A 124,941-nucleotide genomic window follows, 5' to 3' on the forward strand; every position below is an offset into this window, starting at 1 on the left:
CTCAAATTCTGAGGCCCACTCACTGCAGCCGGGAGCAAGGCCATTTGCAACTTCATGTGACTTCCCTCTTCGCTACGGAAGAGCTCCAGGGGAGGGCTCACAGAAATCCTTCCTGTGCTGACACTTGCCAGTGTCCGTTCTCGCCCTTGAGACTTCCTTCGTCCATTTCTGCAGCTTCTGAGCACGGCCTGTGCTGGAACTGAGGGTACCGGGGAACTGGACCCGACTGGTGCTGGGGGCTCAGAGTCCGGACCTGGCACCAGCTGTGTGGTGGGATGTAAGTGTGTGGTGAGTTCTAGTTCCCTCACTACCTGGGCCCTCAACAGCAGGGAAGCCTTTGGTAAGTGACTTCATCTCCTCCTCAGGCTTCTACAGTGGGTGAAGACAGCATGGAGTAAACCCTTTCTATTCTATTGCTCTGCTTATGTTACTTCCATACAAAAATAGGTTAGGTGCATACAGAATGAAGTCAGAAAGAGAAAAACTAATATTGTATATTAACGTATATTTGTGGAATCTAGAAAAATGGTATAGATGATCTTATTTGCAAAGCAGAAATAGAGACCCAATGTAGAGAACAATAGTATGAACATCAAGTGGGGAAGAGAGGACTGAATTGGGAGAAGGGATTGACATATATGTGCTATTGATACTGTGTATAAAATAGACAAATAATGAGAAGTTACTATATAGCACAGGAAACCCTACTCAGTGTTCTGTGGTGACTGAAATGGGAAGGAAATTTAAAAAAGAGGGGATATATGTATACATACACACATACAGCTGATTCACTTTGCTGTACAATAGAAATTAACACAACACTGCAAAGCAACTATGGTGGTCGTTTAGTCGCTAAGTTACGTCCAACTCTTTTGCAATCCCATGGACTATCGCCCCTCAGGCTCCTCTGTCCATGAGACTTCCCAGGCAAAAATACCGGAATGGATTGCCATTTCCTTCTGCAGGGGATCTTCCCAACCCAGGGATCGAACCCATGTCTACTGCATTGGCAGGTGGATTCTTTTACCACTGAGCCACCAGGGAAGCCCAAGAACAACTATACTCCAGTAAAAATTAATTTTAAAAAATAGATAGGTAGAGAGGAAATATCTGGCTCGAGGTGGGAGGGAGGGGTGAGGTCTCCAAGAACCTCACCCTGAGTTCCAGAACCCTCCACCCAGCACAGTGGCTCTCACTGGCCAAGGTTCCAGGGGTCCAAGCCAATCCAGCTGAGGCGGGGGTGTTTTTCCTGGGCTGGGACTCTGCAGCTTTTGACATTAAAAGCAAGGGACACCACCTCGGATGCCACAAGCACAGTGCAGCCCGGGTATGTGTTGACATTGGCCTGGAGTCGCTTTCTCAGTGGAGGCTGGGTGTTGATGCCAGGAACCCTCCGAGGGAAAACCACTGATGCCACCCTTGGACTAGCACTTCTTCAACCCAGAACCAGTCCTAAAGTTGCTACCAAAGACCAGGGTTTGGGGGGGAATGGATACATGTATATGTATGACTGAGTCCCTTCACCGTTCACCTGAAACTATCACAACACTGTTAATTGGCCATACCCCAATACAAAATGTTCTGGTGTTTAAAAAAAACATGCAAATTAAGTTTTTTAAAAAAGTGCTACCAGAACATCCAGCACCCCGTGCTGGATCAAGCACACCAAAGATGGCGCTTTCATATGCTCTTGGCAATCCTGGGCTCCCCATCTCAGTCACCTTCCTCCAACCCTTAATCTCTAAGTCACAAATAGAGTTAGGTTATTCCTGAAAAAAAAGAAACCAGCAAACAAAATCCTGCGGGAATAAAATTCTTTTTAATGAACTCTAAATGCACCAAGAAATCTAGCCGTCTAATAGCCTTTACTAAACAATGGTAAATCTGATGGTCTTTTGGTGGTAAATGGAATGTTTTGGGTTCTTTATTTAGATATGGGCATTCATTCAGTCAAACAGCACTTATTTATGGTTAATTCTGTGCCCCAGAAACTGGGGAGACCACAGCAAACAATACAGATAAAATTCCTGCTCTCCTGCAATCTACATTGCAGTGAAAGAGACAAAAATATAAATAAAATATATAGTTATTTTAAATCATGATGTATGATAGTGAGAAAAATTAAGCAGAGAAAACATCAGAATGCCAGAGAGTTACAGCTTGGTGGTAGCAGGGGGGGAGGGAGGCAGAAAGGCTTCACTGATAAGGAGATGTTTAAGATATGATGGAGGTGAGGGGGCAAGTGATGAGAAACCGTTCCCAGAAGGGAGAGGGCAGGTATCAAGGCCCAGGGGTAGGAACACGTGAATATGTTTAGAAATATGGAGGAAGTCAAAACAGCCTGAGCAGAGGGAGGAAGGGATTGGGGGAGAGGGTAAGAGAGGACCAAGCCACAGATAACCTCAGGGTGGGTGTTACCTGTGGCTTGGTGGGGCCCTATTAGTGACTCTAGGATTCTGGCTTTTATTCTGAGCCAGGTGGGAACCAGTAGAGGGTTATGCCCAGAGGAATGTTTTCACAGGATTGCTCTGGCTGCTGCATGAAGCAGCATTGAAAACGCAATGCCTTTACTGTTTACAATAGCCAAGTCATGGAAGAAAGCTAAACGTTCATCGACAGAGGAGTGGGTAAAGAGGATGTGGTGCACATATACAATGGACTATTATTCGGCCATTAAAAGAATGAAACAACACCATTTGCAGCAAAGTGGAAGGACCTAGAGATTGGGATACTGAGTGAAGTCAGTCAGACAGAAGGAGAAATGTCGTGTGACATCTCTCATGTGTGGAACCTAAAAAGAAATGGCACAAATGAATTTACCTACAAGAGAGAGACTCACAGACTTAGAGAATGAGCTTATGGTCGCCAGGGGAAAGGATGGGCAGAAGGATGAGTAAAGGAGTTTGGGGTGGACATGTACACACTGCTATATTTAGAAGAGATAACCAACAAGGACCTACTGTCTAGCACAGGGAACTCTGCTCAATGCTATGTGGCAGACAGGATGGGAGGGGAGTTTGGGGGAGGATGAATGCATATATGGCTGAGTCCCTTTGCCCTTTACCTGAAACTATCACAACATTATTAATTGGCTATACTCTAAGATAAAATAAAAAGTTAAAAAAATAAAAGAAAGAAAATATTGATGCTTTAGTCATCTTATAGTCTTTCCCCCACATTATATCAGCCAGCAAGTTCTCCCAGTTCTGCTTCCAGAGTATATAGTCCTCCAAATCAGGTTCTTAAGGCCAGGCTTTTTAATTATATTAAGTCCTTATTTAATTTTAAATTTTTATTTATTACCAGTTTTTCTGATTATAAAACTGATGCATATTCATGTGAAATTTTTTTAAAATGTAGAAAAGGGGGGAAAATGGCAATCTTATGTAGTCTCAGTACCCAGAGAGAATCATTGGGGAATTTTCCTTTCCGACTGTGTATTGTGCGTTGTGCTGTATTCCTAGATCCTACTTCTTTCGTTAAACACATCATAAACGCTTTCCCAGGCTGGTAAGAATTCACTGAAAATATATTTAATGGCAATATACTATTTTATCACACACATAGTTTTTTTCATTTTAATGCAAAATATTTTAACTAGTCTTCTTGCTGGACAGAAGGCCTATTTTAATTTTTGCTTGGTATTTCAAATTGTGCTGTAATTATTATCTTTGTTCTGAAATTCTAAACCTATCCTGAAGAATTAGCAATAACAGTTCAAAAGGAATTCGTATTTCCAATTTTTCCACGCTGCCTGTGGGCTCTGTTTGGGACTCCTCCGTGCCTCCAGGATAACGTCCAATGGCCATAGCGAGGCATTCCAGGGCCTTTACAAGCCTGGTTCTGACTCTGCATCCTGCCTCACCTTCCGCAGCTCCTCACTGCTTCTGGATACTGGCTTTTCTCCACATCCAGCTCTTCCCATTGCCACTTTATTCTCTGCCTGTAACACCCTTCCTGCCCGAGGAAACCCTCTGCAACCACCTGTGCCTCCTGCCAGAATGACTTGCTCACTGCTGTGTGATGCCTTGAGTACCTTTCACCACACTTATCTCAATGTCCTGTATCGTAACTCTAATCCATCACTTTTCTTTGCTCCTGAATGCCTCGTGGGTGGGGACTGTGTCTGTCTTGCTCACTTCTTTACCCATTACACCTAACAGAGTGCCTGACGCATGGTATAGAACACAGGTGTTGGTTCAAAGAATGGTCGCCGATTGGCTAGAAATTTACTCAAGTGGCAGAAACTTGATTGTCTTAGGTTAGTGCCACCACTTCAGTGGAGCCACAACAGAAAGAGTTGTGGCAGGAGCCACATCTGAGTTCAACCACGTTAGACATGACTTCCACTCTGTCTTCCTTAGAACAAGCCGCCACCATCCTTACCTCAATTACATAGCAAGCTGCTAACTGGTCCCCTGTTTTCATTCCTCTCCACTTCCCCCTCCAATCAGTAGGCAAAATAAAGCAATTAACATGGCAAAATCTTGTTAACTCCCTATTCAAATCCTTCCAACTGGCTCTCATCACACATGGACTAAAACCCAGGGCATTCGATCCCTCCTATGCTGGTTGGTAAACTGCTGTGGAAAGCAGTATGGAGGCTTCTCAAAAAACTAAAAATAGAACTACCATGTGACCCAACAAGCCCACTCCAGCATAAATATCTGAAAAAGAAAACCACTAATTCAAAAAGACATGCACCCCAATGTTCATAGCAGTTTATTTTCAATAGCTAAGATTTGAAGGCAACCTAAGTTCCATTAACAGATAAATGAATAAGGAAAAATAAGGAAGATATGGAATATATACATACACACATATGCATACAATGGAATACTACTCAGCCATAAAGAACGAACAAAATTTTGCATTAGCAGCAATATGGACGGACTTGGAAGGTATTATACTATGTGAAATAATTCAGACAGATAAAGAAAATATATGATATCACTTACATGTGAATCTAAAAAATATAAGAAACTAGTGGACATAACAGAAAAAGAAGCTCACTCATACACAGAGAACAAAGCAGTAGTTGTAGCTGCCGGGGCGGGGAGGGGGGCGGTGGTAGCAAAACAGGGGTAGAGGATTAAGAGGTACAGATTATTATGTGTAAAGTAAACTACAAAGATATCTTGTACAACACAGGGAATGTAGCCAATATATTATAATAACTAATAACAATCAATGGATCACTGAAGAAAAAAAAAACAACCTAGAGACAAAAGCACAGCGATCCAAAACCTATGGGATGCTGTGAATGTAGTCCTAAGCGGAAGGTTAGAGCAAGACAGTATTACCTCAGGAAACAAGAAAAGTCTCAAATAGACAGTCTACCTTTTACATCTAGGGCAACTAGAAAAAGAAGAACAAACAACCCAGTTAGAAGAAGAAAAGAGATCATAAAGATCAGAGAAGAAATAAATTAAATACAGATGATGAAAACAATCGAAAAGATGAATGAAACTAAAAGCTGTTTCTTTGAAAAGAAACAAAGTTGATAAACCTTTAGCCAGACTCATCAAGAAAGAAGGGGAGAGGGCACAAATCAATATAATTAGAAATGAGAAAGAAGTTCTAACAGATACCACAGGCATACAAAGGATCATTATAGACTACTACAAGCAACTGTGTGTCAATAAAATGGACAACTGAGAAGAAACAGACAAATTCTTAACAAAAGTATAACCTTTCAAGACTGAACTAGGAAGAAATAGAAAATATGAACAGACTAATCACAAGCACTGGAATAAAAACTGTGGTTTAAAAACTTCCAATAGGGACTTCAGTGGTGATACAGTAGAGAAGAATCCACTTGCCAATCAGGGGATGGGTTTGATCCCTGGTCCGGGAAGATTCCATGCCCCAGGGAACAGCTAAGCCCCTGCACCACAGCTAGTAAGCCTGCATTCTAGAGCCTGAGAGCCAAAGATACTGAAGCCCGCTAGCCTAGAGCCTATATTCCCAACAAGAGAAGCCACTGACGTACCACAATGAAGAATAGCCCCCGCTCACAACCAGTATACAAAGTCTGCCTGTAGCAGTGAACCCAGCATAGCCAATAAATGTTACTTTGAAAAAAAATGTCTGTTTGGGAATAAGCCAGCCAATGCAGGGGACACGAGTTTGATTCCTGGTCCAAGAAGATTCCATGGAGCAACTAAGCCTGTGCATCACCACTACTGAGCTCGTGAGCTGCAACTACTGAAGCCCGGGCACCTAAGCCTGTGCTCTGCAACAAGAGAAGCCACCACCAGGAGAAGCCTGTGTGCCACAACTGGAGAAAACCCACATCCAGCAACCAAGACCTAGTGCAACCAAAAAAAGAAAAAACTTCCAACAAACAAAAGTTCAGGAACAGATGGCTTCACAGGCAAATTCTAGCAAACATTCAGAGAAGAGTTAACACCTATCCTTCTGAAACTATTCCAAAGAACTGCAAAGGCAGGACACTCCCTGACTCATTCTATGAGGTTACACTGATACCAAAAATAGCACACAAATAAGAAGATTATAGGCCAATATCACTGATGAACATAGATCCAAAAATCTTCAGCAAAACACTGGCAAATTGAATCCAACAATCCCTTAACTGATTATCGACCAGGGGATTTCTGCAGAAATGTATGCCTCTGGCTGGAAATTTATATTTTGGCCAGCCAAAAATTAATTGTTATTTCATGAACACTGTGCAGGTTATCACCTTCAATGGTTACCCCTGACATACCTGTAAAGTCTTTTAATTTTCATGGAACATTGCCTTCAATTCACTGTTTTGCAGAAGCAAAGAAACATTCTCCAGCACCATGAGTTTCATTTTCACTTCCCATATCCAAATCAATCACTAAGGCTTTTTTGTCTTTTTGTTGGTCTAATATTCACATTGTCTGAATCAGAACTATATTCTGAACATCTATCATCTTCAGCTTTTATTTTTTAAATAAGTTTAATATAGTGAGCAACTATCATCTTTTGAGACACTAGTATATATGTTGCTTGGACAATCAGAGAAAATATCTGCATAAAATTCACCGAAAAATTTTTCTTTACTCATTATTTCATGATGCATCATTTTTGAAAATTTTACATTTATAATATACACAAAATTGGAACAAAAACCTAATGCAACAAAATGTGAATGATAATGACAATCACAAGTTGTATAACAAACCCTTGATCAATTTTAAACTCTTAACAACTTTGCATGGTGATGTTAATTGTATCACTCTCCAAAAACATATTGATATGTCTCCAGTCAATAATGTTCAGGTAACAAAAGATGTATTAATACATCTCCAGTCAATAAGGTGTTAAAAGGAACACACATCAAGATAAAGTGGGATTTATCCCAAGGATGCAAGGATTCTTCAATATCCACAAATCAATCAGTGTGATTCACCACATTAGTAAACTAAAGAATAAAAACTATGATCATTTCAATGGATGCTGTAAAAAGCTTTTGAAAAAATTCACCACCCATTTATGATAAAAGCTCTCCAGAAAGTGGAAACAGAGGAAATGAACCTGAACATAATATAGGTCATATACGACAAACCCACAACCAACATTCTCAACAGTGAAAAACTGAAAACATTCCCTCTGAGATGAGGAACAAGAGACAAAGGTGTCCACTGTTTTGGGGGTTGTGATATATTTAATGTGTTCCCTTCCTTTATTTAAATGGACACTAATGTCTCTAAGACTTGCTGCAACAACAAACAAGAACGTCACATCTTGGTTCCGGCTGAGTGTCTTTGTGTTTCAGGGGAGGGACAAGACTGAAAGTGAGGGAAAGAGGTCATCCTTCAAAAAGGCCACCTCCTACCCATCCCGCGGGGCCTGCTCAGTGCCCAGAGCCCATTGCCTAAACGGGCAGTCCTGTGAATCAGTTCAGCGAGAAAACACAAGAGGCTGCGTCAGCTGTCAAAGCAGGGAGTCCACTGTCTCGTCGACCTCCTGGGAGCACACTGCAGGGGACACAGGAGTCCTCTGGGCTTCTCGGTGAGGGGAGGGAAGCAGCAGTGAATTACCTGCCCCAAGAAATCTCCAGGGAGGGGAGGTGGCCCTGCTTAAGTGGACTGCAGAAGGAAAACGTTCCCTGTCCCATCTCCCCCACATCCACTGGCTCGGGGTTCTCCTGAGCTCTTGGCAATTCTGCGTTTTGAAGTTTGCTGGGCATGACACGCCTTCTGCCAGTGGTGGTTGGGGCCCCCAGTGCACTAACACAGAGTGTCTAGCCCTGTTTCTAAAGTAAAAATGCCCGTGACATTTTTCCTCTGTGGACACCGCTTCCTGCAGAGCCCAGTCCCAGCCCCTGAGGGTCTGCGAGTCGGGGCTGCTGCAAGCCTTTGGGGATGGAACTGCGCCCGTACCAGAGGTCCTGGGGTAGCCTCCTGCAGCCTGGCCCCAGGGCCCCCTCCCCACCTTTCTCCCCTCTCACAAAGGCAGGTCTCCACACAGAGATGTCCGCTGTACAGGAAAGTGGAGAGAAAACACATCTCACTGGTGTGAAGAAGTCACAACTTGGAGAATGAGAAATAGCCCATCTTTCAGCACCTTCTATGTGCCAGGCGCTGTTTCAGCACTTTACAGATTAATTCAGTTAACCCCGCAGCGCCCTCAAGAGGTGGATCCCATGAGGTGCCCATCTTCTAGATGAGGAAACAGGCGGACTTTTTTTTTTTTTTCCAGCTGCTCCAACTGTGTTAGGATCCCCGCTCTGTCACAGCTGATGAACTCAGCATTATATTTTTTTCACTCTTGGTTCTTACAGTTTTCTTTCCAGGTTCCTATCTTTTGTAAACCTCAATGGCTATTCAGTTAAAGCTTCCTCACTTCTTAAAGACTTAAACATAAGACATGACACCATAAAATCCAGAGAACATAAGCAGAACATTCTCTGAACTCAATCGTACTAGTATGTTCTTAGGTCAGTTTCCCAAGGCAACAAAAACAAAAGCAAAAATAAATAAATAGGACCTAATACACTTACAAGCTTAAAATGAAAACACAACCTACAGAATGGGAGAAAATATTGGCAAATAATGAAACAAAGGCTTAATTTCCAAAATATACAAACAGCTCATACAAGTCAACAAGAACAACAACAAAAAACTCCTAAAAGTGTATTCAAAAATGGGCAGAAGACCTAAACCTCAAAAGAAAAAATATAGATGGCCAATAGGCATATAAAAAGATGCCCAACATCACTAATTATTAGAGAACTACAAATCAAAACTACACTGAGGTACGACCTCATACCTCTGACCATAATGATGGTCAGAATGGCCATCATTAAAAAGTCTACAAATAACAAAGTCTGGAGAAGGTGTATAGAAAAGAGAACTCTCCTACACTGTTGGTGGGAATATAAGTTGATGCAGCCACTGTGGAGAACAGTATGGAAGTTACTCAGAAAACTAAAAATAGAATTACCATATGATCCAGATATCCTATTCCTGGGCATATATACAGACAAAACTATAATTCAAAAAGATACATGCACCACTGTGTTCATAGCAGCAATATTCACGATAGTCAAGAAATGGAATCAACCTAAATATCCATGAGCAGATGAATGAATAAAGAAGATATGGTGTATATATACACTACGGAATACTACTCAGCCATAAAAAGATCAAATAATGCCATTTGCAGCAACATGGATGCAACCAGAGATTATCATACTAAGTGAAGTCAGTCAGAAAGAAATACCACATAATATCATTTATACCTGGAATCCAAAATACAACACAAATGAACCTATTTATGAAACAGAATCCTGACATAGAGAACAACTGCTGTTTGCCAAGGGGGGTGGGGTTGTGGGAGGAATGGAGTGGGAGGTTTGGGTTAGCAGATATAGCTTCTATATACAGAAAGGATAAACCACAAGGTCCTACTGTATCGCACAGAGAACTATATTTAGCATGCTGTGATAAACCATAATGGAAACAACTTAAAAAAAAAGAATGTACATGTATGTATACCTGATTCACTTTGCTATACAGTAGTAATTAACACAACACTGCAAACAGAATATGCTTCAATTAAAAAAAAAAAGCTGCCCCACCTGCAGGCTAGACTCTGCTCCAGGTGCTGGGGGCAGGGCTTAGCTTCCCCTTCTCCCTCCCTCTCTGCACAGACCCTTTAAAAAGGAATTAGAATGAAACTGCTAGGTTAGATATAATTGGTTAATGTCCTTTAAAGCCCTATAATAATCACCTTTGGAATTCTCTTTTCTAAGCAGAAATCATTTGCATCTCTAGTTGGGGTGAGAAGGAGGACTGTGGATGATAATAAAAGCCATGCAGAAAAATAAAGCACAGAAAAAAAATAAAAAGCAGGGACTCCAGCAGATATTTGTGCACCCAGGTTCATAGCAGCTTTATATACAGTAGGCAGAGTGGAAGCAACTCAAGTATCTATCAAGGGATGAATGAATAAACAAAATGTGGTATACATATAAAATGGAATATTATACAGCCTTAATAAGGAAGAAAATTCTGACACATGCACAACATGGACAAAGCTTAAAGACAAGCAAGTAGGCGGGAGAGGGGATCGGGATGGGGAACACATATGGATCCATGGCTGATTCATGTCAATGTATGGCAAAAACCACTACAATATTGTAAAGTGATTAGCTTCCAACTAATAAAAATGAAAAAAAAAAGACAAGCAAGTGACAAATGTTATACGAATCCACTTTAATGAGCTACCTAGACTAGATAAATTTATAGACACAGGAAGAATGGTGGTTGCTAAGGGGTGAGGGAAGGCAGATTGGAGAGTTATTGGTTAATGGATATGGAATTTCAGTTTAGAAGATGGAGAATGTTCTGAACATGGGTGGTAGTTATAGATGCACATTAATGGGAATGTACTTAATGCTAGAAAACTTTACACTTAAAAAATAGTTATAGGTAAATTTCATATTATGTATATTTTACCAAATTTTTCTAAATAAAAATACACAAACATGGACTGAGTTTGGAGGTATCATTTTATATGAGATAGAGAAGGCCTCACTGAGGGACAGTAAAGAGGGCCCTGTGGTTCCAAGCTGAAGGGACAGCACACACACAGGCCCGAAGGGAGTCCTGGAGGCAGCGTGGTTGGAGATGAAGGCAGTGGGGTGGAGTGTGATAGTGGCAAATGTAGGTGGTGGTAAGAACTCTGGTGATGCACACATGCATACACACACATACACCCCTTGAGTGGTTTTGTTTCCACTCAAACACACACTTCCATCACACTCAGCTCACACTCCTCATCACCTCCTCTGAGCGCTCATCACTAGCAAGAGCTAGGATTTGGCGCCCTCTGGTGACACCCCTTTAGAAATGCCAAATCCAGACAGGTTAAAATCTCAGATAGTGGTTGAGCAAATGAGGAATCTTAGACACACTTTGCAGGCCCCTTGTTTTCCAAGTGAGTGAAGTCGCTCAGTCGTGTCCGACTTTTTGCGACCTCATGGACTGTAGCCTACCGGGATCCTCCATCCATGGGATTTTCTAGGTAAGAATACTGGAGTGGGTTGCCATTTCCTTCTCCAAATAAGGAAACCAATGTCCTAAACAGGAATAGGACTCAGCGAAAGCCATACAGTGAGTAGTCAGCTAGAACCTCACTGCCTGGCTCCAAGGCTACCACTCCTTGGTCTAATCCCAGCTGCTGACCCATGGGGTAAGGGGAGTCTCGTCTCCCTACTGGCCAGGCTGGCAAAAGTAGTCCTAAGCAGGAAGGTTAGATCATCAATTATTAGCTCAGGAAACAAGAAAAGTTTCATGTAGACAACCTAAGGTTACACCTAAAGCAACTAGAGAAAGAAGAACAAAGAGAAGCCAGTTAGTAGAAGGAAAGAAATCATAAAGATCAAACCAGAAATAAATGAAATACAGATGAAGAAAACAGTACACAGATCCATGAAATAAAAGTTGATTCTTTGAAAAGATAAAATTGATAAAAGTTTAGCCAGACTCATCAAGAAAAAAGGGACAGGGCGCAAATCAATAAAATCAGAACTCAAAAAAGTTACAATGGACTCCACAGAAATACAAAGGCTACTAAGAGATAACGTCAAGCAACTATATGTCAAAAAAATGGACAACCTAGAAAAAATGGACAATTTCTTAGAAAGGTACACTCTCCCAAGACTGAACCAGGAAGAAATAGAATTTATGAACAGACCAGCCAGAAGTACTGATATTGAAATTGTGATTTAAAACCTTCCATCAGGGACTTCCCTGGTGGTCCAGTGGGTAAGAATCCACCTGCCAATGCAGGGGACATGGGTTTGATTCCTGGCCCGGGAAGATTCCACATGCCAGGTGACAGCTAAGCCCATGTGCCACAACTACTGCACCTGAGCTCTAGAGCCCAGGTGTCTGGGGCCTGCGCTCTGCAACAAGAGAAGTCACTGAAGCCTGTGCGCCGCAATGAAGAGAAGCCCCCGCTCACTGCAACTAGGAAAAGCCCCTGCACAGCAACCAAGACCCAGTGCAACCAAAAACAAATAAAATTAAATTTTAAAAAACTTCCAACAAACAGAAGTCCAGGAGCAGATGGCTTCACAGGCAAATTCTATCAGACATCCAGAGTTAACACCTAGCCTTCTGAAGCTATTCCAAAGAACTGCAGAGGAAGAAACACTCCCAAACTCATTCTACGAGGCTACCCTGATACCAAAGCCAGTCAAAGATAACACAAAAAAGAAAATTACAGGCCAATATCACTGATGAACATAGATGCGAAAATCTTCAACAAAATATTAATGAATCGAATCCAATAATACGTTAACTCATTGGGGGGGTTTTTTGCAGAAACTAATGCCTGTGGCTGGCAACTTTTATTTTGACCAGCCAAAAATTAACTGTTATTTCACTAACACTGTGCAGGTTATTACATTGTATGGTTACACCTGACACACCTGTAAAGTTTTTTAATTTTCATGAAATATCTCAATTCATGCATCTGCAGAAGCAAAAGAACATTCTCCAGTATCATCAGTTTCATTTTCACTTTCTGTATCAGAATCAATCACTAAGGTTTTTTGTCTTTTTGTTGGTCTAATATTCACATTGTTTGAATCAGGACTATATTCTGAAGAACTATCATGTTCTGAAACACTAGTATATATGTTGCTCAGACAATCAGAGACAGTATTAGCATAAAATTCACCGAAAAATTCTTCACTCATAATTTCATGATGCATCATATTTTGAAAATTTTACATTTATTATATATACAAGATTGGAACAAAAACCTAATGGAGCAAAATGTGAATGATAATGACAATCATAAGTTGTATAATAAACCCTTGATCTATTTTAAACTTTTCACAGTCATGTTAATTATATCACTCTCTAAAAACCTATTGATACTTCTCCAGCCAACAATATTCAGGTAACAAAAGATGTATTAATACATCTCCAGTCAATAATGTGTTAAACAGATCATACATTGTGATAACCTGGGATTTATCCCAGGAATGCAAAGATTCTTCAATATCTGCAAATCAATCAGTGTGATTCATCACATTAGCAAACTGAAGAATAAAAAAAAAGTATGATCATTTCAATAGATGCAATAAAAGCTTTTGACAAAATTCAACACCCATTTATGATTAAAGTTCTCCAGAAAGTGGGAATAGAGTAAACTTACCAAAACCACAACCAACATCATTCTCAACAGTGAAAAGCTGAAAGTGTTCAGATGTCCACTTTGGCCACTTTTACTCAACATAGTTTTGGAAGTCCTAGTTACAGCAATCAGAGAAGAAAAAAAATAATAATAATATAATAATAATAAAAGGAATCCAAACTGGAAAAGAAGTAAAACTGTCACTGTTTGCAAATGACATGATACTATACCCAGGAAATCCTAAAGATGCTACCAGAAATCTATCAGCTCATCAATGAATTCAGTAAAGTTGCAGGATGCAAAATTAATACACAGAAATCTCTTGCATTCCTATACACTGACAATGAAAGATCAGAAAAAGAAATTAAGGAAACAATCCCATTTACCATTGCATCAAAAAGAATAAAATACCTTAGGAACAAACCTACCTAACGCAAAAGACTGTACTCCAAAAACTATAAGAGTCTGATGAAAGAAATCAAAGATGACACAGATGGAAAGATATACCATGTTCTTGGACCGGAATAATCAATATTATCAAAATGACTATAATACCCAAGGCAATCTACAGATTCAAGGCAATCCACAGATTCAAGGCAATCCCTGTCAAATTACCAAGGGCATTTTTCACAGAACTAGAATTTAGTCTTTTTTAATTTGTATGGAACCACAAAAGACTTCAAATAGCCAAAGTAATCTTGAGAAGGAAAAACAGAGCTGGAGGAATCAGGCTCCCTGACTTTAAACCATACTGCAAAGCTACAGTCACCAAAACAGTATGGTACTGGCACAAAAACAGAAATATAGATAAATGAACAGGCTAGAAAGCCCAGAAATAGACCCATGCTCCCATGGTTGATTAATCTATGATAAAGGAGGCAAGAATATATAACAGAGAAATGACAGTCTTTTCAATAAGTGGTGCTGGGAAAACTGGACAGCTACATGTAAAAAAAGTGAAATCATAACATTCTCTAACCTAAATATAAGGCCAGACACTGTAAAATTCTTAGAGGAAAACACAGGCAGAACACTCCCTGACATAAATTGCAGCAATATCTTTTCCACCTCTGAGAGTAATGAAGATAAAATCAAAAATAAACAAATGGAACCTAATTAAACTTAGAAGCTTCTACACAGCAAAGGAAACCATAAACAAAACAGAAAGACAACCCACAGATGTTCAGAGAGAACAGCATTGAAACAAGTATACTATCAAGCATGAAACAGATCACCAGCCCGGGTTGGATGCATGAGACAGGTGCTCCGGGCTGGTGTACTGGGAAGACCCAGAGGGATGGGATGGAGAGGGAGGCGGGAGGGGGGTTCAGGATGGGGAACACATGTAGATCCATAGCTGATTCATGTCAATGTATGGCAAAAACCACTACAATATTGTAAAGTAATTAGCCTCCAACGAATAAAAATAAATGGAAAAAAAAAAAGACAACCCACAGAATGGTAGAAAATATTTGCAAATGATGCAACCAATAAGGGATTAATCTGCAAAATTTATAAATAACTCATTCAGCTCTATGACAAAAAATAAAAATAAAAAAATGGGCATATCTAAACAGACATTTCTCCAAAGACATATAGATGGCCAAAAAGCACATGAAAAGATGTTCAACATCACTAATTATCAAAGAAATGCAAATCAAAACTACAATGAGGTATCACTTCATACCAGTTAGAATGGTCATCATCAAAAGGTCTACAAATAATAAATGCTGGAGATCCAATGGGGCAGGAGCCTATGTTTCTTGCCCCCCTCACCCCATGTCCTCCGCCTGCCTTTTGCCTGTGAACAACTTTAGTCAATAATAAGTTTAATCTGAGAGATAAGAACACACAAAAGCAAAGGAAAACAGTCAGAGGAGACCAAATAATAATAATGTAGTCATGACTCAATGGACATGAGTTTGAGTAAACTCCGAGAGTTGGTGATGGACAGGGAGGCCTGGTGTGCTGCAGTCCATGGGGTCACAAAGAGTCAGACACGACTGAGCGACTGAACTGAACTGAACTAAGTATAGTCAAGGACCTTTAGTTCCTGCTCAAGGGCTTTAGATAATATTCTGAGCCATATCCCGTGAGCTGTCTTTTATAGACACTGAAACCCCAGGTGGAGAAGTTAACTACGTGATGACCAGACCGTACCCATGACATGAGGGGCCACAATTCCAAGAACTGGCCTCAAAGAAATGGAAACAAACCAAACCTGCAACTGAAGATTAACTGTATCTAAAACAACCAAGATGACACTGGTCAGACCACCGAAAACAAATTTGAAGATCACTGTCATAGATGATTGTGCTGTTTCGGCATGTAGCCCCCTCTTTCTATTAAAGCTCTTGCCCCCTGGTTGCCAGTCGGGGGGAGTCAGCCTTTGGACAGATGTCTGCCCTCCCCCTTAGGTGCTGGCTGAAATAAAGCAAACTTTCCTTTCCACCAACCTGGCCTGTTTATTGGCTTTTGAGCAGCGAGCAGCCGGACCCCTCACCTTTCAGTAACAGAAAGGGCAGGGGGAAAAGAGCATTCTCTTGCACTGTTGGCGGGAATGTAAACTGGTGCAGCCATTATGGACAACAGTATGGAGGTTCCTTCAAGAACTAAAAACAGAGCTACCATGTGACCCAGCAGTCCCACTCCTGGGCACATATCTGGAGAAAACCATAATCTGGAAGGGCACACGCACACCCACGTTCACTGCAGCACAATCTGTGCTGCGCTCAGTTGCTCAAGCTGTGTCCAGCTCTTTGCGACCCCATGGACTGCAGCCCTTCAGGCTCCTCCATCCATGGAATTCTCCAGGCAAGAATACTGCAGGGGGTTGCCATTTCCTCCTCCAGAGGATCATCCTGGCCCAGGAATCAAACCCATGTCTCTTGCTCCTCCTGCCTTAGCAGGCAGATTCTTTACCACTAGAACTACCTGGGAACCCTTTCTTTGTCACAATAGACAATGAATGGAAGCAACCTAAATATTCATCAACAGAGAAATGGATAAAGAACATGTGGTACATATACACAATGGAGTATTACTCAGCCATTAAAAGAACAAAATCATGTCATCTGTGGCAACATGGATGGACCTAGAGATCATCACACTAAGTAAGTCAGGCGGAGAAAGACAAACATCATATGATATACCTCATGTGAAATTTTTTAAAAAATGATATAATGAATTCTTTATAAAACAGAAACAGACTTACAGATATCGAAAACAAACTTATAATCACCAAAGGGGAAACCTGGAGGGGAGGGATGAATCAGTAACTTGCGATGAACACACACACAGACAACTACTATGTATAAGGTAGATAACCAGCAAGGACCGACGGTACGGCACAGGGAACTCTACTCAATATTCTGCAATGACCTATAAAAGAATCTAAAAAAGTGAATATATGTATATGCATAACTGAATCACTTTGCTATACACCTGAAACTAACACAACATTGCAAATCAATTCATTTATCAATTTATACATCAATTAGAAAACAGATTTTAAAAATATGTATAATTGAATCACTTTGCTATATACCTGAAACTAACACAACACTGCAAATCAATTTATCAATTTATATGTCAATTAAAAAACAAAGACAAAAAACTAACTTAGTTTACTTTCAAGTTTCTGAAATCTGGAGAGATTATTTTAGACAGACATTCCCAAAACATAATTATTCCTACAGAGTTCAACCTTAAAATTCTCCCCCTCCCCCATGCCCTCACTCTTAGAGATCACTCAAGGTTAAACTTCCTGAGAGTCCAGGTATATCATTTACATCACAAAGGCACATGAGGATAAATACCAGTTTCTTCTAGAGAGCGAGCTTAACCAATTACAAAGCCTGGCATGCTGCAGTTTGTAGGGACGCAGAGTCGGACACGACTGAGCAATAACAACCCTTTGATACGATACAGAGCCCATGCAGACCATTGTTCCCCAGATCTCTTGTCTCTTGGCAGTCCCCATTCATCAAGGACGGCCACCACAGGGCCCCACATACTAGTGGATGGCCACCCTGGGATTTCCCCAACTTTCAGGGTCACCCTTGGAACTTTCGGAACCCGTGTGTTAGTGGACGGCTACCCAGGATTACACCTGCAACTTCTGTAACCAAGCAGGACCCTGTGGGGCCTTCCCAGGACAGGCCTTCCCCCATATCCTCTGCTTCAGCTCCTCTCTGAAGTACCTAGATGATATTTGGTACACATTTCCTAAATCGTTTTGCTGGTGTGAAAAATCTCTCCCTCTCCAACAAATGGAAGATGTTAAATACTTGAGGACAGGAGCACAGAGCCCCAGGCCTCCTAGAGCCTAAGGACGGATAATGTTAATCCCTGTGACACCACCAGTCAATCAGAGAATTGTGCACAAGCTGATCACAGACCCTGCAACACCCCCTCCGTCACCTGGCTTTTAAAATTGCTTTGCTGAAAACCTTCAGGAGGCTCAAGGCTTTTTAGGACATGAGTCACCTCCCTCCTTGAATGGGCCTTGCAAAAAACCTTTCTCTGCTCCAAACTCTGACTTTTCAAACTTGTGTTAACACTTTCGAGCCCCACATGCTAGCGGACATTCCCGCCCCTGACCCACAACATTTCATTCCCTGTCCCGTATTCCCCGACATCTCAGCACTTGTGGGAGTCTTCTCCGTCATCTGCTGGCTGCTTCTCCAGTTGTTGGGATGCGCCCAGGAAGCCTACAACCTGTACTAGCCCAGCCTCAAGATGGTAGAAAGAACCCGGAGTCAGTGACAAAGACATCAATGGTTTATAAACGGGGGAGCTTACTTTTCTGAAGCAATATCCTGGAGCAACACCCCAACGTGTGTGGCCAATGATGGTCAAGACATGGCGGCAGGCTTCGCTCCCAAGTGGGAGAAGCCTTTCAATTTATAGGAGAATTGAAATCAGGTTGGCTCATTGGTTACCAGGGAAACCAGCAGAGGGGTGCGCCCCTCACTGCCCCCTTGATAGGAACAATCACCAGCTGGGGCCTGGGGGAATAGGTAAAAAGGTCAGTCATGTGAGTAGGGTGTAGGTAAAGCAGGCACTGATCATGCAGGGGTTGTTCAGAGAGCAAAAAGACAGCCATCTTGGGTGGCTGACCATGCGCTGAATTATGAAGGTTATCATGAAAACTACCTAAGTTAGTAAGGGAAGGGCTCGCAATAAATGTTAGTTATGATTACTACTTTGAAGTCATATATTGGTGTTAATGTTTCAATTCCTATGTGTTCCAGTGGTATATTTCCTTTACCTTTCCATAGCTCTGCAGACAAAAAAGAATGTTACCTGCAATTCAGAAAACAAAGAATACTGCCGGCTATTCCAGTACACAAGGGATGTTACCTGCCATCAGCCGCTGCACTGCAGCTGTCCCTAATTTTGTGCACAGAGGCGAACTCAGGGTGGAGAAAAACAAGATATCAGGCCTACATAGTTAAGATGCATGTCTAAAGAACAATGTCAAGGAGCCCAGATTCTTACATCTTCTTACACATTGAAAAACACCAAAACCATTACCTTGAGATATCTGTTTTTTTGTGATCAGTCAGTAGTAATCTTTTGATATCATACTAGCTTTTTTTTTCCAACAAATACTCCTGTACATACTGGCCCCTCCCTTACCTCTTGGGAACAGTCCCTCAGAGCTATCAGCAGCAGTCAAGAAAAATGTTAACTTTGCAATTATTATTATTTGTGGTGTTAGTTGCTCAGTCAAGTCCAACTCTTTGCGACCCCATGGACTATAGACTGCCAGTCCCCTCTGTCCATGGGATTTCAGGCAAGAATACTGGAGTGGGTTGCCATGCGCTTCTCCTGGGAATCTTCCCAACGCAGGGATGGAACCAAGGTGTCCTACACTGCAGGCAGATTCTTTACTGTCTGAGTCACCAGGGGAAGTCTGTCCTTCTCCCCCTACTCAGCATTTTCTCAGTACCTGGCTCACTCCCTGCTACTCAGGAGCTCAATTAATACCTGCTGAAAGAGTGGGAAGATGAAGGCTCCTGCAGAAAGAAATGCAAGACATGCAATGCCTTTTGGCCCCAGACTTGGAGAGTCATGGGGAGGAAATTGATGTAAACAAAGATGCCCCTGTCCAGGCCCCTAGTCTCACCCCCTTCGCCTGGAGGGGTGAAGATGCGCTCCTTTGTTCTGCTTCCCCAGTTCCTCTCCTGCTGGGTGGAGGCCACAGCTGCCTTTTTCCTCTGCCAGTTCTTCCTAGTCCTAAAGGACTCGCCAGCGTGTAGGACTGTGGCAGTGTGGGCTTCTCTGTGAGGGGAGCCTCAGCTGTCAGGAACCCTTGGAGACTCATGAACCCTGAGGCTGTCTGCCTGCCCTTTTCCCAGTTCATCAATCCCTCCCACTCCATCAGTGTCCACACGGAACCACACAGAACTGGCAAACTCAGGCTAGAGGAAGAACCCTGACCAGCACCATGCAAAGTGTGGGCTGCAGATCAGCGAAGAACTCTGTTCCTGGTCCCTGACAAGAGCAAGTTCAGAAAATGAAGGTGTTTGAAGTGTTAACTGGATAGAGTTCTATTATGACTGTTGAATCTAATAATTTAATAAGGGCGTCAAAGGAGCCATTAAGCCATGGAAAGATATGGAGGAAAGTTGCATGAATAATACTAAATGAAAGAAGCTAATCTGAAGCAGCTTTCTAGTCTGTGCTCCAACTACATGATATTTTGGAAAGAGCAAAACCATGAAGGCAGTAAAGGGACTATTGGTTGCCAGGGGTTGCAGGGAAGAGCGCTAAGGATATTTAGGGCAGACAAAGTGTTCTGTATGGTATAATGATAGTTGGGTTTTCCCTGGTGGCTCAGTGCTAAAGAATCTGCCTGCCAAAGCAGATGTGGGTTTGATCCCTGGGTAAGGAAGAGCCCCTGGAGTAGGAAATGATAACCCACTCCAGAATTCTTGCTGAGATAATCCCGTGGACAGAGGAGCCTGATGGGCTACAGTCCATGGGGACACAGCTGAGTGACTGAGCACAGTATAATGATAGATACATGTCATTCATTTGTTAAAACTCATAGACTATACAACATCAACAGTGAACCACTGTATAAACTATGGACTTTGGGTGAGAATCACACAAATATGGGTTCTATTATGAGGCATATACAACTCTGGTGAGGGATGTTGATTGTGGGTGAGTCTGTGCATGTGCTGGGGTAGGAAGTTTATGAGAACACTCGTTTTGCTATGAACCCACAACTGCTCTTAAAAATAAAATCTAATACAAGGGGGCAGTTACATTTCATATACCTTTTTATAAATTACTATTATTTCAGTTTCCTGGTAAATCACTGTGTGTTCAGTCTGTCAGTTGTGTCCGACTCTTTGGGACCCCATGAATTGTAGCCAGCCACGCTCCTCTGCCCAAGGAATTTTCCAGACAAGGATACTGGAGTGGGTTGCCATTTCCTATTCCAGGGGATCTTCCTGACCCAGGGGTCGAACCTGAGTCTGTTGCACTGACATGCAGATTCTTGGCCACCTGGGAGGCCCATGGTAAATCACTATGTAGACTGAACATTTATGTCCCCTCAAAATTCGTATATTGAAGCCCTAATTCTCAGGGTCATGGTAATTGGATGTGGGACCCTTGGCAGAGGACTGAGTTTAGAGGAGGTCATGAGGATGAAGCTCCCATGATGATATTAGTGCCCTCACAAGAAGATGAAGAGACCAGAGCTCACTCTCCGCCATGTGAGGACACAGCAGGAGGTGGCTGTCTATAAGCCAGGAAGGTGGCTTTTCTCACCAGATGCTGAATCACCTGGCACTTTGATCTTGGACTTCCTGGCCTCTAGGACTGTGAGAAATAAATATTTCCATTGTTTAAGCCACCTAATCTGTGGTATGCTGTTATGGCAGCCTGAGCTGCCATGACAGTTTATAGTCAGTTTGTTATAATTTACAAACATTCTTGGTCTGAGACAGGTTGGAAGGGAAAAAACTGGTTCTTCATCTGTTTGAGAAGCTGTGACCCACACCAGCAGCCCCGGTCCAGGAGCCAGAAGCACTGGCCTCCTGCCACTGTTCTGCATTTAGCTCTCTGCCTCAGTTTCTCCATCTGCCAACTGAAGAAGCAGTGTGACTGGATCTAGAAAATGTGGCTGTTCAGCAAATTCTGCTTCTTCCACTAAGTATGGACAACCTCAGGTAGTCAGCGGCCATAGACCCCTTCCCTATCCCTAACTGCTAGTTGGAACTTTCAAGAGAAAGGAAGTCTTGGGGAAATTCTGCCAGCCAGACACAAATACTCACTAGCAAGCCTGCATGGAACAGCTCATAAGCTTGGGAAAATCTTGCTCTGTCCTCAGACACACAACTTGCATGAAAGGCTGAGGCAAAGACAACATTCTGAAGAAGCAGCCTGTGACCTGATCCTGTGACTTGATCCATGTGACGGTCTCATGGAGTGGAGACTAGGCTCTCATTCCCCGCTGGTGCAGAACTGACTGTCCTGTGCTTTGGGTCAGCCAAGATCCTAAACATCATTTATTTCACCAGTGAAAAGACCCCTCATGCCAATTAATCAATCTCTGGTATAATTTTGATAACTACTTTTGAGATGTTTTGTTACCACGTCTGGACTGGATTCTTAAGGTACTCTAAGCACAAAAGGGCTACCTTCCCTGGTATATTCAATCACACACGCACATGAATATCACATTATTAATGCCGATGTACTTCAAAGTATATTACAGGGAACTATACTACTTTATAATAACCTATAAGAGAAAAGGATATGAAAAAGAATATATATACACATATATACATATATGTGTGCTAAATCACTTCAGTCGTGTCCGACTCTTGGCAACCCTATGGACTGTAGCCTGCCAGGCTCCTCTGTCCATGGGATTCTCCAGGCAAGAATACTGGAGTGGGTTGCCATTTCCTTCTCCAGGGGTTCTTTCTAACCCAGGGATCGATACCGCATCTCTTACATCTCCTGCATTGGCAGGTGGGTTCTTCATCACTAGCATCACCTGAGAAGCCCATATATATGTGTGTGTGTGTATGTATGTATATATATGTGTATATATATATATATAACTGAATCACTTTGCCATACACCTGAAATCAACATTGCAAATCAACTATGAGAAAGAAAGTTGAAGTATTAGTTGCTCAGTTGTGTCCAGCTCTTTGCCATCAACTATTACAATTAAAAATAAATAATTTTTGAAAGTATATCACACCCAGCAGCCTCACAGGGAGATGAACTGCATGGCCTCGAAGTTCCCTCCCAGGGTAAATATATATTGTAATAAACATTTTTTACTTTCATATTCCTTAAAGCCTGAGAAGCAAGGCAGAAGTCAGTTATCTGAGTTCACCAATACCTTCATATCCCGGAAATACATGGGACAGGCCCAAGGCTGTGGGTCAATTCTCCAAAGCTGAGACAGGTCTTCACTTCCTCCTGATATGCATCAGGTGATGCCCTCAGTCTTTGTGTTCCCCTTTCCTTTTCTGGTTGTTTCTGACTCTTTCCTTTTCTTCAGGATGGCTGGGACCACCTCTGTGACTGTTCCCTGAAGGCTATAGGCAGACACTGTCCACACCTGCAGCCCCCACCTACCTTTGTGGAGCCTTTAGGGTACATGGTGAGGTCCACAGTGGCACGTGGAGGTGAGTGGGAAGGACTTCAGAAGGAAGATGGAAAGGGATGCTCTCGCATAAGCCTAGAAAGGTGAGAAAGGCCAGCCACGGCTGAGAGGACCAAGGCAGTCCTTCTCTCCCCAGCCATGGAGAGGGGGCAGCAGATTGGTGACTGAGAGCTTATGGACCTCATCTGGAGCCACACGGTTGGGGAAAATAAAGAGCAGTGAAGGAGAACAACCAGACAGGGCTATACAGGCAGTTTATGGTGACAGCGAGCTTGAGCGGGGGCTTGTACCACAGTGGAGACCCTCAAAGAGGGTAGGGGTGTGCCCCAGAGAAGTGGGCCAAGCCCCAGCTATGATGCTGACAGCGAGGGCTTGCAGGAAAGACTGCTCACTTGCATGGGGAATTCAGTGCCTGGGCACAAGCAGATGAGAAGGGAGAAACCGTCATTCTGGGAAGCCCCTATAAACCTCCTCTATAAACACAGCCCGCCCCAGGAAAGTGGGCCAGATCCAACCCTGGTTATAGCCCCGCTTCTCTCCCTCTTCTCCAGGTCTGCTGCCACAGCCCACTTCCCACCCCAGCTCCATGCCTCCAGTCTCTTCCCTCTTCTTAACTCAGTCCCCTGACCTCATCCCAGTTTCCACTCTGGCCTGGTTTGTTGGCTTGGAACAGGGGGGAGTCTGTGCTTTCACGAACCAGGCAAGAAATCTCAGCAACCACTTTCTCACAGAAACATGAAATGGCAAACTGCTCCTATTTGGGACGTCGAGGAACGGAGTGCTTCCTAGAGATGATTGGCCTGGGTGGCATCTCTAGCACTTAACTTCTGAACTGCTGAACCTCATTTTCCTCATCGGTAAAATGGAGACAGTCACAGCTTCCATCTCTTAGGCTGCTGTGAGGGTGACATGAGACTCTAAAGCCCCCAGCACAGTACCTACAGCCCAGCTGGTGCCCAGAAAGCTCAGCCGGCCTCAGTGTACGGCCTCTGTGTTTATTCCTCACTGCCACCTAATTCCACATCCTGCCCTAAACTAGTCTCCACATGGCACGGTGATCATCTGGAATATAATTAAATCTGTACTCTTCTGCTGCAAGCTCTTCCATCATACCTCACTGTTAGCAAAAAGTCCAGCCTGAAGCTCTTCCTGCCTCTCCCCTCGCTATGGGCTGCTATCACCAAGGTCTCTAGCACTGGGGGTCCTTCTGCTGGCTGTTCCCTGCAGAGTGTTCAAACACTCTTCCCTGACCCACAAAGTCAAGTCCAGCTCAAATGTCATTCCTCAAAGAAGCCCTCTCTAGCGGCCCCCTTCCTTCTTGGCACTAATCCTCAACCTACAATCACCTTACTGATTTCTTGCTCATGGCCCCAGGAGAAGGCAGCTCCGTGAAGCCAAGCACTGGCTGAATGGATGAAGGAAGCATTGTTATCCAAGGAGCTTGGGTGCTTTCGAGATTAAGCTGGTTTGGTGGCCTGCCCAGACCTACCCACCTGACCGCAATGCTCCAAGTCCCAAACCCATCATAAAGATAAGGCCTGGCCACCTACACATAAACAAATATCACACAGTGAGCCTGGAGGTCCAAGGTAAACATTTTTATTCTCAGTTCTGCCTTAGCTATCTCTAGTTTTGCAAGCATGAATAAATGGAATCAACAAGAATTCTCTCCCAAATTTCTTTCATCAAAATTTGTCACCAAACAAGTTTCCTGTTTTCCCTAAGAGAATGCGGTTTGAAAGTGATCTAACACGAGGCTTGACGATCACAGAATATCGGGGTCCATCACCCTGCTTCTGGGCCAGTTCCACTCTCAGTTGGCAGCAAATACATAGCAGCCAGCACATCTGCCCTTCCAGAGAAGGCAAGAGCTCAGTGCAGAAGAGAACTGTGAGAGGTACAGCGGGCACCGAATCCTGAGCCGCTTCTGCCCACAGCAGGGCGGACCCGGGCAGAGGTTTGGGCTTCATTCACAGTCTCCCCCTTGGTGTATCTAGAAGATAAGTGGGCCAGAAGAACTTGTCATTCCCCCGTCAAGGGCCTGCAGCCAGCAGAAAGGAGAACCCGGGAGCCCAGGAGCAGGAATAAATGTTCTCCAGAGTGCCCCCTCTTTCTGAAGAAAAGCCAGAAGGGCACCCTAACTCCCCGTCAGGAAACAGACAGGGGACCCGTCCTCTCAAGAAGCTCCCTGCCTTCCAGGGCCCACCTGTCTTCCTGCTCCTCAGGAGCCCCAGCCCTGCCGCTTCACAGAACAGTCTCTCGGATGACGCCGATGAGGCTGTGTGGCCTCTCGGCCTCGGCTCGCCGGGGCCTCCTCTCGGCCGGGGGCCTCCCCGCGGGGACGAAGGTGCTCAGATCTCCGCAGCTCCGCAGGTGCAGCAGGCCAGGCTGTTTCCGCGAGGGCAGCACCAGGGCCCTGGAAGTGCTGGGCTGCATCGGGGCCATGATCTTTGGGAGAATAAACAGGGTGACAAGAGGTTAAACTTTACTTGATGTGGTCCTCAGACCTGCCTCCAATATCCATCCAGGTAATGTTCAGTTTGGGGTTTCCCAGGGGGCTCAGTGGTAAAGAATCTGCCTGCCAAGCAGGAGATGCAGGTTTGATCTCTGGGTTGGGAAGATCCCCTGAAGAAAATGGCAACCCACTCCAGTATTCTTGCCTGGAAGTCCTACAGAAAGAGAAGCCTGGTGGGCTACAGTCCATGGGGTCCCAAAGAGTTGGACATGATTTTAGTTGCCTTGGGGAAGAAAAAAGGGTGTTTTCCCAAAGTGGAACCCACTTGAAATTCCAAAGAGTCTTTTACCATACTGCTTCTTTTCTGAAGTTCCTAAGAAATTCCCCCAATTTTCTATTGTTTCAACAGTAGGCCTGCCATACTTATCGACTTATCTACTGCAACTTCCTGCTTTATGTTTAACATTCTTCTTATCACCTTTTGTTCCAATTTCCCTATGATTCTCACTGGCTCTGCAAATCACTGGAGAGGAGGGGAGCTTGTCAGAAACATAGAATCCCTGCTCCCCCCATAGCAGGGGAGTCTGGAATGGGTGAGGGCATCTGTATCATTAAAAGTGTATCACAAGGTGATACCGCTATACCTGCAAATTTTATAACCACTAGTCTGGTTAAGTTTATGTCAACCTAAACCAATGTGTTTCTAATTGACCTGATAACACTTCAATAAAAAATATGATAAATCTCGTAAAAACTAGAACCATTTATTAATAACTCTTAAGAGTGCTTCTACTGCTAGATCTATTTTGCAAGGTAGCACACACATAACTTCTAAATACATCATATACAGGCAAAAATGGGCAATCTCTGATCCAGTTGAGACTAATAACGGGAGAACCGTCAAATTTTTTAAATTACATAGTCGTGTCTGTATGACATATTGCTGTAAGCTCCTTGGAGAAAACTCAAGTTCTTTATTACCATCTAACATCACAGAACAATCATCAGGATGACTTGTCATTTAGTTTGCACCATTCAGAGATTCTAAGGTCATTAAAAGTTTAATTCCCCCAAAATATGGGACATTAAATTTTTCCAATACTCTATTATCATATTTGTCTTTAAAGCTGTTTCCTAACTAAGAAGAAAATTCTAACATTCATAGATATCTACTATTATTACATGGTTGTCTACTATTATTACATGGTAGGTTAAGACAAGTGGTTTTGATATTGGTAAAAATGTAAATGGATATATAAAAACACATTCCAGGGACTTTCTGGTGGTCCAGTGGTTAAGATTTCACCTTCCAATGCGGGGGGTGCAGGTTCATCTCTGGTCAGGGAGCTAAGATCTCACATACCTCTTGCCAAAATAAGCAGAACATAAACGACAGAAGCAATACTGTAACAAATTCAATAAAGACTTTAAAAATGGTCCACATCAAAAAAAAAAAATCTTTAAAAAGAAAAACACGTTTCAGTAATACTAGAGAAGGAGAAAATGTGCAAAGCTGAGCAGAGTCAGAAATAAAAGCTCCCTTCCCCTTGTCCCTGCATCCTTCTCTCCGAGGAGTGATGTGGCCTTATGACACCTGACTACTGGGGTTCAGCTCTGGAAGCCCTGGCAGGTGGCACGAAGTCTATTATAATAACCTTGTACCTGAACTTTGACCCAGTCTGTGCAGAAAGACCTAGTAAACATTTATAATGATAGCACCTGCTGAGCTATCAGTAAAATCTATCAAAAAAGCTATCAGTGTCTGTTCTTTCTCCTCAAAGCCATCTTCCATTAAGCAAGACTTTGCTGAAGGTCCAGACCAACAGCTCCACAGATGTTCCAGCTCTCACTGCATCAGAACTTGGCAGCTCCGAACACTTGCTTCTGTTTATCAGGCAACTGGGGCTGAACAGAAGGAAGGGGACAGGGAGTGACATCCGGAGTAGACCAGGGACATGCAGATAGAAATCTCTCTTCTACACAGGCAACCAGTTGGGGCTGACCTCAGACCACTGGTTGACCATTTTTTTAGAAAGCAAACAATAAGAGAGTCCATGGTTCATGTACCTCTTCATACAACTGCTCTCCTACTCCCCACGTTCCCTGACGGATGGCACAGAATTTGGCTTCTGTAAGAAGAGGCCAGCAGGTGGGAAAAGGAACAGAGAAGAAAGTGAGATGGGGATTTGTTCAATCTGCCTCAAAAACACACCCAGGGAAACAGCAGCTGGCAATGACCCTGAGAATCAGGCCAACTCAACTCAAGAAATATTGGGGGGCTTCCCTGGTGGCTCAGTGGTAAAGACTCCGCCTGCCAATGCAGGAGAACGGGGTTCAGTCTCAGATCCAGGATGACCCCACATGCCATGGAGCAACTAAGCCAGCGCACCACAACTCTTGAGCCTGTACTCTAGAGCCCAGGAACCACAACTACAGAAGCCCATGTGCCGAAACTACTAGAGCCCGTGAGACCTAGAACTCATGCTCCCCAACAAGAGAAGCCACCGCAGTGAGATGCCCGAGCACGACAACTAAACAATAGCCCCGTTTGATGCAACTAGAGAAAGCCCACGCACAGCAATGAAGACCCAACACAGCCAAAAAGAAATAAATAAATTATATGAAAAAGAAGTATTTAATGGGCATATAACACCCTCAGGCACAGCCAAGTAACACCTGTGGGCCACTATTCACTGAGGTCTCCAATGCCCACCCCAGACACAGAGGAACAGAGCAAACATCCAAAGGCAAACATTGCTTTTGAAAGAGATGAGTGAGGGAAGCTGTGACCATTCTGACTTCTCATCAGGGGCAAATCCCATTCACTCAGAAATGTGGGTGTATAGACCACCCACTCCAACCCTTCACTTCCAGAGGAGAAAGCTGACACCCAAGCGGGATATTTACAGGTCCAGTTTTATCTTTTTACCTGAAACTTGTCTGGGGATTGCTATGTGGTTTTTGATCCCTGCAAAATCCCTGTGGTTTTTATTCCTTTAAGTCTATCAGTTTAGGTAATCTTGCCAAACATTTCGTGGGAACGTGACCAGCCCCCAAAATCTTTTCAGTATTAAAATTCACGTATGTCCATCATTGTCAAAAACATGCCAGGTCAAGGGAAACTTTCAACTTAGGAAATGGAATGTTGATCATACTCTGCGCTCCACAGAGCCCTAGCTTTCATCCCAGGCTCTCCCTTTCTTTTTTTTCCAGGCATGCTTCCATTTTCCAGGAAAATCGTTTTCTCTTCTCTTGGGCCAAGAAGGCTGTGGAAAAGTCACCACTCCTAAAAAGAAAGCAGATCCGCTTCTTCTTCTCCCTCCCCAGACCTCCTAACCCCTTAATACATCCCATTCCCCTTGAAACAGTGACCATGGGTTTCCTGTGCCTTGGGCAGGAAACCAGAGAAGCTGCTTCAGCTGCTGTGGAAACGAGTTGTCTGACTTATGCCTGATACCAATAATAAAACTACCTGTTCTAGAAAACTGGCACTCGTGATAGCTTCCTCCATGTGCTCCTCATCAGACTTCAGAACAGATTTGATGTTTTCTACAAGTTCATGGATGTCCGGGGTCATGGTGCAGGAGGACTGCTCCAGGAACCTCGCCACCAGCAGCTTGGTGTCCATGTAAGACTTGTAATCTATCAAAGACCTCGGTCTGCATCTTGAAGCTCGGGATCTCAACCTTCTCCTCAAGGTCACTGCAGCCAAGTCCAGTCTTCCCTCAGTCTGAGTCGCGGCCTCACAGCTGAGCACAGGGATGGCTGTGGACAGAGACAAATAACATGTACCTGTTGGCCAAGTCCTGTGAACACATCTGTACCTGAAACAGCACAGACCATGAAACTCCATGTGGAAAGCATGTGACAGGTGCTAACAGTCATGCACGTCTTGCTTTTCCTCTTGCAGAAGGAAGAGGAAAGAAAGAAAAACCCAATGACTGTGACACGAGCTTGTTCCCTGACGTGCAACTTCAATAGGACATGTCCCCCAAATATTTTATTGTGCCACATAAAAAAATAACCATCAGGGTAAACATAGCTGATAGAGAAGAGCATCCAGAATGCATATCATAATGGAACAATGGTTTCATGGGGTGATGACCAATATATGGGGATGGTTTGGACAGGCAGAAAAAAAATGGTTGACTGAACGAAGAACATTCCAGAGGGTAGGATGAAGAAGCCACTGAAAGAGAGGGACCGAGGAGAGATGAGACTTGTGGGATGAATGGAACGCTCTGCTCACACTGACTGTACCTTTGTCCTAAACATCCTGGGGGGCACTGTCCTGACTTACAGTATCGACGTCACAGCACGGCTGGCGGTGGCACGATGGCTGACTGCTACAGAGAGACAAATCTAGTGCAGAAATCTAGATCAGCACATGTCATTCTGGAAGTCCACAGCAGGCCTGGGAAATCCACCACAGGCTCTAATTTCCACAACTACCTGCTTCAGCAAGGGTGTAAGGACTGGCAGGACGTTACTACACTGGCGGACGGGTGCAGCGAAGTCAGGCCTGGTCTCCACGTGCTCATAAGCCAATCAGCAGCCTTCAGTGTACGCAACACTGGAGGTTTTCAGTCTGTGAAGGTCTGATATGTAGCAATTTAGATATTCAAGGAAGAAAGGAGGCAGGGGCTGGGAGAACAGGTAGAGGCAGGGGAGCATTCCTTTTCCTCTGGAGAAAGGTAGGGGGAGTTCTAAACAGGGGTTGGCAGCCACCTTCCTTGGCTGCCACGTACACAACACAGGGGACAGGAGCCTTCCAGGACCACTCGCTACAGACACTCATGTGTGAGGAAGACAGTCAGCACTGCACTGTCACTCGAAGGCGACCTGGTCCCTTCCACTGCAGAGGCTCCAACAGGTAAGCACGTGTAGTCCTCGCCCCTGCAGTGCTGCAGAAGGGGAGCAGGTTCTAGGAAGATGTGCAGACCAAGCTGCACAGACAGCCGAGTTCCTGTGGAAACTGCAGGTGGCCATCTTGAGTCCTCAGCTTGCCAGGGGGGCAGAGGATCCCAAGGTGAAGACAGGTCTGGGGAGCTGCCGGGGCCTGCTGGGGGGCTCAGAAGCCACTGGAGAGACAAGAGGAGTGTTCTCTCTGGCTTCCACATGGTCAGTTCAGAGCTGTGGCAAACAACACAGACTGTCAGAGGGATGCAACCCAACTAGGGATGATGTGGGGCCCAGGGCAGAGCGGGGCCAGAGGGTTTGCAAAGCTGTATTTGCACAGAGCTTGAAGACAGCGCAGGTCACTGGTGAGAACAGGTCACCGAAAGAAGCCTGTGTTACTGGGATAACAGAAGATTTTCATTTTCTTCCTTTCTTTCCTTATTTTTTAAAATAATTTTCTACAATGAAGAAGTATTTGGAGATGTTCAGGTAGTCATATATTCAGAAAAGAGGATTCAAGATTATTTCAAGCTTTTAAAAATTTCTGATTATTAAAATTTAAAATTATTCAAATACCATCTATACACAAACTGAAAACAGAAAGGGAGAGAGATGGAGTGTGACTTTCACTCTACCCAAAGTTCTTAGAGCAAGGTCAGATTTAAATAATTCAATCTACGCATACACAATAAAAAGATAATTAGTGTCAAATTATAGAAGAAAGGGGGGAAATAACACCCCTTTGACTTTTTCCTGGAGACAGAATATTGGTTCCTACGAGACTTTGAGCATCTAAGGAATCAGATCTAGGTTTCACTGCCTTCTTCATGTGGTACCAACACAGTATCACATGCAACCAAATGCTTGATACTCACTTGACAAGAAAAACCCCTACCAGCCTGAAAAGATATGGTGGATATCTATCCCTAAGATGCGTGCAGAATTTGTTATTTTCCCAAGACCTCTTAGCCCCCCTCCAAGCTTTGTCTCGAACCATAGAGCCTTGGGTAGCCAGAGCCACTCAGCACCTGTAGGCAAGTAACCACAGTGCCCTGCAGAGAGCCTGGGGGATGGCATCACCTCTCTCGGCGGAATGATGTAGCACAGGATCACTCTTGGATCTTGTCCTCAGGGGTCGGAGGGCTCTCCAGCTCCTCTCTGGGTATAGCTGGTTTGCGTTGGGAGTTGGTATGGATGCACTTTCTTCTCCAGGTGTGGTAGGAATATCCCCACCTGATTTTTTAAGAGAAGAAACAGAAATTATTTCACCAGCTAGAGCCTTCAAAATGTTGGGCAGGAAACACCTGTGAGCCCCAACCTGCTGGGACAAAGGTAGTCTAGTTAATGATATTTACTTAGGCTGTGGGCCCAGAACATTTTTATTTGGCAGCACTGTGGGAAATGCTGCCTCCCCAAACTATCTTTCCACACCTAAAACTAGCAAACAAAAAACTTTAGAACCAAGAGCAGAAAAACAAGCCATGCCCAAATGCCTGAAGGCGCCCAGGATCTTCTCCAGGGAAGCATGCTGGTGTGGCGCTGGAAAGCTCCCAGCCATCTCCCCTTTCTGACAGTTCAGGCTGAGCCTGATGAGGTGGAGGGAATACCGGTACAGGTGAGGCGTGCAGGTGAGATGCTGCCCTGGGGCTGCAGGCCAAACGCAGGCAGAGGAAGTGTCTGCGGGCTGGGCTGTGGAACTCCTGGGAAGCCAAGTTAAAGAGCTAGTGGCCAATAAACCAATCAGTCAAACCACTCTGGAACTGGATGACTGCTGCTCAGGAAAATAAAATCCCATCATCTGTGAGCCTGAGTAGTATTCTGGGAAACTTTTTTTTAAGAAATGGAAGGATTGCTATGGAAAACAGTGTGGAGATTTCTTAAAAAACTGGAAATAGAACTGCCATATGACCCAGCAATCCCACTCCTGGGCATACACACCGAGGAAACCAGATCTGAAAGAGATACATGCACCCCAGTGTTCATCGCAGCACTGTTTATAATAGCCAGGACATGGAAGCAACCTAGATGCCCATCAGCAGATGAATGGATAAGGAAGCTGTGGTACATATACACCATGGAATATTACTCAGCCATTAAAAAGAATTCATTTGAACCAGTTCTAATGAGATGGATGAAACTGGAGCCCATTATACAGAGTGAAGTAAGCCAGAAAGATAAAGAACATTATAGCATACTAACACATATATATGGAATTTAGAAAAATGGTAAGAACAACCCTATATGCAAAACAGAAAAAGAGACACAGAAGTACAGAACAGACTTTTGAACTCTGTGGGAGAAGGTGAGGGTGGGATGTTTCGAAAGAACAGCATGTATACTATCTATGGTGAAACAGATCACCAGCCCAGGTGGGATGCATGAGACAAGTGCTCGGGCCTGGTGCACTGGGAAGACCCAGAGGAATCGGGTGGAGAGGGAGATGGGAGGGGGGATCGGGATGGGGAATATGTGTAAATCTATGGCTGATTCATATCAATGTATGACAAAACCCACTGAAAATAAATAAATAAATAAAGGGGAAAAAAAAAAAAGAAATGGAAGGATTAAAAACATACTTAGGAAACAGAACCCTGCTTCCTAATTCTACTTAGGATGGAAGGTGAACAGAGCAGAAACCTATTCCAAATATTGCTGCTGAAAAATCAGCTCTGTCTAAAATAGCTAAGAGTTAATCCATTATTTATCACCATCTGCAATTTTGTCCTGTGGACAATTCTCTGGGTCATATAAAACCTCTCCAAAGAGAGAAAGTGGTAACAATGTGCCCTTAAGCCACAAGGATAAATGTAAACTGACTCTAGTATTTAATGGAGGATTGGGAATTGGCACTCAGTACATGTGAAGGCAGCACGACCTGGGTCCTGACGGGTTACAAATGAGTGAATCACTCTGCAATAGACGAAACTCTCTTTGTCCCTTTAAAAGAGCTCATCTTATCTTAATGGGAGAAAAAAAGAAATCGTAGATCAGAAAATAAAAGAATGTCAAATTATGGACCCAGAGAGTGTCATACTGAGTGAAGTAAGTCAGACAGAGAAGGAGAAATAGCATATGCCATCCCTTCTATGTGGAATCAAAAAAGAAATGATACAAATGAACTTCCTCACAAAACAGAAATAGACTCATTGACTTCGAAAACAAACTTACGTTGTCAGTGGGGAAGGGATAGCGAAGGACTTTGGGAAGGTCATGTACATACTGCTGTATTTAAAATGGATAACCAACAAAGACCTATTGTACAGCACATGGAACTCTGCTCAGGGTTATGTGCCAGCCTGTGTGGGAGGGGGGTTTGGGGGAGAAAGGATACATGTATATGTATGGCTGAGTCCCTTCGTTGTTCACCTGAAACTATCAAAACATTGTTAATTGGCTGTACCCCAAAACAAAATGTTTTGAGTATTAAAAAAAATAGATAAAAATTTAAAAAAAAAGAATGCCAAATTAAACTCTGAAATCCATTTCTGAAAATAGCCTGGTTATTCATGAAAGATTCTAACAATATCTTTATTTCTGTTCGTATATTATCTCCTACTCATAAGCTCTAAGGAGTTGATAATGCTTTTACATTTGGAAGGAGGAATGTAGCTTGAACCATCTGCTCCAAGAATATCTGACCTCCAACAAAATATCATATGGATCATTATTAATATCTACTGAATCATGAGTCTGGGCAGCAATAATGTATTTATTACCTTGAGTCCCTGGCATGCAGATCGGTTCCAGTGGACTTGTGGCAGCTTCTGATCCTTCTGGCATTTGGAATGAAGATCCCTGCATCACAGGGGAAAAGGGTTATCTGTTGATATTCAACTCAACCACCATCTGGAGTAAAGTGAACTTCCTGCAAACATCTACAAGACATGGTCCCTCTCCCACCCTGTTCTCTGCAACTGTTTTTCCTACTTGCCATCAATGTACCAAAGAGAAACTCCATGGACAGTACCTGTTGCTGGTCTGTCTGGCTCACCACAGCTTCATAGGGAGGTGGGGGGTCCAGAGGACAGAACACTTCCACTCCTTTGATTCGTGCTCCATAGATATGTGGCAGTGGAATAACATCAGGACCAACCATCCTAGGAAGAGCATCTTGGCATCAGAAAGCTTGTTTTGGCTCGATGGTGGTGGCGGCTCTGGATACTGGCCTTTGACTCTGCGGCATTATCCACTGACAATGGGAAAAGCCCCTCGCCCCTCCATGCCACAACCCCCTGGTCCAGGAGCAGGAGGATAATCAAATAAGCTGCTCTCTGATGGAGTGCCCAGAATTCTTAGGCAAGGGACAACACAGAAAATGTAATACCATCATTCCTTTTAAATCCACTAGTAAAAAGCGAACAGTAATCCGTAAGAAAGAGAAAGCGAATTCATGGTTGCCCAGGGGATTGGGGAAAGGAGAGAATGGGGGTGACAGCTTAATGGATACAGGGTCTCCTTGTAGGTGATGAAAATGCTTTAGAACTAGATGGAGCTGATGGTTGCACCATATTGTGAATATACTAAATGCCATTGAATTGTATTCTTCCAAATGGCTAATTTCATGTTATATGAATATCATCTCAATCAAAAAAAAAAAAAAAACAAAACTAAGGGTTCAGGGAAACTCAATTATTTAGTGGGTTTTTTTTTTAACATTAGTACATGACAAAAGTTTCTTGCCTGTGTTTTCCTAATGTCCAATTAATGGTAGAAACTCACTACTTATTAAATAAATATTTGAAACAATGAACACACACACACAAAAGCAAACAATGTCATAGTTCAGAGAAGAAGTAGCATGCCACTGAAGGAATCAGTCTCTTCCTAAAGGTGGGCATTCAACAAACACTGATGGAGTGCTTGCAACATGCTTGGTACTGTGCCTTTTGTCTTTTGAGATCAAAAATAAAAACCAAAAATGCACAAGATTTTCTGCCAGCATTCATAGGAAATTACACAAACACACACACACACATACAAGCTGTATAGATAACAAAGAACCTAAATTTGAAAATAACAGTTAAAAATACATGAAAGCTTATAATTCTGATAAAACGTCCAGTTATAAAACATGTAAATAAGTCCTGGGGATGTAATTCAAGGCATGGTGATCAGAGTCAATAATACTGCATGGTATACTTGATAGTTGCTAAAAGAAGAGGTCTTAAAAGTTCTCATTACAAGAAACAAAAACTTGTAATTATATGCAGCGATGAATGTTAACTAAACCTACTGTGGTGATCATTTCACAATATATAAAGTATTGAATCACTATTTACAGGTCCACCTAAAACTAACATCATGTTATATGCCAATTATATCACAATTTAAAAAATACAAAAAAGAGAAGACAAAAAAAACCTGTACTCACACCATGAAGTGTTGGAGAATGAAAAAAAGAGACAATAGCAAAAGCTTAATGTATGCTCTTGAAATGCAATAATGGACATAAACTAAAGGAGATTGACGAAAAGACAAATTCTAGAGCCAGTTGCCTGCAGGGGACTGTTTTGTTTTTATAAAGGTGCTCTCTGTATTTATGATTGTTTTATTTGTGCCTATTTACAAAAATGCAATTGGTGGAAGAAAAAAAATTTGAAAAAGATCTGATATTCTGTCTTCCTAACAATAAAACTTCAGGAAGTCTGGGATTTAGAAGGATGACACTTCTGTAGCCTGAATGAAAAAATGAGAAAGTGCTCCCCTTTTTTCCTGCATCTTTGGGTCAGAAGCAAGACCCTCAGCTCTGTTTTACCTGAGAGGGAAGGAGAAGGTCACACGCTGACACCCCAGCCTGGGATGCATGTGGGCTCAGCGCCTAACACGGGGCATATCCCAGGAGCAGAACCTGCAGGAATGGCCACTCCCTGGCCTGGCTGGGAGGGGTCCTGGTAAAGTTGTCAAGAAAGGGATATTCTTCTTTCTTAGAGCAGGACTTGCCCATGGGTTTCACACCAACTCTCTGTTCCAGCCAAAGCCATTTAAGAACTGTAAGCACCAAGTGACTCCAGGAATCCAGACTTTTCCTGGACCTGACTGGAGACTTTCCTGACCAATGAACAAGGCGACGTGCCTTACTCACTGAGACCTATGCACTCCTGTCCTCTCCAGAGGTCCAGTCTTCAATCCTTAATTAGCGTAACCCCATGAGCATCTTTCTAGCACTTACAAACCCCAGTCAGTCCCCCCTCAGCCAAGTGTCCATGTGTTTCTTCACTGCGGAGTCCTCGCCTGGGAAGTTCATCCCCCACATTTGTCTGTTAGCTCTGATGCTGTTTCTTTCCTATTTCCAGTCCAGTGGCTGCCTGTGTGATCCTACAGAAGAGAGGGCTTGCTTAGGGCCAAGAAGTGGGAGGAACAGGCTCCACTTTTGATCTGACCTACTACAGAATCTCTTCAAGAAGGAAAACTGGGGGGCGGCGGGGAGAGGGGACCACAAAATGAATGGCTTCTATGGTGGTTATTATATGACCAGAAAAGCCTCATGTAGATGGAAGATGCTGCTAGAGTTGATGCAGAAGGTAAGTTCCCTTCCTATTAAGCAACTTTTCATTTGCACACTTTTGGGTAAATAAAGATCCACAGAAGGAAATGGGTCTGCTCTCTCCTGCACCTTTTCTTCCTAAGCTCTAAGGTGCTCAGCCCAGCTGTAGAGAAGAATCACCTAGGAGCATTCCTACACTGGGTATGGCCCAGGCCTTACCTCTGGAAATTCTGCCCTAGTTGCCTATGACAGGGCTGTGTATCTGGAGGCTGTCAGTGTTTCCAGGAGTTCCAAGGCCCAGCCAGGATTGAGACTGCTGCTAAAGGAAATGGATTATGGTGGCTGAAATCTACAGTGGCTGAAATCAAAACCCTGTTATATGTGGGAAAGGTGATCAAACTTTTATTGAGAATGAGTGTTTTTAGACAACTGCTACCTGATAAGGCGGGGTAAGATTAGGGGCTGGGGCTTCCTAAGTGGCGCTAGAGGTAAAAAACCCACATGCCAATGCAGGAGACAAAAGAGACACAGGTGTGAGCCCTGAATCAGGAAGATCCCCTGGAGAAGGGAATGGCAACCCCACTCCAGTATTCTTGCCTGGAGAATTCCCATGGACAGAGGAGACTGGAGGGCTACAGTCCACAGGGTTGCAAAGAGTCGGACACAACTGAAGCGACTAAATAACAACAACAAAGATTAGGGGCTAAATGTTTCTTAAGAGTAAGACACATGCCAAGAACATTTTAAACCATGCAACTAACAATGGTAGAACATGGTCTCAGCTTTCGTTTTTAGAAAGATTTTTTTTTTAAGCCCCTTATCTCATAACAAGCTCAGGAGCCATGTGACAAGGCAGGTGAATGAAGAAACTGAGCTCCGAATGGTTAAGAGACCCACCCAGGGGTGAGCTTTTTAAGAGACTCCAAAATCCGGGCTGATGCAAATTCATCCCCAAGTCTCCAGGAAACCTTTGCTGGTTCATGCCCATGAGATCTGAAGATGAACAAGAAACCCAAAAGGATCATGTAAAATATGTTCTGCTTTGATACTACAAATAGGACCTGAGAACTTATCCGAGGCTGATGAAGCAACTAATATGACCTAGGCCAAAGAATGATCCTCCTCTGTGTGCTGGGAAAGCGTGGCCCTTCCATGGGGCATGTTTTGGAAGGGGTGTGGGAGTGGGGAGTGAGGCAGGGGCACTCAGCCCAACAACAGCTGAGCACAGAGTCCAGCCCTGGTGCAGCCCACCTCCACTTGAGCTTGGGCTTTGACGCTCATTTGTAAAGGAAATGGATGGGCTGAAATGCCCAAGCCAACCTGCTTCCCATGCCCTCATTTTCAGTTTTCTCTAGCGGGAAACATGCCCACAGCACAGCTAGATCCACACTGATGATATAGGTTCGAGACTCCTTTTTGACTCCTGGCTCAAGCCAATTTCTGAGACTGGGGGGCTCTCTGAGGAGATGGGAATACACAGCCCCCTTCTGTACTGACAAAGTGATTCACAAAGTAGATAACCATCTTTGGATAGAAGTCTTAACTGCAATAAAAAAAAATCAAAAATCAAATCAAAAATCTTCTGTTTATGACAGTAACCTAAGAAGTCCTTTCTCAAGGAGATAGCAATGCATAAAATGGTTGATTTATAGAAGTTAAATAAATAAACCTCTTCTGAGAGGTCATAAAACCTTACAGGAAATGGGGAACCTCTGTTGCATGAAAATTCCTAGCATAACTGTTTGTAGAAATATTAATGCAAACATTCTTGCCTGTCTGCTTATAAGACAGTGAAGTTGCTCGGTTGTGTCCGACTCTTTGGCACCCCGTGGACTGTAGCCCACCAGACTCCTCCGGCCATGGGATTTTCCAAGCAAGAGTACTGGAGTGGGTTGCCATTTCCTTTTCCAGGTGATCTTCCCAGACCCAGGGATCGAACCTGGGTCTCCCGCATTGCAGGCAGACACTTTACTGTCTGAGCTACTAGGGAAGCTCTGCTTATAAGAAAGAAAATTATCAATTGGGTTTATACAGCCAGTGCCTATGAAGTTGATTTATACTGAGAATCTAGCAAAGTTGGTCAAATTTAAAAATATCTCTGAGAGAATATGTATCTAAAAGTGAATACATTTAGCCATTTAAAAAAAAAAAGTGGGCAAGGGGCAGGGGGAGACAGGGGCATGGGATTAAGAGATACAAAGTACTATGTATAAAATTAATAAGCAACAGGATATATTGTGTAGCCCAGGGAAATATAGCCATTGTTTTGTAATAACTTTAAATGGAGTATAAGCTATAAAAATACTGAATTCAGGGATGACGCTGAGAGATGGGATGGGGAGGGAGGTGGGAGGGAGGGTCAGGATGGGGAACACATGTACACCCATGGCTGATTCATGTGAATGTATGGCAAAACCACCACAATATTGTAAAGTAATTAGCCTCCAATTAAAATAAAAAGAAAAAAAATACTGAATCACTATGTTGTACACCTGAAAATGGACTTCCCTGGTGGCTTGGTGGTAAAGAATCCACCTGCCAATGCAGGAGACAAAAGACTCGGGTTAGATCCCTGGGTTGGGAAGATCCCCTGGAGGAGGAAATGGCAACCCGCTCTGGTATTCTTGCCAGGTAAATCCCATTGATAAAGGAGCCTGGCAGGCTAGTGAAGTCGCTCAGTCGTGTCCGACTCTTTGCAACCCCATGGACTGTAGCCTACCAGGCTTCTCCGTCCGTGGGATTTTCCAGGCAAGAATACTGGAGTGGGTTGCCATTTCCTTCTCCAAGGCAGGCTAGTCTAGAGGGTCGTAAAGAGTTGGACATGATTTAGTGACTAAACAACAACACCGCCCAAAACTAATATAATATTGTAAGTCAACTTCAATTATAAAAAAAAATACATAAAAGGTTAAAAAAAAAGGGGGCTGCACTCAGATATTAGTGGAATTTCTGAAAATGAGGGTGTTTGCCCATTGGAGTTAGGAGCTAGGGCTCCAGGTATATACTTTATAGGTCTCAAGGGTGTTCTGCCTTACCCCCTCCCCCACGTTCCTCTCAGGAAGTTCTGGTTGGTAAAGCCCTTGATGAGAAGTTTGTCCGTCTTCTTCCAACTCAGATTTGGCCAGGGGGTGGCTCAGGACTCAGACGGGCAAGTCCAGAGATGCACCCAGATCCTTAAAGACCCACACTGATAAGCATGCCACGGAGGCGCAGAGAAGAGAAAGGAAAGAGAGCAGGGAAGGCTGGGGTGGGAGGTCCCACAGGTCAGCACAACTTCTAAAGCCACACGAGTCACTTTCCCTTTCTGCCACTGCAGGAAATTAAATCCGTCTGTCGCCTCCACTTAGGTCAACCAAGCACTCACCCACAACCCCAGAGAGCCAAGGAATTCTCCATGAAGAGGGCATTTCTCTCCCATCCCGTGAAATAGCAGGCACGTCACTGTCCTTCAGCGTGCCCTCTGCAGACAGCCTGACACTGGGCTAAGGTTTTAGCAAATGTGTCCCATAGTACATAAAGAATATGTGCTTTGTTGCTATGTCCCTCTGGCCTCCGTAATTCTTGGTTCGTTTCCAAAAAGGCTACAGAAGTCATTCTGGCCCCTGAAGTTTCAAAATCCCAGTCCACCAGGCCCTGTACAACAGGGAGGCTGAGCTGTCCCCTGGGGCCATCTGGCAGCCAGCTGACTTCCCCCACCCCGCAGCTTTGCGGTCATCTCTGCTTCCACTGAGGAGGGTGAGCAGGGGAGGGTCTGCAGCAGGGTTTAGATTTGATTCTGAGGAAAAGTCAGGAAGGTAAATCATGGAAAAGAAGGTGAACAGCATCTGAGTGGGAGCTGCCACTAGTGACCTCTTTGAAAATCACATGTGGCTGTCCTGAGCACTAGAAAATGGATTTCCAAAAACCCCAAGCCTAACACCAAATCTGTTTGACAACTCTTCACATGTACCTCAGAGTTAAAAGTAGATATTCCTGGCCCTGTCGCTAGCAATGGACTAGTCATTCTTATAGATTTCTATGCTTTCCTTTTAGAAGTTTTAATACAGGTGTCCTTTACATTCAGACTAAGAGCATCACTTCATACAGGAGGCCAACCCTAATGAGCTGACTCCTCCTTCAATCTCTCCACAGCCTACCCTTCATGCCAGGTTAGGCAGCCCCGCTCCTGCACTCAAAACCCCCTTCTGAGTACTATTACCATCCTTTCAACACTCAGCTTTAATGACCTAGACTGTGAGCTCCTTGTTAGGGGTAGGAAGTCAGTATGACTCATTTTGAGTATCAAAAACCCAGTACAGTGACTAGTAAGCAGCAGAGGGTGGATTAAATGTTTGTTGAATGAATAAATGCAGTCATTTGTTTTTTTTAGAAAGGTACAATTCTACAAGTGGCTAACAACCAAATGAATGCATGTGGCATTTTGTTCTACAAACGATTATCTTAGAGATTTAAGAAACAGACGATAAAATTTTGAGCTAGAATTTGAAAAGGAACATAAACACGGTGTCTTTTTTTTTTTTCCCCTAGACCAAGGAGATGTGATTAATAATTAATCTTTTTTTAAAGGCTGGGAAGAATTTCATGATTTCAAGACCTGCTGATGGTGTTACAATGAATATCGATTTGGCCCAAATGAGAGTGTTTCCAGGGTAACAGCAGTTCTCAATCATGTCAAATTACAGTAGTTATCTCACTGGGTGTCAGTTTTCCTGGGAAGCTAATTGAAATTGAAAAATGATATCCTTAGGTCAAGGCTGGACTTGACTTTGGTTTCATGCAATTTGTCAGACCAAAAAGGAGAGAAGGAAAAAAAAAAAGAAGATCCTGGAAAATAACACAATGTCTAGATTCTGGAGAGAAGTCAGAGCTCATGCCATGAGTTCTGACCCTTGAGCCTCAAAACTGAGAGGATGGGTAGGAGTTCTAAGGGAGGATACCTGCGGTTCATCCGGGGTGTGCACGAGTAAAACGTGGCAAAATAGGAAGGGGGAGGCGCTGGAGGCACGAAGTCATCAGGGTCTGGGATGCGTCTGTGTTCCTCCACTTCTTCTACAGAAATCTGGGATTCATCCTAATTAAACAGCATCTGTTAGTCAACAGCCTTCACTACAAAGGCTCAGGGCAAAAGGCAACAGATGACACAAGAAGATCTGAGGGCGGGCTCAGCGGCGTCACCAAAAGGCTGCCACCTTATATGGACTTACGACGCAGGATCTTCTGGCTGCAAAGATCTGGAGGTAGCGAAGGGCGGCTGCCACCAGGCAGACGGTGGTGGTCAGGGCATTCAAGGCACACAGGGTGAAAAGGACTTTCTGGAACCAGGAAACAATGATGCATCTGAGTATCTCAAAACTGATGACCAGAATGCAACATAAACACTTTCAAAATATAATAATAACACTATCCTAGGAGGCCAATACTAATGTGAAAATGCATGTAAAGGACTTACATGGTGTTTGGCTCATGCTAGGTGCCAAACAAACGCTGGCTATTAATAAGACTGTCACACAACAGTGTGTACTTCTTAATTTTAAACGCTTATCTTAGAAGCTTCTTGTCCCAGGTAGACATGATATTACCGTATTTCTTTTTGCATCAGAATCCTGTCTGGAAATGTCTCTTCCAGGAAGGTACTGGATTTCCCTTCTAAAGTTGGTGTCCCCTGTGATAGTGAGTCCCAGCCTCCATGCTCCCGCAGCCTCCCACCAGGACAACACGCTCCTTCACTGGTGGCCACAGATTCTATTTCAGGCACCCCTGGCAGAGCTGCCCCGGGAAACCAATTAGGACAACACAGGGAGCAGGCCAGCCCGAGTGTAAACAGGGCTTCTCTCCTCTAAACACAGGCCTCAAAATAGCAGCAAAGCCAAATCCAAAAGTTTCTGTTGCTACAGCCCTGGCTTCTTAGTGGGGCTTTCCCCAAGCAAAGTCCTGGCTCAGAAAGTTTGGGGGTGACTCAGCTACCAAAAATCCAAAAGCCAAAGAAAGAAGGCCATTTTTACAGCCTCCATAAACTCTGAGAGCTTAGCTTCTCTTTGCTTAGAGATTCCTCTTCCCCATGAAAAATAAACCCAAAACTCAGATCTAAAAGAAGCCATCAGTGAGGGACCACCCAAAAGCTAGCATCTCAGGGTTTACCAACTGATCGTGTCACTCACTGGACTAACAGACCTTAAGTCAGGACATGATTTTTTATCCATTTCTCCAGTATTTCTTTTCAGCTGGTTTCATTTGTTTTTCATATCTTTGGCTTAGTATAGTTGCAGCCTATTAAACAAGAGGTAGTGTCTTGAATTTCTCCTTCATTTTTTGGCCAATACATCTCCTTAGCCTAAGAGTCTTACAACAGCAACACTCAGGAGCCCACAAGGTTCATTTAGGTCAACAAAGGAGCATCAGAACAGTGACAAATGGGCATGCACTTCAGAGGTTCTGCTTAAACTATGTCATATATGTGTAGCCACATAGTGGGATGTTATGTGTGCATATGTGTATATGTATGTGTAGATTTATACACATACACATAAACATGTGTATGTATTTAGGCTCCTTTACCTTTTTTACTAGCTTATAATTCTGAACACAAATAAGCCATCTATTCATAACTTAAGAGGCAATAATACATAACCTGTGGTCCCTTTTGCTCTCAATTCTGTCTCTGGGTCACTGATAAGAAGTCACTCATATCTGCTTTTAGCAGCATTATTTGAAGGAGGTAACAGAAAAGGAATATTTCAGGGAGCTTTGCCTTCCTCATGGTCTCTGTGGTGTGTTTACTGGCTGGGGGTGGAATCCATTCCAGATACCTTGAGGAGAAGGTGAACAGCACTACAAGGCTGAACCGGGAAGAGTTTCAAGGCATTTTCTTTGTCTGTGCATTTGGCTGGTTGAAATTCTTCACAACAGAAGCAAATCTTGCCTTCACCTAAGTCCACCTTAAGGGGAAAAGGCAGAACAGTAATTTAATTATTAAGTAAAAACACACAGGCCACACCATTGGAGCAGCAACATCACAGAATGAGTTATGGCTGGGTTCAGGGTCAGGCAATGTCTACAGCAGTTAGGATAGGTTAGGTATGCTGAAGTTAACAACCAGCCCCCAAATTTCAGTGGCTTCATCAACCAAGGTTATTTCTTGACTATGCTATATGTCCACTGCAGGTCAGCCATGGGGTCCAAGGGTGATGGAGCATCCAGTATCTGAGGACTGAGGATCACTATGCTAGAGACATGGAGAGCACCTGATGAATTGTACACTGACACTTATTAAAGCAGGGTTACAAGGTAAAAGGCAAGATGCTCAGTGAAAGTTGAATTCAGATAAACAAATCATTCCTTAGAGCCAGTATGCCCCAAATATAGCACAAGTTAAGTTTACAGTAAAAAAAACAAAAACTATTAGCTGTTTATTTGAAAGTCAAATTTAACTGGGTGCCTTTAGATTTGCTACTTCTGGTCACCTTAGCTTAAATCTTCTGAGAAATGACACTCATCGCAAGAACTCAGTTTCATTTCCAAAACAAATCATATGGTTCTACTTACCCAAGAAGGCAAGAAAGTTCAGTCTACTGTGTGCCTGGAATGAGCTCAGGGTCTGTGTGGTGAACAGTAGCCCTAAACCATGTAGGCTTAAAGAGATCTCTTAGTTCACATCTTTAATATGTTCACAGATTCTTGCACAAGTTGTATGATATCTGAAGTGATAACATCACTGATGAGTAATCTCATGTATTTTTAGTGAGATGTTTTGCAAACTTTTGGTCACTTTTCCAAGTTTCTATTGAGTCAGGTTGGGAACATACTTATCAGCTGAACTGGGCTAATAAGACCCATAATTTGGGAGCAGAGTTGCATTTTTACTTACTCTGCAGCTTGAGCTGTTAAAGTTGGCTGTATCATTTTGGCTAAAAAGAAAGGCCACGCCTCTTTCATACTTGTTAAATTACAGAGGCAGTTTTGACTTCACTAGCTGCAAAATTTTTCAGGCATCTTTAAGAATGACTGAATGTCTACAATGTTTTAGTTCAGTTCAGTTCAGTTGCTCAGCCGTGTCCAGCTTTTTGCGACCCCACGGACTGCAGCACGCCAGGCTTCCCTGTCTATCACCAACTCCCGGAGCTTGCTCAAACTTATGTCCATTGAGTCGGTGATGCCATCCAACCATCTCATCCTCTGTTGTCTCCTACTCCTTCCGCCTTCAATCTTTCCCAGCATCAGGGTCTTTTCCAATGAGTCCACTCTTTGCATCAGGTGGCCAAAGTATTAGAGCTTCAGCTTCAGCATCAGTCCTGCCAATGAATATTCAGGACTGATTTCCTTTAGGATGGACTGGTTGGATCTCCTTGTAGTTCAAAGGACTCTCAAGAGTCTTCTCCAACACCACAGTTCAAAAGCATCAATTTTTTGGTGCTCAGCTTTCTTTATAGTCCAACTCTCACATCCACACATGACTAATGGAAAAACCATAGCTTTGACTAGACGGATCTCTGTTGGCAAAGTAATGTCTCTGCTTTTTAGTTACTTAACAGAAAACCATTTTAGTTACTTAACAGAGAAAAGTCTTTTTTATAATTAAGATTCTTACTGTCTAATCCTAGTGGCAAATTGCATGGTATTTTCCAAATTAGGAGGAAACTCATGCTGTGTGCTAAGTCACATCAGCTGTGTCTGACTCTTTGCAACCCCACGGACTACAGCCTGCCAGGCTCCACCGCCCTTGGGATTCTTCAGGCAAGCATACTGGAGTGGGTTGCCATGCCCTCCTCCAGGATATATTCCCCACCCAGGGACAGAACCAGTTTCTGTTACATCTCTTGCACTGGCAGGCAGGTTCTTTACCACTAGCACCCCCTGGGAAGCCCAAGGGGGAAACTTAGCTCCTTCTAATGCAAGTTGACTAGGAAGCCAAGGGGAGAAATTTGTACCACTGGATTACGCATTTTTTGGTTTTGGTTTGTTTTTCTTTTGGGCTGAAATCTATGTATACACACAAAATTTACATACACAAATCATAAGCATACCATTCAAGGAACTTTGAGTCATGCGGTTATACCTCTGTAACCCAAACACTTAATAACATACAGAAGATCCTATCACCAGAGAAAATCCTTCATGCCCCTTCCCCATTGATTCGTGCCCACACCCTCCTAAAGGCAACCACTGCTTGGATATTTTTTATATTTAGATTAGTTTTGTCTCGGAAACTTCCCTGGTGGTCCAGTGGTTAAGAGTGCACACTTTCACTACAGGGGGTGTGGGTTCAATCCCTGGTCGGGGAACCAAATCTCCACATGCCACAAAGTGCAGCAGAGAGAGAGAGATTAGCTTTGCCTCTTCTACAACTCCATGGGTCCTAGAACGCTTTTTATTCCTTGCCCTTAAATCATATTGAAAGGGAGGCCTTACTGTATTAAACACTGATGCTGATTTTGATATAAGTTCTGCCTCTGATAAAAATTACAACTGAAGTTACCTCCATGGACTCCATAATGTATCAGTTCACAGCCACTTGGCTTCTGTCTTTTCCTGGTTTATCCACAGAGATTGTTACCTCAGCAACGTCCGCACACCTAGATCCACAACTCCACACACAAAGGCACAAAGCTGTTCGTATTTGAATTTTTCTTTCATTGTCTCACAGTTTTGAAGGTACATCCTGCTGTCAATATCTACAAGAGATTCTTCCTTTTAAAGGAAAATTACTGTGGCCATTCACACAGGATTTCCCTCGGCAGGTGGGAACTATTCTTTCCCCTCAGGGATGGCTGACTTTCTCTTGGCCCTCTTCCACAGTTAATAATATCCTTACACCAGGCTAAATTCAGAAGGTAAATATTACTCCCAATGGGCTTCCTCCTTGAAAGTCTCTGGCTGAGAACTTCCTCTTTTAATACTAACAGCATAATTTAGTATAACAAAGCAGCAGCTAATAGAGATTATTCATTCTTCTCACATCTCCATTCTGTTCATGTACACAAGACCCTCCCTCCCCAAGCAGGAACCAAGCTCATGTTTCTCAACGGGTCACAGTGCAATTTCCATTAATTATAGCTATGTAAGCCTCAAGATCTTACCTAGTTTACTTCCCTCAGGTAACATTAGGTGTCATCTTACAAAGTACTCCCTTCCTACAAGAGTCCATTCTTGACCCAAGGCTTTATATTAAGAGGCAAACCAGTCCTGTGTGGGCTGTTCAGATGCTTGCGTAATTCACACAACACTGGACATCCAAATATACAGAAACCTCAGCTATCTGAAACTTCTGGGGTGAGCCAGTTTGGATGGCAGAATTTTTCCAGATAAGTGAGAATTAATTCCTTTAAATAAGAGAGAGTATCTGAAAGTGAATCATTATTCAAACAAGAGTGAATATCTATCACCTTGCCCAGTGAATACAGGAAAGCCCTTAGGCTCCATACAAAATGGTTCTAGGCAACCATGCATTTTGTGTTCCTTGTTCTTCCTGTTTTTAATCCTTCTCCTGCCTTCTTAATCCCATCTCTGTGCAATATTTCTGAAAATCTATTCGAACTTCTCTTCCATCTCTTAAGAATCTTGTAAATCCATGGCTGATTCATGTCAATGTATGACAAAAACCACTACAATATTGTAATTAGCCTCCAACTAATAAAAATAAATGGGGAAAAAAAAAAGAATCTCCCCATTCTTAAATGAAAACCATCCATCTTTCACACTTTCTATAAGTATTTACCTTCGACAGCAACAATCATATGTGATGCCTCGTCTTCATCTGATGACATCCAATAATCCTAAAATGGACTGGTGCAACACTTTGGGCCTTAACTGTGGACATAATGTGACTTTTTTTTTTTTTTCCAAATGCAAGTCCATTATTTATTTATTTATTTATTTATTTATTTATTTATTTTTGTCCTACATTGATATGAATCAGCCATAGATTTACACGTATTCCGCATCCCGATCCCCCCTCCCACCTCCCTCTCCACCCGATTCCTCTGGGTCTTCCCAGTGCACCAGTCCCGAGATAATGTGACTTTTAACTTTGCAGATGGTTCTGCTTTTGCTGTTTGCTGCCTGTATCTGTAACTGTGTGACTGGATTTGTTTCTAGCCGCATGAAGGCTTTTAAGTTACAAATGGTTGCTCAAATTCCTGCCACTGCGGCAGCTTCCTCCAACTACTACTTGGGGCCCCTGGATCAGAGACCCTCAGTATGAGGGTTAGGAGAATATGTTGCCTCAACGATTTAGGGACGATGTACCTTTCCCTAGGCAACATAATTCTCCTAAAAGGAAAGGGGGGAAATGAGAGGGTAACAGGTAGGAAGGCTGCTGCTGCTGCTAAGTCGCATCAGACTCTGTGCGACCCCATAGACAGCAGCCCACCAGGCTTTGCCATCCATGGTAGGAAGGCTAGGGGTCTCCAAATGGAGGAAATAGGCTGCATGTGTCAGACATCTTTTCTCTCTCTCTTAAGTGGCAGGAGGAAACAAACTACAAGCGTCAGATTTTTGGCTTCCCTGATAGCTCAGTTGGTAAAGAATCCCCCTGTCATGCAGAAGACCCTGGTTCAATTCCTAGGTTGGAAAGATCCCCTGGAGAAGGGATAGGCTACCCACTCCAGTATTCTGGCCTGGAGAATTCCATGGACTTAGTTCATGGGGTCACAAAGAGTCGGACACAACTGAGCAACTTTAAATATAAAAATAGAAGATCTTCTTCTTCCTCCCATCATCCATCAGTACTACAGTTCTCTACCCTAGCTGCATATTAGAACTTTCTGTAAAGTTTTCCCCAAAATGCTGGTACCACCTCTATCAATCAGGGAACTGCAACTAAAGTAACAATGAGATCTGGACTCAGTCCCATCAGACTGGTAAAAATTAGAGTAACATGTTGTAGGTGGAGGGTTACTGGTAGAAAAGTAAGTTAAAGCCCTTTAATAAAGGAACTGTCCACAGATTTTAAATTAAATACACTTATTCCCCATCTACTTTGGAAAACCAGTTAGCAGTTCTTACAAAGTTAGACATACATTTACCACTCAGCCCAACAATTCTACATCTGTGTGTTTACTCAAGAAAAATGAAAACAGATTGACCAAGAAAAACTACACAGAAATGTTCACAACAGCTTTGTTCATAATACCCCCAAACTGGAAACAATCCAATTATCAGCTGAACTGATAAAACAAGTTATGGTATTTTTATAGCATGAAGTATTGCCCTGGTTAAAAAAAATAAAGAGCACCTCCCAGAGTAATAGAAATAAAAGCAAAAATAAACAAACAGGACCTAATTAAACTTAAAAGCTTTTGCACAACGAAGGAAACTATAAGCAAGGTGAAAAGACAGCCTTCAGAATGGGAGAAAATAATAGCAAATGAAGCAACTGACAAAGAATTAATCTCAAAAATATACAAGCAGCTCCTGCAGCTCAATTCCAGAAAAATAAACGACCCAATCAAAAAATGGGCCAAAGAACTAAACAGACATTTCTCCAAAGAAGACATACAGATGGCTAAAAAACACAGGAAAAGATGCTCAACATCACTCATTATCAGAGAAATGCAAATCAAAACCACAATGAGGTACCATCTCACACCAGTCAGAATGGCTGCTATCCAAAAGTCTACAAACAATAAATGCTGGAGAGGGTGCAGAGAAAAGGGAACCCCCTTACACTGTTGGTGGGAATGCAAACTAGTACAGCCACTATGGAGAACAGTGTGGAGATTCCTTTAAAAAAAATGGAAATAGCACTGCCATACGACCTAGCAATTCCACTGCTGGGCATACATACAGAGGAAACCAGAATTGAAAGAGACACGTGTACCCCAATGTTCATTGCAGCACTGTTTACAATAGCCAGGACATGGAAGCAACCTAGATGTCCATCGGCAGACGAGTGGATAAGAAAGCTGTGGTACATATACACCATGGAATATTACTCTGCCATTAAAAAGAATGCATTTGAAACAGTTCTAATGAGGTGGATGAAACTGTAGCCTATTATACAGAGTGAAGTAAGCCAGAAAGATAAACACCAATACAGTATACTAACGCATATATATGGAATTTAGAAAGATGGTAATGATGACTCTATATGCGAGACAGCAAGAGACAAAGATGTAAAGAACAGTCTTTTGGACTCTGTGGGAGAAGGCAAGGGTGGGATGATTTGAGAGGGTAGCGTTGAAACGTGTATATTGTCATATGTGAAGTGGATTGTCGGTCCAGGTTTGATGCATGAGACAGGGGGCTCAGGGCTGGTGCACTGGATGACCCTAAGCGATGGGATGGGGAGGGAGGCAGAAGGGGGGTTCAGGATGGGGAACACATATACACCCATGGCTGATACATGTCAATGTATGGCAAAAGCCACTACAATATTGTAAAGTAATTAGCCTCCAATTAAAATAAATAATTTTTTTTAAAAAAGCAAACAACTGATATGACCCTAAAACATGGATAAATCTCAAAAACATCATGCTGAGTTAAATAGGTCAGACACAAAAAGATACACATACCACATGCCTCCACTTGTGTGAAGTTCAAAAACAGGCAAAACTAATCTATGGTGAACGAAACTGGAACAGTTTGCTTATGAGAAAGTTGAAATTGGCTGAAAGGAGACAGCAAAGAACTTTCTGAAGTAATGAAAATGCTTCATATCTTGTCTGAACAGGAGTGTATTTGTCATGATGAATATATACACTGGTCAAAACTTGATGAACTGTGCACTTGAGACCTGGTCATTTAACTGTTGGCAAATTTTATCCTAATTTTTTTTTAAAAAAAGAGTAAAATCACTAAATGGCAGAATGAGCTATAAAAAGATCAGACAAACAGAAGAACAATCCCTGTCCTGGGAGACTAGCCCACTTAGGTCAACAGCTCCCGTGGGGATATGCAGAGTGGTATTCATAGCAGCATTGCTTTTAACGGCCAAAACCCAAACCACAGCAGACAACAAGAAAACAGAGAACTGAGCTGCTCAAAGGGGAAAAAAAAAAGATGTTAGAGCTGTACCTCATGTAATTTTAAGTCAGAAAAACAATATACAGGTAAGTGGATACAACAGATTCCATTTTTGAAAAATAAGTCATGACAAACCTAGATAGCATATTAAAAAGCAGAGACATTACTTTGCCAACAAAGGTCCAAATAGTCAAAGCTATGATTCTTCCAGCAGTCATGTATGGATGTGAGAGTTGGACCATAAAGAAGGATGAGCGCTGAAGAATCGATGCTTTTGAACTGTGGTGTTGGAGAAGCCTCTTGAGAGTCCCTTGAACTGCAAGGAGATCAAACCAGTCTATCCTAAAGGAAATCAGTCTTGAATATTCACTGGAAGGACCAATGCTGAAGGTGAAGCTCCAATACTTGAGCTACCTGAAGCAAAGAGCTGACTCACTGGAAAAAACCCTGATGCTGGGAAGGATTGAAGGCAGGAGAAGGGGACGACAGGATGAGATTGTTGGATGGCATCACCGACTCAATGGACGTGAGTTTGAATAAGCTCCAGGAGATGGTGTAGGACAGGGAAGCCTGGCGTGCTGCAGTCCATTGGGTCACAAAGAGTTGGATATGCTTGATTGACTGAACAAAAACAAAGCCCCAACCCAGACACATCTATGCAAGGTTACATAAGCGTGAGAACATGAAAGGAAACCCCCCAGCTTATTACTGTGGATTTGGAATGACATGTGGGTGGTGAGGCAAAGAGGGAAGGAAAACATCCCTTTCTCAGAAAGATCCCACTTGTCAAACAGGCTCCCTAACGAAAACCAACTATAATACGGTCCTGTTGATGAATGTTTTTATTCATAAAGACACACAAAGAAAGCGTCAAATGATTAATTATGATATCCCAGAATACTGAGGTTTCAAATGATTTTTAAGTTCCATCCCACACTTTTATGGATTGTCCAATTTTTACAATCATATAATCAGAAACAATCTCAGAGTTGGTTTTGTGGTAGTGGAAAAGTTTTTTAATTAAAAATACACTTAAAAGCTGATTCATGTCAATGTATGACAAAACCCACTGAAAAAATAAATAAATTATTTTAAAAAAAAAAAAAAAGCTTAAAAAAAAATACTGATGTCCAGGCCCCCACTTCAGGGCAACTGAGAATATATGAGTATAGGGCCCAAGCTTGGATGTTCTTTTAAAAAAGTTCCCCAAGTGATTCTAATAGCAGTCAAGGTAGAGAACCACAGAATTTCTCATCAGAAAAGTCAACCGTGCGGACCTTTACATCTTACAATTTGGCTTCCGTTTGTTCCAGAGCCGCCAGTGATCTATCGCTTGGGCTAACTTCTGACCACTGCACTCGGAATCCTCTCCTCTCCTGGCTTCAACTCACTCCCTCTACTTATTATCGTTCAGGGCAGATCTCAAACACCTATGTTCCAGGTATCCTTTTTCCATCTTCCAAGACCTTCTTCTTTTGCAGCCCCAGAACACCATGTCTCACTCTCATGACTGCATGCAGTCTCCCTGGCTTTGCATTTGGGCGTTTATTCATTCCCTCCACACACGCTGATCAAGCACTTGCCGCAGTGACCCCACTCCTCGTGCTATGTGATAAACTTCTAGGTCAGAAATGATGTCTGACTTTTCTTTCCACTCTCTGCAGTCTCTAGTATGGTGTCTTGCATAGAAGAGATGCTATTCTTTTGTTGAATTATCTTTCAATGTATTATGACTTCTCACTTCTGTCCTGCGTCTGTTCTCTTTGTCCCTTCCAATTTTCTGTGTGATTAGTGACAGGGAGACCAAGCCTTGTTTAAACATTTTTTCTGGGAACTCTGTGTATATAAAGAAGCGTGTGAGGAGGTGCTGTTGAAAACTCCCCAGAAGATGGAGAGCCAGACACTGTCCTCGGGGAGATTCCAGAACAGGAGATGAGAGAAGACAAGTATATGAACACCTTTAGCCCAAAAAAGAAAAAGAGAAATGTTTCAGAGATGAACAGAGAGGAATTCTGGAAGATTATCTTCTCTGGGGATCAGGGACTACTTCCTTAAAAAGATAACCATTGAATGAGGTGTTAAAAGGCTGATCCTATTTGGATGAACAGGGAAGTAAGGGACAGGGAATGGTCAGGGGAGAGCGGCATTGTCAGGAACAGGAAAGTAGGGCAGAAACCTAGGTGGCCTGTGGGCTTGGGCTTGATCACGGTGGGAAAGAGGGGAAAGGGCAAGTCATAAGCATCTGCCTACAATGCGTGTGGCCTGGGTTCAATCCCTGGGTCGGGAAGATCCCCTGGAGAAGGAAATGGCAATCCACTCTAGTACTCTTGCCTGGAAAATCCCATGGACAGAGGAGCCTGGTAGGCTACTGTCCATGGGGTCACAAAGAGTCGGACATGACTGAGCGACTTCACTTTCACTTTTCAAACATCAGGCAACACTGTAAGCCTGTGCTTCCAAAACTTAAGGTTATTAAGCAACAAAATGACAAAAACTTTTTAAAACTGTGAAGGGTTGTTAAGAGCAACAAGTTTTTACTGAGTCCCCGAGGAATCTTCCCACCTGGGGAGATCATGAGCTTCCTGCAAGGATTCCATCAGAGCGTTGTAAGAAACGCCTTCTTCACTTGCATCCTGCTGGTTCTGACTGGGTGAGAATGCCATGAAACCAAGTTCCAAACAGATGAGGTTTCCTATAACTTGTAAAGAGTCCACTTTTTTGGGGGGAGGGGACATGTCATCAGACATGCTGAATCTTAAGTTTCCTGACCTGTGCCCTCCACATTGGGAGCATGGAGTCTTAACCACTGTATGGTCAGGGAATTCCCAGGAGTCTACTTCTTTTGCTTTTTGCCACAGGGAGATATTTGTGATGGAAAAGTCCTCTTAAAAAGTTCAGAGATGGCCAGAAATTTTACTTCTGGGCACATACTCCAGAGAATTGACTCATTTCCATGATAGCATTGTTTACAATAGCCAAAAGGTAGAAAGAATCCTAGTGTCCTCCAATGGATGAAGGATAAACAAAACGTGACCTCTGCATACAGTGAAATATTTATTATTCAGCCTTAAAAAGAAAGGAAATTCTGACACATACTACAACATGCAGATGTATTGAGGGTGTTATACTAAGTGAAATAAACAATTACTAAAAGACATATACTGGATGATCCCACTTATATCAGACAACCAGAGCAGTCAAACCCATAGCATCATAAAGTAGAAGAGTGGTTGGCAGAGACCAGAGAGAAGAGGGAATGGAGAGTAGCAGTCTGAAATATATAGTGTTGGATTTCCCTGGTGGTCAAGAACCCGCCTGCCATGCAAGGGACATGGGTTTGATCCCTAGTCCGGGAAGATTCTACATGGAGTGGGGTAACTGCGCCTGTGCACAACAAGAGAAGCCACCGCAATGATAAGCCCACGCGCTGCAACTACTAGCCCACTCACTACAACTAGAGAGGAGCCCCTGCCCTCTGCGACTGGAGAAAGCCTGTGTGCAGCAATGAGGCCCAGTGCAGCCACAAATAAATAAATAAATAATTCTTTAAATAAAATAAAATGTATAATGTCAGCTTTGCAAGATGGAAAGAGTTCTAAAGACTGGCTGCACAACGAAGTGAATGTATTTAACACCAGTGAATGGTTAAGATGGTATATTTTATGCTATGTATATTTTACCACAATTAAAAATTAGAAAAAAAAATTGGGACAGTACAGGTTCACAACCTCTTATCTATGATTCTGAAATCCCCAAAGCTCTGGACACCAAAAATTTTGATTACAGTCTGCTGTCTCCCGATTCCACTGAGGTGTTAAAGAATAAAAAACAGTCTATGTGTCACATTTATCTTCTAAAAATGGGAAATACTCTGAATGCTCAAAGGCCTCCAGAAGTTTCAGATAAAGGGACTGCTAACCTGAATTCTGATAATATCCATCTTTCCTCTTTAGACAAGAGCAGATAGATACTGATTGTGGACAACTGATCCATCTATTCACTGACTAATGATGCATTATATTGCTGTGGTTTGGGGGTTCTACTGGCTGGTCCCTGCTTCAGAAAAACTAATCGACAATCTGAGTACAATAATGAGCAGTTAGTTCTTTATTTTGTTTTCCCACTTCCTTTTACCGACTTCAGGTCTCACTTTAGGACACTGCGTGGTCCTGTGTCCAGCCACATACTGGCACCCAAGAATGCTGGGCAGGCCACGGTTGGCACAAGCACGAAGTGATGTTTCAGGACAGCTTACCAGATCACATCTGGGCACACTGGACACAAACTGAGCACCCTGGCAGCCAAGAATAAATCCGGCTAAATTCAGGAGGACACACACCACAGACAGCAGTACAAAGAGATTCACCTGAAACAGCAAGAAAAGGGGCAGTTAGAGAAAAGATGACGGCTACATTCAGAGACAGATTTTTTCTAAGTAAAAAGACTCATTCTTTTCCTAGAGAAAACAAAGAAAAGTCAGAATCATGTTTTTAATGGACAAACTCCTCCCCCCAACTTTTTAGAATGCTTTAAATTGTGCTGAGGAATGTCACTGACCCGAAGTCTTCTCAATTTCAAGTCCCTATTTTTCTTCCTCTTTGCAAATAATAGAGTCCTGACTTTTAGCTGTACATGACATTAAGCCATGGCTATTTCCTCCTTGAGCCACTGTTATTTCTTCCAAATTTTACAGGATCATGGCAATTGGATAAGTGGAGAATTCTAGAACATAAGTGGAACCCAGGAAAATCAAGAAGTTCAGAGCCATTATCAGCCAGAAATCATACTATATGTATAAAATATAAAATAAAGGTGAGTCTTTTTTTCAGTTCCAAACACCACTGGTACTAAAGAAAAGGCGTGCAACAATCTTCCAAGCACTCAGCTCCAAAGTTAAATATTACAAATACTATGCTAAATGATTAAGAACTGACAGAAATCAATCAAGAAGCCAGTATCCACTTAGCACAAATTAGAAACTACAAAGGATTTTTCAACCTGATTCTTCAAACATATTTGCAAAAGACTGAAAACCTGAAAGATTTTCAGTCTTTTGCAAATATGAAAGATCGGAACTAATGATTATCAGTTTTAGAAGCAAGCATCATTTCAGGGGGTCAATATGTCAGGACTGGCTGGTAAATGAGTTAACATGTGAAGTCTAGAAAAAGCTCTTTCCTTACTACTGGTATTTCAAGAAGCTTGAAAGTATCTCCCAGACCCAATTGATGAGTCAATATTTAATATCACATGATGTCCCTTTTTCTTTTTTTTTCTTTTTTTTTTTTTGATGTCCCTTTTCTTAAGAGGAATTCTTCCTTCCTCTCCAAGAGGAGTTTAAGAACTGTAAACACCAACTGACTCCAAGAATCCAGACCCTTCCTGAACCTGACTAAAGACTCTTCCTTGACTGATGTACAAGGAGACTTGTTTTTCACAAAGTCTGGCTTCTGCTTCTCTCCTTTTTTGTTAAGTGGTAAAAGGATTATGTGCCCTTGTCACCAAATCTTGGGAAAAATGCTAAAAGTGGCCTCTGTGTTGCCATTTCCCAGGTCAGATTCCTCCCTGTCTGTAAACTTGACTTGCACTGTGCTCCCATGCAAGAGCCCCCCTTTTTACTGTCATCCCTGATCATGCCTAAGCTTTTTGGGAAATGAGAATTCATAATTGGCAAAAGACAGGACATGGTCTTCTTACATGGGTTTCTTCCATGTCCTGGCAGTTGCTACTCAAAGAGACCCAACACATCTGGAATCTTCACACCCAACAACACAATTATTGTTACTATGGGGAATCTTGAACTTGCCTTTGGAAATTTTCTTTTAATGAATATTAGATGACTTGAAAAGAAAACATAGCTATAATCCTTATACCCACTAGCCCACCACTAATCTTCATAACTGAAAATTAGCAGCATCAGATACAGAATGGGTGAGAGTCTATTACCCAACACTGGACCTCAAATCTCTTCATTAGAATCTTAAATCCTGCTCGTCCAAAGACATCAGTAAGAAATCAATAGGCAAGCCACAGACTGGGAGAAAATATTTCATGCCTATATTGAATAAAGAAGCTATGTCTAGAACATACAAATAACTCTCCAACTCAATAATAAAAAGACAAATAACTCAATTTTAAAAATCAGGCAAAAGACTTGAACAGAGATGTCACAAAAGAAGATATATGAATAGCCAAGGAGCAGATGAAAAAGCAGGAAGTAGCCAGAGAGACCTCAACGCCCCTATTCCCAAAGAATTGGGCCTCCCATCTCTTGAGGGGGGAATGTTAGGTAGATAGAATAGGGAAAAGGAGTCCAAAATGGTGGTGGCTAAAAGACCTGGAAGGGAAAGCCTGCGAAAATAGAACAAAGGAAGGTCCGAGGACCGGAGTGAGAACCCCAGGTAAAACAAACAATGCTCCTGCCTAAGCCCAATTTGCATAGGACAGGCCCAGGGGGAACAAAAAAAACATAAAAAGAGGAGCCAAAGCCCTCTTCTCCCTCTCTTCTCTCTCTCTCACACGATGGGGCGCTCTTCTCTTCTTGTCTTTGGATCCAAGTGCCCTCAGACCTCGAAGATGGATTTTTCCGCTATCATCTAAATAAATAGAGTTGTAACACTGAAAAAAAGAAGTGCTCAACACCATTAGTCATCACTGAATGCAAATTAAAACCACAGTGGGATTACCTCACACCAACTAGAATGGTTAAAATTGAAGACTGACAAGAGCAAGTGCTGGTGAGGATAAGGAGCGTGTGGACTCTCAAACACTGCTTGTCCAAGTATCAAATCGTACCAACACTTTAGAAAACTGTATGGAAAGAGGAGGGGGAGTAACTTGCCAGTGGGGAAACCTGACAAACACTAAATTAATGAGGTGACCAAGGTTAACATTACTGATAAGTTATATTGATACCCAACATTCCTGACCTCCTCTGATAGAGATGGCACTTCACTCTGTGATCTTCCTCACCCAAATTCATAAAAACTTCAGTCGAATCATGAGAAAACATCAGACAAACTCAACTGAAATACATTCTAAAAAATACCTGACCAGTACTCTGCAAAACAGTCAAGGTGATCAAAACATGAAAGTTTGAGAAATTGTTACAGCCAGGAGGATCCCAAGGAGATATGACACTTAAACGTAATGTGGTGTCCTGGGATGGAATCATAGACAGAAAAAGGACAGTGGGCAAAAACTAAGGAACTCTGAAGAGTATAGACTTTAGTTAACAATAATATATCAATGGATTTCCCTGGTGGCTGAGACTGTAAAGAATCTACCTGCAATGCAGGAGACCAGGGTTCAATCTCTGGGTGGGAAAGATCCCCTAGCAAAGGAAATGGCAACCCACTCTAGTATTCTTGCCTGGAGAATTCCATGGGCAGAGAAACCTTGAGGGCCACAGTGCACAGGGTTGCAAAGAGTTGGACACTATTGAGAGACTAGCACTTGCACTTTTCACTTTTAATATTGGTTCATTAATTGTGCCAAATGTACCATACCAATGTAAGATATCAATAATAGAGGAAACTGGGTATGGGGTATACAGGACCACTCTGTACTATCTATGCAATATTTCTATAAAACTGTGCTTACACAGCCGTGTTTGACTCTCTGAGGCCCCATGGACTGTAGCCTAGTAGAATCCTCTTTCCATGGAATTTTCCAGGCAAGAATACTGAAACGGGCTGCCAGGGGATCTTCCCAACCCAAGGATCGAACACTCATCTCCTGCATCTCCTGCACTGGCACGTGGATTCTTTACCACTAGCATCACCTGGGAAATGCTTCTGTAAAACTAAAACTATTCTAAAATAAAAAACATACAGATGGCTAACAAACATGTGAAAAGATGCTCAACAGCACTCATCATTAGAAAAATGCAAATCAAAACCACAATGAGGTATCATCTTGCACTGGTCAGAATGGCCATAGTCAAAAAGTTTAAAAGTCTACAAACAGTAAATGCTGGAGAGGGTGTGAAGAAAAAGGAATCCTCTTACACTGCTGGTGGAAATGCAAACTGGTATAGCTGCTATGGAGAACAGTGTGGAGATTCCTTAAAAAGCTGGGAATAGGAATGCCATATGACCCAGCTTTAAAAAGCTGGCTTAAAATTCAACATTCAAAAATTAAGATCATGGCATCCAGTCCCATCACTTCATGGCAAACAGATGCAGAAACAATGGAAACAGTGACAGACTTTATTTTGTTGGGCTCCAAAATCACTGCAAATGCTGACTGCAACCATGAAATTAAAAGACACTTAGTTTTTGGAAGAAAAGCTATGACCAATCTAGACAGCATATTAAAAAGCAGAGACATGACTTTGCTGACAAAGGTCCATATAGTCAAAGCTATGGTTTTTCCAGTAGTCATGTATGGATATGAGAGTTGGATCATAAAGAAGGCTGAGTGCTGAAAAATTGATGCTTTTGAACTGTAGTGTTGGAGAAGACTCTTGAGTGTCCCCTGCACTGCAAGGAGATCAAACCAGTCAATCCTAAAGGAAATCAGTCCTGAATTTTCATTGGAAGGACTGATGCTGAAACTGAAGCTCCAATACTTTGGCTACCTGATGTGAAATCAATCCTGAATATTCACTGGAAAGACCTATGCTGAAGCTGAAGCTCCAATACTTTGGCTACCTGATTCAGGAAATCAATCCTGAATATTCATTGGAAGGACCGATGCTAAAGCTGAAGTTCCAATACTTTGGCTATCTGATTCAGGAAATCAATCCTGAATATTCATTGGAAGGACCGATGCTAAAGCTGAAGTTCCAATACTTTGGCCACCTGATGTGGATACTTTACCAACTCATTAGAAAAGACCCTGATGCTGGGAAAGACTGAAGGCAGGAGAAGGGGATGACAGAGGACAAGATGGTTGGATGGCATCACTGACTCAATGGACTTGAGTTTGAGCAAGCTCCAGGACATGGTGAAGGACAGGAAAGTCTGGCATGCTGCAGTCCATAGCGTCACAAAGAGTCAGACATGACCGAGCAACTGAACAACAAAGCAAGATGGTAATGACAATCCTACATGCAGGGCGACAAAGGAGACACAGATGTAAAGAATAGACTTTTGGACTCAATGGGAGAAGGTGAGGGTGGGATGATTTGAGAGAATAACATTGAAACATGTACATCACCATATGTAAAATGATAACCAGTGCAAGTTCAACGCATGAAGCAGGACACCCACAGTCGGCGCTCTGGGACAACCCAGGGGAGTAGGGTGGGAAGGGAGGTGGGAGGAGGGTTCAGGATGGGGGACACATGTATACCCGCAGCCGATTCATGTTGATGTACGGCAAAAATCCTCACAACATTGGAAAGTAATTACCCTCCAGTTAAAATTAAAAAATAAATTTTTTAAAAACTGCAAAAAATCTGAATATATACCTACAATTTCACTGCTAGGACTAGATCAAAGAAATAAATGCAATTGCCTACAAAAGGACTTAGAAAAAGATGTTTACATTAGAATTATTCAAACTGGGCCAAAAATGAAAAGATGAAAAGAGCTCAAATAACCAACAACAGAAGAATATATAAACAAATTGTGGTATTTTCAAATGATGGACTACCTCCAGCAATAAAAAGGAACAAACTGCTGATACACAAAAGCAACATGTAGTTCAAAGACATTACATTGAATAAAACAGGCCAGATACGGTATGATTCCACTTATATGAAGTTCAAGAACAGACAAACAATCATGGTGAGAGAAATCAGAAGAGCAGTTGCCCTCCCAAAGGAGGTGTGATGTGAGGAGACTGATTAAGAAGATATAAGGGAACTTTCTGGAGTGATAAAAATGTTTTCTCTCTTGTTTTGGATATTGGCTACATGGGTATATCCAACTGTCAAAACTTGGCTAATTGAATACTTATGATCTGCAGTTTATATAAATGATACTTAATATGTATTTTTTAAATAAGGAAGAAAATTCTAAGTCCAGCTGTCAAGACAGCAGGGTGAGATCATATAACGTCAGAACAACAAAGATGAGAGACGGCCCCAGGGATTCACTGCCTAATGGGTTGGCTTCCCTTCTACAGTGGAGGGGCTGCTATTGAGAAGTCAAAGTCACATCACCAGAATGGCCATCTGCAAACCCCAGAATAAAGACCTGCCCCAAGGCACACAGGCTGTGTACAAAATTGCCATGTACTCTTTCCCAAATTTATTCCTGATATGGATTTTTTATGACTATTATTATAACTCTGGCCAAACATTGGCCAAATGGTCACCTAATCACTCTAGTGTAGATCACTGTAGCATATATCAGACATGGTGGCTGTTAGGACACCAAGCATAAGTCTTTCAGAGATTAAATCAGGCTCAACTGTATGAAATATTGGAGTTATACGGGACTCAGGATTTAAATGGACCCATCTGGCTTTTACCTAGTTATAATGGTATAACTTCCAAGACTCAAATATCCACCCCATCTATCACCAGGTGGTGTCCTCTCAAAGAGAAGACAGTAAAAAATCAGCTGCTAGTAAAGAACATCATAGTCAAAAGCCCACTCAGCTATACCTTGAAAGCAGAATTTCTTATACTGGAATTTTCTTCTATTGTCAACAATTCTTGCCTTTAAAAAATCATTGCATGTGATCTGGATTTCTCTCAGTGGAAGGCACCTGAATTTTCAATCAGGACCCTTGGTTCAAATTCAGGTTTTCTCCTTGCTTGCCGTGGTATCTTAGACAATCTCTAACTCTGTAAGACTTGCTTTTCTCATCTGTTAGAAAGGTCTATTGTCCTACTGGGAGGAAATATATACAAATGATACAACCGACAAGTGCTTAATTTTCAAAATAAATTAGTAGCTCAGACAACTCAACAACAACAAAAAACCCTATTGAAAAGCAGGCAGAAGATCTAAACTGACATTTTTCCAAATAAGACATACAGATGGCCAACATGCCCATGAAAATATGCTTAACATCACTGATTATTAGAGAAATGCAAATCAATATTACAATGAAGTACCATCTCACACCAGTCAGAACAACCATTATCAAAAAGTCTACAAACCACAAATCCTGGAAAGGCTGTGGAGAAAAGGGAATCCTCCTACAGTGTTGGTGGGAATGTAAATTGGTGCAGCCACTATGGAAAACGGCAGGGAGGTTTTTCAAAAAATAGAGTTACCAGATGATCCAGCAATCCCACTTGGGGCATATTCTGGACAGAATTATAATTTGAAAAAATACATGCATCTCTATGTTAATAGCAGCACTAGGTACAATATGCAAGATGTGGAAACAACCTAAATGCCCATCTACAGATGATGGATAAAGACAATGAGGTAGATATATACAATGGAATACTACTCAGTCACAAAAAAAAGAAAAAAATAATGTCATCTGCAATAACATAGATGGACCTAGAGATTATCATGCTAAGTGAAGTAAGTGTGAGAGAGACAAATATCATGATAGTACTTATACATGGAATCTAAAATATGACAAAAATGAATTTACCTATGAAACAGAAACAGACTCACAGAATTAAAGAACAGACTTGTGGTTGCCAAGCAGGAGAGAGGGTAAAGGAGAGATGGAATGGGAGTTTGGGATTAGCAGATGCAAACCATTATATATAGAATAAATAAACAATAAGGTCCTACTGTATAACACAGGGAACTATATTCAATATCCTATGATAAACCATAATGGAAAAGAATATGAAAAATAATGTACTTATATGTATAATTAAACCATTTTGCTCTATACCAGAAATTAATACAACACAGTAAATCAACTATACTTCAATAAAATAAGTTTTTTTAAAAAAAAAAGATCCCTGGAGAAGGAAATGGCACCCCACTCCAGTACTCTTGCCTGGAGAATCCCATGCACGGAGGAGCCTGGTGGGCTACAATCCATGGGGTCGCAAAGAGTAGGACACAACTGAGCGACTTCACTTTCACTTTTCACTTTCTTATTATGACTTGTTCCTCTCTATCTCTGATATTCCTTGACTTGAAATCCCTTTAGGCTAATACTATTCTTATATCAGTAACCTCAGATTTGCAGATGACACCATCGCTATGGCAGAAACTGAAGAGGAAATAAAGAGCCTCTTGATGAAAGTGAAAGAGGAAAGCAGAACAGTTGGCTTAAAGCTCAACATTCGAAAAACTAAGATCATGGCATCCAGTGCCATCACTTCATGGCAAATAGATGGAGAAACAATGAAAACAGTGACAGACTTTATTTTCTTGTTCTCCAAAATCACCGCAGAGGGTGACTGCAGCCATGAAATTAAGACACACTTGCTTCTTGGAAGAAAAGCTATAATCAACCTAGACAGCATAGTAAAAAGCAGAGACATTATTTTGCTAACAAAGGTCCATCTAGTCAAAGCTATGGTTTTTCCAGGTGTCATGTATGGATGTGAGAGTTGGACTATAAAGAAATTTGAGCACTGAAGAATTGATGCTTCTGAACTGTGGTGTTGGAGAAGACTCTTGAGAGTCCCTTGGGCAGCAAGGAGATCATACCAGTCAATCCTAAAGGAAATCAGTCCTGAATATTCATTGGAAGGACTGACGCTGAAGATGAAGCTCCAATACTTTGGCCAACTGATTCGAGGAACTGACTCACTGAAGAAGCCCCTGATGCTGGGAAAGATTGAAGGCAGGAGGAGAAGAGGGCGACAGAGGATGAGATGGCTGGGTGGCATCACTGACGCAATGGACATGAGTTTGGGTAAATTCAGGGAGTTGGTGATGGACAGGGAGGCCTGGCGTGCTGCAGTCCATGGGGTTGGGAAGAGTCAAACATGACTGAGCAACTGAATTGAACTGATTCTTATAGTTAATGTTTTAATGGTTTATCTTCATCCATCCAAATAGGAGAAGGTAATAAAAGAGAATAAAGTTTAAAAGTTCAGCTTATCTAATCTTTATATCTAAAATGTGTCTCTCATAGAGAGTGTATGATTGAGTTTTATCTTTTTATCTGTCTTACAACCTCTTTTCATTGGAATGTTGGTTATTGATATGTAATGTAGTTATTGATACAGTTGCATTTATATCTACTACTATGAATTTTATTTGTACTCTTTGTTTTTTATTCCTTGCTCTTATTTTTCTGCCTTCATTTAAATAATTAGAATATTTTTAGTATTCCATTTTAAAATTCTAATTGGCTAAGAAACTATATCTCTGCATTATTTTTTGTGACTCTGTAAGGATTAAAATATTTATCCCTAAATTTTCATGATCTACAGAGGGTTAATGTCATATTATTTCACATCAAATGAAAAAATAACATACTTCTATTTATACTCCCACACTCAAACTTTGTGTTATTGTTGTCATTTATGTTACATGTACATTCATTTTAAACTTCATCATTCTCTGTTGTAATTTTTCCCTTAAATAGTTATATGTCTTTTAAAGAAATTAGAAGAAAATAAGTTGCAGGTTTTATGTCCCTGGAAAGGTTCCAGTGTCTCCTAGTCTATGGAAACTTGAATAGAATTTGCATCCTACTGTTGTGTGAGAATTGTATAAATCTTAATTATGTTGAATTGGTTCATAGTGCTGTTTCAAGTCTACTACATCCTTCTACTTATCTCTATATTCATTCTACTAACTTTTGAGAGTTTGATATTGAAACTACAGCTAAAAATCTTAATTTATCTACTTAAACAACAATTGTAATATATAGTGGAACTATATGTAGCCTTCTTCTATATTTTCCAAGTCTCCTGTAAATGTGTTACCATGCTTTCACAATTAAAAATATATATATAACAAAAAAAAAAAAAAAAGATCTATCATCCCAGGTACTTCCCAAGATTCATGAGAGAATAACACAAAATGATGTACATGAAAATCTTTTATATGCTGCAAAATACTAGGCAACCAGTTTTACTATTGCTAACAATAGGCGTTGTGCCTTTGTGGGGAAGACTTTTTATTATAAAATGAATTTCATAAAATGTGTTTCACTAATTTCCAGTAGCAGCAACTTGTTCTTACACTTATGATGCATAAATGCCCCCACGAATTTATGGCAGCTGGAAAGGATACTCAGTTACTACAGTCCACCTGTAATAATCTGTAGGTATATTATTTCCAAAACTCTTCCATAAATTCTCTCTGAAGACTGCTTTAGGAACTTACTCCACCACGCTGACCATTGACACATGTGTGTGAGGTGTCTCCTACTGGCCCCTCCAGATCCTCTCTCTGCTCCCCATACTTCTCCCCTCCTCCCAGGGAGACTGATCTGCAGACTGTATCAATGGGGCTCCTCTGCCCTCTGGTGTCTGGTTTGGTTCAGTCAATGGGAGCCCTGGAAGAAGACCCAAGGGAGAGAGGAGGATGAGGTTGGGGTAGTTATTCTCCTGGTTCCTTCTCTGCAGGCTCAGGCTGGCTGTGTCCCTCATGAAAAGCCACAGGTCTTCTCAACGGCTCCTCAGTACATGATCCCAACTTCTAGACTCTGACTACCCTTCCCCTGTCAGGACTACACCCTGCACATATCTTTGTGAACTGGCCCTTAATGAACTGCTCGTCAGGTTATAATTTTATCATTATAGCATTTTATCAAGACCATCTCTATAAAATTTTTCCATATATTTAACCTAATTTTTTCCCTGCTCTTTAAGCCTATCTCCTATTGTTCTCACTTCAAACTGAATGTTATTCACTCAATGAAGTGAACCCCATGGGGTACAGTCCCTGAATTCTCCTGAAGCCAATTCCTCACTGTGATTTACCAACACACGTGTGTACATGCATGCTAAGTCACTTCAGTCATGTCCGACTCTGTGCGACCCTATGGACTGTAGCCCATCAGGCTACTCTCAGGCTTCTGTTCATGCAAATTCTCCAGGCAGGAACACTGGAGTGGGTTGCCATGCCTTCCTCCAGGCGTTCTTCCCAACTCAGGGACCAAACTCGCGTCTCCTTCAACTCCTGCATTGGCAGGTGGGTTCTTTACCACTAATGCCACCTGGGAGGTTGGGATTTACCAACAAGAAACAGAAAAGCCCAAAGTTTATGGAGAAAAGTCTTTCTAGAATTTATACTTTAGCCATGAAAGACTGAGGGACACAAGAAGTAGAGAGTTTGCCTCATTGCATCCTGTGGCTTACAAGAGGTAAATGCAAAATCCAAGATCCAAAGCCGTGGTCTTTTCACAAGGACTGGCAACATGAGTTAAGCCTTTTATGGTTTCAGTTTCATTGTTACTAACTTGAATCACATGTATTTTCTGATACTTATACACCAGGTAGCTTGCCACAAAAGGTATGTTTGTCTTTTCTTTTCTTTTCTATTTTTTGGCCACCCCACACAGTATGTGGGATCTTAAATTTCCCCTCCAGGGATGGAACCTGTCCCCCTGTAATATAAGTGTGGAGTCTTAACCACTGGACCCCCCAGGGAAGTCCTCGGAGGTATGTTTTTCAACTGAGTATTTGGAATTGCCCTTAACACTGATCTCTTGCAAATGTGTCCCCAGTCCATTCCAGGTCTCAATTAAGTGACCCAATAAAAGAATCAGTCTGGGGAAGCCATCCAATAAGAAACATCACCTGCAATTTGCTTATTCCAACCTGCTGAAAGTTCTTCATAATTTCCATCACGTTGTTGTTCAGTCATTCAGTTGTGTCCAACTCTTTGCAACCCCATGGATTCCAGCACACCAGGCTTCCCTGTCCTTCACCACCTCCCAGAGTTTGTTCAAACTCATGTCCATTGAGTCAGTGATGCCATTCAACCATCTCATCCTCTGTCATCCGCTTCTCCTCCTGCCCTCAATCGCTCCCAGCATCGGGGTCTTTTCCAGTGAGTCAACTCTTTGCATCAGGTGGCCAAAGTATTGGAGCTTCAGCTTCAGCATCAGTCCTTCCAGTGAATATTCAGGGTAGAAATCTTTAGAATTGAGTGGGTTGATCTTGCTGTCCAAGGGACTCTCAAGAGTCTTCTCCAACACCACAACTCTAAAGCATCAATTCATCACTCAGCTTTCTTTATGGTCCAACTCTCACATCTGTACATGACTACCAGAAAAACCACAGCTCTGACCATACGGACCTTTGTGGGCAAAATGATGCTTCTTCTTTTCAATACACTGTCTAGGTTTGTTATAACTTTTCTCTCATAACATCATTAAATAATTATGGCTATCACAGCTTGGTACTGTTGAATCCTCTTTGATACAATGTTTCTGTCTCTAAATAGACTCACCTTTCCCTGCTGCTTAAGGAGGTTTATTTGGCTTCTTAGTTCCCTAGTGCTCTAAACTCAGATTCACCTGAAAATCAACTGTGAATCTTTACATAAATAGTTTCACTAATTGTGTGAAGGCAGAATAGCTTAAAATGAATAGGTTTAAAATAGTGAATTGAACATAAGGATTTAGTTCTACTAAGTCCTGAAAACCCATGAAATTGATAATAAAGGAAATATCTTTAATGCAGAAATTCATAAGGACTGAAAGGAAAAATTTTAGAAGTTAAAAAGCCAGTGTGCAAGCATGAATTGACTCAGGGGTCCTAAGAAAACGGAATCCTACAGCAACAATGACGAAAGCCAAAACAGAAGAATTCCTCAGTCACCACATGTTCAAAAATGGGTGGCAGCAGATACCTCTGGATGTACAAGTGAGGCTAAAGATAGAATTGGCTGAGAATCTAAGAAGCAATTAGAAAATGGTACAACCACTATGGGAAACTAGAGGCAGTTTCTAATGAAGTTAAGTATCTATCAACCTATGTTTGAGCAATTCCCATTTAGGTACATACATTAACGTATATGCCCACAAAAAGACATGTACAAGAAAGTTCATAGCAATTGGTTCATAATAACCAAAAACTGGAAAACAACTCAAATGTCCAAGAATAGAAGAGTAGAGGAACAAATTGTAGCACCCTCTTAAATGAAATAAAACCCACTGCTATGGTTTGAATGTTTGTGTTCCCCCAAACTCATAAATTGAAATCCTAGCCCCAAAGTGATGGTATTAGGAGGTGGGGGGTCTTTGGGAGGCGATTAGGTCATAAAGGGCAAGCATCAATCTACTCAGTGGTCCTGAGAAAACTGAATCTTACAACAGCGATGAGGAAAGCCAAAACAACAGAATTTATCATGAATGAGATTAGTGAATTTGTGTGTGTATTTTTCAATTTAAATATCAAAAGCACGCCAAATTATTTCCATTAGAAACTCCTCAAAAAGGTTTAACTCAAAAAATACTACTACTGCCTCAGAATCCTTTTCTTTTTCACACTTTCTTTCATCTTTCAATTTCCCAAGAAAACATCACTGGTACCCATTTAGTCATGATGCCTTATTTTTCCTCAGATGATGCTGTTGAAAATAAATTAAAATCAGAATACCTTCTCCAGTGGGGTACAAAAACATAGGTCATCTTAAATATTACTGAAAGAATGAACAAATCAATCAATGAATAATTGAAAGAAAAATTGATTCTTATGATAAAGACTATTCGGAGGTATCATATATCCTTATCAATATTGTGGAACATACACAGACAGGCCCTGAAAGGCAGTCACCAGGTTGACTATCACTGCTTGCATGAAAATGGCTACTGCTATTGCTCCTGGTGGGAACCCACCACTTCCCGGGGAACAAAGATGGGAAGGGCTGGGACTCCTTTCCCATCATTTCATAGGAACGAGTCGGGGTGGTGAGTGAGTGGGTGGAAGAACTAAGTACCCAGTGCATAGAATCCAGGTTACGTTTTCCCATTGAAACAAGAACATTATGTGATCTGGCTGGGAATGTGACTGACATTCTTTTATGTTCTCAGAGACAAGAAGTCCCAGCTCCAAACCACTGATCAGTCACCGGTTAATAGGACAAATGTCATAGGACCTATGACAATGAACAAAAACACTTACCTGACTCTTAACACTTACAATTTTAATTCAGTTTGGAGAAGCATTTTAATACACAGATGTAGACTCAAGGGGCCCTTGTAGGGCCAAGTTATCTAAACACAACACAATGACACCAGGGGAGGAAAAAAAGGAAGACGCCAAACTAAAATCTTTCTGAACTAGTTTAGTAAAATGACTCTTCTGATAGACTGTTCAGCACCATGGCAACCAACAAAACATGATAAATCACAGTGACTCACAAAGCCCAGCCTCTGGGCTTAACCCTGTTCAGGCGCACATGCACTGACTTGGTTTGCAGGGCGCCTTTAATCAACTCAGATCCCAAGAGAACCTGCTCCCGGGCTTCACTCCCTTGACATCTTTTCAACTTCTTCCAGAAGCCTGGCAGATATATTACCAACGTCCAGACTGGCGCTCCCTGCCAACAAGCCAAACACAGGCTCGTTGCTGTGAACAGAAACAGCTGTCTCTCTTTCCTCTCGTTCCTCTCAGAGATGTTGAAGTGTCAGATTTGTTCATGTTACGGTTGTCCCAGATTCTCTTTTCATAAAATATCTAAAATGTAACAACATTTATTTTGAATTCCTTTTTCAACAGGAGTGAAAGCCTTCTTCCTCTCCCAACTAGTGAAAGACACAACTTTTCATTAGTTTGGAACAGTCTTGAGATGAGCAAAAAACAATTACAAACTGAGACTTGCAAATTCCTGATAAAGATATACAAATCTCAGGACTTCCTGACAGTCCAGTGGTTAAGACTCTGCACTGCCCACGCAGGGGGCCGGGGTTCAATCCCTGGTTGGGAAACTAAGATCTCTCATGTTGTGTGCCATGGCCAAAGGATAAATTATACACACACACACACACACACACACAGGCAAATACAGTAGTTTGGTCATCTGATGCGAACAGACAACTCAATGGAAAAGTCCCTGATTCTGGGAAAGATTGAGCGCAGAAGGAGAAGAGGGTGTCAGAGGACGAGATGGCTGGACAGCATTACCAATGCAATGAACATGAACTTGAGCAGACTCCAGGAGATGGTGAGGGGCAGGGAAGCCTGGCATGCTGCAGTCCATGGAGTCGCAAACAGAACAACACACAAATACAAATCTCAGGGTACTTTCAAGGCTCCCAGCTCGTGAGAGGAAATTCTGCCTTTCCTGGGGTCCTCCCCGCCGCCCTGTTCTCTTACGGATCCCCTGAGTCCCAGGGCTCCTTTTCAGCACTATGCCCCTCATTTCTCAGGAAAGTGACTCTTCTCATGACCTAAGCAATCAGCAGAGAAGGGGGTGAACTCATCATGCGTATGGCTCCACAGTTCCCTGATACAATGGAGGAAGCTGTCACCTTGAATTCACATGTTTCCATCAGCAATGCAGCAGAGGACTAAGAGGAAAACATCCTGATGAGAGTCTCAAGACAAAATAATCAGAGGATAATGTGACACCCTGAGATTTGCTCTTTGAACAAAGTGAAAGAGTCAGGATCATGTTCTGCTCTACCCCACAGGAGTAAGGTGGCAGAGGTAAATTTGGATTTGAAGATAAGAAAGGCAGCAGAAACTTTTAAACAAAATTGCAGAGCTATGACTCTTGAGACATCACTTTCCTTCTCTGTTATGCTTTCCTTTCATCTGTGTGTCGTTCTTTCCCTGCCCCTAGCCCTTTTTCCAGGTTACATTTTCCCACTGAAACAAGAACATTGTGATCTTAGCTTCTTCTTTAAAAAAAAAAAATGTTTTTAAGATCCAATTTTATTTTATTTTAAAAACTTCTTGGCTGCATGGCAGGTGGGATCTTAGTTCCCCAACCAGGGATCAACCCTACACCCCTGCATTGGAAGTTTGGAGTCTTAACCGCTGGACCATCAGGGAAATCTCTACTCTTAGCTTCATAAGGTTCAGCAAGTTAAATTCACACTTTATGACTCCCCAGTAATGAAGATCATGGCTCTAGAGAAGTTACCTAGAGACAACAGTCCTCAAAGACGGCTTCCATCAAGTCCTTCCCTCTGTACTTCACTGGCTGTTCCTCACGTCAAGTGGTGAAGGCTAATATATACAATGAAATATTATCCAACCTTAAAAAGGAAGTACTGACATATACTACAGCATGAACGAACCTTGAAAACACTATGCTAAGCGAAACAAACCAGATACAAAAGGACATGTGTGATTGCACTTACATGGGGTACCTAGAGTCGGCAAATTCAGAGAGACAGAAAGCAGAACCGTAACTACCCTGGAAGAATTGGAGACCTGGTTGAATGGATACAGACTTTCCATTGGGAATGATGAGAAAGTTCTGGAAATGGAGAGTACTGCTGATTGCACAGCACTGTACTGTACTGTACCTCCTACTGTACTTGTACAAGGTACTTAATGCCACTGAACTGTACAGTTTTAAATGGCTAACACTGCAACATTTTAAATATGTATATTTTACCAGGTTTTAAGAATCACAAAATTGTTTCAAAAAGGAAAAGAGGTGGAGTCCAATTCCCAATTCACCTCCCCTTGATCCGAAAGTACCCACGGGAACTTGTTTGACCAAGAGAATTCAGCAGAGGTGATATTCTGGGACATCCAGGCTAGATGGTAAGACGCCTGAGCCACATGGGCCTCCTGGAACACTCCTCACAGACATGCCCTCTCGGAAACCATGCTGGGTGGCTGTTACATGAGGAGGTCACATGTTCATGCTCTAGTCAACAGCCCTTGCTGGGCTCCAGGCCATGTACTGAAATATTTAAGGAGGAGATGCTGTGAAGGCTGGGATTTAAGTGAAAACAACACACTGGTAACGGAGAAGAGAAATGGTTAGGGGTGTAGATGAGATGAGTTTGAACATGCGTAGCTGGGCAATGAGTATGGGGTGGGGTGGTTCTATTTCCCACAAATTAGGAGTATATTTGAAATTTTCCATAGCAAAGAAAGAAGAAAAAGGAGGAATAGGAGAAAATAAAAGAGGAGAAGGAGAGGGGAAAGGAGGAGAAACAGAAGAAAAAGAAGAGGAGGAAAGGAGATGGGAGGGAATGAAGACTGAAGAAGCCAATTGGACTTATCTCTTCACAAATTCAATTTCTGGAAAAAGAAAAAAAGTGGCAGAAAGAGTATCCTAGAAAACAGAGGACTAAAGAGACAGAATAGTCCCTGAAATGACTGAAACTTGACTGAGTCCCGACTTCTGGAAAAAAGAACAGGCTTACATAGGAGTATTCACTTTTGGATGATTCATCAAGCTTTACACTTACACATATAAAAATGTGTACAAATCATATTTCAGTTGAAAACTTTTCTGATTAATAAAAACTGTATAACATTTTGGAATAATTGAGAAAATTTAAATACGGGCTGAATATTAGATGGCATTAAGAAATTAAAAATAATTTTCCTACTTATGACAATGTTACTATGGTGAGGTAGAAGAATGTCTTATTTTTAGGAGATAACTCCTAAAGCACACGGAGGTAAAGTACCACACATCTGAAACTTCAAAATAGTTCTATATAAAATATTTATATATAAACATACTAAGTAAGGCAAAATGTTAAAAGCTATTGAATCCAAGTGGAAAGTATATGAGAACTCATTATGTTATTTGCTCAACTTTTCTGTAAGTTTGAGAATTTTCATAATAAAACATTTTAAAAAAATATTGAAGAGGCTTTTGCAGGTGCAAAAGTAACAAGCAGCAGAAGCATGTGCCCATCAGCTATTACTAAAGAACTTCTTTCTAAAAGAACTGAGTCATCTACCTGGGGAAACAGGGCTCCTGATGGAACAGTCCCTCCAAGTCAAATCTTCTTTTTGGCATAAAAGGATTATCTGCTTCTCTCAAGCACACTTTATTTTTTTTTCCATTTATTTTTATTAGTTGGAGGCTAATTACTTTACAATATTGTAGTGGTTTTTGCCATACATTGACATGAATCAGCCATGGATTTACATGTGTTCCCCATCCCGATCCCCCCTCCCACTCAAGCACACTTTAAAGCCTGTCCACTCAGCAGCACAGAGCTCCCAGGCAACCCTCCCACCCCTTAAGAGATAAGCCTGCTGTGAAAACACACCCACAAAAGCAAGGGTAGTGATTAAGAGCATGGGCTCTAGAGAGATACCACCTAAAAATGGGTATCCCAACTCTGTCATTACTAGCTATGTGACCTTGGGCAAATTGCTTAACCTCTCTGTGTCTTGGTTTCCTCAGAATGAAGATACTAGTAACATCTTATAGGATTAGTGGGTTAATATGAATACATACATCTCACTTGTATGTTTATTATTATTATTACAAATTACTACAAACAGTAAAATACTACCAACCCAGTTCTTCAGTCATAATTAGAATGAATAAAGGGTCAACAGACATTCAAAAACATAACAGCCCCCAAAAAAGGACCAAGATGTCATGGAGACCCGCATGGAGAAAACATGCTCACTCACACAACAGAAAAGAAAAATACAAAGAAATAAAAAGTGTAAGACTTTGAAAAGTTAAGGAACAAAGTAGCTCAACTCAAGAGGTCCAACATCTGATTACTGGGTGTTCTAGAAAGACAGAGCAGAGCAAATGGAGGGAAGGAAATAACCAAAGAAATAATATAGGAAACTGCTTCGTGTCGAAAAAGAAAGTTAAGTCGCTCAGCTGTGTCTGACTCTTTGCGACCCCATGGCCTGTAAGCTACCACACTCCTCCGTCTAAGAAATATATCTTCAAATTTAAAAAAAAAAAAAAAAGAAATATATCTTCAAATTTTAAAAAACTCAAGAGTAAAAATAGTCCAAAAGTATGAAGGAAAAAAGACCCACATATAAATATACCTTTAGGTTATTTCAGAAGACTGCCAGAAAAATTATCAGAAACTTGGAAATGGGCAAAAGAAATTACTGGGAGTTCCATTTACCTATTCAGTTATTTGGCCATTTTACAACTCCGGAGAGGCAGAGCTTAAGTTGTAGATTCTTCTTCGGTAAGGATGGAAACAAAATCTGTCCAATGTAATAGAAAAACCTTGAGATTTACTGCTGTATATCTACCAGTTTTCTATTTATCCCAGCAGTCTCCTCCTAACATCACCTATGAATACTGAGCTTCTCAACTGTGCTTTGAACCAATTTTCCCTTGTTACTGACACATGTTCATTTTGTACTGGCCTGAGAGTCATGGTTTTATCTTCTGAAAATTAAACTTTATCAATACCAAGGTAAAGAGAAGATCCTAAAAGCTTCCAGATAGAAAAAAAGAGGTCGCCTGCTAAGGAACGTGAAGAAGGAAATGACAACCCATCCCAGTATTCTTGTTTGGAGAACCCTATGGATGGAGGAGCCTGGTGGGCTACAGTCCATGGGGTCACAAAGAGTTGGACACGACTGAGCGACTAACAGAACAACAACTAAGCAACAAGAATCAGATTTACATCAGGGACAACAGTCATCAAGCAGTGCCTTCAAATCTTGGAAGGAAAATCATTTGAACCCAAAATTCTACATGCAGCCAAACTATCATTCAAATGGGAGGGCAAAACAAAGATACATCAAGCATTCAAACTCTTAGAGAGCTCCTTTCCCTCACATTCTTCATGAAAATTTTGGTGGTTCAGTCAGTAAAGAATCCGCCTGCAATGCAGGAGACCTGGGTTCAATCCCTGGGTTGGGAAGATCCCCTGGAGAAGGGCATGGCAACACACTCCAGTATTCTCGCCTGGAGAATCTCTGTGGACAGAGAAGCCTGGAGGGCTGCAGTCGTGGGGTCACAAAGAGTCAGTCATGAATGAGCGACTAAGCACAGCACAGCACATTCTCTGGCAAAATGAAAAGGGAATTCAAGAAAAAAGAATGTGTGAGGCATGAGATCTAATGGCTCTAATCCAATGATATCAAGAAAATATTTAGATGACATTTGTATAGGATATCTAGGAAACAATTAAATCCAAACTAGAATAGGAAGTTAATAGTCTTAAGAAGGTCCAAAGGGGGAAATAAAACAACTAGCAGAAAGAGTATGATTAAGAAGCTAGATGAATAAAACTCAACTTAAGAGTCAACGGATTTTCAATAAAGTTCCAAGATAATTCAATGAGGAAAGAACAGGTTCTTCAACAAGTGATGCTGGGACAACTGGATATCCACCTGCAAAAGAATGAACTTGGACTACTGATACAGGATATGCAAAAGTTAATTCAAAACAGATTATGGACCTAATCATAAGTGAAAACAATATAACAATATAACACAGAGGAAAATATACGAATAAATCTCCATGACCATGGGCTAGAACAGGCTTCTTATTAATAGATATGACAGTATAGCAACAAAAGAACTTCATCAAAATCAAAAACTTTTGTGCTTTAAAGGATGCCATCAAAAAAGCCAAAAGACAATTCACAGAATGAGAGAGAATATTTGCACATCAAATATCTGATAAGGAACTTGCAAAGGGAAACTGGTTAATTCTCTAGTTGTGATGATGCTATTATGATGAGATAGGGAGCCAATACCTCATCATAATAACATCATCACAACTAAGAGAATTATCCTGCGCCAAAGACATGCAAATGGCCAGTAAACACACAAAAATGCTCAACATCAAGTCAAAAACACAATGAAGTACCACTTAACACCCATAAAGATGGCCACAATAAACAAGATAGACAGTAATAAGTGTTGACAGAGATGTAGACAAATTGAGACCTGCATGCACTGCTGATGGAAATGTAAAATAAAAGTCATTTCAGAAAACTGGTCTTCAAAATGTTGAATGTATACCATATGCCTCAGCAATTCCACCTCAAGGTTTATAGCCAAAAGAAATGAAAACATGCCCACAAATAAACTTGAACACCAATGTTCACAGTGGCATTATTCATAGTAGACAGAAAGTGGAAATGTCTATCAACTGATGAATAGATAAATTAACTGTGGTTAATAATATTCCATTAATGGAATATCATCCAACAATAAAAAGGGGGAAAGTATTGATACATACTATAACATGATGACCCTTAAAAATATTGTGCTTAAAAATTTGCTAAGTTAAAGAAACCAGTTACAAAGGATCACATATTATATGATTCTATTTGAAATACCAAAAATAGGCAATTTTAAAGAGACAGATAGTGGTTGCCTAGGGCTGGGAATATTGAGGGGAAATGAGGAGTGACTTCTAATGGGTACAGGGTTCCTTTGGGGGATAATCTGAAAATGTTGTAAAATTGATGGTGGTGGGGGTTGTGTATATCTATGAACATGCTAACTACCATTGAAATGTACAGTTTAAATGGGTAAATGTTATGGTGTGTCAATTATATCTCCATAAGGTATTTAAAAATATAAGAGGGCTTCCTTGGTAGCTCAGTGGTAAAGAATCCACCTGCTGATGCAGGAGACATGGGTTTAATCCCTGGTCCAGGAGGACCCCACATGCCTTGAGCAGCTAAACCCACGTGCCACAACAATTGGGTCTGTGCTCTAAAGCCTGGGAGCCGCAGCTACTGAAGCCCGCGAGCCCTACAGCCGGTAGTCGGCAACAAGAGAAGCCACCGCAGTGAGAAGCCCCTGCGCTGCAACTAGAGAGCAGCCCCTGCTCCCTGCAACTGGAGAAAAGCGTGCACAGCAACGAAGACCCAACACAGCCAAAAATAAACACATAAATAAACACATTTTTAAAATACAAGAAGCCGCTAGATGACTTCTGAGATTAGGTGACTTTTTCTTTTCTTGTCAACTAGAAAAAAGAATCATTTAAAAACTCTAGTAAAAACACAAATCTACATATCAGAGTCACAGTCCAAAACGGAAGCAAACTAAAATATGACATGATACTAAGCAAACGATAGAGAATAAAAGAGAATAACAGATTTGACTTGGAGGCTTGAAACTATTCTTAAACACAGTTTAAAATCCTTTAAACACAGGATTAAATTTCCTTCTCTCTAGATCCCATCATTTCTTCCCGGTGCTACAGAAAGTAATACAGCTGATCCCTCGAACAAGCAGGACTCATGGGCATCAACAGAAAACCACTTTGTTTTTTTCCCCAATGTGGGGTCGCTCCCACTTTGTAGAGCTAATTCTTCCTGACCGCTTAGATGAAATTTGAGGCTGGGTGCATGATTCTTCTGGACAATATCAGTGACAAAAAGTCCTCCTCCGGGTACTTCGAGTCACAAAAAGTCCCATTTTGGTAATTAAAATATCCAGACCTGTGTCCCCGTCAAAACCTGAAACCGCACTTAAATTTCAGTTTCTTTCCGTCTCATCTTCTCATTGTAGGGAGCAAGCAAGCCTGCGGTGGGAACGGCAGGGGAAAGAGACAATCTTCTCGGTTTCCCTGCTTTTTGTGCCCACTTCTCCTGAAGCCTGCCAGCTACAGCTCTGCCACCCTGGGGAGGAGGGAGCCAGAGCAGGCCAGGCCAAGCGGGTACGCAGGTGAGGGGAAAGGAGAGTTCCCACGACTGTTCACAACTGGCCCTGGCAGGTGCTTAGAGAGACTGCTGAATGGGGCTTCCACTGGCTCCTCCGAGATACCCACTGCGGAACCTGCAGTTCTCTTAACATAGGCATCCCGCAGAGCAGGCCCAGCCTCTCTCTGCTGTGGCCCGCTCGCTCCTCTAAGGGGCTCTCTGGGGCAGGATATAAGCTCACCCCAGGCCTACTCTGTCTTACAGGGCCCCAGCCCTCTGGTCAGTTCGAAGTATGCATCGTGGGTTTGGTCTGTGAAAGTACAATTACTTCCCAACTGCAGTCTTCCCAACTGAGAGTCTTTCCCAACTCTCAGCCTCAAGGCACTCCAGCCCACCCTTCGAACTCCCCAGGCAGGAGTCTGACACCGGTCTAGTCAACCACTGCGAGACGCCTCTCAGGCTGTCCACTGCTTACCGTTAAGCACCTCTCCCCTCCCCTGCACAGAGGTGGAACTCAATGCCAGAGCAACTCAGTAACTTTCTCCAAACATTTGTCTCTTTAACCCCTAATCTTTTTATAGTCTGGGGGGTGGAGATCAGCTAAGGACTGCAAAACTGGTTTTCACCCAGAAACTTTGCAAGTCCTCCTTAGATAGTCTAACACACTGGAATGTGGGAGCTGTTGACACCAGTTGTATTTTGGCCTCAAGTGGATCTGGAAAGCAAGAATCTAACTATAGCATCCTATTTCAACCATATTCATATAATGAAAACATTATAAACGCTATTATCGGTTTTCACTCTTTTAGAAACAGTTTACAAAGTTTAAACATGCAAGTGGTATAGTTTAGTTCTAAGAGCAAATGTTAATGCTAACTCACTGACTATATAAAGGAAATGAATGGTATTACTATCAAGAGGAGGTAGAAGGGGGAAGAGGCAGAGCTAACTGCTAATTTCTTTATCTTATAAAAGAGAGAATCAGGGACTTCTCTGGTGGTCCAGTGGTTAAGAATCTGCCTTCCAATGCAGGAGATGTGGGTTCAGTCCCTGGTCAGGGAACTAAGATCCCACATGCCGTGTGGCAACTTGGTCTATGAAAGTACAATTACTTCCCAACTGCAATAAAGTACAAATAATTGTATTTTTCACAGATGAAGCCCACGAAGCATACTTCCACTGAGCCCACGTGCCTAGAGCCCACACTCCCCAGTGAGAAAAGGCCCCGTGCACTGCGCCTAGAGAGAGCCCAAGAGTGGCCACAGAGACCCACACAGCCAAGAAGAAGAGAGAGAATCAAAAGATACTACTCCAAGTTGATGAAGAAACAGAACTTTATGATATTATTTAAAATAATAAAGCCATCAATAGGAGAAACAAACATAATTTCAAAAATAGAAAAGGAAGATAGGTAGGAGAGAATAAGCATCACCCATGACTCACCTTTAGTGAGATGTAGACAACCTCCAGGCACAGTACAATCAGAGAGAAACTAAAATGGTCAATTTGGGGGAATGTAGTCACTCTTGGGTGCTGACTGCATTCACAAACATGCACAGAGGTCTAACTATCACTTTCAATAAGAGTAAGAAGAGAAAAAAAAAAAGAAAAAAAGAATAAGAAAGTTAATGAGCTCCTCTTTTTTTAAAAGGTTTATTTTCTCTTAAAAGGCACTTAGCAAATTATAAAAGTCATAATGTCACAGTGGTATGCTTGAAATATATATATGGTATCTGTGTGTGTGTATATATGTTACATATATACATATGTTTGAGACATACACATATACTGTATTATGTATACATATCACATATAAATATATTTTATAGATATAGACAGAAATAGAGAATAGTCTCAGAGAGGTGATTTGTTTATTATGCCCTCAATTATACACCTAATTATGCGACCCCTATCAGATCCAGGTCTGACTCAAATCTACCCTCTTTCCCCTTTACCAACATGCACCAATACCTGCTAATACACAATGTCCATTTATAAATTCTTCTTCTCTGTTCATTAAAGAGCTCTACAAGGCAAGCTTTGGTATCCTTATTGAGACCCAATTCCACACGACCCTAGCCCTGTTCCCTAATTCTCTTATGTCTATATCTATAAAAACTATCAAGTAGTTCACAGAATCCACAGGGACAGGCTCAGAAATCCGGGAAGGAGCCAAGTGAACCTGGGTGCTGGGACCTCTACCAAGGTCATGCCACAGGAAAGCCAGGGCCCTGGCTGCCAGCCTTGGATGCCAGTGGCCTCTTCTGCCTGATGAAATCTAAGCTGCCCTGGCTATTCTGCATCAGCAGCTCCAGCTTCCAAGTCCTGGGCAGAGGCTTCAGTGGAGAGAGGTCACGGGCCCCCACCCTGGCTCCCAGCCTTCAGGAGGGCAGGCGTCTGGCCTCAGAGGCTTCCGGCTGGGGGCAGGGTCCTGCCTCTCATCAAGACACACACAAGGGCAGATAAACAGACCCTCAAAATGGAGTTTAAATATGCAGATACCAGCAGCCAGAACCCAAAGAAAATAGGGAAGCTAAAACATCTTCCACTTCATCCACATGTCCTCTGCAGATATAAACTGGAAAATCAGTCTCCCTCCTGCCCATTCCCACTGCACTCAATGGACGTGCCTACTCTCAACAGTTTCTTACACATCTTTTCAGGAACTTTTCATGTAACTGAAAACACACATATGATTCCCCAGATGTTTTGAAAAAACACAAGTGGCACCATATACATTATTCCATTATTCCATATACTATTTACATTATACCATGACTTTTCATGTAACATCTATTTTAAGATGCTCCATGATTCAAAATGGCTTCCTCCCTTGCCCCAGATAGTCACAGTTCACGTAGTTGTCTGAGAGTCATATTCAGAAACTGATCACTATGGTCTGTCGGGTCCAGAAAGCCTGGACGCAGGATAGTCAGAAGGCCCCTCAACAACCCAGACACATACTACAGTGTGTCTGAAATATACTTGGAAACACTCCAGCACAGACAGGGTAATACCATGTACATACTGACTGGTCGAGCTACACCCTCAGGATGACCAAGAATTCATATTCCAGGGTACTCAGCTGGCACTTACAAAAAAAGCCACACTCCAGAAGCTGCTGCTTTTATCTTTACCTCCCAACAGCACCCAAGCAGATTTGCTAGGTGAGCAGTGACAATGGAAATGGGTTTCCAAATGATGAAATTCTTGGCTTGCTCAATGAGCGTAAAGGATGTTAAAAATGAGTCCCCATGAAATTTATGATAAGAATTAAAACCAACATCCCTTTCAGTCCCTGTGTTAATTAATTCTGGGAGTGGCCATGCTCTTCTGATAGTATAGTAAGCAATACTAAGAACAAAAAAACAGTAACTTAGCTACTTGCTCTAAGAAATACTTGTTCCTCAAAGGTAAGATTGCGAGCCAACTAAAACAGTTATCAAAACTAACAGCTTACTCATCAAATGGCTTAGGTCATTTTGTAAAGCAAAGCCTTGATTCTTCCCAGAAAGGAGTTGCACAATTTTTTCTCATTTCTGATTGCCTCCTGGGAGAGGCGATCAGAGCAGAGAAATAACAGCTCTATTGCCAATAGATAAACCCAAACCCAGTCTAGGTAAAGTCATGATACCTAAATGAATATTTTGTTGCCACAGATTACACACTAAACTGAGAGATCAGATCTCGGAGATTGATTTTCTCAATGAATGATGAAAAACAATGCATAAGGTGCTTGCCTCACCTTATATTTTGTAGTTTCCTTGTGCATTCGTGTCTTTGTTCCTCATTGAGATCCTGAGGGATGGTTGATTTCCCACTGTACAGATGAGGAAACTGAGTGGATAAATTCCTTATCCAAAAAAAAAAAATTCCTTATCCACTCACTGATTGAAAGGGACAAGACTAAGCCCCAAAACTTATCTTTTGTCACCTTCTGTCTGGTATTTTTGAGTCAAGGGCAAAATTCCTTAAGCTTTTGCCACTCGGGAACGTGAAAAAAAAAAGTAGACAGTCAGCAATAAGGAAATAACTTATTTAAATTATGTTACACATACACAGCACTGTTGGCCACAGAGAAATACGTACTAATTTGCCAATGGAGGAGGTGATGTGCTAGCACAATGAAACAAGCAATGGACCAGGAATCAAAGCTCCTAGCTTCTTTCTAATAATAGCTCATCTGTTTGGGAAGTGGACAAGCCAGTTAACTCCTAAGGCACTGGTTCATTATCTACAAAACAAGAATAATACCTGCCATAGAAATCATACAAGAAAGGTAAATGAAAGAACTTGGTAAACTCTTATGCACTATATGCATACAAGAGAGTAGTATTAATAATTCTAAAGAGTGAGAAAAGCCCTCCATATTTATGCCTTAAAACACCAAGTGTGGGGACTTCCCTGGTGGTCTAGTGGTTAAGAACCCATGTTCCAATGCAGGGGACATGAGTTTGATACCTGGTTGGAGAACTAAGACCCCACATGCCCTGGAGCAACTAGGCCCGCTCAGCAACAAGAGAAGCCCAGGAGCCACAACTATAGCAAAGCCCACGTGCCACGGCGAAGATCCAACACAGCCAAGAATAAACATGTTTTTAAAATACCAAGTGTGAAACAATCATAATACTTCAGTTTATGTGCAGGAGTTTATAAAAACCTGGTGAAAATGACCATCTAAAGTTAAAACACCATCAGGTAACTACAGAGGATTTTGGACACCTAAAATATGAGAGCTAGAAGGACTCTTAAAAGAGAGTGTTCTAAGTCCTTCATTTTATAGAATGGGAAATGAAGAGATTTCCCCAAGACCATCCAATAATTAGTGGTAACATGTCAGCATTAAAATACAGGTTTCTTGAACTTTCAAACCAGGGAGCTCATTCCAAATTATTAACAACCGTGAAATAGACTTCAAAGAACCAAACTGCACAAAGCCAGAGCTTCAGAGTTCCTTTTATAAATGGACAGACTCCTAAACGGTGCCGAGGTATTCTGCCCCCCTCCTGTTCTTTATGTCATCAGGAATGAAAGGGCCACTACCTATCCTGCACCATAACACACCTATATGTATATTTCCGACTATCTAGTGATGCCAATTTGTCAATCTCTTTTGACAAAAGGGTCTGGATGTTCCATTACTCTTCCTGTGAGGCACAATAAGATGGAAAGAAACTGGATCCCCAAATGGTTTCATCAAGAAGGACCATCTTACCAACCTAGTCTACTGGGACTATTGGCGGAGGGAAAATAAAATCTCTGTATACCTTATGCATGCCATTTTTTGAGGCTCTTTGGGGAATGAGGTTTTACCCTAAATACTATAATCTTGAAGTCAGAAGAGAAACTGATGGATCGTTTTCTAAAAAGAGCCAATTCACTCACTTCTCCTATTTTTAGTCTAGGGTTCAAATCAACAGGACCCCCAGTTGAGAATAAACCACATACATAACCTAAGAACATCACTCAGGCAGAATCTTCTTCATTCTTGGTGCTAGAGAATAAAGCTGTCTTTGATAGTCATTGAAGGTCATATTCATCCCCTCTGTTCCAAACTGACAAGAAAAATAAAAATAACTATAGCTCAAATTAGCCCTTCATAAGCAACCAAAACTGCAGGCAGCATGCCTGACTGGGCTTTCACAGTGGTGACTGATACCAAGCATACCACCAAAGAAAAACACCGGTTACTGAGGTTGCTGCCCCAGAGTGAGACCCTTCCACTCCCTCAAACAGAAACCAATGAGTCTTAATCTTTAAGTTTCAGGAGGAAGCTGCAAAGAAAAAAAGAAAAACAGAGACTGACCTCTAGTAGAACTTCAGCCTCATTATATGTTCACTGTAATGCATTAGTATGTTAGGACACAACCACCTGCGCCATGACACTTGATGATGGCCATGACCACACCTGGAAAAGCCCATCCAAGGACTGAAAAGGAGAGCTGAGTTAGTTTCAGGTCCCCTGGAACTTGTTACCCTGTTCTTGGATAACACATGGGTATTCTTTCCACTCTTTCCAGTTCCCTCCCTTTTACCTCGACTCTCCTATACATTTGGTGTCTCTCACCCAAACTGGGTTGAGAAGTTGATTTGTGAACTAGATTCCGTCTTCTCTATCCTCTGTCCATCAATTAAAGCTTGTGCTATTCCAGTCTCAGCATGGTTTAATTACTGGCTGTGCAAATCCAATATGAAAACAACTTCCCTGGCTGAGACAGGGGCTCTCTACCTGAGATATCAGGTCCAGTCAACCCATTCTGCAACTATCTTACCAAGACAATTCCCATTTTCCAACTGAGGTGCCTAGGTAAAACAGTCTTTGAGGTCATTCCCAGCACCAAATCTATGATTTCTAAAAAATCTACATTTTATTAGAATGAAAAAATGAATGATAACTAGAAAAAAAATAAGACCATTCTTTTAAAAAAGTTGGATCTTGACGGAAACTTTTCAAGTATTTTTGATAGAACACCCCCAACATACACACACAAATGCATGCACATACACACACCCCCAATCCTAATTCCAGTCATAGCCAAAACAGATACAAACATTCACAAAGTATCTCCCAACATTGTATTTTTGTTCTGGCATCTGAGTATTTTGTCAATAAAAGGAAGAGGACTCAGTGAATGGAAGTTTCCAACTCTGAGTTTCCATGAAAACTAGGGTTTGAAGGAACTAGGTCAAACCAGCCCTTCTTTGTTCAAACCAGTATAAACCTGATGTAATCACTGAAACAACACAAAAAGGAGCACAGATGCAAACAGCTCTCAAAAGGAAGTGCTCAAGTGTTCTAGACCAGTGTGCCCACAGCCCCTCAAGCCTGAGAACAGCTTGCCACTGGAAAGCCCCTGAAAAGACCAACCAGCCCCCTCCCAAAGTCCGCCACCAAAATCCTCGCTAACCCCCTAAAGTTAAAAGCAGGTAAACACAAAGTTCAGAGGACCAAAACAAGTGAGAAACATTTAAGACAAGAAGAGAAACTTTGAGAACTAACCCAGAACCTAAACAGCTTATTGGTTGCCAGAGTAACCCCACTGTTCAAAAAGAAGTATGTCTTGAGCCCCCTGGTCCTGGGGAGAGACTCCTGTCCTCACAGAACTGACTGACCATCCCCTGGGGACACAGGAGAGGTTTGCCCAGGAAAAGCACTGAGGCTGCTCTCAGAGCGAGGAGCCAGTACTCAGAGGTTGGGACCGGGTGAGGGGCATGGAGGAGGGGCCACTCAATCAGGGTGGTTCAGGAAGGGATCTCTCCCTCAAAATGACTGCTGAGCTGAGACCCAGAAGAGGAGGGAGCTAAGCAAACAGATGGTCCTAGTCTGTGAAGGACAGCCCGGCTGTGCCAGGGTCAGAAGGCACCCCGTAGGTAGAGTGTGGGATGTGGCGGTGGGTAAGGCTGTAACTCGGACCAGCTCAGCTGGGGTCTGTGATGAAAACACACGGGCACTTCTGGTTTCTCTAATGAGCACAGCCTCCCACTCAAATCACCCAGCCGCAGATTCCCTAAACTCACAAAGGGCGATGCTTGTGGGGCAAAAAAAGAAAAAAAAAAGTTATCCACTGGGAGGGGGGCGGGCAGAGCCACCCCATGGTGTCACTAGATTATCCTCTCTGTTCAGAAAAGAAAACCGGACACTGGAAAGTCAAGTGGCTTCATAGAGTGACACGACTCTTCCACAGAAGAGCTAGGGCTCAAACTAGGAGTGTCTGACGGGCACATCGGCTTTTTTCATTTTGCTATTTAACATAACAAAATCATTTGGCACAGGTTCCAATGATATACAATTAAGATTCACACAGACTGTTTTTTTCCTTTATTATACTGACTAAGGCTCCATGGGCTTCCCTGGTGACTCAGACGGTAAAGAATCCACCTGCAATGCAGGAAACCAAGGTTTGATTCCTGCATTGGGAAGATCCCCTGGAGAAGGGAATGGCAACCAACTCCAGTATTCTTGCCTGGAGAATTCCATGGACAGAGGAGCCTGGTGGGCTATAGTCCATGTCTAACTCGCAAAGAGTTAGACACAACTGATTAACACATACACATTATTTAACTTATATGCAGAGTACATCATGAGAAACGCTGGGCTGGAAGACACGTAAGCTGGAATCAAGATTGCTGGGAGAAATATCAATAACCTCAGATATGCAGATGACACCACCCTTATGGCAGAAAGTGAAGAGGAACTAAAAAGCCTCTTGGTGAAAGTGAAAGAGGAGAGTGAAAAAGTTGGCTTAAAGCTTAACATTCAGAAAACTAAGATCATGGCATCTGGTCCCATCACCTCATGGGAAATAGATGGGGAGACAATGGAAACAGGGTCAGACTTTATTTTTCTGGGGTCCAAAATCACTGTGGATGGTGACTGCAGCCATGAAATTAAAAGACGCTTACTCCTTGGAAGGAAAGTTATGACCAACCTAGATAGCATATTAAAAAGCAGAGACATTACTTTGCCAACAAAGGTCCATCGTGTCAAGGCTATGGTTTTTCCAGGGGTCATGTATGGATGTGAGAGTTGGACTGTGAAGAAAGCTGAGTGCCGAAAAATTGATGCTTTTGAACTGTAGTGTTGGAGAAGACTCTTGAGAGTCCCTTGGACTGCAAGGAGATGCAACCAGTCCATCCTAAAGGAGATCAGTCTTCGGTGTTCATTGGAAGGACTGATGCTGAAACTGAAACTCCAGTACTTTGGCCACCTCATGAGAAGAGTTGACTCATTGGAAAAGACCCTGATGCTGGGAGGGATTGGGGGCAGGAGGAGAAGGGGACGACAGAGGATGAGATGGCTGGATGGCATCATCGACTCGATGGGCATGAGTTTTAGTAAGGTCCGGGAGTTGGTGATGGACAGGGAGGCCCGGTGTGCTGCAATTCATGGGGTTGCAAAGAGTCGGACACGACTGAGCGACTGAACTGAACTGAAGGCTCAAATGACCTACTGATATACTCACAAAATTTTCCTTTGCACAATTTCTGTCAATTAATTTATCTTCTTTATAAATTGATGCTAATTAATATTTCAGAATAATCACTAAGTGGCCTTCTAAATACATATTCTTAACAATCAAAACACAGAAGCTCAAATGTCCAACAGACTCAACAACCAAAGGTAATATAGAAATATGACAAAAAGCTACTTAGCAATTCTGAGTGATAGGCATATGAACTCCTTGCTCAGGAAAACATAATAGCTACTGATATGAACTTAATTTAATATTAAACAGAAAAAGCAGGCACATGATATACACAAACTGGTTACAACTTTGTGACAAAGTTCATATACTTATCAACGAAGGTGAGAAATATATTTTTATTAGGGTTATTTTCAGTTAAAATTGCTTGAGCTCACAGAATAAATTCACAAGGCACCTTTCCACAAGAAAAGAGTGTTAAAGAAAGAAATGTTTTAAAAGGTGGACTTTCTTAATATCTATCTAGAACAAGCAGTCACTCTCTTCACCATTTGAAATTTTAAAAGTAAAAATAGCATTAGATTAGATAGTTTTCTGATATTAATTTATTTTTTTTCTGATTTTAATTTATTTAAATACCTGAGGTTCACTGAGCATTTCAATAATGACCCAATGGAAAAGGACAGTGCAAAGATGATGCATATAGTGAGATACTAGTATAAACACTGAACACCATCAAAAATTTTTCTGCAGAGACTGTAACCTAGAGAGTTGTTGCAAAACAACCTCAGGCACACATAGCACACATCACAGGATTCATGCAAAGCCTCCTTTTCTCCTATCCTGCAGTCTAATATATTAAAATACTGCATCAATAATTTGTTCCTCCTGGAAATATTAGCAAAGTTTCACCAAATGGCATGTGAAATGTTATAAAATGATGCCTGCATTGTCTTCTGGGTCTGAAAACTCTCCAGGTTAGTTTTTCAAGACACAGTACCATTATTCTCATTGTATTTTAAAATGTGCTCCTCCTCCTTGTATGTAAGAATTCAACTAGTTTTATATTTGTTACCCATCACCTTGCAAACAGTAGTCTGAAGGACAGTCTGGCTGGATTAAGTATATTTACAGAATGCGTTTAGAAAATTATTTAACCCTATCTTGAAATGGGTAGGAGAAAAATAAAAAGAGATGCTATACAGAAAAAATAATTTTTAATTATACTTCATATCAAATTGCCTAGATCCTCTACCTCATCCTTGTACGTTAGCCTCTCTGCACATTTGTCTATTTTTTATAGCATTTACTGAATCAAAAGGACACAGCAAATAAAAACAAAGGATGAATTGTACACTTTAAAATGGTGCATTTTATACTACGTGAGTTTTATCTCAATACCTTAAAAAAGGACAAAGTCAATAATATATGCCTCTACTGCCATGAAAATATATGTGATAAAATATAATAAATGTGATAAAGAGAGAATATAGGGAATTTCTGAGATTATCCAACCAAAACATTATAACAATAAAAAATAATATATTCATGATTGAAGCTGAGATTTCCTTTAAAAGAATGAGAAAGAAAAAGAATGTGGAGAACCTCCTCAAGACTGGCTAAGAGTTGATAATTGTTGAAGTTGAATGACCGGTACAGGGAGTCCATTATATCATTCCCTCCACTTCTGTGTATGATCAGAATGTTCAGAGTAAGCCGTTTAGTTTTGCTTTGCTTTGTGTTTGTTATATCTTTACAACAGAGCTAATCCTGGAACTTGAAACACACGTATAGCAAAATTATCATCTCACTTTACTATTATGAGAACATCTGGATAATAGTGTCCATTGTTAACTTCTTTTTTTTAAGGAACAAGAAAGCTTTAGCATTTCAACAATTTGCCTCTATACACTTCATAAACAACACATTTTACAAAGGGTAAAAATTTATAAGATCAGTACATACCAGGAGTATCATAGGTCGCTTCCATGTTGTTAATCCTATGATTCCAGAGAGTATCACCTACAAGGATAAACAGTATCAGAAATCTAGAAAAGGGGTCAGTTCCAATAACTAATACCCAATCTCTAAAGTATATATTTTTAAAAATACATGAAACTTCAAAGGCTTCTACCTCAAACATTTAATATTCCTATTGATTACATGGGCCCTGGTAGACCATCTTGGACTATCTTTGATGTCCATGGTCCTAAAATGTTTTCACTGACTCTATGTTTTTTCTTAAGGTCAGTTAAGAACACACAAACAGAACGGAGCCTACCTTCTAATAAATGAAGGAATCAGTATTTCCCATCCAGGCTTCCGGCCCCCAGTAGCACCTAATCTGTAGCCAGAGTCAGCCTCATAAGAAGAACGTCTGGGGCTTCCCTGGTGGCTCAAGGGTAAAGAATCTGCCTGTCAATGCAGGGGGCAGGGGTCCAATTCCTGGAAGATCCTACATGCCATGGAACAACTAAGCCCATGCAACACAGCTACTGAGCCTGGGCTCTAGAGCCAGTGAGCCGCAACTGCTGAAGCCCGCTCACCTGGAACCCACGCTCCATAAGAAAAGCCTCTACAATGAGAAGCCTGCAGACCTCAACTACAGAATAGGCCCTGTTCGCCACAACTAGAGAAAGTCCAAGTGCAGCAACAAGACCCAGTGCAGCCATAAGTAAAGAAATACAAGTCGTTTTTGTTTTTAAAAAAAGAAGAAGAAGAAGAAGAATGCCTGGCCACAACCCTCCCTTCATTAGGTAGGTACCCATCCTTCATGCATGCGTGCTAAGTCGCTTCAGTTGTTTCTGACTCTTTGCAACCTTAGGGACCACAGCCCTCCAGGCTCCTCTGTCCATGGGATTCTCCAGGCAAGAATACTGGAGCAGGTTGCCATTTCCTTCTCCGAGGATCTTCCCAACTCAGGGATAGAACCCACGTCTCTTAAGTCTCCTGCCTTGGCAGGTGGGTTCTTTACCACTAGTGCCAGCTGGGAAGCCCCATCCTTCATGGGGCAAGTCAATTCCTCAAAATGGTAAACAAGGCCTTTCAGGATCTTCCCCCGCCTACTTCTCAAGCCTGGTTTCCACATATCCCTGCTCCACCCACCACACACCCTCCTTCCAGGCATATCTGTCTTTCCTCAGACTGGCCAGGCTCTAGACATTCTAGGACTTTGTGCTTCTCTTTGCCACTGAAATCTCTCCTCTCAACTCCCCTACACTCTCCTGCCTGAGAACTCCTATGCATTCTGCAATGCCTCAACTCACAGTCACCTTCTCTGTTCAGCCTTATTAATTTCAACACCCCACCCTCCTAGAAGCCCTCTACACATAATTTTTCTCCCCCCAAAATATCATATCATTTTTGTCTTGCCCACTGACTGTGAACTCCTGTCTTGTCTCTCTGAATCCCCAGCTCCTAGCATAGCGCTTGTCACATGACTGGCAAGTTGAAAATGTTCTTGAACACTTATTCCACAAAGGGGGAGGGAATACAGTGAGAAATATCTCATATTGCAGAATGATATGTCAGTAAACAACCTAAACATCCTCAGTAAAGAAGAACTAGCATTTTGCCAAAACATAACATGGAAGCCACCATCAGCCCTTTGAATAACACAGTTCATAAGCAGGTCAGAAAGGATGAGCAAAGTAATTATTCAGCCCAGGGACAGTCTGATACCATCGGAACACAGTTATCTTTGTGTTTGCAGTAAAGTGAATCTCCTGAAGGCAGTTATGAGGATTTTCTTTCAAGTGCACTTTTTACCAAAATCACTCAAATGCACTATTTCACAAGAACTTTTTATTTAACTCAAAGGATCACAGTGCTACTTGAAATCCAAAGCTCACAGGCCTGCCTGCAATACTCTCAATTCTCCATTTATTGACTGAGGGCAAGCATTTCACAACAAACCAGCAGAGGACAAGTCTACCCACTTATATCGAGGACAAGAAATACATATGGGCGGACAGGGGACCGCTTCTTTGTATATATCTATGTTTAAACATACTCTCAGCAGCCTGTTTTGTGCACTATATACATTCATCATCTTAAATTCAATAGGATATTTCCTTCCTTTAAATGATTTCTTCCAGGAAACATACTTGGTGGGGCTCATCTAGACCAGGGGTCCCCAACCCCTGGGTGAGTACTGGTCTGTGGCCTGTTAGGAACCGGGACACACAGCAGGAGGTAAACGGCGGACCAGTGAACGAAGCTTCATCTGTATTTACAGCCACCCCCCACTGCCTGCATTACCGCCAGAGCTCTGCCTCCTGTTAGATCAGGGGAGGCATAATAAACGTAAAGAGCATCAGTCATTCTGAAATCATCCCCTCCCCATCTGCGGGAAAAACTATCTTCCACAAAACCAGCTCCTGGTGCCCAAATCGTTGGGGACTGCTGGTCTAGTGGGCCTGGGTTGCTTCTACTTACAACCTGGAACTTGAAATCCATGAGGCCTTGCGGTTCAGGTTCCTTATGTGGATTTTAAGTATACACACACATGCACAGGGGTGTGATTCTTACCAAAAAAATCATAAAACACACTCTTCCTCCTCCTCCTCCTCTTCTTTTTCTCTCTCAACAATACTTCATTGGAAATTACTTCATGCTTACTGGACTAGCTGTCATTCATTTCCATTTAATGGCTACATAATATTCCTTTGTCTAGCCAGCACCTAATGTATTCAATCATCTGCATATTCATGGGTATTTACTCTTTTTTCAATTTATTGCCCTCACTAACAATGTTGCCAAAAAAAAAAAGAGAAACAATGTTGTAGTAAACATCATGGACATATATCCTTACAAACAAGTGCTTTTTATTTCTGGTTGACTGAAGATGCTGGGAGGGATTGGGGGCAGGAGGAGAACGGGACGACAGAGGATGAGATGGCTGGATGGCATCTCCGACTCGATGGACATGAGTTTGAGTAAACTCCGGAAGTTGGTGATGGACAGGGAGGCCTGGCGTGCTGCGATTCATGGGGTCACAAAGAGTCGGACATGACTGAGTGACTGAACTGAACTGAAAGTCCCAGGAGTAGTATTGCTAAAGTTGAAAGGAGCGTATGTGTATAAATAAATACATGAATAAATAAAATATTTTGATAGATCGTGATAGATACAATTTCAAATGAAGGGTCTCTGGGACAAAAGAACTGAGCTTTCTTTCTTTTTTCCTTTTAGGGAGACTTAGCATATATAAGCAAACTAAATTTAAAACATAATTGTTAAAAAAAGTACAAAAAGTACTTGACAAATAAGAAATATCAACAATCTCAAAATATGTATGTCAAAGAAACGTAAGACCTCAGTAGGAAGAAATAAAACCTTATTGAACAATATTAAATAAAGATCCAAGCAAATCAAGACCTATATCACATTCATGAGTTGGAAGACAAAATACTTAAAGATATCATTTCCATTTGAATTGTTCTGCAGATTTAGCACACACCCATTTTAAATTTCAGGAGGATTTTTGCAAACAACACTTTTTATGGATGCTTCAGGAAACTATATTCCAGTCACAGGTGGGGAGTTGTTCAGTCCTGAACCCTGCCACAAAGTCTCACACCAGCTTCTACTCAGTTTCCCCCTTTCTTTAAACTTAAGTAAGCCCTAACACACTAGAGGAACTCTGTGACTGGTGAGATGGAGAAGGGGAAGCAGAGGAAGGAGGACTGGACAGGTAGAAGCCCCTGGAATATTGAACAAAAGTGTTGCAGCTGGGGATGAATACTTTAAGAACTCAAGACTTAAGGAATGGAGGTTCACATTTTGGGGAAAGGGGTGGAATTCATGACTGGGGAGAGGGGATGGGGACGTGAAAAGGAAGATGCAGTGTATTCAAGGCCTCCACTCTCCTCAGTGGCGGCAGCAGCAGCTGGAGCCGCATCAGAAGGGACTCAAGAAGGCCCCTAACACTGGCCTTTCATTACACCATAATGCTATTATTTGTTCAATTGTGTTTTATACTCACTTGCAATCTCCTGAGGACTTGGATCTCTGAATATTCACTCAAGTATCACTAAAGGCTCCGAGGGGCACTCAGTTAGTTATGGCAGGAGTCAATGAGTGAATGAGTGGATAAAGAATAAATGAATGAATGAAGGTCAAAAACAGGAGATCAACTTGCTCAAAGATGACTGTGTAAGCCTAAACACATTTTTCACTCTTGTGCTTCTTAAGAGTAGAGCAACAGTAAGAAGCAACTCAATTAGCATTCTTTCTGCCCAGTGCAAGATACAACATGCTCTGAATAAACAGATAAGAACCTATTTTCTAATATCAAAGTATCTCTATAGTATTATAATGAGATTTATTACAATTCTGGTTTCACTCACTTGAAACCCATTCCTTGTAGCTTATAGGGAAAAGCGAGGCCTTTCTTTTTTTTAATATTGCAAAGAAGGATAGTGAGATACTCCAGGCAAGAATCATTGTTACCCACCATATATTGTGAATGTGCCTGAACTTTTCAGCTTAAAAATCAAACCATTAAAGTCAAAAGCATATATTAATAATTCTACTTCCCTATTCTTCTGTGTTAATCCATTAACACATGTGTACATACTCAGTCACTTCAGTCACGTCTTTACAACCCCACGGACTATAGCCCACCAGGCTCTTCTGTCCATGGAATTACCTGGCAAGAATACTGGAGTGGGTTGCCATTTCCTCCTCCAGGAATCCATTAACATGCTGTAGTGCAAAAATGTTCTGAATTCTGAATTGTTCATCAAAAGTTGCTGTATCTAAATACAGAGTTAAAAAGAGTCATGTTACAGACATCCCATATTTACCTTGTAAAAAAACACACAATATTCACACCTCTTAACCTATCTTGCCCTATAGCTTTTACACTGGGAATTTTTTTTAATGTATATGTGAATGTATCATTCTTTATCTGCCCAGGGTACCTCAGTAAAAGATCTGACAAAGTGGACAACTGGGTATTTCTTGTGTATGCTTGTTGGTTACCACAATATCCCACAGAACAAAACACAAAAACTAACTAGTCTGTTCACCTTACCTTAATTAAATATTGTCTTTATGTTTAAAAAACATTGACAGAAGTTCTAGTATGTACCAGGCCTGGTGCTAGTGCTCAGTAACAAAGCATTTTCCTAAATGTTCTCTAATTATACTTCAACAAAATCAACTCTGAGGCAAGAATCATCTCACTCATTTTTATAGATGAGTAACTGAGGCTGAGAGGCTGAACATTTGCTCAAGAACTTATGACTCTCCTGTTGTATAAAACAAAGGACCAAAGAAAATGAAATTCATCTCAAAGGTTATACTTTAAAAAACTGCTGCAATATTAAAGTAGTACTTGATGACCATGATAGAAAAAATGTATTTACTATTGTCTGACTGGTAGAGATTTAAGAATTTTTGTGTTAGTTTCCCCTTTGAACCATTCATTTTTTACATTTTGTCACTGTAAAACTGTTTTAAGATTAACCTTAAGGTTCACCAATGTCTGTGTCTTTATAAGGAACTGGAATCTTGCCAAAGAATCACAGAATCAAGGGAGGGGTGACCATGAGTTCAGGTCAGTGACTTCAACACAGATACATGAATGATGATAAATGCCATTAAGGTCCCCAGAGAAGAACAAAAAATAGTAACTAATTCTCTACCACTTGCCTGAAATATCTCCCAAGGATCATACATGTCATAAGGGTCAGGAATTTTGGTTTTTGAGGGAGACAGAAAACAATGCAATTCTCTCTACTCTTTCATTAATCTAAAAGTGTGGTAGGCTGGTCTCTGTAATCCCAGTGGGATCTAAGTAATATTAACTCACTATGCCTCCAAATCGGGAGCCAGGACAGCACGGACTGAACACGGACATTCAAATCCTCCCTATGCCACCCACCTGGGTCAAACTTCAGTATATTTTTAAAGTGTCTAATCTCTTAGCTTCACGAACTTCGGGAATAATAATAGATTGAGTCATTAGTCAAGGACACCAGCAAGAAAACAGATGATCATCGAGTGCCCCAAAATAATAAGCACATTAAAAACACTCCCTTCAAAAAATAAATAAATAAATAAAAACACTCCCTTCAAGTTGCTGAAAGTTAAGAATGTAAAGTATGGGGAGAGAGTCTTTATAGGACTTGCTAACTCTCAAACATATATTACAACAGGTAAAATACGCCTTCAAGGTTCAGACAACTGAAGGAAGCCTCCAAATCTCAGGCTCAAGGTGACACTACTTACAGGGGTATACATGGAAAAATATTCTTGAACTACAGTGTGTTTAACAAAATGGTCCTTACAAATGAATATGTTGCTGTTGTTGTTTAGTCCCTCAGTCATGTCCAACTCTTTGCAATCCCATGGAACACAGACCTCTGTCCATGGGATTCTCCAGGCAATAACAGTGGAGTAGGTTGCCTTTTCCTTCTCCAGGGGATCTTCCTGACCCAGGGATTGAACCCAGGTCTCCTGCATTGCAGGCAGATTCTTCACCATCTGAGCCAACGGGAAAGCCACCAGAGAAGCCTCAGATGAATACACTTGTCTCTTAATTTTGTATCAAATATATGAGCAAAACTTTTATTGAAGCCAAAAGATCTGATTTAGTTGCTATAGCAGACTCAGGCATATAATAGTTATTCAAAACTTGAAATATGAGGATATCTTTCTACTGTGTTCTTACGTGGGTGTGAAGTAACCTTAGACTTAAGTTGGCACAGCCACTCAACTACCTACTTTCGTATGCCAGTCAAAATTCTGAGTGATAAATAAAACATTAGAGCCACACAATGGATTCTCCTTTGGTTACAAACAGGAATGAAGTACTGATACATGCCACAACATGGATGAACCTTGAAAATGTTATACCAAGTGAAAGAAGCCAGTCACAAATGATTCCATTTATATGAAAGGTCCAGAATAACAAATCCATAGAGACAGAAAGTAAGTAGTTGCTTGCTGATAAGCAAGTAAGGAAGAAATGGGGTGTGACTGCTAATAGGTACAGGGTTTCTTTTGGGAAGTGATGAAAACGTTCTAAAATTGATAGTGGGGGTGGCTGCAAAACTGTAATTTAATAAAAGTCATTGAATTGCACACTTTAAATGGGTGATTAAAGTAGATTTAAATGGAATGTGAATTATATCTCAACAAAAGTGTTCATTAAAAAAAATTCTGCAGCCTTCAAGTCATAATTTTTTTAAGTTTTCATAAAAACTTTAGCTGTAGTTAAATTAGTCACAATGTGCTATCAAGCCCCTTCCTGTTAACTATTAAGTCTCTTTCTTTTAGAAATACATTGTGAAATATTTAATGTTGAAATCACAATGATGGAGATTTGCCTTAAAATAATTCAGTGGGTGTTACAAAGGGGGAATGAGTCTGAGTATACAGTGATCGTGTAAGTGTTGATAACTACTAAAGTTAGGTAATGGGTCACTGGTGGAGGGTGGTCATTGTACTATTCTTTGGATGTGAGTTGAAATTTAAAATTTTCACAATAAAATAGTAAAGTGGAGTGAGGTTCTTAAGACTTCCTGGTTACTAGAGCTATCTCTCTAGTCCATTTAGATTTTCTTTTTAAAAATACAGATGTATTGAAATACAGATAAAATGATGTGATAGCTGAGGTTTATTTCACAATAACACGGGAAATGAATCTGACAAATGGACTAGAGAGCATGCTGAAACTAATTTCTACCCTGCTTGGAAAGCCCATTCTTCTGGAGTTAACAGAACACAGAGGGAACTCCCTGGTGGTCCAGTGGTTAGGACTCCACACTTTCCCTACCAAGGTCCTGGGTTCAATCTCTGGTTGGGCAACTGAGATCCCACAAGCCACCCGGTGCAGGGGGAAGAGGAGGACGCATAGAGCCAGCAACAGAACCAGGAAGAGGTATAGATAAAACAGCCCAGTGTGCAACAACTGGGTTAGGGGTATATGAAAATTCACTGTGCAGTTTTTGAATAAATTTAAATTTTTCCATAAAGAAGAGTTTAAAAAAACAAACAAACACCTCTCACACACATAAATTCAAAAGGTATGCTACTGCTGAGACTCTTGTCCTGCAACAGCAAGAGAGTTAAGGCCATTCTCAAATCCTATTCAGTTGTTCTAGACATGCAGTATCTGTCAGTTCCATTGTCACCGCAAATTCTGAAGACAACCTCAGAACGAGGCCACAAAAAATAACAGCTGCAAGTTTCATATAGAGTTGGGGAGCACAGGGTGGAAAAAGGACCCTATAGAAAAGACTTAATTCCAAATCACTGATTCTTTCCCTGCTCTGGTTTGCTGGGTCCTGGGGACAAGAACCTGCCCAGCCAGCAGGCCCAAACTAGTAGCCTTTACCATCTGATGTGTGCGTGTGTGCTAAGTTGCTTCAGTAGTGTCCGACTCTTTGCAGCCCTATGGACTGTAGCCCACCAGATTCCTCTGTCCATGATATTCTCCGGACAAGAATACTGGAATGGTTAGTTCATCAAATCTAACCACGGCTCAACTGACATCTAAAATGCATTTACCTCTGATATAATTCACAATAGTACACTGATTTAGGGGTTTAATTTTAGGAGAGAAAAAATAGTTTTCAATAATCCTAAACTAGCTATCTTTGACAAGACAAGAGATTATGATTTTACAAAGAGCAAATCCCTAAAATGTATGCAAGAGTCACTTCTGGCCCAGGGTATTTAGAGAAATTAAATGTACCCATCATTTGGCTGAATTTAGGCTGACAAGTGGACTAACGAGCAAGACAGATCCAACCCCTACCTACCCTATTGAGAATATTCCTCCTCGTGAAGTTTTAAAGAACTCCCAGAAGCCTGTGGGAGAGCCCAAGGGCAGGGCTAGGAGGGGAGATTTCTTTATTATATGTTGCACAGATTGTGAATTCCACCCACCATAGCACAGGCCGTACCACAAGAAAATCATCCGGCATCAAAATATTTCAAAAGAACAAACTGGCATCAGTTTAAGTATAAAAACATCAGGCCAGGCTCTACATACCTCATGTTCTTACAGTTCTTTCAAACAATTGCTTTGGGTTCAATTCGTTCTCCCTATAATCTTAAAATTCTTTGGTTCCCATGTGGCTCCTTGATAAATAATCCACCTGCAAATGCAGGAGAATGCAGGAGACCCTGACTGGATCCCTGGGTGGGGAAGATTCCCTGGAGGAGGAAATGGCAACCCACTCCAGTATTCTTGCTTAGGAAATCCCAAGGACACAGGAACCTGGTGGGCTATAGTCCATGGGGTTGCAAACCGTCGGACAGGAGTGAGCAACAGCCACCACGATATTCTTAAAATTGGTCTTGAAAGTGGGCTTGTGCGGACTTGCAAGAACCACCTAATGTTTTTAAGGTATCCTACATTCATTACAGATCCCAATAAGAACTATAGGCATTGCCAGGCTTTTAGATTTAATTTAGAGAAAGGCTGTTTGCATTACATATTCATCTTCCACAATCACTTCACCATGAAGACCTGTTTCCAAGTTTCTCAATCCCCAACAAATCTCAAGACACTCGCTGCCTTGGAAGCTGTGAAATCTTTAAGAGGAAGGGATGCTCGAGGGCAGCAGACTTTAGCCCCACATCAGCCTTCTCTGTTGGAGGCGCCAGTCCCCTAGGGCCAGGCGCTAAGACAGGTAGACATCTCCAAGCTCATCCACATGATGGCTTCGTGTTCTCAAGAATTAAATTCTGCCTAGCGATTTGTGTGGCTCCAGGAGCCCGGTGCGGGCCTAGGGCCCTCCTTTAACGACCAAGTACCCAGCGAGGTAACACACACTGTTATTACCTCTTGAACTCGTCCCCAAACACAGCGGAGTTACTTTACACCAGATACTTCATGTTCACGTTTGCCTCAGTGCAGAATAAAACAAGTGACGTGCCCCAACCTGTCACTTCATCCATCCCACAAGTACCCCTACTGTGTGCCTGGCACTGCTGATAAATTGGTGAACAAAACAGATCGAGAGCCTTGCCCTCCCGGTGCGGACGCTGTCCGAGAAGTAAACACTCGATGGCTGAAAGAAGTTACTCATTTTCTTCCCGCTTTTTTTGTTTTTTGCCACCGACCCCCACCCTTCCAATCTCGCCAAGGGCTGGAAATCAAGTTTATCCCACTAGTTTGACAGGAATAACAAAACCCTTTAGTCTACATGTAATAGACACCGTCCAGGTGCAACCCAATTCACCATGGAACTCCACACTCTCTTTACGTCTTTTTTTGTTTTCAGCCTCAACGGCCCAAAAACTTCAACCGGTCTGAGAGGTTCTCCTCCCCAAGTGCAGCCCTGGGGCGATCAATCACGAGGCGGTGGAGGGAACCGGCCGAAGACCCCTGCTCCCCCCGGTGAGCGGGACGCGCGCGCGGCACTCACCGAGGAGCCGGCCCAGAACGGGCACGAGTTCTTCACCTGCGGGGAGCTGCTCAGCGACAGCGCCCCGAAGCTGAGTGCCACCATGCAGCAGCCCAGGATCAGCTGCAGCAGACCGAGCGACAACAGCAGGCGAGCGGGCAGCAGCGCGGAGCCCGGAGCCCCGGCCGCGGCGGCGGCGGCGGCCCGGCGGGAGGAGAACGCAGGCGGCGCGGCCAGCACCCCGGCGGCGGCGGCCCCGCAGCGAGGCCGCGCCGGGGGCTGCAGCGCAGCTCGGGGCCAGCGCGGCCGGAGTGGGGGCAGCGGCGGCTCCTGGGCGGCGGCGGCCGCGGCGCCCGGGCCCCCGGCCTGCGGCCCGCCGGAGAGCCCGGCCACCGGGCAGCAGGAGCCCGGGAGCACCACGGGCAGGGACATGGACAAGCGGGGAAGCAGCGGCCGTTGGCAGCGGGGAGAGGGCGCGGAGCGGAGCCGCCGGCGCCGCGCTCTGAGCACGCGGGCGGGCTCCGACGCGGAGGGGGCGGGAAGAAAATGCGCACGGCCCAACCACTTGCTGCCTCAGCCGCCGCCGCCGCCGCCGCCCCGGCTCCCGCCGGCCGCACCCACCTGCCAGCCGGCGGGTCCGCCTCCGGCCTCCGGCCTCCGGGGCGCGCCCCACTCCCACAGCCTGCCCTCCACACCACGCACGCCCTGAGGTCCCGCCGCGCAGCGCCTGCACCCTTTGGGGCCCCGCCAAAGCGGCGCTCTCTCCTGGGGCTCCAGGAGGGGTGCCCTGCCCCAATTTTACAACAGGTTCCCTCGGGTTAGGAGGGAACTGCGGTCTGGGCGCGGAGGGACCGACAGCCCGCCAAGCTGGGGGCAGGAGCGCCGCAGGAGCGCTGGGGACCCTCGCCCCCTTCCGGTCCAGCCCCGAGCGCGACTCTGGGGACCTTTCATACGAAGGGAGCCCGGCTTTAAACTTTTCCCCCGCCTAGAGGAAGGATGGCAGGAAGAGAGCGGTGGGTGACTTGGTGGGAAAAGTCTAAGCCTCAGGGTTTCGGGAAAGGACGACGCAGAGCAGAGTCACCGTTCGCATGGGGCTTCCCGGCGCTGACTGCTCTGCAGCCCCTCCGCCGGGGAAGTTGGGAGGTGGGGAAACAGGGGTAAGGGCGCTTTCCTGGCACCAGCGTAGGAGTGGGCAGGAAGCCAAAGTTTCCTTGGAAGTATCCCGGCATCCAGAAAGAGAACCAACGGCCTGGAGCGTTGGCAAGGGTTACATACACTCTGTGGCCGTCTCACCTTGACTCCTGAGCTGTATTCGGCATCATCTGGTAGAACATAGAGTCCCAGACTTTCAAAGAAACGGCCTCATAAAATTCTAATCTGTTTTTGGTAATTTATAAAATATATTTAGAACTTAAAAAGAAATAATTCGCCTTTGTAAAATTTTATTTCCTAATGGTAGGAATTCTTATGTGTTGAAAGTCTTCTTATACATAAAATGATTATAATAGATTTTTTCCAGGTTAAGAACCAGAGCACTGTCACTCTGCAGAAAGTCAGTCTCAGTATTAGGTGAGTAATAAGTAAGGGGAGGGTATTTTATATCCTCCTGCCCACTAAACCAAAGGAAACGTGTATCCGTTTTTATGCTCTGCTTACAAAGGCTGTATTTATTTTGTTCATTACTTACTGCAACTCACAATGTAATACACTGCCAATGTGCATGTGTGTTTACATGTACACTTTTTGAATTATTAAAGCACCTGTGATTAATAGTCTCAAGGACTTCTTTTACAAACTCCTCTTAGAAATAAACTTCAAATCCTGGAAAGAAAAAAAGGAGTTGTCTTTTAAAATAAACGTTTGAAGTGTGTGAGTTCATGCACTTTAAAACATCTTACAGTACATACTCTTAAATTGCAGGTAATGTTAAATTGAAAGTTTCTCATGTGCCAGATTATACATTTTAATTTATGCACAGCTTAAAGGTATTCAATTTTTAACATTCTACTACATTGTGTAATGTAAAAAAGTCTAATTGAGTCTTGAGAAACTCTGTCAGCTAATAAGTTTATTCTGCAGGTCAGTCTCTGACACCCGAAACATACTGTCAAAAATGTATTCTTTGGGTCTGTGTAGGTTGGTGCTAGAAATCAGATATCCTCCTTTCCTTTGGATGTTTAATGGCTGGAAAGGGAGAGCTCCAGGAGAGCTGGTAACGGTCTGTTTCTCGGTGTGGATGCCAGTTCCGTGGGTGAGACTCATTCTGAGAAAATTCATGGAGTTGTACTTTGTGCAGTGCTCTGTTTTTTATATTTAAATATTTTCAAATCTTTCTATGTACTTTACCCTTAATTTTTTGTCTGTTTCCCTATATAGAAACAGATGACAGCAAAGGTAACTAAAATCCATAGATAGTTTTATCCAATAGCTTCACGTATTTTTTTAGGCCACTAAACCTTTTCCTAAGCTGCTAATTAAGAGTTGTTGCACAGCAATTTTCTTTTATGTTGTTGTTATTGGCCATATTTATAGCTGTAAGATTCTTTTCCATCAACCCAAATCCATGAAACTTTGCTCCAACTTTGAAGATTATGCCAAATAGCACTCTTGGGTATTTGATGCAAGATTGATTCTTTGCATCCCCCCCCAAACAATTGGTTATAGTAAGTCCTAAGTTATACCTGATCAGGCTGAGTTATATGTTACTAAATTCTTAAAGGATGATTCAGAGTCACTGACTTCATGTTGGCTTAAAAGAAATTAAGTGAGGATTTTGGAAAACAGTCAGGCAATTCCTCGAAAGTTAAAGAATTATCATTTGACCCAATAATTCCATTCCTCGGTATATACCCAAAAGAAGTGAAAACATATGTCCACATAAAAGTTTATACACAAATAGCATTATTCTCAATAGCCCAAAAGGTAGGAGCAACCCAAGTGTGGGTGAATGGGTAAATGAAATGTGGTATTATGGATAAATAGACAAACAAAATGCAGGAGAGCCATACAGTGGGATATTTTCAACAATATAAAGTGGTGAGGTATTGGTTCATGCTACAACATGAACGAACCTTCAAAACATCACGCTAAGTGAAAGAAGATAGTCCCACAAGATCATATATTATGTGATTCCATTCATATGAAATCTCAACAGCAGACAAATCCATAGAGGCAGAAAGTAGATTAATGACTGCTTAGGAATTGGAATGGGGGGAGTGGTTAGAAGATTGAATGGGGGTTTATAGCTAAAAGGTCAGGTGACTTTTTGAAGTGAAAAAATCTTTTGAATTCTATTGTGATGATTGCACAACCTTGTGAGTATACTAAAAACCAATGAATCGAACACTAAGTGGGGGAACTGTATCTCAATAAATATTACAGGTGAATCTATCATTATCTCTTAATAAAGCCCTTACTAAGACATATGAAGAATAATTAAAATAAAGACAAACATGTGGAAAATGTGACCAGGCATTTCGTTAACATGGGCAAAAATGCAAGGAAACAGTGGTTGTAGTGTATTGTTGGGTGGAACCCAGCTGCCAGCTTTCCTCAATATCACAGCCAAATTACAAGGAGAAATTTACATCAACTCCTCCCTTCCACATACCTCATTTTCTGCTTCCCACACTCAAAGCCTTTTCTGCCTAGGAATTCAAATTATTTCACTCAGGTTACACTGGACACCTTTATACAAACTCCCCAGTGCTTCCCACCATTTCTCAGAAGCCCCAACCTGTCAGCTAATTAGAGTGCTAGGAGAAACATGTTCCCTGGCAGCCTGCCTCCAGTACTTACCTTTTACCAAGAGAAAGGCTTCTCTGAAGAAGGCAGAGTGGAATCCAGAAGTCCTCCTTTAATTTGGTGTCTCTGGAGCAGTTTTGCTAAGTTTGGTCCATGGACTACGGAACCACTTGAAAAGTAAGTTGAAATGCAGGTTCATGGGCTTCCTTTACACTCACAGAACCTGACAATCTGGAGAGAACTGGCAAATTGCATTTTAACAAATTAAAAACAAAAACATGAATTGGTAACAATGGTAGTAGTCAGACTCAAGAATGTTTACATGGGCATTTTTATATGGGAGGGGACTAGAAGTAGCTTAACAGTTGGAAGGGATTTGGCTTGAATGCAAACTTAGATGTAAATATGTTGGAGGGAGAGGTTTTGCGGGCCCCCAGCCAGGCACTGCTGCCAGGTGATTTTTATGCACAGGAAGGACTGAAACCACTGGGTTCTACTGGGAAGGGGACCAAATTAGGAGCCAGACATCCCAGGTTCCAGTCCCTCCTCCACACAGTGATCCTGAGCAGCTCCAAACTTCTCTAGCCTCTATTGCTTCATCTGTTTCAGGTTCAAATTTGTGATGCTTCAACTGCCTGAGGGCTACCAAGGCCTGCAATTTGGAAATTCAGCCATTCTATCACCATGATTTCTCAGGTGATCAACATGAGAGCAGAGACCAAGAAAAGCAGGGGAACTAAGGTGCGGAATAGTTAAACTTTCAGACCCAGCACACCCAGGACAAAAGGTAAAATGCTTCATTCTAAACTTTAAGGCCTGAAGTACCATGGTCTCATGTTTTTCCCTGAGGTACAATTTTGAACAAGGACTGTGTCCAGGAAATTGAGTGGCAACTTGCATTAAAAAATTTACTTTGCAAAGAAAGAGCTGTGGAATTTTTTTCTAATTAACAGAAAGAGAGGGGGGAAAAAATGGAAGAAAAGAAAGCAACTTGAGCATAGCTGGGCAAACCAGGTACTCTTGCTCTTCTGAAATAATGGTGCAGGTTGGTTGTTAAGGATTTCTAATGCCACTGGCCCCAAGACAGACTTATCTATTAAATAGAAGGGCTGTGGCCATACTTTTCTCTTTGAAATTAAATACTGAAGAACTTCTTATAATGCAAATCTCAAAAAATACAATTCAAGTCAATTGCTCTAAAAATTATTTATGGCTTATAATTTTCTAGGAGAAATAAGTTACACATATATATGTAATAAACTGTGCTTTTTATATGCATATGTTTATGAGAGAGTATGTGTATATTCGCGTGTGTGCGTGTTGTGAAACCTTGTAATCTCAGAGCTTCCTGGTTCAAGTTTCTGTAGACATTAAAGCTGTAATTCACCTTTGAGCACTTTTGAAGAAATCTCTTGAACAAATCTTTTAGTTATGCCAAATGTGAAGACTAAAAGATGTTTAGGAAAAACCTGGAGGATAACAAGAGAGGCTGTCCTTGCCTGGTATGATCAGAGTTCTCACCCTACACTAAGGGGCTCTTGGTCTGAAGTGCTTATCAGACCACCAAGGGAGCTTAAAAATATATACAACTTCTCCTTCATCTATTCCACTCATCCCACAACCCCCATCCCCTCTGGCAACCTCCTCTGAATAGGTGAGGAGATTAAGAGGTACACATTCCCAGTTACAAAATAAATAAATCACAGGGACATAGTATACAGCACAGGGAATGGAGTCAATAATATTGCAATAACTTTATATGGTGAAATAAGACGCTTACTCCTTGGAAGGAAAGTTATGGCCTTTGAAAAGCAGAGACATTACTTTGTCAACAAAGGTCCGTCTAGTCAAGGCTATGGTCTTTCCAGTGGTCATGTATGGATGTGAGAGTTGGACTATAAAGAAAGCTGAGCGCCAAAGAATTGATGCTTTTGAACTGTGGTGTTGGAGAAGACTCTTGAGAGTCCCTTGGACTGCAAGGAGATCCAACCAGTCCATCCTAAAGGAAATAAGTCCTGAATATTCATTGGAAGGACTGATGTTGAAGCTGAAACTCCAATACTCTGGCCACCTGATGCAAAGAACTGACTCATTGGAAAAGACCCTGATGCTGGGAAAGATTGAGGGCAGGAAGAGAAGGGGATGACAGAGGATGAGATGGTTGGATGGCATCACCAACTCAATGGACATGGGTTTGGGTGAACTCTGGGAGTTGGTGATGGACAGGGAGGCCTGGCGTGCTGCAGTTCATGGGGTCGCAAAGAGTTGGACATGACTGAGTGACTGAACTGATGACAGATGGTGACAGATGATAACTCGACTGACCATGGTGATCATTTCATAATGCATAAAAATACTGAATCTCTGCTGTACATTTGAAACTAATATAAGTTAATTATACTTCAATAAGAAAAAAATAATTTTATATATATGTGTGTATCTATATATATAATTTCTAAGCCCCCAGTTGCCAAGATACTGATTTATAAGGTGTGTGTTTGGGTAGGGTCCATACATACTATATTTAGTAAAAGTTCCCCAGAAGTTGGAGATGCCCTCAAAAGCTATGTCTCAGAGACCAATATACCTGTATGTGTGTGTGTATGTGCATGTATGCGTGTACACATGTTCTTCTTTCTAGCAACTATTTACAGAAGATAAAACCTTGAGCCCCCAAAGACAGTCAGAGGATGGGTGTCCCTGCCTGTCAAACTAGAAGAGACAGCTTGAGGGGGATTTGGCCCGGGTTTAGCACAGCCCATGTGGACTGATCTGTTGATGTCCCTGTGTATACATTTGGGAAATGCACAGATTCTATGGATTTAAAATCTTAGCCACTGACCTACTGAAGACCACTTAGTCACCCAGGAAGAAAGAAATAGGGTCTCCCCTGCAGGAAGAGGGCATGACTGCTGCCATGAGAGGTGGTCCCTGGGACAGGAACTGAGAACAGGGCAATGTGGAGCTCAAGATGCAGGAAGAGGAGAACCCGGTTCTCCCTCTGAGCCTCCGCGTAACACCAGCTACTGGTCTTCATGTTCTGCTATGACCAGGTTTGCGTGCATTATTTCTAATCCATCTCTGTGAGGTAGCTCCTTGGCTGAACTGGGCTGGAAAGGAAGAGAAAGAAGCAAAAGAAAAATGATTCACCTTTGAGCCTCTTTTGCTCATAGTCTCTATCTGTCTTTCAACAGTCCAGAGCACAAAAAGAAGTTGCTCTCCATGAAACGGTGTGATACTAAATCACTCTCCCACCTCTTATGATCTGACGGGCTGCTCTTGATAACAGATGTGAGTTCTGTGCATTCCACTGTGTGCTTGCACACCTTGTTCTGATTATATAAATAAGTATCTTGACATATAGGGTTTCCCTGGTGGTTCATCAATAAAGAATCCACCTGCCAATGCAGGAGATGCAAGTTAGATCTCTGGGTCGAGAAAATCCCCTGGAGAAGGAAATGGCAACCCACTCCAGTGTTCTTGGCCTGGGAAATCCCATGGACAGAGGAGCCTGGCAGACTACAGTCTAGGGAGGTTGCAAAAAGTCAGACATGACTTAGCGACTGAATAACAACAATAACATTTTGACATATATCAGTCTTTTATCCCAGGCTCATTTTTACTTTTGGGCATTTAAATGTGCTGTTCCCTCTGCCAAAAATACTGTTCTATGCCTACCTCCTTGATGCCCAACTTACATATACACATTCTCCCAGGATACCCCTACTCATCCCTAGGTTACAGATTGGATCTTCTTTGCTCCAAAAAGTGGTCCTTGACATCCCCACAAGGCCACCTCCCCTACAGAGGACAGGTAGAGTGAACCTGCTTGGTGCTTCATTTTGCTCTCTACTTCGCACCATATTGTGACTGCCTGATTTCTTGTCTAGATTCCTATCTAGACTCAGTATGTGGGAGGATGGGGGTGGTGCATTGGAGGTGGAGGGGTGTGGGGGAAGGCACATAATAAAAGAAACTTCAGAGACACTGGAATGCTCTACATCTTGATATGAGTGATACAGTCTTAGATATATACATGCATAAAAATTCATCAAGCTGTGCATTTAAGATTTGTGTGTATCTCTGTATTATAACAACCACCACCACCACAACAACAAGGTCAGGATATGTGAAAAAACTGCGTACTCACTCATTTTAAACTAAACATTAAACCTTAATTAAAATTTTAAAAACAATAATCTGATCCCCCAAGAGGGCTTGCCCTAGATCACTTACTCAATAGAAGAACCAGTCTCCTGATTCCCACCTCAGAGCTGTTTCTGTTATGCTACATGGAGGTATTGGGTCAGTGTCATACACATGGGGGACACAAGTTCTGTTCTGGGCAGCATGGTGACTCTGGGTTTATATAGCAATCCTCAAACCTGGACATGTTATGTGGTATGAAGACTCTTAGGACACCCCTGATGACTCGGAGGCAGTGTGGTTTGATGAAGGAGCTCTGGATGGCAAATTAGTGGCCTCTTTACTAAACCAGGGCCTTTGTGCTTTTGTTCTATCTGAAATGTTCTTCTCCCAGGTATGTCTTATCCCCTATTTAATTCACTTTTTAGAGAAATCACTCCTGACTTTCTTATCAAATGTGGCACCTCCCCACCTCCTTCATTCTCTATCCTCATATTCTAGATTTCTTCATGGTACTTATCACCATCTGACATTACATTGTATATTGTTTCCATGGCAATATGACAAATACAAGCTTCATGAGGCCAGGGAGTTTGTGTGGAATAAGCCTATATTCTCTCCTAGAGCAGTGCCTGGTAAATATGAATCAATAAAGTTTTATTGAATAAACAAATGATCTATTTTTTCTCTCACTTGCTGTGTGATCTTAGACAATTACATCACCTCCATGGGCTTCAGTCTTTTCCATTAATGGGGAGTGGGATAGTGGGTGGGTAGGGAGGTGTTTAGACTGGATTGTATATGGTTCTTTCCAGTTCTGACATATAATTCTAAATGCCAGCATGTAGAATTGCTCTCTTCTCCAAGTGCCTTGGTCTCCTTTAAAGAAGAACATTCTGATTATGAATCATCTCAATGTGAAAGTACAAAGAAAGGTGTGTTTGTATCTGTGTGTGTGTTTGTGTCTGTGTAAATGAAGCTGAAAGACAAGCCAGGGGCCCACAGCCCTGGTGTCAGGCTGCTGGCCACCCACATATCAGGTGTCCCACTCCTGGTGGCTATGTTACATGTCAGCCTCAGAACTTAGCCCCAGAGAGCAGGAGCTGTTCCCCTCTTGAACTCACAGGTTCTGCAGCTTAGAATGTGACTAAGGATGAGCTTGGGTATGGCAGACCTCTGAGGGGACTAATGTAACTAACAAGCAAACCATCTTTGCTGGGATTGAGTGGGTGAGTGGAGACCTCAAGTGGGACTGAGGTGGGGGTGGGGAGTAAAGGGCAGTGGTGCAAGGCTTTCAGTGTTCTTGGAAGTGGTGGATGGATGCAGTCTGGGGAAACCTCTGGGAACCTTAGACACCACTGACCATGGGCCTTATAAACAGAGACCCCAGTGGCAACATGAAGTGGAAGGATGAATGCTGCACTTAACCAGAGTTAAACCCGAAACAGATCCAGGAAGCAGTGGGCTATGGTACAATCTTGCAGGATACCAAGAGTCAGAGTGAGAAGACAGACAATGAATACACATACGTCTCGTGTTTGTGTAAATCTTTCAAATACACCAACAGCCATGCTGGGTACTAAATTTTCACTCTCTAAGAAGAACTTGAGGTTTGGAGATATGACTGCCTTCCTTAAAGTCAAACTGCAAAATCAAAGCAAAAACCTAGGCCTTCTGACTTCTATTTCAGTCTCTTTCCCAGTATACCACAGCGATATTTTGGGGACAACGTTACTCATGATTCAGAAAACATGGGACAGGACCCTCAAAGAACTGAATTAAAGAAGCCATATTCAATTCTGTCTCACCTTATTTCCAGGGACTTTTCTTTGCTTAACCATGCATTCCCAGTGAGGGCTGCCATGTTGTTGTCTGACTCCACCCTCAACTGGAGATTGGGTCTGGGGCAGACACCTGATCTGAAGGGGTCCTCCCCGCACCTCCCCTTAGAACCGCAACTGGTTGGTCCATTTCAATAGAAAGACTTCATCATTGTGATTCCAAGTCAGACAAACCCATATGAAGTGTCCAAATTAAAAAGTAGGATATTCCTCTAATATTTCCTAAAAAGATGTTTAGTCAAATTCAGCATCTAGTTCTCCCGCAAAAGAAGCCAGTTACAAAAAAAAAAAGAAAAAGAAGCCAGTTACAAAAAAGTCCCAGATACTATATGATTCCATTTGCATAAAATATCCAGACAAGGGAAATTTATAAAGAAAGTAGACGAGTCATTGCTTAGGGTTGGGAGGGAATGGAGACAAAGCCAAATGGTATGAGGTTTCTCTTCGAAGTGATGAAATGTTCTAAAATTGACAGGGTGATGGTTGCACATATCTGTGAACATATTAAAAACCACTGAATGGCACATCTTAAATGGGTAAATTACACTGTACGTGAATAATTATTTCAATCCAGTTGTTTAAAAATCCATTCCTGATTTTTAAATGGCATAACTTCTTAACATTATATCTATCTCCAATCATCATTAAGAACATTCAAAACAGTTTCATTAAATTTACAGAAAAGTTAAGAATGTCCATCCTCTACTTTCTAGCTAAGCAATGAGAAATGTTTGGAGAAAAGAATAATTATGATTTCAAATATATGACCTATACCTGGACAAAGTAGGATAACCCTATCTGGAACATAAAAGAAGAAAAGAATCTATCACATTCAAATACCTTTCAAGTTAAATTTTAAAAATTATTTAAATAGCATAGGTTCCCATCAGTGTTGAACTGGATGGAAAAAAAAAAGACATTTTTGTACACAAAAATCAGGTAAGTGCAAAAAAAACAAAAACAAAAAATCAGGTAAGTGCAAAACCAATCAAGTGATCATCTGGGTGGTACTCCTAGATTTTGTGAGCAGGCAGAGATTCAAGTATTTGGATAAACTGAATCCAGCTAGTGGTCTAAAGGAAAGTGAAAAGTGTTAGTCGCTCAGTCATGCCCCACTCTTTTCGACACCATGGACTGTAGTCCTCCAGGCTCCTCTGTCCATGCAATTCTCCTGGCAAGAATACTGGAGTGGGTTGCCATTCCCTTCTCTGGGGGATCTTTCCAACCGGGATCAAACTTGGGCCCCCTGCACTGCAGGTGAATTCTTTACCATCTGAGCCACCATGGAAGCAGTGGTCTATATGAGCCACATTTCTTCTTTAAGTATTGAAGTCATAGAAAAAAAAAAAAATCCAACTGTTCAAGAGGGAGGGGACATATGTATACCTATGGCTGATTCATGTTGATGTATGGCAGAAACCAACACAATATTGTAAAGCAATTATCCTTCAATTAAAAGTAAATAAATTTAAAAAATAAAACAGGCAACCTCACCATGACAGTGGTGTGAGTGAGAAGAAATGCTCTGGACACCTGCAGCTCCAGGCCTCACACACGGCCTTCATTTCTAGTTGTCAGTAATCATAGTTAGCTGAGACGGCACCGCATCTCACCTAATTTAAGACACCATCATTTTAAGTTTCATTGAGAAAGACTGCTGCTGAGTCATGTCTGACTCTGTGCGACCCCATAGACGGCTGCCCACCAGGCTCAACTGCTGCTAATTAAGGTGCCTGATTGTAAGACATCCCAATTTCAGAGGTGTTAAAATGTGGAAAAAAAAAAAAAAGCACACATCTTGGAATAAGATAAAGTTTCCTTAGTGAATGAGCATCTTTTGCCCCTGGATGATTAAGAATTAAATATTCTGAGCTCTCTGGAATTCTATTAGTATTCCTTAGTGAGTACATATGTGTTCTGTCACTTCAGTCATGTCTGACTCTTTGCAACTCTCTGGTCTGTAGCCCACCAGGCTCCTTTGTCATGGGATTCTCTAGGCAAGAATACTGGAGTGAGTTGCCACGCCCTCCTCCAGAGGATCTTCCTGACCCAGGGCTTGAACCCATGTCTCTCATGTCTCCTGCGTTGGCAGGCGGGTTCTTTACCACTAGCGCCACCTGGGAAACCCATTCCTCAGTGAGTACCAGGTTTTAATTCTGGGAAGATTTAAAACTAAGCATTAAAAATTTTAAGGGAACCAAAACCATGGTATTAACACTGGGTGTTTAGAAAGAGCTCTATAAAGATTTGATATCCTATATGTTTGTAATATTGAAGATACTGTAATTCTTCTCTATTATCTAAATATGTAGGAGATATTCCCAACCTAGGAATTGAACTTGGGTCTCCTGCATTGCAGGCAGATTATTTACCATCTGAGCCACTAGCTAATACTGAAGAGAATTTGATGTATTAGAGTAATAGCCTTGTAAAGTCAGTTTAAAATATTCAAGTGGATAACTAAATTAGACTTACGATATTATGTTGAAATCCCAACAAGTTCATCTGCAGAACTGGAATCTCAGACTTCCTTTATTTATAAGGCTAATTTACTGCATTTATAAGAATTGTCTTCAGAAAGACTGGTTTGTTTGGTCAAGCAATTATGGTTTAAAAGAAATTCACATTTATTAGATTGATAAATGATGTTTGAAATGTTGAAACTATTTCATTAACTGAGTTTTCAAACAGACCAAACAATATTTGAATCACTTAAAAAGTGATTGTTAACAGTTGCAAGATTATAGATAGAACTAAAATTTCTGTAAGAACTAGAACTATAATACATTGAGAACAACTTGATTAAATCAAAAGTAAACTTCTGAAGAGTCTTTTCTACAAATGAAACCCATCCTCAATGTTACCAGAAAGCTCGTATTGACAGTCCAGAGGGGCACATGACTCCAAGTAGCCAATCAGAGATCTTACCTAGAATTTTTCAAAGGGCGGGATGGGGGGTGGCAGGAAGAGTCTCTGGTGTGAGCTTAAAGTCCAGGGTCTTGCAAGCTGCCTGTAGTCTTGTCTTGGGCTTCGTGGAGAACCCAGCCTGCATGGAAGTGGAACTGACAGACAGAGAGAAATGGAAGTAAGACCCAGAGAAAGAGTGAGAGTGAGAAGAAGGAGAAGGGTAGAGAGGAAGGGAGAGAGCAAGAGAAGGTGGGGGAGGTGGTGGAATAAACTGGGAGATTGGGATTGACATATATACAGCATTATGTATAAAACAGATCCTAATGAGAACATACTGTTTAGCACAGGGAACTCTATTCAGTGATCTGCGGTGATCTAAATGGGAAGGAAATCTAAAAAAGAATGTATACATGTATACATATAACGTTCACTTTACAACAGAAACTCACACCACATTGGAAAACAACTATACGCCAATAAAAAAATTTTAAGAAGAAGAAAAGAGAGAGAATAGTCCTGCCCACATTCAAGTTCTAGCCATTCTTCAGGGCCAGCTACACTCAAACTTCCTGCATTCAGGGACTTCAACTCTTCCTTCAGTTACCTGAGGGACCTGATATCTTTCCAACAAAATCTCCTTTTCTGCCTACTTTGATTCAGATTTCTGCCCCTGGCAACACAAACATATTCAGTATTCAATATCCATATTCAATATTCCCAGGTGGTAAAGAATCCACCTGATAATGCAGGAGACATAAGAGACGAGGGTTTGATTCCTGGGTCGGGAAGATCCCCTGGAGTGGTAAATGGCAACCCACTCCAGTATTCTTGCCTGAAGAATCTCATGGACAGATGAGTCTGGCGAGCTACAGTCCTTGGGGTCACAAAAGAATCAGACATGACTGAAACAACTTAGCATTTTCCCAGGGACCTTGACAAATTCAGGTAAGAGCTATACAGCAGGAAAATCCAGCTCACAGAAGAAGAGTTGGATTATAGTCAATATTACCAAGTTGTCAACAGTGAACAGCTTTGGGGAATTCTGCAACAATAAAACTTGTATTTAAGCTGCTTATCATGTATGGAATATTAAACTTCCATAGCATATGAAAATTACCTCATAAGCCTAAGTGTATGAGCTAAAACAATAAAATCCCTAAAAGGAAACGCAGAAGTAAATCTTCCTGACCTTGAGTTAGGCAATGATTTCTTAAGTGCGAAACACTAAGTGCCAAAATGTTTGGTTATGTTCTGCTCCAAATTCCACTACAACTACTAACAAAGTGCACACATAGAATTAACTGTGTCAAAGTAGTTGTTTTCCTTACAGCCTCATCTTCTTGAATTTTACATTTCTATGGCAAGGAATCGATAGAAAGTGTCTATTTTCTGAAAACAAGTTGAAGAGCAATCACCTTGCTTTTTTGAAGAACCATACCATGTTTGGTCTTTCCATTCCAAAAATAACAGAAAATTTTGGAGATGGTCAAATGGCAAGGAACCAAGCCCTGGAATGTAAAACCTTCCTGTCTCCTGTGGAAGGCTCTTGAGTCCTTAAGTAGTTACATTCCAACATCACAAGGAAGCTGAAGAGGGCAAATGCAGTGAGGAGAGTGTCAGAGGCAGCCCTGGCATTCCTCTCCAGCGAGACACCAAGTTTGGTCATGCCCTGGAGAGGTTACTGTGCCTTGCAAAAGGTGTTGCCACTGCTCTGGTCTGGGAGGCTACATGGAGGGAAATAGTGACTTTTCCAAGTTCTAATCAGCTGCACACAGTCCCCTCAAACACCCACCTACCTGTTTACTCCTCACCCTCTTCCTCACTCCATAGAACTGCAAGACAGTCCAACTTTGCTGCTTCCCCTGCTGACAAAGACTCACATGTTTTATTCCATTCTCTTTCCCACTGATTATTCTCCCCCTTAAACGCATGGGTCAAATGTCTCCCTACTTTCTGTAGTTTTTAACAGCATAAAATCTAAGCTAATTACTCACTGGGCAATTATTGCCTCTTATCTAGTTATCATTTTTATCCCTGTGTTCCTACACCTGCCACAGCTTAGACCCAATTGTGTCATTATAATCTGTATTTGTTGGTCTCTTCTCCCATTTGTGAATGAGAAATAAATTAAAAGCAAGGATCCTTTAAACAAATGGGGATGGAGCAATTGGAAATCCCTGGGGGTGGAAAAAAGCAATAAAGAAAAAAAAAAAGCATTGACCTAAACCTCACACCTTATACAAAAATTAATCCAAAATGGATCACAGGTTTAAATATAATATTACAGTTACAAATCTTTCAGAAAAAAATAGAAAATCTTTGGGATCTAGATCTAGCTAAAGAATTTAGTAGTTCTGACATCAATCATACAATGTACAAAAGGAAAATTTGAAAATTGGACCTTATCAAAATTAAAAATATTTGCAAAACAGTTGTTAAGAGGATGTGAAGATAAGCTACAAAGTGAGAAGAAAATTTGCAATTGTATATCTGACAGAGGACAAGTATCTATAATACACAAGGAATTCTCAAAACTCAACAGTTGAAAAGACAAGCAATCTAATTAGAAAATGAGAGGAAGACATGAGATGACATTTTCACAGAAGAGGATAGATATATACATGACTAATAAACATGTAAGAAGGACAGACAAAATGAACACAATGTAAGTTATCAGGGGCTGTTCTGCAGCAGCGGAGAGGAAGGATTGGACAGAAAGTGTGAAGATACTTTAGGAAATTAGAGTCATGTATCAAAGGGGCGACATCAGCAAGATGGCAGACTTGGAGGTCCCAGACTTCATTCCCCAGAAAAAGCATGATTTAGCAGATTGGACATATTATATATACATTGTACATATAAATATGTATGTATATGTACATTAACAAGGGACATTTTGATACACAGTATGCACTATACACACACACACATGGACTATTATTCAGCCTTAAAGAAGGAAGCTCTGCTATTTCAGACATGTACAAACCTGGAGGACATTAACCATGAATGAACCTGGAGGCTAAGTGAAATAAGCCAGATACAGAAAGACAAATACTGCATGATTTCATTTATATGTGGAATCTAAAATAGTCAAACTCAGAAAGGCAGAGAGTAGAATGTTGGTTTCCAGGGCTGTTCAACTCATCTGCTCAACTCCCTCCTGCCCACCGCCAACCCTCCCTCTTAAAGAATAAGGAGTGGACGGACAAAGGAGGACTGAGCTCCCAGCCCCATGGAGAGTGCCCTCTTAGGCATAGAGCCCCCATTCAGAATGGCTGGGGCAGGCAGGGGTATCGGGTGGGAATGGGCAGAGGCCCTGAAACGGGCTTACCTGAGGCCACAGCTGCCCTGTTCACTTAGAAGGGCCCTGTTTTGAGAGTGTTTGTTCTAATTTATTTTAAGCTAGGTAAGGCTGAAGAGGGGTGGGGCCATGGTCCCTCAGCTTCCATGGGGAGGGAGGAAGGGGGAGCTCTTTTTTTACGTTGACTTTTTTTTTCTACTCAGTTTTCCCTTTTCCTTCTGCTCCATTTGGGGCCCCTGGGGGTTTCAGTCATCTCCCCAATTGGTCCCCTGGATTGTCTTTTCTTTGTCTGTTGATTCTAACTTGTAAATAAAGAAATATTATTCAAAAAAAAAAAGAATAAGGAGTGGGTCCCCATATTCAGGGCTTTCGTGGTAGCTCAGATGGTAAAGAGTCTGCGTGCAATACAGAAGACCTGGGTTCAATCCCTGGGCTGGGAAGATCACCCTGGAGAAGGGAATGGCAACCCACTCCAGTATTCTTGCCTGGAGAGAGGAGCCTGGAAGGCTACAGTCTCTGGGGTCGCAAAGGGTTGGACACGACTGAGTGACTAACACTTTGACTTTCCCCGTAGCCAAGAGCTTCGGGAAGGGGGCTGAGCACGGACCAACAGTGAGGTTTCCACACTCCTTGTGAGGGGCTCTATAAGCCCATCGCATTTGCCAGAAGCCAGTTGTGTGTTCTTTGATTAGACCCAGCATCTGTTGTAGGGGAGGCAAAGATCCCCTTTGAGAATTTCCCTTCAACTCTCGGAGGTCCCAAAGACGAGGCAATGCCTGCTGATGAGATGCCTCTGGTCTGGGCTATTTAGGATCTAGGATTGGGGTTCTTTAGATATGTTCTTCCTGTGTTGTGCCTGGCTACAAAGGAGCCTATTGCTTTGAGTGCTTCCCCGTGATGGATGTGTCTAGTCATTTCCCACCCCCGTCACTCAGAGTCCCCATGGGACACACAGGATCAGGCCCATAAAAATAGCAAGTGTGCAGGGTTGAACAAAATGCCCCAGCCTGGCCCTGTGTTGAGCTTTTGTTAACAACTGCTGATCTATAAAACACCAATTAAACCAAAATTGAAAACAAACTATTATTTCTGTCCTAGATTTTGCATGTAAGTATTTTAGTTTAAATTGATGAAGGTGGTAGGAGGAAAGAAAATCTGTATTTTTTCACTCCCATAAACATATCTGCTCTAGTCCCAAATCAGAATGCTTTTATCACTTCTACTGCCAGGGAGATAACAAAGCAATTCAGAGCTTAGTAGAGGAAGTAGATTTGCCCTTGACATAAACCTTTTTGTCAAATCAAGAGATACTGAGGCTGAGCTTTCTCAGGACTGTGGACTGTGTTAGTCACTCAGTTGTGTCTGGCTCCTTGCAACCTCATGAACTGTAGTCCACCAGGCTTCTCTGTCCATGGAATTCTCCAGGCAAGAATACAGGAGTGGATTGCCATTCCCTTCTCCAGAGGAACTTGCCAACCCAGGGATTGGACCCTGGTCTCCTGCCTCACTTTCTCAGGAAGTGCCTTTAAATATCTAGTCAACAGAGGATTAGGGCCCAGGACCACTACAAGGACAGGACTTTGGGTTCATGAGGGTTCGCTCCACAGGGTGTGGGCAGACCCTGGCCATCACAGTGTGCAAGAAAGACAAGCAGGTCACAGACGGTGAATGGAAGGCTTTCCACATCCAGAGGCAGGGTCCAGGCAAGAAGCAGGTGCGAGTTCCATAGACAAATCCCAGGGTCAGTCAGAAGTGTCTCTTCCTGTTGACCAGCTTTTGCTAAGAGTATTATTATGGGGAATATTACGCTAGTCGCAGTCCACTTGATAGTCACAAGTTAACCTTTATTTTCAACTGCTTCTGGTCATCTGAGAACTATACACCTGGACTGCACCCTTTTGGCCACTTTTGGAGGTTCCATAAAGACTTTTACTTCTGTGTCACTTCTTTCTCACACAGAATACACATACAGAAACACATTCACATATATTTCCATTTTTCTCTACTTTTCTCTACCTAGTATCATTTTTTCACAACTAGGCATATCTTTTTAAATATCTTTTTATGTGGTAAATTACATATAATATTGACCATTTTTAAATGTACAGCTCAGTGGAACTATGCACATTCACACTGCTGTCCAACCATCATCACCACACACCTCCATAGTTTCTGCCATCTTCCCAAACTGAACTCTATATGCATTAAATAATATCAATAAACTGCCCCCCCCCCATTCTTCATCCCCCTGACCCTGGCAACCACAATCCTACTTTCTGTCTCTGTAAATTTGAATACTCTAGATATTTCATATAAGTAGAATCATCCAATTTGTCCTTTTGTATCTGGCTTATTTCACTGAGCATAATGTCTTCAAGGTTTATCCATGTTGTAGAATATGTCAGAATTTCTTTCCTTTGTAAGTCTGACTAATGCTGCATTATATGTATACCATTCATTTTGTTTATCCATTCATCCATCAATGGACTTTTGGGTTGCTTCCTCCTTTTGACTACTGTGAATATGGCTACTACGAACTTAGGTATACAAATACCTATTCAAGTCTCTGCTTTCAATTGTTTGGGACTGTATACCTAGAAGTGGGGTTGTTGGATCATAGGCGTTATCTTTTAAAAATATTTTTATGATGGAAAATTTCTAACATTCACCCAAGTGGAGAGGATATCATAAGCAGCCCATGTCCCCATCACCCAGCTTCAGCCACTGCTGGCTCATGGCTGATCTTGTTGCATCCATCCTTTACCACTGGAGTACTCTAAAGCAAACCCACACACCTATCATTGCATTTATAAATACATCAGAATCTACTTCTAGCAGAAGTGATCTTTTTTAAGGAGTTTTGTTTTTGTTCTTTTTTTTTTTTTTTTAGGGAGTAAATTTACATTGTGAGTGCTTAACTACTAAATACCAATTTGGGTAAATACTCACTGAGTATTTATCACTATTTGGTGCTTTAAAGTGGCAGCCTTCTAAAGAAATGTTTTATTATAAAAATTTTGAAACATACTATAAACTGGAGAAAATCAAACAAGGAACCCCCATGTGACCATCGCTCAGCTTCAGTGACTATCAATAGCAAAATGGTACTCGTTTTCAAAATGTAGGCATAAGATTGCTCAAGTGATAATCTGCAACTTCATTCCTCTGGAGAAAAGAAGAGGAATTAGAATGGAGTTGATAGCAAGAAGAATTCTTTTAATTCTGGAAAGGTTTATTACTCATTGCTTATTTTTAAATGACTGGAGCTTTGCTATGAACGCTCATAAATATCAGCTCAAATTCTCAGCTACAGTGTGATTCCTGGTTTATCTGAGCTCACTTGTCTTTCCTCCCTGGGTTAAATCTAGGTGACTTTCAGATTTTTCCAGCCTCGATGGTTATTTACAAAAAGAACAAGTTGACATTTGAATAAAGGCAATGGCTAAGAAGTTATTTCTTGTTTTATCACAAGTGCAGAAAATATGCAGTCAAAAATGGAAGCTGCACAGAGGTTTAACTTTTTTAAATTAGGAATTTGTATAATTTTAGAGACAGATGCATTTCCTGATTATTCGTATAAACACGGTATCACTAAACTTTTGTTGCCTAACAAATCATCCCCCAAATTTAGTGACTTAAAACAATAATCATCAAGATGGAAGGATTGTCTTTGTTAAATATCAAAACTTAATATATGCCATTGATTCTAAGACACATTATCATTGAAATTAGGCTACATAGATCTAACAGTCTCTGACATTGTGGAATTACTCTTCATCAAGTAGCAATCAGGGCATATTTATTGTTACCTTCACAAGACTGAATGTGGTCATGGCTATTTACATTGTCATCACCTCAGCTTAGTTGAATGTATTGTTATATGCATGTGGCTCAGATGGTAAAGAAGCTGCCTGCAATGAGGGAGACTTAGGTTCTATCCCTGGGTCGGGAAGATTCCCTGAAAAAGGGAATGGCAACCCACTCTAGTACTCTTACCTGGAGAATTCCATGGACGGAAGAGCCTGGCGGGCTACATTCCATTGGGTCATGAAGAGTCAGACATGACTGAGTGACTAACACACACACAGACATGCGTATGTTTAGTTAATTAATCTTCAAAAAGACTGCATTTTTTGACCAAAATTCTGTATGGAAATAAGTTATTGTATACCAAGAAAAGTGCTGAAGCAGGTCAGTTGCACAGATTATTGACATTAGTGAAACAAATTTTCACTGTGGGAGAAATGATCTTGATTAGACAGATATGTCCTTGCAGATCTGTGTTTTATGAGGCCTAAGAAAGGATCACACACGATGGTGTGATCACTCACCTAGAGCCAGACACCCTAGAATGCAAAGTCAAGTGGGCCTTAGGAAGCATCACTACGAGCAAAGCTAGTGGAGGTGATGGAATTCCAGTTGAGCTCTTTCAAATCCTAAAAGATGATGCTGTGAAAGTGCTGTACTCAAAATGTCAGCAAATTTGGAAAACTCAGCAGTGTCCACAGGACTGGAAAAGGTCAGTTTTCATTCCAATCCCAAAGAAAGGCAATGCCAAAGAGTGTTTAAACTACCACACAATTGCACTCATCTCACATGCTAGCAAAGTAATGCTCAAAATATTCCAAGCCAGGCTTCAACAGTACATGAACCATGAACTTCCAGATGTTCAAGCTGGATTTAGAAAAGGCAGAAGAACCAAAGATCAAATTGCCAGCATCCATTGGATCATCGAGAAAGCAAAAGAATTCCAGAAAAACATCTACTTCTGCTTTATTGACTATACCAAAGCCTTTGACTGTGTGGATCATAACAAACTGTGGAAAATTCTTCAAGAGATGGGAATACCAGACCACCTGACCTGCCTCTTGAGAAATCTGTATGCAGGTCAAGAAGCAACAGTTAGAACTGGACATAGAACAACAGACTGGTTCAAAATTGGGAAAGAAGTACATCAAGGCTGTATATTGTAACTGGGCTAATTTAACTTATATGCTGAGTACATCATGTGAAATGCCAGGCTGGATGAAGCACAGGCTGGAATCAAGATTGCCAGGAGAAATATCAATAACCTCATATATGCAGTTGACACCAACATTATGACAGAAAGCGAAGAACTAAAGAGCCTCTTGATGAAAGTGAAAGAGGAGAGTTAAAAAGTTAGCTTAAAACTCAACATTCCGAAAACTAGGATCATGGCATCTGCTCCCATCACTTCATGGCAAATAGATGGGGAAACAATGGAAATGACAGACTTAATTTTCTTGGGCTCCAAAATCACTGCAGATGGTGACTGAAGCCATGAAATTAAAAGACACTTGCTTCTTGAAAGAAAAGCTATGACCAACCTAGACAGCATATTAAAAAGCAGAGACATTACTTTGCCAACAAAGGTCTGTCTAGTCAAAGCTATGGTTTTTCCAGTAATCATGCATGGATGTGAGAGTTGGACTATAAAGAAAGCTGAGTGCCGAAGAATTGATGCTTTTGAACTGTGGTGTTGGAAAAGACTCTTGAAAGTCCCTTGGACTGCAAGGAGATCAACTAGTCGGTCCTAAAGGAAATCAGTCCTGAATATACATTGGAAGGACTTATGCTGAAGCTGAAACTCCAGTACTTTGGCCACTTGATGCAAAGAACTGACTCCTTGGAAAAGACCCTGATGCTGGGAAAGACTGAAGGCAGGAGGAGAAGGGGATGACAGAGGATGAGATGGTTGGATGGCATCACCAACTCAATGGATATGAGTTTGAGTAAGCTCTGGGAGTTGGTGATGGACAGGGAAGCCTGGCATGCTACAGTCCATGGGGTCACAAACAGCTGGACACGACTGAGCGACTGAACTGAACTGAAGAAAAGATTAGATGACATTGTGTTTTATTTTGTGACTAAAACTCATTGAAAAGAATTGCCCATTATATACTAAAAAACTTTTCAAAATGGGTGTCAGAAACTTGGCCCCCCAAATCATGTAATCAGTAGTTGAGCATTCCTTTAAGTAGTACATCAGACTGTCCTGGTGGTACAGGGGATCAGAATCCATGTGCTAATGCAGGAGACAGTTTTGATTCCTGGTCCATGATGATTCCACATGCCTCAGAGCAATTAATCCTGTGCATCACAACTACTAAGCCTTGGCTCTAGACCCCTCGAGCTTCAACTACTGAGCTCATGTGCTGCGGCTATTGAAGCTCACACGCCTAGAGCCCATATTCCACAACAAGAGAAGGCACCGCAGTGAGAAGCCTCTGCGCAGCAACAAAGAGTAACCCCCTGCTTGCTGCAACTGTAGAAAGCTCTCACGCAGCAACAAAGACCCAGTGCAACCAATAATTAATTAATTAAAAGAAATAAGTGCCACATTTTCAGTGCTCTTAATGGCTGACAGACAAACCAAAATACCACTGACCCAATAAGCTATACATTTGTTTTTCTGAGATATAGAAGATATAGAAGGGGCAGCCTGCACAGGATGGATATATAGCATCACAAAGCTACCAGGGATATAGGTTATATTTGATCTTACTGTTCTGCCATTTTCTGCACATGACTCTTGATTCATGATATAATATAGCTGCTTCAGATCCAGACATCATGTGCATATTCCAAGAACGAAGGAAAGAATGAAGAGGAAGCAAAGGGCAGGTGCCAGCTGACTTTCTAGAGGAGCACATGCTTGTTAAAGGAAGAAAAAGTCTGTAAACCCTGGGTCTCCAGGAGAGCAGCACCCCCCGCCCCCAGCTATTCACTCTCATCTATTTTTAGGTCCTGGCTGGGAACCGGAAGGGTACTTCATGTGGGCTCTGCTAAGGGCACCTCCAGAAGCGCTAGTAAAAGGAAGGGGCCAAAAGCTTCAGTATCAGTCTCCTCTCCTCCCTCTTCTTCAGGCCACTTCTCCCCAAACCTGCTTGTCTCTCATTCTTCCTTCTTTTGTTTAGCATTTCCCTGTCAGATTCTAGAGCACTGTTTGGGCTACAGAGTCAGTAGAACACAATCTTACCCAAATCCAACATCTGGTGGTTCATAATCACCCAGTAAATCCACTCAGAATATGTGAATATAAGCAACTGATCTGCTCCCTCTCAGCAGGCATTGTATATTTCATGGGATCTCTGCAACTCTCAGACCCCTCCCTAAGGAAATGGGAGTGAATGAAGAATTGTGCCCCAAGTACCTACTAGGTTTGAGGAGCCTCTTCACAGAGCACCTCAGAGGTTTGTGATTCTTGTGATTCTTTGGCATGTCAATACATTGACAGCACAAGCCCTCCCATAGGACGTTCAGAATGTAACCCTACTGGTCAAACTAGGGATGCAATCTTCACTCTCAGATCTTTGCCAACACCCAGCCCTCCCCAGGGCCCCTTTGTCCACACAAGTAGCTAGAGCTGTATGTGTGAGGCACTTTGAACACATCTTAGAACGAGGCTGACTTAGTCTCTGACTTCATAGAGCTTTGTCCTGCAAGTCTGACAGAAGGTTCAACTGTTTAAACTGAAGGTCTCTGTTTTTGTTTTTTTTTTTATTTTCATTACTCCAGGCGGTAGATCCAAAAATATCTTGCTGTTATTTATGTCAAAGAGTGTCCTGCCTGTATTTTCCTCTAAGAGTTCTATGGTATCCAGCCTTACATTGAGGTATTTAATTCATTTGAGTTTATTTTTGTGTATAGTGTTAGGGAGTGTTCTATGTTCATTGGTTTACATGTAGCTGTCCATCGACAGATAAGTGAATAATGAAGATATGGTACTATGTACAATGCAGCATTACTCAGCCATAAAAAGAATGAAATAATGCCATCTGCAGCAACATGGATGTACCTGGAGATCGTCATACTGAGTGAAGTCAGTCAGAGAAAGACAAATATCATACATTATCGCTTATACGTGGAGTCTAAGATAAGGGTACAAATGAACATATCTACAAAACAGAAATAGAATTACAGATATAGAAAACAAACTTATGGCTACCATGGGGTAGGGATAAATTGGGAGTTTGGGATTGACATATATATACTACTATATATAAAACAGATAACTAAAAAGAATCTTCTGTATAGCACAGGGAACTCTACACAATACTCTGTAATGGCTTATATGGGAAAAGAATTCAAGAGTGGATGTATGTATATGTATAACTGGTTCACTTTGCTATACACCAGAAACCAGCACAACACTGAAAATCAACTATACTCCAATAAAAATTACCAACTCCCCCCCCCCCAAAAAAAAAAAAACCCACAAAACTTAAGGTCTCTGATGTGGGGCAGTGTGTTTCAACAGACCTGGTAATCACTATTTACCTAAGCTCCTTCCTTTGACCCTCCTTTTTCTTGGACTTCTTCTCAGGGATCTCAAAGGAAAAGTAGATCAAACATCTATCTTTGTTTGTTGCATGAAAGCCAGCCATTACTCCTTCCCAACGTCATCACCTTTCCCTATTTCAAAGTGTAATTATCCAGTCTTGGAAGCACCTTGGTATAAACCCCCTTAGTGACCTGCATGTAAACGTGGAAGGCTGTTTTTCCCCAGAAGGTCACAGCAAAATTTCCAGCCCCACATTGTTTCAGAATCTTGCCTTTAAGAAGAGGCAGATTCTATTTAGTCTTCCCTTGAACCTGAATGAGACTTGTGACTACTTCAGAGAGTAGGATGTGGCAGAAATAATGATTCATGACTTGTGAAGCTCAGTCAGAGAAGATAAAACTTCCTCCTGGCTCCCTCTCTTGGAGGGCTTGCCCTCAGAACTTGGCCGCCATGCTGTGAGGAAGTCCAAACCAACTCTCATAGAGGAGCCACACGGGACAGTTGAAGTGGAGACAAACAGAGACTCCAGCCGACAGCTGGCATCAGCTGCCAGATGTCTGTATGAATGAACTCTCAGATGACTCCAGCCCCCAGCCTTCATGGCCCCAGATACAGTGGAGCAGATACAGCTGTCCCTGCTACACTCTGTCCAAATTCCTAACCCATAGACTCCATGAACATGATCAATGGCTCTTTCCACCACTCACTTTTAGAGTAATTTATTAGACAGCCAGAGTAACTAGGACAGGAAACCAAGCATAAAACACAAAAGCTGCTAAGGCCCTTACCTCAGCACCTGCAGACTCCTACTCATCCTGTGTCACAGCAGCAACGCACAGAGACCAGAGAGGTAACACAGGGATGGTTCTGCTCCCATGGCCAGCTCAGCCATGAGCGAAGCAAAGATGTGGAAAGTGGGAAGAGAACTGCAGAAGCTTAAGAATAATTGGGAATTGACTGTACAGTGTATAAAATGTCATTTACCCAACCCTAGTATTGTGTCTGCTAGAATTCTGTTTTTGGCACTGGCATTTTATAGTTGCCCCTCCCCCCCCTCTTTTTTTTAAGAAAGAAGAAAAGATATGTGGGCAGTGGGGGTTTGAATCATTTCACTCCCCTGGGCCTTATTACCTCCAGCTTTTTTACTTCCCTAGAAGGTCTCTCCTATTTGTACACATCTACTCCTTATTGCTTGGTTTGCTAAAGACCAAGAAATTGAGAATTTAGTGAGCTGAACACCCAATAAGTGGGGGCACCATCAGTAACCCCCCAGTAGTCCCCAAATCATAATCAACATTGGTTTTTTGTGGTGGTGTTGTTTTCTGTTGATTTTTTTCCCACTGTGTGTTGCTGCGGGATCTTAGATCTATTAGGGATTGAATCTGGGCCCTTTAAGTGAAAGTGCAGTCCTAACCACTGGACCACTGGGGAAGTCCCTCATTATCAATATTATTGTCATTATAATCTTTGATATGACCAAGTGATGCTTAATCTTATGAAAAGTAAAACTCCAAACCACTTGAGAATATTCTGCTGTTCTTATTCATTTGTAGCTATCTTACTCTAGGTCCCCAGAGTAGAACCCAAGACAAGGACCTATGTGCAGCTAGTCTATATGGAAGGTGACCCCAGGGAGTGAGAGTGAATGAGAGGGGAGACTAGACCTGGAAGGCAGAAAAACATTTGGGTACATTAAAAGGGTACGTTTTTGAAGTTGTTTCTTTAGATTGTGGAGTGTGACTCCATTGGACTTCCTGAGAGGCACATGGAATTTTTCCACTGTAGGTGGTGCAGTGGTAAAGAATCCACCTGCCAATGCAGGAGATGCAAGAGATGTGGGTTTGATCCTTGGATCAAGAAGACCCCCCCTGGACTAGGATATGGCAACCCACTCCAGTATTCTTGCCTGGGAAATCCCATGGACAGAGAAGCCTGGCGGGCTACAGTCCATGGGATCACAAAGAGTCAGACATGACTGAGTATCTGAACAGGATAA

General features: G+C 42.1%; 1 protein-coding gene across 2 annotated transcripts; it reads right to left on the minus strand.

Moving 5' to 3' along the window:
• Positions 1–24,879: 24,879 nt before the first annotated feature.
• Positions 24,880–99,259, minus strand: FAM189A2 (family with sequence similarity 189 member A2). 2 transcript variants are annotated; one of them, XM_043487032.1, is made up of 12 exons: positions 98,723–99,259; positions 88,299–88,355; positions 55,349–55,459; positions 43,941–44,069; positions 42,339–42,446; positions 42,072–42,205; positions 34,618–34,747; positions 34,367–34,445; positions 31,731–31,883; positions 29,224–29,516; positions 25,503–25,744; positions 24,880–25,289 (listed from the first exon to the last, which is right to left on the minus strand). In XM_043487032.1, exons 1-11 carry the CDS (start codon positions 99,131–99,133, stop codon positions 25,541–25,543), a joined length of 1,809 nt encoding a protein of 602 aa, XP_043342967.1. In that variant the 5' UTR covers positions 99,134–99,259; the 3' UTR covers positions 24,880–25,289; positions 25,503–25,540. The 2 variants fall into 2 exon arrangements, with proteins under 2 accessions (XP_043342967.1, XP_043342966.1); XM_043487031.1 differs by having other exon boundaries at positions 24,880–25,744.
• Positions 99,260–124,941: the final 25,682 nt, after the last annotated feature.

The sequence above is a fragment of the Cervus canadensis genome, chromosome 14 (assembly GCF_019320065.1).
Source record: "Cervus canadensis isolate Bull #8, Minnesota chromosome 14, ASM1932006v1, whole genome shotgun sequence".
Taxonomy (NCBI): Eukaryota; Metazoa; Chordata; class Mammalia; order Artiodactyla; family Cervidae; genus Cervus; species Cervus canadensis.

Coding starts and splice junctions, on each gene's coding strand:
- FAM189A2 (XM_043487032.1), bottom strand. CDS start 99,133: ATGTCCCTGCCCGTGGTGCTCCCGGGCTCCTGCTGCCCGGTGGCCGGG. Junction 42,206..42,338: donor CAGCCAGAAGATCCTGCGTC/GTAAGTCCATAT, acceptor CTGTTTAATTAG/GATGAATCCCAGATTTCTGT. Junction 29,517..31,730: donor ACATCATTCCGCCGAGAGAG/GTGATGCCATCC, acceptor CTCTGTCCACAG/CCATCCCTGTGCTCAGCTGT.